At 35.7% G+C, this 102473-nt stretch overlaps 7 protein-coding genes and 2 non-coding genes across 15 annotated transcripts; 3 read left to right on the top strand and 6 right to left on the bottom strand.

The window, feature by feature from the left end:
• Positions 1-3273: 3273 nt before the first annotated feature.
• On the bottom strand, positions 3274-4518 carry LOC128245961 (gastrin/cholecystokinin type B receptor-like). The gene has a single exon (XM_052964179.1). It carries the CDS (start codon positions 4516-4518, stop codon positions 3274-3276), a length of 1245 nt encoding a protein of 414 aa, XP_052820139.1.
• Positions 4519-17446: 12928 nt separating this feature from the next.
• On the bottom strand, positions 17447-22126 carry LOC128245960 (galanin receptor 2b-like). The gene is made up of 2 exons (XM_052964178.1): positions 21746-22126; positions 17447-17515 (listed from the first exon to the last, which is right to left on the bottom strand). The coding sequence occupies exons 1-2, from the start codon at positions 22124-22126 to the stop codon at positions 17447-17449; spliced, it is 450 nt and encodes a 149-aa protein (XP_052820138.1).
• Positions 22127-26344: 4218 nt separating this feature from the next.
• Positions 26345-46868, bottom strand: LOC128203067 (cyclin-dependent kinase 11B-like). 4 transcript variants are annotated; one of them, XM_052904324.1, is made up of 16 exons: positions 46726-46868; positions 45036-45168; positions 44217-44434; positions 42798-42942; positions 40077-40237; positions 38879-39037; positions 37619-37876; positions 36458-36541; positions 34641-34798; positions 33893-33983; positions 33492-33722; positions 32035-32156; positions 30887-31111; positions 28649-28797; positions 28125-28314; positions 26345-27135 (listed from the first exon to the last, which is right to left on the bottom strand). In XM_052904324.1, the coding sequence occupies exons 1-16, from the start codon at positions 46736-46738 to the stop codon at positions 27043-27045; spliced, it is 2430 nt and encodes an 809-aa protein (XP_052760284.1). In that variant the 5' UTR covers positions 46739-46868; the 3' UTR covers positions 26345-27042. The 4 variants fall into 4 exon arrangements, with proteins under 4 accessions (XP_052760284.1, XP_052760283.1, XP_052760285.1 ...); XM_052904323.1 differs by lacking the exon at positions 28649-28797 and adding an exon at positions 28446-28594; XM_052904325.1 differs by lacking the exon at positions 28649-28797 and adding an exon at positions 28446-28594 and having other exon boundaries at positions 38879-39022.
• Positions 46869-47076: 208 nt separating this feature from the next.
• Positions 47077-51950, top strand: LOC128202771 (uncharacterized). 2 transcript variants are annotated; one of them, XM_052903909.1, is made up of 6 exons: positions 47077-47641; positions 48187-48285; positions 49463-49563; positions 50008-50124; positions 50706-50837; positions 51261-51950. In XM_052903909.1, exons 1-6 carry the CDS (start codon positions 47554-47556, stop codon positions 51573-51575), a joined length of 852 nt encoding a protein of 283 aa, XP_052759869.1. In that variant the 5' UTR covers positions 47077-47553; the 3' UTR covers positions 51576-51950. The 2 variants fall into 2 exon arrangements, with proteins under 2 accessions (XP_052759869.1, XP_052759867.1); XM_052903907.1 differs by having other exon boundaries at positions 47077-47722.
• Positions 51951-53482: 1532 nt separating this feature from the next.
• LOC128202948 (sigma non-opioid intracellular receptor 1-like) lies at positions 53483-58835 on the bottom strand. Its single transcript, XM_052904147.1, has 4 exons — positions 58659-58835; positions 55686-55886; positions 55219-55311; positions 53483-54519 (listed from the first exon to the last, which is right to left on the bottom strand). Exons 1-4 carry the CDS (start codon positions 58795-58797, stop codon positions 54287-54289), a joined length of 666 nt encoding a protein of 221 aa, XP_052760107.1. The 5' UTR covers positions 58798-58835; the 3' UTR covers positions 53483-54286.
• A 291-nt stretch (positions 58836-59126) lies between these two features.
• LOC128246953 (trichohyalin-like) lies at positions 59127-82789 on the top strand. 3 transcript variants are annotated; one of them, XM_052965536.1, is made up of 12 exons: positions 59127-59307; positions 60502-60522; positions 62775-62837; positions 64947-65085; positions 65436-65529; positions 66322-66478; positions 66931-66991; positions 69381-69528; positions 69771-69920; positions 70252-70799; positions 71133-71362; positions 74599-82789. In XM_052965536.1, exons 1-12 carry the CDS (start codon positions 59220-59222, stop codon positions 74754-74756), a joined length of 1857 nt encoding a protein of 618 aa, XP_052821496.1. In that variant the 5' UTR covers positions 59127-59219; the 3' UTR covers positions 74757-82789. The 3 variants fall into 3 exon arrangements, with proteins under 3 accessions (XP_052821496.1, XP_052821495.1, XP_052821497.1); XM_052965535.1 differs by having other exon boundaries at positions 66931-67003; XM_052965537.1 differs by lacking the exon at positions 60502-60522 and having other exon boundaries at positions 66931-67003.
• A 1317-nt stretch (positions 82790-84106) lies between these two features.
• On the top strand, positions 84107-92584 carry LOC128203739 (prohibitin-2-like). The gene is made up of 8 exons (XM_052905265.1): positions 84107-84299; positions 85624-85705; positions 87353-87432; positions 88002-88126; positions 89606-89791; positions 90096-90206; positions 91309-91383; positions 91778-92584. The coding sequence occupies exons 1-8, from the start codon at positions 84170-84172 to the stop codon at positions 91892-91894; spliced, it is 906 nt and encodes a 301-aa protein (XP_052761225.1). The 5' UTR covers positions 84107-84169; the 3' UTR covers positions 91895-92584.
• Positions 92585-94629: 2045 nt separating this feature from the next.
• On the bottom strand, positions 94630-94715 carry Trnay-gua (transfer RNA tyrosine (anticodon GUA)). Its single transcript is given in 2 exon segments — positions 94630-94665; positions 94679-94715. It is a non-coding gene; the product is annotated as a tRNA-Tyr (tRNA).
• Positions 94716-95191: 476 nt separating this feature from the next.
• On the bottom strand, positions 95192-95282 carry Trnay-gua (transfer RNA tyrosine (anticodon GUA)). The gene is given in 2 exon segments: positions 95192-95227; positions 95246-95282. It is a non-coding gene; the product is annotated as a tRNA-Tyr (tRNA).
• Positions 95283-102473: the final 7191 nt, after the last annotated feature.

The following is a 102473-nucleotide window of genomic DNA, read 5'->3' as shown; positions in this document are numbered from 1 at the left end:
TCATTTTTGTAAAGAGGGGTAAAATGTACCTAGCATATGTCGATTTTTTCAAGGCGTTTGACTTAGTTAGTAGACCTAAATTGTTCGTAATCCTTTCATCAAATTGTGTATACGGTAGATTATATAAATCCCTAACATCAATGTATATTAAAGTTAGAGCTAGAGTCCGACCTAATAATAACATTATATCAAATGAATTTGACTGTCGAATCGGTTTAAAACAAGGGTGCATTTGCTCTCCGATATTGTTCGTATTCTTTGTCAATGAGTTTGTTAAACAAAAAGAGAATAGGGAACTGAAAGGAATTCAGCTCTTCCCTGATTGGCGAGAAATAATATGCCTACTATTCGCAGACGAGTTGGCTTAAATGGTGGACACTGTAGGAGGACTTCAAAGAATACTTAACAATCCGGCTTTACACAGAATTTTAACCTTACCTTCAATACTAAGAAAACCAAAGTCATGGTTTACAAAAATGGGGGCAAACTCTCGAAGACTGAAAAGTGGTATTTTAATAAGTTGTAAACGGCTTCCAATATGTTGGTGTATTCCTTTCACAGCAACTATCATTTCCAAAAATAGCAAATGAACATGAAACTATGGGAAGCGAGTACTTACTTCGTTGCTATTAAAACTATACCAATTTGGTTAACTTAATTGAAATTCGTATTTTAAATATTTGATAAAAAAAATGCATTAACATAATTATTATGGTTCAGAATTATAGAGTACTAAAAAACATTACACAACTGAATATGTCAAAATATACGCGTGTAATTATATATGTGTGCCCCTCAGAAAACAACAAACATAGCAGGTTTTGGTGATTGTGGAAAATTTCCGATGTATATATAAACTATGAAAAAAGTAATAATATATTGGCTTAAGATACTACATGTGCCAAATGATGCATTTGTACGTCGTGTTTATAATAGGTTCAATAGGATTTGGGGCACACCAATTGGACAACACGGGTTAGACATATATTATGTATGGATCGACAAACTGGTCCATAGTGAACATATATTCTTGACCAACATTTTGCAAAGGCTTAAAGACCAATACTTGCAAGATTGGACAAGGTTAATATCAAAATATCTCACCCAGTATTACATTAATCCGAACAAGGATAACTTTTATCTCTTACTTACACAACAATATATAGCACTGTTAATAACTTAGCAATGTTCATCTTCTATGCTTTAAAGCTGCACTCTCACAGATTGAACGTTTTGACAACGTCTTTATGCAGACTGCTGACAAAAAAATAGATCTCAGATTTTTATATTTAAGTTCAAAAAATAATGTATAAAACATTAATTTTCGAACGGAATATGAAAATCTGCGATCTGATCTTTTGTCAGCAATCTTAAATCATTGGTTTGCAGATATTTACGCAAAAAATTTGCTCGTTCCAAGACAAAAAATAAAAATATTATCAAAATGGTAAATCTGTGAGAGTGCAGCTTTAAACTGCGGGAAGAATGAAACTTGTGTTTAACTTCCGCCTGTATTTGTCTTATTTGCATATGTTTTTACATAATGATTGTTTTGGACCAGTTGCCTTTATCAAATAAATTAATTGAAATGAATTCAACGTGTTGGTCCGTGCCGACAGTACGTTCATGTAGCTGCGTGTCGTTGATGCATTTCGGTATTAATCGTCAAGCCGATGGGTCATAGTTTTGTCATTTTAAAGTTCAAAGAAATAAAGTGTAATACGTATACATATAGATGTTTCGTTTATTGTTGATTAAAAAAAGGGCGATAACTTTCGAATGACTCCAGCGAAATGATTTGATATCGTTGATAACATGTTCCAGCCAATATGCCCCCCTTCATATTTAAAAATCACTTGATTTGGAGATGATCAGACAAAGGCTTCTGAAGTTATCAATACCGATGTTAGGCGTTTTCTATAATTAAAGGGCGATATCTCTCGAGTGACTCGAGCGACATGACTGGTTATCGGACTTATCCAATGATACAATGAAAACTACAGAGCCAAGCCCAGAAGTCGAAAATTAAAAAATAAACCCTATTGAAGGATACAAGGCAAGGGCTCATATACAATCTCAGCTAGGCTTTTGAAGTTATTAATCGAAAAAAATAGATCTCAGTTAATTCCGATAACTCTCTAGCCAAAGTTGGTAATAATTGGACAACTGTTTCTAAAGTTATTTATTGTACAATATGCTGGACGCCCGTGCAACCGCCCGTTTAAATATGAATATATGATTGTCAGTTATTCTACAACAAAGATTTCAATTAATACTGAGCTTTAAAGTAAATTAAGAAACATATAATCTTCAAAGTGCCATTTCTTCCAAACTCACCTTCGCGGTCAACAACCATCTTCACTTGTGTATACTGTTGTAACAAAAGGCGATTTCACTCTTTCTGTATTTGTAAAGGTAATAGTGATTATCTTTTTTACGACTTTGAACCATGACCATTTTGTCTATGTCAAAATATCTTATGTATTTTATAAATTCAGTTCATATACGCGTCTGTCCGTTAAAGCAAAATATCAAATGAATATGTCTAATGGGAGAAACAAATAACTGTCTAATATAAATCATTTGGTGCATGAAAATTAGATAGGAAAAACGGAAACAAACAAAATGTTCAACTACGCTTTTTTGAAATATTTATTTCAATATCAGAATTGAAAACAAACAACATAATATAAAAATGAATTACCAACACTTTTATTTACAAAAACATTTCGGCCAATTTTGTTTTGTTTTATCTAGATATGCATTATTTTTACTAGAAAATAGTCCTGGCATCTCTCCTCAGTGTTCCAAAATTGTCTAAACATAAATGTATGGCCTAACATTGACATGTTAGTGTCGCGTTCAGTCAGATGCGGATGGTGGAACTTAAACAGAAGATAAACAGTGGATTCGTGACACAATTCATGGTATACGATTACTTTGTTTCAAATACTGTCTAAACATATATTCCCGGTCTTACGTTGACTGAAGCTTGAAACCGTCTCCCTAACCCGGCTGCTATGGCTGGAACTTTATAGCCAGATGTGAAACTGTATATAAGCGGTACCATTCACTTTACATATATACAGTTTCTGTGTTTCGAAAATTGTCTGGCCTAACGTTGACGGTAGAATATTAGTATCTTTCACATCCGGTCGCGATACATGGAACTTAGACAGATGCAAAACACTCTACTAACTAGTGGCATAGTTCGCGATACATATATACGTTTTCTGTGTTTCAAAAATCGTCTAAATATAAGTACCCGGTCTATCATTGACGGTAGCACGTTAGGGTTTCCCTCACCCGGCTACGAAAGGTAGAACTTATCCAGATGTAGAACAGTGGATTGGTTGCACAGTTCACGATATACGTCTTCAGAAGCGTTTGCTGCAGGATCAAGCTGTGCTCCGACCAGGATTGGGCCTGCACCAACCCCATGGCCATCAACGTTATAATCCATGACGCTATATACACCACCGTTATTAGAAACATTGCGAAAGTGACGCGTGTCAAACGTCGATCTGATTTTGGCGGAGTTTGCGTTGTCAATGGTGTTTGTCTGTAAGCTTTAAAAGCATTGCTCTGAACTCCTTGGCTACAATGGCTGGGTCCGTACGCTGTTGTGTGCGGAATTGGCATTGGGTCAATGGTACCTGATTCCTTGTTGGTTTTGAAGTTTGGTTTATTATGTGTGTTGCCTTGAACACTATCTTCATTGTTTGTTCTACTTTGACTTATAGTCACGATACTATGTTTGGTTAGAGTAGCGTCAATCTGGTCTCCGCTAATAGCGACAATCGGTTCACGAATAGCAACAGTCTGATCGCTTGAGGTGCGTTTAGAAGTGTGGTAAGAAACTGCGTTTTCTGTTCGTATCCTCCGTCGTTTTCTTAACGCTTTTGCTACAAGGAAATAGGACACTGACGTAACTGCAAACAAACCAACAAATGTCAACAAAAGAATGGTGTCAAAGACCAGGCCTAAAGCACTGACTCGTCCACACAGCATAGTGTCCATGTTTAGTTTCTCGTTGAAAGTGATGGGTGCACAACCAATTAAGACGCCGGCGGATAAAACAAGGCATGTTCGGCGCGCTTTGATCGGGCTAAGCGCGTTGGAATGCGGCCTACATACCTTGAAGTAGCGGTCCAACGCGATCGCGGATAGTAGGACAGTGCTGGCGATGTTAACTGCGTACCGGAAGTACTGATACACTTTACATATGGCGTCACTGGCGACCATTAACCTTAAAGGCAGGTGCAGCGAAAACACCATCCATGGGATGAGCGTCAGTCCCGTGAGAAAGTCAAACGCCGCCATGGTTAATACAAAATAGTCCGTGCTTGAGCGGCGTGGCTGGCGCAACTGAACGGCGCCCACGAGAGAGTTACCAGAAATACACATAATGAAAACGAGCGTCAGGACAACCGTAGTTGCAATGGAGACCCATGCCGGAATTGTTGTTTCTGCCAAAGCTTCTCGTTGCAACAGTTCATGAGTTGAGTTGTCCGACATCGTTTCTGCTTAAATAATTGAATGATATTGTTAATAAGGTATATTGACAAATTGTTAAAACTACAAATGAAATGGATAGTAAAATACAACAACAAAATAATACATTAATACTGCATTGATACTACATTTATACTGCAGTACTACATTAATAGTATATGGATGACAACGAGTAGTAAAACTGTACTCGAGTACTCGGACAATCTTCCGATCGAGTACTCGGGTTCTCTATTACTCGGAAAACTTGGAATTGTTTTTCGGGTGAAAACAAGTTTATGTATTTATCGCTAATGTACCATGTGCGCTGGTCGTCGTAATATTGGCCATTTCCATCTTTAATTAAGTTTGCCATTATTATATACATTAGCTTGATGGGCTAGCATTCTCGTTGTTCCAACAGAATATGCTAACTCGACACCAAACAGCGTACATTAACACGACCTGCTGTCGCCTGCTCGTTTGAAGTAATTCCACGCTGTGGACTTTGCGTGTTGTTGCATGATTAATTGCGAAACATGTTTAGATGTTTACTCTACACAATATTATTAAAACCAATTCAAGTTTTCCAAGTAATTGAGTACCGATGTACTCAATTACTCGGATGATTGTCCGAGTACTCGAGTACCAATTTTACCTTTCGTTGCCATCGCTATACATCATACGTTCTAAAATCTGCAGTCTTAAGCTAATTTGTCTAATGTTAAAACACCTTTTTTTTATCCCTCAGTTTTCTTCATTCCATAACATTAAAAGTCTCTTTTAAGAAATATTCATTTTGTTCAAGCATGCATGCAAAAACATCACCCCTTTTGATATTGCTTCGTCCAATAATTGTATAATTACAGGCATCAATTACGATATAAAACACCGAACTTTGATTCTTGTTCGACTGAATAAATCTGTAAATACTTGTAATTTTACTCTTTGATACCGAAATTGCAGAAAAAAAGTTCAATTAAAGTATAAAAATATTTTGGTTTTAGTGGTGTGCAAACCCACGCCTGTAAAGTCAAGAGAGAAAGAAGGTCTAATACAACTGTTGTTAAATATTTTAACCTTTTAAGAATATATTGATAACATACTGTGATAATGCCAATGAACCAATCCCGCTAAAACGAATCACTGAACCCCGTTACTAACGGTATTTGTAATTGTGGTCTTCATAGACGATATTGTAGCAAATATCAACATTTGTTGAAGGCAGTCAGTATCTTAGTGACACACTCTCACACTCTTGATGACTTGCCACAATTTCTTAGGTCATAAAAAATAGTCCCTTTAAAGTGTGTTACTGATTTCTCTTTCTTTGCAACATTTCGGTCGTCAAAACACTGTTAAAACATTGACCTCTTCACCTGATTCATAGAAGATATAATGGTCGTTTCATAGTTCTAACAAGAAATTATCTTCTAGCGGTAAACCGCTTATTTTCTTAACTCAATAGTGGTAGCCTATGAAGTATGAAAGGCGAGCGTAATTGAATGAGTGGGTCGGCAAGTTTACTTCAATATATATTACCTTTTATAGTTAAAGTACATAGGTCCGTGTACCACGTACATCAGTGTATGAAGACAATCATGGTAATGGCAATAGTCGTATTTATCTCAGTTATGAAAAAGGCATTGTAGTTATGAACATGTTGTTTCTTGAATGTCAAAAATACAATTTTAGGATCAACAACAGCTCATTTATCAACTGAACATTTTACTTTGAGTAGATTTGGGTTCAGCAGAAGTCAAGTCTCATTTCCCTCTGGGTTTTTTTCAACCATAATATAAACACTTGTGTTTCATCATTGAATGGATTCCTGAGACGGGTTTTCTCCAAAATTATATTTTCAGTAAGATCAGTCGCAGGTTAAATGCAGAATATACTAGCACTTTTCAAAGCTGATACCTCATCCGGATCTTCCAACGTCCAATCATTCAACGTATTCTCTGCAACAACGGAGTGGAATTGAAATCTTTCGATTTTGTTTATGAAGAAAAACCACGGTCCGTCGCATGTTTTCAATAAATACTTAACCAAAATACGTCACACAGCTGGAGAGATGCTCGCAAGGGGATTATAAGAGTGTTTTTGTTTGTTTGTTTTTTGTTGTTGTTTTTTTTCCATGGAGATTTCATTTATTTAAGCAGTAAGTACAAAACATATACGGACCAAGCAAAGTAACATTTATAGGTTTTAATATAAGTCTCTATAGACGCTAAATGTTTAAGAACAAATTGTATTTCAAAAATATTTTGATATTTTGCACTTAAATATTACATTTGATGAATTTTCATGCTCATGTTTGGAAGGGTATTCACTGATGTTATTGACATATTCGTATTATCAGTTCTTAACTTTGGTTCTGAAGTCTGGGTTTCTTTAAATACAGATATTTTAGAAAGAGCCCACAAGAAGTTCTGTAAGTGGGTATTGAATGGGAAGCAGCCTACCAATTCTTTGACGTTGTATGGAGAGTAGGCAGGTGCGCTTTGTTTATTGAAAGACATATGAGAATGGTTCGTATTTCTGAAAATTGACTCAGTGAAACACGATAATTGTATTTTAAAATCTCTATAATAGGATCAAATGTATAGTGCTGAGATGTTCTTCTACAAACCGGGTATCAAAAGTTAAGAAGATTCTCCAATCATCTGGTCTTTTTGACGTATGATTATACCCTTGGTCTGTAAAATTGAAGGGTTTGTACTGGACTAAAGACTAGACTTAGAGATATTTATGTCCGTAATTGGATGTCTGGGTTAGACTTGGGTAGTGTTTCACATAAGTATTGTTTCATTTCGTCTTCAAATCCAAGCATATACAGACCTTAGACAACAATATATTCCGAGGCATTAAAATTCACAAGATGTTGATGAAATATATTAATTTATTTCAAAGTAATAACCAAACTATCCTAACAAAGTTAGCTCTGAACTGTTATAAGTAGTGATGAAACGATAATCGAGTACAGTCGATTAATCGTCGCTGACAATGCTATGTCGACGACTATCGATAGTGGTTGTCCAAAATCGATGTCGCTAATGCTACTTCCGGTAACTACGTATTTTGTTGTTGTGGTAAATGTCGACTAAATGTCAATATTTGTCTCCGGTAAATTCTCGTTGAAGTCATTTTTATACGGGAGATCACTTTCTTACACTAATGTGGTGCATGTAAACACTTTTGCGTAAGAACTCTTCCAAAATTACAAATTGTATTTAATTGTTTATATATTTCATAAAACCTTCTTCAATAACCTGTCTCTATGGTGTAGTGGGTCCGGTCTTACCGGTGATCCCGGCTCGATGCATTATGTTTGTAAAACCTTTTTAATATCGTTGAAATTTAATAATTTCCTTTTTTTGTGAAATGTTTATAAAATTAAGATTTTCTGATGAAATGTTTAATATAACAATTTATTGAATGTTAAGCTGGTTCACAACTATTTAATATGCTTTTACATGGATAATACGCTAATATAACTTAATTGATGGAGTGTGCATCATTTCGCAATAAATGTGCAATTATTAGTATTTGTTGTGTTGTTATGTTTTCGTTGAGTTATAAAAGACAGAAAAGGGTTATGGAAATTTACATACTGTTGCAAATGGCATGACTATAACATCACACGTACTGATCTCAGGTTTAACCATTTAAATTATCATGATGATACTATGTTTAAAGAATGCATTGCTTACTGATATCATGGACTTTTGATTATTGTCCGATAGTAAATCGAAATGATTGGTCCGATTCGATTCGATTATCGATAGCAAATGGGTTCCGATTTTCAAACACTAGTTATAAGTCCTTCAAATTACGCAATTCTTTAATATAATATTACTTTTAATTATGTCAGTGTTTACCTTTTTTTCATTTTCACTTAATTTGTGGTATAAAACTTTTACTACGATACGTGTTATTTTGTTGATTGAATCATTATCGGCAGTGATTAAACTTAAAAATGCAGTTCTGTGATACACACATATACTCTTTTTTCAATTTTATTCTTAGATAGTTAGCCCCTAATTTGTATTTAAAACTCAACATGAACCGTGTGGTTGTACTTACTAACTGTGAATCAGTATATATAGAAATAAATATCTATATATAACCAAAATCATTACTCATTTCTTTTACGCATTATATCTAGACATGAAAACATTCTTGATATTCTTATAGACATTCTTACAATATTTATATAAACAATATATATGTTATTTTAATATTTCTTATGGTATTATTGCCACATACCATATTTTGTTTCTATAAAAAATGTTGTGACGATAAACTTTTTATGCTTAAGTCGCATAAATGTTCTATTCTTTTTTGTTTTCGGTTCTGTTCTGTTCTATATATTATTTTAATAAATCGTGCAATTTTCTATTCTTACCAGCAATAGTACTCCTCTCTGTTTTCTATCTCAAAATTGTCTTGTTAATGATACACGAAAGTCTAGCTATATAGATTTGTTTTCAACATCTGAGGTCGAAAACGAGAATCGGTTTCTTTTAACCAGATGCTTATTTTAAATACGCTTAAGCTTCAATTACATTAACACCTTATTGCTCCTATTTATCAATATTCCAGCCAATAAAATGATGACTTTCTGAACGTCAAAGGAAGTAAAAAATCACATATCGGAAACACAGTATTTGTTATAAAACACCAAAGCGTACAGCTAACGGAAACATAGAAGCGGAAACGTCCACCTCTGACCAAAAAAGACAACAAAAACTACAGCAAATTCAGATCGGATATTGTTTTATAGGACTAACTTTAAAATGCATTTTTTCTCTTTGAAATTGCCAACAACTGACACTCAGTTTATTTATTTATTAACGACCATAACAAACAACAATATGTACTAATAATCACCTAACAATATAACATTGCAATGCACTGCTGATAATGAACTATTTTTGAACAAGTTTAACGTTGCGATTACACTTCACAGACTCATTAAAAGCGAGAAGATATTTTTTTGTTCTCAGTATACTTGTACGTTTTAATGACAATAAGATCGTAATATTAACGTATTTTGACCCCCTTCCGCTCTTCAAGTATATCCTTGCAGTTGTCTCTTTTCAAAATTGTTCAAATGGTTCTAGTGAATTGAACATAAGGATCCTTACAGCTAAATCAGAAAAAAACATCTTCTCACGATTCGCAATAGCTAGAGCTGAGATATTAGATATTTTGAAATAATGTAGTGTGGTCCTCTATAAGGTGTGTTCAGTTTTTGATCAAGGGGTCAAAACTGGCCCCGCCTTTTGGCTAAAATAATACGGTTTACGATCGAAATCTTCAGGATCCGATTTCAGGATGACGTCACAGTTTTATATTTTTGCACTATACAAAACTATTAGGTAATAAAGAGACGTGCCTTATGTTATTGTTTATTTCTTAAAGATAACCTTAGTAACAAATTTATATCAAACACCGAAAGTGGTCTTCTATGTTGAAGATATAATTATTACTTCCCTCATTTAGTTTAGTCAAGCAAGCCTTAGATATTTGTGCTTCATGTTCTACTTTTGTCTATCGATCTGCGAAAAAGGAAATCTTTCGGTAAAGTCAATAATTTTCAAACAGTTTCATTCAAATTATGTATTCCCTTTCCTTACTTATTTCACTCTTACCAGCAATATACCTTGTTAATTTGTCCCATACAAACGCGAACATCGCGAATATATACATACATTCGATACTGCTTCGAATTAGTTGATAAAATTGTTATCATATGTTTGAGGTAAAACTAGTTTGATCCTAGGCTTGATTCCCTATATTACATTTGCATCGTTACATAATTCGTTTCGTCGATTTCGTTTAGTTTCTAGTCGCTATGAGTTAATCCATTACGCCGCTTAGTTTTAAACCATAAGTCTACTAAGTTCCAATATGTGGTGAAATTGGTCGAAGTGATTGTTATATCCCCAGAAACAATGTCCTATTAATAGGAGCACTGACACAAACAGTGAGAACAGACGTGATCCGATTTAAGATACTGAAAGTACAGCCCCGGTTTTAGAAGAAACCCGTCTAAAAAAGAAAGTTCACATGATGACAAACCACCGTTCGAAATTGCAACTGAAAAGTACTCTTCTTTGACAAAGGTGTCGAGAAAATGTGAGTACTACACACAATAAAAGGCGTTTCTCAGCTTTGTTTACATCAAAAGGTGCAAACCAAATAATTTGACCAAACAACTACGTCTTTACATTAAATAAAGTGTGATTTTGAGATGCCACTGAAGACTTGGTCAAGCAGAGATTATTAAAGAGGAAACACACCTATTTTACTACCAAGCAGGTCCACATTTACGGAGGAATGAGTCCCAAATTTAAAGTGAGATAAGACATGGACATCTTTTGGATACCCGATGGATGGGAATTTGTAAAAAGGATATTGAAATTGTGTTTAGTGCGTCTTCGTATGGACAACGGTCTTTACGGATTACCACCGATGGTTCCGAACGAGTTCCGTTAAGTAATGTAGGAAATTAATTATATGCAACACAATGCAAAGAAGTATACATCTGAATTTTATTTTACAAAAAACACACACCTAGTGTCTAATTTCTAGTTGACTAAGTTGACCTCTCGTCCAACCACAACTTCATGTACCATGCTTATACTGAAACATGCACGTTAATGAAAATGCAGTATTTTTTAAATGCCATGTCTAATTCCAGCCAAATCAAATCTCAAATAAAAAATATACAGGGATGAAAATGAACCAACAACTCTTTATCAATCGTATGACTGGTCAGGTGATCGGCATCTTGAAAAAAACAGTAAACAATAATCATGACCACATAAATACCGTAAATTCTCTCATTGGTCACATATGTAGGAATGCTCATGAAAAGTCATGAACTATCATTATTCTTCTAAATGTAACCTTCAATTAATTTTATTGAAGATTAATGAAAACATGATTTTAAGTTGATTTTAAATATCATATAATACTATAATACACTACAAATGTCACCTTGGCGTGTTCCTTTCAAACAGATGAGACTTTGTCTGAGGCCAATGTTTAATAACGGCACGTCGATAGCAACAAAACCAAACACGTCGATATGAACAGTAGTATGATAAAGACACAAAACTGACCGTGAAAGTATTCTGATACAATAGCCCATTATAAATTGTGTAATAAAAACAGAAGTATAGGCAAAGGTGTGACAATTATGTGACTCAATTAAATATCATATAGAAATTTATTATTGAGACTGTTGTATTATTTTTACTTCTACGTATATTATATTTATTCATGAGGGCTTAGTTATTGAGCGGATGCTTATGAGGAGTCTGAAAGTGTTGGAGGTTTGACAAGATGCCGGGGTATGAGGAGTGTGAAAGTGTTGTAGGTTTGACAAGGTGCCGGGGTATGAGGAGTGTGAAAGTGTTGGAGGTTTGACAAGGTGCCGGGGTATGAAAGTGTTGGAGGTTTGACAAGGTGCCGGGGTATGAGGAGTCTGAAAGTGTTGGGGATTTGACAAGGTGCCGGGGTATGAAAGTGTTGGAGGTTTGGCAAGGTGCTCGGGTATGAAAGTGTTGGAGGTTTGACAAGGTGCCGGGGTATGAAAGTGTTGGAGGTTTGACAAGGTGCCGGGGTATGAAAGTGTTGGAGGTTTGACAAGGTGCCGGGGTATGAAAGTGTTGGAGGTTTGACAAGGTGCTGGGGTATGAAAGTGTTGGATGTTTGACAAGGTGCCGGGGACTATGAAAGTGTTTGAGGTTTGACAAGGTGCCGGGGTATGAAAGTGTTGGAGGTTTGACAAGGTGCCGGGGTCTGAAAGTGTTGGAGGTTTGACAAGGTGCCGGGGTATGAAAGTGTTGGAGGTTTGACAAGGTGCCGGGGTATGAATGTATTGGAGGTTTGACAAGGTGCCGGGGTATGAATGTGTTGGAGGTTTGACAAGGTGCCGGGGTATGAACGTGTTGGAGGTTCGACAAGGTACCGGGGTATGTCTGAAAGTGTTGGAGGTTTGACAAGGTGCCGGGGTATGAATGAGATGGACAAATCTGTGAAAGAATTCACATTTAGAAAGAAAGACGCCGTTGTGCCAATGAATGACAATGCTGGGGTCTAAAGTGATAATGAAGTACTATGTGCTAAGTACTGCAGTTTGCGGATATTTCTACGAATTCGTGACTGTAAAGGACATGCTGTTATGAATCCGCTAGAATGCTGTTGGGTACTAGTGAGTATCAAACAACTATATCAAGTTGCAACTTAAAGAGCATCAGCTCATGATGCTCATATTATGAAATGTTTACAGTGCACTTCTCAAACTGGCTGTCATACAATAACATGCAGCTGCAAGAAGGTTGAATTAAATTGTGTAAGACCTCTTCCGCATGCAAAGAAGTCAACGTTGAGAATGCCATTAGCATTGAAACGTTGTGAATATTTAATGCTACATTGAGCCACTGACGTTGCTTCTCAAATCAACTAAAACAGAGTTCCATAGATAAAAAGAATAACCAATTATGCATATGTTACAAAATATATATAAAGGAGTAGAAATTCACCTCAGAATAAAACATGAAATATAAAAAAGTTACATATTTGGGGCTTTTATTTATTGTTTTGTGGTAAATTTTTAGAAATCAGTATTTTCGTTTATGCTTTAAGAACTTTTTACCTCAAAACCACATTTCTTGTTTGGTATGATTGCATAATGCTTTTAAATGTTACTTTGCATAATATGTATCTCATGACATATCTGTGACCATGATTGTTCAGTTTTTGATCCAGGTAAAGTTGGAAATATTATTATATTACATTCAGCCACATAAGCTATTTCTATACATTAAAGTAAAATATTTTGCAATATAACATACAATGAAAATAACTTTTGTGAAACTTTTGTGAACTTTGATATGTCAATTGAAAAGGACTGATTCCAAAACTTTTTGTAATGTTTTATTATGTTTTACCCCTAAAATCACATTGCATACACCACAATGCTTTATTTTAGGTATGTTATACTATAATATAATGTATATTAAATACAGTGAATCTGGTAATTTTATTGCAAAATTTGACAAAGTAATTGGCAGATTCCTGAAATTCTTATTGTCATCTAATTGTTCAAACATTTTACAGCAAAAACTACATTTCACACAATACAATTATTCTATACTTAAGGTTTTTTAAACTGTCAAATAGTATATATTAATTACAGTAATTCTGGTAATTTTATTGCACAATTTTACTAAGTCATTGACAAATTCAAGAAATTCTCTTTTTTATTTAATTTTGAAACATTTTACCCCCAAAACACACTTCTCACTTTCCTTTACTTAAGGTTATTGTTATACTGTCATATAATACCTATTAAATACAATAATTCTGGTTATTGTATCAACGAATTGCAGAAATTCTTAATTTCATTAGTTGTTTCAAACATTTACCAAAAAAAAAAAATACATTTTACAAAATTACGTAGTTTTTATACTTAAGATATCTTATACTGTGTAATATCATTCAAATACAGTAATTCTGGTAATTGTATTACAAAATTAGACACAGATATTGGCAGATTCCAGAAATTCTCATTTTTATTTGATTACTTTCAAACATTTTACCAAAGAATAATCACATTTTGCACCATGTGATTGTGCGTTGTGTAATATGTGATGCCTGTTATGACACAAAACCACCAAGATTATTTATGTACATTTTCCCCATTTTTTTTAATCTCCCTGAACTATTAAAATAGTTTAAACTATATGTTTGTGGCCATTTTATAAAGATCAAATAATTAAATATCATGTGGCTAAAAGTAAATTACCGCCACTCACGCTGCGTTGCCATATAAAGGATAGTAAATATTGGCAGTCTAATAAAGAGAGCTATTTTTAATTTAGAAGGCTAGAGTTACTAGTGCAAATATTTCTTAAGCTGTTTTCCAAGGCACTGTTTTATAGATTGGCACCGACACACATTATCAATCACATCAATATTTAAATGCTCATAAAATTAAATCGAACAGTTCTCTTTGAAGATGTACCAATATTCCAGCCATTAAATTGGCTACCTTCTCAAAGCAAAACTTCACATCAGAAAGGTAACAACACTCTCATACCTCGGATATACAAACCTTTTATTACAACACGGGAGCATTGTAACGCCTCATAACAGCATCGCCACATAAACGAAATTGGCCACGTTTATGCGGTGATTTTCAACGCATAAACAGGACTTTTTTATGTGGCAAAAAGGCACACTTTCGCCGCATAGTTTTTTTTTAAAACACATACTAGTACAATAGTGGTTGATAACGTTTCATCAAGATCGGACTTTGAACTAGACTTTTAGAAACGTAAATTCTAACAAAGATTTAGTAAGATCGGTTTAAATGTGAACCAACCCAATTGATCTTTCTGCGAAAAGGTTTGAAATGACCTTTGGCACGACTGATAAAAATATTTTTCAAGCTTTACTTGTTCCAATGTCCATTGCAATAAGTCATTAGTTATGCACGTTTGATTTGTAACAACTGCACCCACCCCGGGGACTATTTGGGCATTTGAACCAATCCCTTTTGAATATTTTTCTGAAAAGAATATCTTAATTTTGACTTAATCAAGGACCATAATTATTTCGTTACTGGAACGATAGAAATCAAATGATTAAAGCAGGTACACAGTTTCATACACCAATGAATAAATGTTAGTGACTCTGGAGACTCCCATGTCACAAGATTTCGGGACGGACGGACGGACGGACATCACATCATCATCATCAACGTCATCACCATCGTTTTTGTTGAAATATTAGAACTCTATTTTTTAGCTTTATAATAAATGGTTAAGTTAATCCTCTTTATTTGGCACAAAGGCAAAGTTGCGCCCCATATAAGCAATTTCTGCTTAATGCGCTGAGCGTCGCCGCATAAACGTGGTCGCCCTGTTTCACGGGTGCGAAACAGTGGCTCCAGCTCTTTTAGGAGCTGTGTATAAAAAAGAGCCAATGACACTTCCGAGCTAGAGCAAAAGTACGGATATCATCGTAAAACGTAAGTATGACTCATTATTTTATCTAATATCACAATTATGAGGGCTTATTTGAGAAATCGGGGAATGCAGTGCCATATAAATATGTTTAATCTTCACACGTATTTCGGTTATTTTGTAAACTTATTGTTCATGGAGTTATAAAACCGATTCTCCCATCAACGAAATGCTTGTTTATAAACAAAAGTAGAACATTTTCACCAATTTTCAGCTGAACTTTACTGAAGAAGCTTACATTTAAGATAAAACCAGTTTTATCGAGTGCTTTTATTTTGTCGGGAATAAAAATAACCGCCTGTTTACCGGAATAAGCATGTTTATACTCTTTTTCTGGGTTGAGCTGGAGCCAAAAGCCAGGGAGCTGGAGCCAAAGCGTGGAGGCTGAGCCAATACGCTGTATAATGGGATCTATTTTGATCTGAAAGATATATGTTTATTCATTTTTTTATAGATATGAAAATGGGCGAGGATACTTATAAGGTATTTAATTCTTTAAGTTATTGTTATAATAAAGCAAACCCGTGTTGTGTTATATTATGATAAATTGATTAAGTTTGACAATATCTGCATCTTAAAAGGGTTAAGAGATTTTGAAAAGTGTTTTAATCAAAGTCGGATGGTAAAGAAATAAATGCGATGAACTTCCATGTACAACTTTTGAACCGTAATGTAAAGAAATACATTAGTTTTTAAATGACAAAAATGTACACTTAAACCAGTTAGTGATTCGTTTTAAGTCTGGCGTTGTGGCTGTACTATCGGGTACCATCACTTTACCCACAATGTCTAACAACTAACTTTGTCAATCCCAAATGAAAGACCACGTACACACACTGATGTTATTGGTTAAACATCGTGTGCTTACTTGTATTACGACCTTGCTGGTCGAAGAAACAATGAATTATTGTAAGAATGCACATAATTATAGCAAATAATAATCAAATGTACAGAAAAATAACACTAACACGTATTCAATCCGATTGGTGTACTAGCAGTCATTTAATTTCTGAGTTGATGCAATTTAGCACATAGTTTACCAGTTTTTCGTTTATCTAATCTTTGTTAAATGACACACTTTCTTTGATCCACTACAATTAATTTATTTTTGAATCTGATTGGAGTAAAACACTGATCAGGAAACAGTAGCCATACAATTATAAAGATAACGTGAAAGGATTGTTTAGCTCCATCGACATTTCTGAGATTGCAACGCCCATTATCAGATGAGTTGCATTAAATATTCATAAATAATTATATGTTTTAAAAAATACAGCAATATCTTAATACTAGTTATAAATACAGAACGTCAACTATTCCAAATATGCCGATTTGAGTGCATTATTATACAGCGTATTGGCTCAGCCTCCACGCTATGGCTCCAGCTCCCTAGCTTTTGGCTGCAGCTCAACCCAGAAAAAGAGTAAAAACATGCTTATTCCGGTAAACAGGCGGTTATTTTTATTTCGACAAAATAAAAGCACTCGATAAAACTGATTTTATCTTAAATGTAAGCTTCTTGATTGATATTCAGCTGAAAATTGGTGAAAATGATCTACTTTCGTTTGTAAACATGCATTTGTTTGATGGAAGAAACGGTTTTATAACTCCATAAACAATATGTTTACAAAATAACCGAAATATGGGTGAAGATTAAACATATTTATATGGCACTGCATTCCCCGATTTCTCAAATAAGCCCTCATAATTGTGATATTAGATCAAATAACGAGTCATGCTTACGTTTTACGATGATATCCGTTCTTTTGCTCTAGCTCGGAAGTGTCATTGGCTCTTTTTTTATACACAGCTCCTAAAAGAGCTGGAGCCACTGTTTCGCACCCGTGTGTTTATACGTTGAAAATCACCGCATAAAAGAAAAAAAAAAACACGTTTACGTGGCGATGCTGTTATGCGGCGTTACAGAGCCTACCGTCCCAGCTCCAGATAACATTGAAGTGGAAACGTCCACCTCTGACCTAGGGGCAAAATGATAGCATTTAGAAATCGGATATTGGAGGATAGAATGACTAACCTTAAAATGCTTGCTCTTTTCAGTTACCAACAAATGACAATCCGTTCATCTATTTTCAAACAACCATATGAAACAACACATACTCACAATAAACTGACAACATCTCAATTAAGTTGTGAATACAAACACATTCAAAATATGAGCGGATTAATGCTAGTTCTAAGTTTGAATGACAATTAGATCGTTATATAAATATTTAATAATATTAACGTATTTTGACCCCCCTTCCGCTATATGTCTTAAAGCTGTGCTCTCACAGATTGAACGTTTTGACAACTTTTCTATCACTTGTCTTCGAACGAGCCAATTTCCATTGAAATCAGTTATATTAGACTGCTGACAAAAAATCAGATCGCAGATTTTTATATATAAGTTCAAAATTGATATTTTATGCATTTTTCTTAAACCGTTTATAGTAAAAAAATATAAAGTTGAATACATGGGGTCCTTCCATTTCTAAGCTTTCAGTACTTTGATTTTATTAAAATTTTGCAGATTCGTGTTATCTTTAAAACCGTGTTTAACTTGCCGGGAATGTTCCAATGTATGACGGCTCCTTCTTTCAAAATGTTACTTAGGTAAAAGAAAGACTCTTCATTTGGAAGAAGAGTTTAAATATGTGTTGTGTTTTTATTTTTAATAATGTGTTGAAGTTCTTTGTTTGTTCCCAGTTTTAGTACAGTGATGCTGTTCATTAATATGAAACTCTATGATCACACAGTTTTAAACCTTTTATTTGCTAAGGCAGACTGTGTGTGATGTTTATAGTTTCAAACAATAAATGCATCATATCTTGAAAAGTGTTTGCATTAGGTACTCTGAATTGTATTCCTTCGTCTGCAGATAGAGTGGGGATCCCTAATCATTGAAGCACTTGGGGTTTACCTATTCGTTTATTAATATTTGTTTTGTTTTATTACTAAGTTTCCTCAAGTTAATGTAAACTTTGATAAGATTTACTATTTACGTGTTTACTTTATTCGGGGTTTGTTGTGATAAGAGTGAGGTATTTACGTTTTACTGACCGTTCCAAGGCAGTACCTAACAATTCTTGATAAACATACTTAGTTTTTTATATAGTACAAATGTTCTGTGTTGTTTGTGGAGTTTTGTGTTATTGTTCCATGTTTCTGATTGTTTGTTTTTGAGTTCTATGTCTTTAGCGTTGACCCTGTGCCATTAAACGGGGTTTATGTTTAAACTTTCGGCTACTGAGCTTGTTTCTGTAGTTTTTCATATAAATATTGCTAAACAACATTATTCAGATAATTGGTGTTCTATATTCGGCATGTTCGCGAGTTTTGTCGTTCGCTGTGACATGAGCGTCAAATACATCTCATAGTACTGCGGTACAGAAACTGTTGGTTGATGAGAAAAGACATGGTTAAGTAAAACAAGTTTCTCTTCAATATTAAAACATGAATGTCATTAATAAAAAAGATTATAATTGATGCTGTCAGCAAAGCCAGAAACAAACAATACTCATTCAACTATAGTATACCATATATATATATATATATTAAACAGCTTTCTAAGCCGGTGTATACCAGAATAATCTAAAGTTTGCATTCGCGTAAGAAGATTTTTATAAAGCAGCATGATCTATTACGACTGAGGCTCTTCCGGATACAATTGATTCGCCGGTATTCTATTTCCGGTACGGATAAATTTACAGATGAGTTTCTTAATGACATTTTATTTTACCAAACAAGATTACTTACGCTGTAATTATTGATGAAAACATAGTAGGAAATGTGACCTAGGCTGATTCTAGAGACGGATTAAAAGTAATGTTAGCCACTAATGATCACCCATGTTTAGAAAAAAACAGGCGTTTATAATCGCTTATAATAAAATAGACTTCGAAATGTGCATGTATGCAAATATGCGGTCCCATGATTTCCTCAGTAAACATACATGCATAGAAGCGTTTTCATTGGCTTAGTATGTATTGGCAACCTGAACTAATACAAATATTTGGTGACGGATTTTTTATTTTCTAGTTTTGAGGTGCATGATTGTTATAACACATTTGGATCACGTTATGCAGCTGAAGGGATTCCAAGAAATAACTTAAATATGTATAACCCAACCGTAATGGAACTTGGTTTTAAAGCTGCACTCTCACAGATTGAATGTTTTGACAACTTTAAAAAAAAAAAATTGTCTTGGAAAGAGACAATTTTTGCGAAAATCCATTTAAATAAGACTGCTGACAAAAATTAGATCGCAGATTTTTGTATTTAAGTTAAAAAATTGATGTTTTATGCATTTTTCTTAAATCGGGTTTAGGCCATAAAGCCTTCATTTTCGATGGGAAATATGAAAATCTACGATCTGATTTTTTGTCAGCAATCTTATATCATTGGTTTGCAGATATTTACGCAAAAAATTGCTCTTTCCAAGACAAAAAAAGTTGTAGAAATGGTAAATCTGTCAGAGTGCAGCTTTAAGTATTTGTTAGCATAATATCTCGGTCAAGTATGCTTGTGAGATTCATCTCGTTAGAAATCTTTCTATAAAGATTTGCTGTTGTTTTTAACATTACAATCATTTTAGGTAAATTGAGTTACTAACGCATTTTACATTATTACTTTTTTACATTAAAATTTGTATTAAACTTAATTATCAGATGGGCGAAGTCTAGTGTATTATACCACCTTCCTAAATACGTTGCTGGATGTTAGCATCATCATTTCTTCGAACGGTATTTATTTTTAATGGAAAGTGTGGGTGAATGTTTACTAGTATCTTTTTCACACTGATAACCTCACCATTTTGTCTTGGTAAACGTTAACTACAGCGCTCTACAAAACAGTTCATTTACGAGTCTTTCCCTTGCAAAAGAATACCGACTATATAGATAATACCTATATTACAGAGGACACAATAAAGGTAGGAAATGTTTACGACGGATACATTAAAATCAGGTTCGGTCAGGAAATCGGAAACAAACCAAATGTGTTGCAACGCCTAATTGAAACGGGGATGCCAACGCAAATTTGTAAAAAAAGAGAAAAACCAGTACGAAATAGGTGTATCCCCATCACACTATATACACAAAATCATTTTTGTTGTAAAGATCAGAATGATAAAAGGCAACAGTTCTAACTTTAAAGTTTTGTGGCCAAAAAGAGTAAATCAGCTGCAATAGGAAAATTTGCATCCCTGTAATGGAATTGTTATGCCAATGTTTGATATGAAACGAAGAACATAATAATATGAATGAATATGCATTACCAACGATACTATATCCAAACATTATCAGCCATATTTGTTTACATATTGATATTCTTGTCATTGTTCCTCAGTTACTCTAAACACACGTGGCCTAACGATGACGGCAGCATCTAACGGTCTCCCTCACCCGGCCTCGGAAGGTGGAACTCAGCCAGATGTAGAACAGTGGATTGGTGGCACAGTTCACGATGTAAGTCTTTAGAAGCGTGTTCCGCACGATCAAGCTGTGCTTTGACCAGGATTGGGCATGTACCAATGCCATGGCTATAAACGTTAATATCCATGATGTCATGTACACCACCGTAATAAGAAACATTGCGAAAGTGACTCGTGTCAAACGTCGATCTGATTTTGGCGAAATTACTTTTGTTAACGGTGTCTGCGGTTTATGTTTGATAACATTGCTCTGAACTCCTTGGCTACGAGTGCTAGGTCCGTGCGTTGGCGATTTAGGAATTGGTATCGGATCAAGGATAGCTGATTCCTGGTTGGTTTTGGAGTTTGAATTTTTTGGTGAGTTACCTTGAAAAATATCTTCATTTTTTATTCTACCTTTACTAATAGTCGCGATATTGTGTCCTGCTCGAGTTGCGCCATGCTGGTTGCGAGAAGCGGCAGCCTGGTCGCTTATCACGCGTTTAGATGTTTTGTAAGAAACCGCAATTTCTGAACGTATCTGTCGTCGTTTTCGTAACTGTTTCGCTACTAGTAAATAGGAAACTGACGTAATTCCAAATAATCCAGCAAATGTCAACAATAGTATGGTGTCAAAGACCAGGCCATAAGCACTGATTCGTTCACACAACATAGTGTCAATGTTAAGTTTCCCGTTGAAAGCGATGGGTATACATCCGAGTAAGACACCGGCGGATAAAACCAGGCATGTTCGGCGCGCTTTGGTCGGGCTAAGCGCGTTTGAATGCGGTCTACATACCTTAAAGTAGCGGTCAACCGCAGTTGTGGACAGAAGGGTGGTGCTGGCAATGTTAACCGAGTACCGGAAGTAATGATATAGTTTACACATGGTGTCACTGGCGACCATTAGCCATACACGGTGGTGAAGCGCGAACACCATCCATGGGATAAGCGTCAGACCAGCGACGAAATCGAAAACTGCCATGGTCAACACAAAATAGTCCGTGCTTGAGCGGCGCGTCTGACGCAACTGGACGGCGCCCACGAGGGAGTTACCGGAAATACACAAAAGGAACACTAGCGTGAGGGCGACCGTGGTTATCGCGGAGACCCAGGCTGGAACTGCTATTTCTTCTGAAACTTCTGTTTGCAACTGTTCATGCGTTGAATTGTCCGGCATCGTTTCGGCGTATATTAATTATTACATTTGATATAAGCTAAAATGACGGTGACATTTAAATGTTGAACTGGGCATAAATGGATCATGGGTAAAATACACTTAAAGAACAAAATAATTCTTGTTTAATTATAAAGTTTAAAATTATACATTTATAATAATGTTGTTTTAATAGGTCAAAAACCTTTAATTCCCACAGTTTTCGCCATTCCATAATGTTTAACAGTTTCACTTTCTTTGCATATATCTGTTTTCAAGTATACACGCTTCATCATTATTCCTTTGAAAATTACTGCTTCCTGTACATTTAAGGTATTAGTCACTGATTCCTGCTCGACTGATGGAAGCGGAGTCAGTATGACAGCCTAACAGCGCTGCATGTATTCTCAAAATAGTAATTTGTTATGAAACACTGCATAACACTGCATATTATTACTTCTGCAAGGAGTAATTAGCAATGGACTGATATTCGTGTGAATTAAAGTTCCACAATAATTTCAGGCGTTCCATTTATACTTCAGTATAAAACTATAATCAAAATGTTAAAATAAATGTGTGTTTTTTTCTTTCATGCTTTTCGATGAAATAAGGAATTTTGTCAGTGAAATAACAACAGTGAAATTATCAATTTGATATTTTCACTGCAAAATTAGGAGTGAAAATATCAGCTTTTACAACCTATTTCAGTCACCTTCCCTTGTTCAAAACTAAACACGTCACTTTTGAAACAGAAAATGCTGCCAAAAAATAAAATATGAAATTTAAAAAAAGGTTGCCTAAGTTTTGATAAAGATATATTTGGAAATAAACAACTAACTATTTATTAGAAAAATGATAATCCTGTTTTTCAAACGTTTTCTTGAACCTTGAAGCTGAATGTTCTAACAATTGATTTCATACCAAACAAATTACAGACGAAAACAACTGGTCGAACATAAATAGGATGTAATATCATCGCTCAAATATATTTTTAATATGTTTGCAGTTGTGAACCGGAAAAAATCACACAACAATTACCAAATAAACTGATTATTTTACCCTCCTTAAATTTGTCAATAACCTAGCGTGGTATTCACTCTTTACCTGGAAAACGACCTGTCTTCAAGCGAATCAAACTGGTCCTCAGATTTTGGTTCAATAAATGATGGCGTAGTAGTGTGGTCATATACATGTATCCTTGCCCTGTTCTTTATTTAAAGCTGCACTCTCACAGATTGAAAGCTTTGACAACTTTATTTTATTTTCTTGTCTTGGAACGAGCCAATTTATGCGAAAATGCATGTAAATCAAATTTAAGTTCAAAAATGATGAATTATGCATGTTTCTTAAACCGTTGGTAACGTTTTTAGCCATAAAACATTAATACTCGAACGGAAATATGAAAAAAGTCAAAACGGTAAATCTGTGAGCTTTAAAAGTGCTTTCGATATTATTGGGAACACAGATGCACTTACAAAACATCATTGATTAATGTTCATAAAGTGTTTGCACTAAAACAAGTAAAAATAAACTATTATAAAAAATATTGGAGAACTTAATCTCAACGAACCGGAAATAGAAGACTAGCAGCTACGACGTCATCAGCTATAATTTTTCGTGTGGGGCGACCCCCGCGTAGCTACTTAAAATCACTCTTTTCCAAAAAGAGGGTATTTAGGAAAATAAATAAAATACTAATTAAACTCCAAAAATAAGCATAGAAGAAACAGAAAAAAATGTTTATTTTAATGTAAGATAATATTTGTTTTCACTCGTGATCATAGAAAAACTATATTTTCACTCGTGGATTCGCCACTCTGGAAAGTATGTTTTTTTATGACACTCGTGAAATAAAATTCGATCACTGAAATCAACAGGTATCCTCTTTTCATTAAATGTTTATAAGAACACAGACACACAAACAATAACATATATTCATTGAGCTTGTAAAATAAAATCCTGCCATCTCTCATCAGTGTTTCAAAATTGTCGTATAACGTTGACGGTAGCATGTAAGGGTCTCCCTCCTCCGGCTGCGGAAAGTGGAACTCAGCCAAATGGAGATTTTCTATGAGATCGTATATTTCCAGGCGTAACCCTGTTTTTGGCTTAATATGCGTTTCATTTGAAATACCGTATAGATTCTGCTCCTTAAGCAGACAAATACGGTTTACGACTAAGATTATAAGTAACTTCCATGGCCGCTCGTGTAAGATAGGTTCATCCCAACCCAAGCGCAAGGTGTTTTGCTGAAACGAGGTTTCGCAGAACACTCTGCGCGAGGGTTTGGATGAACCTATCTTACACGAGCGGCTATGGTAGATGCTTTTCCACCACCTCAGTTAAACAAAATAAAGTGAAAATGTATTTTTCGCTGGAACTCTGGTACTATGCGTAGTGAAAATAATTTGCGTATAGATATGTATTAATTCGTGGTTGTCATGGAAATGCGCGCAGTGATTCAGATTATGTTAATAGTCAAATCGTTCTTTAAATAGTTCTGAGGAGAGCACAGCATTATTTCTTGAATGCAGCGTGAAAACCCTTTTTGGTGTCATTTGCTTTAATTACAAGAAATTCGCTCGATTCAGTTTTTATTGTTGTTTTTTTTTCGTTCTGTTGTTTTATGTTTAAACTCGTACCACCTTACTGAATATTCGTGAGAGAGTCAGACCATGCGACTTTCGGCGAGAATTGTGCTATTATACAAGAGAGAAGACACATGCCCATCATAGTCGTATATTGCACAGGATCAATCTATTCGAAACTCTTCGATTTTGATAAATATATCATCATAAAATACAATAAGTGATAAAAAACAACAACCTTACCATGAGTCAAAATAAAACGTTTATCGATTTATCACGTGACTTTTTTTGCTATATTCGGTGTCTGTTTCCCAACAAAGTGTGTTTGACCTTGCCAACGATGTAAAATTTGCTGAAATCATTATTTGGTATCCAAGGAGATTTATTTATTTTTATTTTATCACTGGCATAGATAATGTATTATGATATACTGGGAGTAGTTGGTGTTATAAAAAGAATCACATTTATTTCATACCACAGTGTATATTTCGTGACAACTTAATAGAAATGTTTAACGACTAAGTCAGGTGTAACATTAAAAGTGCTAGACTCTGTTCCTACCTTCTTTATTCAGAAAGGTGACAGAACCTGATAGCCTTTTCTGTTTTCATTAACAGCTTATATAAGTATCTTATGACAGTATTTTTAAAAAATGTATTCACCCTGAGTATGAATTATTTAATGCTGACAGATCAGACCACTCCATTGTTCTTGTTGTTTTCAGCTGATTTTTTCCCCAAAAAAACATGTTGGGTCGGAAGAGAAAATAATAATAGTTTACAGCTCCAGTCAATGCTTCAGTAATGAAAGGCAATATTTATACAAAATGCACTGCCTGAATAGGTGGATTATAACTTGCTGTCTAATTTTAGTGCCCAGTATTGGTCACAATAAGCAAACGCACTCATAGACGCACGCACATACACTGAACCACCATTGTGACACCTATAGATGTCTCTTACCGCAAGAGGACTTGACAAAAACAATCAAGCAAGCGCTCTGTTTCAATCAAGGATTGTATTCATAAATTAAAGTCTTAAATCTGCAGGGAAATCAGGTGGCAACAAATTTGTATATTTTCGTGTTCTCGACTGTTTTCAATTAATGCTGACATAAGTTCATTTTTTCCAAATGAATAAAAAAATAACCTTAAGAAAATTTTCAATTTAATGGAAAGATCTTCAATGAAGAAAGCCCCTGAGGCTGACCCTAACACCAACAATCTCAGTCTGATGATTCATGTATGTCTTGGTATTGAAAATGTGTATGTGGGCTTACACCGTTACAGTCAAAACTGTCTCTTTCTGCAAAAAATAGCATTAATCTACATCCTGGTACTATTATCAACAATCTCACAGCTTAATGATTTATCAGTGTGTTGATATTAAAATTGTCGATTAAGCTGGTATTCTATGTGCACGCTGTCTGATTCCTCGGTCTGAATCTGAGTAACAGATTCACATTTCAAAACCAAAACCATCATATTCCACGTGTATGCAAAAAGATGTAAGGAAATCATTTTTTAAGAAGAAATATTTTCTGATAATTAAATAGCAATTTTCTGTCAATAGTTGCAATTATATTTCACATTTCCAGATAATAAGATTGGACATGCAACCAGTTTCATGTAGAAAAACATTCAAATTAAAAAAGACAGGTTTAACACTTTTATTATTCATATGTTTTACTTTATGACACTTTATTTCTGCATTTTGTACATAAATTCATAAATTGTTTGTAGAATGTTTGCCAATGTTTCTTTTGTTTTTAAAACCTGTTCACATTTGATTCAAAACATGTATAAAACAGTCAGTATCTGCCCAGTATCCAGCACCATTCATCCTGGACTCTCACAAAATTCAATAAAGTGTCCCATAGTGTTTGTCCTGGAGCCTCACTTTGTATAATCAAGTGCCCCATATTATTCATCCTAGAGCAATACATAATAACGTGCGCCATATTGTTCATCCTGGAGCATTACATAATAAGGTGCCCCATATTGTTCATCCTCAAGCCTCACAATAATGAATAAGGTGCTCGATATTCTTTATCATGCCCCATAGTGTTTATCCTCAAGCCTCACAATGATGAATAAGGTGCCCCATATTGTTCATCCTCAAGCCTCACAATGATGAATAAGGTGCCCCATATTGTTCATCCTCAAGCCTCACAATGATGAATAAGGTGCCCCATATTGTTCATCCTCAAGCCTCACAATGATGAATAAGGTGCCCCATATTGTTCATCCTCAAGCCTCACAATGATGAATAAGGTGCCCCATATTGTTCATCCTCAAGCCTCACAATGATGATTAAAGTGCCCCATATTTTTCAACCAAACTCCCCACATTGTTCAGAACTTGAGACTAAATCCAGGCCCTATTGCTGATGCACCCTTGGCTGCTGCCGTGAACTGGAATCCCCCTGATACTGCATCTATGTCCTCCTAAAAGATGTAATAAAAAGGGTATTAGCGAGGTTTTGAAAAGGTCAGGGTATGGCAGAAGCTGTAAAGAACTTGAATATCATGAATTTGACAAAAACCTTAAGTCAATTCTTTGAAAGCAAAAGCTTTATAAAGGCAGAAGGGGTGCCACCAAAAAAAGGCAGGGTGTAGCAACCTCAAACCCAAAATATGACATATTATTACATAATCTATAAAAAATAGACCAATGCCAAAACTCCCCAATTTCTTAATCAAGGGGCATAACTTAACAAATGTTTAGGCCAGAGTGATAAGGGGGTCTATAAACAAGAGCATTGCAAGGGGATGCCAACGATTGCCTAGTTTTCTTTAGACAAGGGGTATAACTTAACAAATGTTTAGGCCTTAGTAACAAGGGGGTCTTGAAACAAGAGCATCACAAGGAGATGCCACAATATTGTGGTATAACTTTCTTAGACAAGGGACATAACTCAACAAATGTTTAGGCCTTAGTAACAAGGGGGTCTTGAAACAAGAGCATCACAAGGAGATGCCACAATGGTATAACTTTCTTAGACAAGGGACATAACTCAACAAATGTTTAGGCCTTAGTAACAAGGGGGTCTTGAAACAAGAGCATCACAAGGAGATGCCACAATGGTATAACTTTCTTAGACAAGGGACATAACTCAACAAATGTTTAGGCCTTAGTAACAAGGGGGTCTTGAAACAAGAGCATCACAAGGCGATGCCACAATGGTATAACTTTCTTAGACAAGGGACATAACTCAACAAATGTTTAAGCCAGAGTTACAAAGGGGACAAGCATCGCAAGGGAATGATCGTATAGATTTCTTAGACAAAGGGCATGCAACAATCCAAATGGACATACCATCCTCCTGACAGAATATGGACTAGTCTTAATGAAAAGAAAATGGAAAGCAAAATCATAAACTGAGTTTCTGTCCCTAGAACTACTGTGTTAATCTTTTTATCTAAAACAAACTTACCAATAATTTTGAATAGGCCTTTCCCCCAGAGGGTGGTTTAGGTGAGCTTGCCCGCTTGTGGACCTGTTCCGATTTAGCGGGCCATGTCGGAAACATGGAAGGATCGATTGGTAATGGAGATTCCCGGAAATATTCGTGTTTTATCCCTTCTGCAGCGGTGATTCGCTTTGCTGGATTATAGGTAAGGAACCTGGAAAAGAAACAAAAAACCAGTTTAATCCTGTTATAAGATACTTAAGATTGATCGGGAAATTCGGGGAAACTCCCAAAATAAGCATTTCTTACTTGATATTTATACAGACGTTAGATAGAAATCCTCACCTATTCAAAAGGTTAAACCCTTGGTCAGACAGATACTGCCCAAACTTGTTTCTCAATGTATTGTAGGGGTACTCAGCAAAGGAACATTTCTTCATTCCTGGCAATTCCATCAAACCAGGCCAAATCTTCTCTGTTGGCGTACCCAGATCCTGCAAGGAATTACAGAGTATTTTAATGTAAGTGTATTGTCTCGAACGTTATACCTGTTTAGGAAGAGAAATCCCTGATCGGTGAAGCTTTGACCAAATTTGTTTCTCAGTGTATTATTACGAGTCTTTGCAAACGAGCACTTTTTCATTCCCGGTAATTCCATACAGCCCGGCCAGTTTTTTTCAGTCGGTGTACCTAAGTCCTATGTGGAAATACAGATTAAAACAGTGATTTATATATTAATTGTTTCTTTAAGCGATGTATGCATGTATGTACACAGTGAAGAGATATGGTTTTAGCCAGGTTTTAAAAAGGGCAGGATGCTGAGGGAGAAAAGGGCACATTTGTATCTGCCTGTAAAGATTTTAAACATTATGAATATGACAGTAAATGTAAGGAATTATGTTTAATTAAAGTAATACTAGGTTTCAACTGCCAGCTATGTAAATTTTGTATGTTTTTATAGTCATAGTTAAGTTTTAATTGAAAATAAAACAAATATTTCATTATCTTAAGTATTTAATTCTATAAAGGCAAAAGGATGCACATGCTGGTCTATGTGGGGGTAAAAAAACAAGGTACATGTACAGCACCCTTCCTAAACTCTTTAGCTTAATCCCTAGTGCAGAAAAAACATACATGTATCATAATGCTACTTGACCTGTCTGAAAGATAGCGAGATGGATGTAAAATGGTTCTAACTGACACTTACCAAAGAAGTCTATTGAAAATTTTAACTTTCCCACTCAAGATGGACAATTAAAGGGACTAGACACCAGATGATACCATTGCGAGAAAGATGGACAATTAAAGGGACTAGACACCAGATGACACCATTGCGAGAAAGATGGACAGTTAAAGGGACTAGACACCAGATGATACCATTGCGAGAAAGATGGACAGTTAAAGGGACTAGACACCAGATGATACCATTGCGAGAAAGATGGACAGTTAAAGGGACTAGACACCAGATGATACCATTGCAAGAAAGATGGACAGTTAAAGGGACTAGACACCAGATGATACCATTGCGAGAAAGATGGACAGTTAAAGGGACTAGACACCAGATGATACCATTGCGAGAAAGATGGACAATTAAAGGGACTAGACACCAGATGATACCATTGCGAGAAAGATGGACAGTTAAAGGGACTAGACACCAGATGATACCATTGCGAGAAAGATGGACAATTAAAGGGACTAGACACCAGATGATACCATTGCAAGAAAGATGGACAATTAAAGGGACTAGACACCAGATGATACCATTGCAAGAAAGATGGACAATTAAAGGGACTAGACACCAGATGATACCATTGCAAGAAAGATGGACAATTAAAGGGACTAGACACCAGATGATACCATTGCAAGAAAGATGGACAATTAAAGGGACTAGACACCAGATGATACCATTGCAAGAAAGATGGACAATTAAAGGGACTAGACACCAGATGATACCATTGCAAGAAAGATGGACAATTAAAGGGACTAGACACCAGATGATACCATTGCAAGAAAGATGGACAATTAAAGGGACTAGACACCAGATGACACCATTGCAAGAAAGATGGACAATTAAAGGGACTAGACACCAGATGACACCATTGCAAGAAAGATGGACAATTAAAGGGACTAGACACCAGATGATACCATTGCAAGAAAGATGGAAAATTTTCAAAAACTTAGACCTTAATTACTCATATATCGCATCGCCCACTACACATGTATCTATTTTTCAAATTTGAAATTTACTGGGGTTGTCTTCCACGTAAATACCAAGAAATTTAAAAATAGCGTCAGTATGTGTCTGTACTATCACATGCTAAATATACACACTATAAACTCAGGAAACCATTATGGGCTGTTTTTAAATGAGTAAACGGCTGAGACACTGACACCATCTGGTATCCTTTTAGGTAAGACATCAACATCTGGATGCAAAAATGTGTTAGAGCATTTAAGATATTAACTTTCAGATTATTTCCCAGTTTAATTTAAAATTAAATTACCATTCTATTATTTTTGCATGGATTACATTTTTTATTAACACCATAATGAAGCAACTGTTATGATATGAATAGTCATAAAAAATTATATGAAAGGGTTTTAAATTATTTTTTTTTCCTATGATTGTAAAGCAATATTATTGACATTTTGTAACGTTTAATTCAAACTTTACCACTAGCGATTTTTGTATTAATGATAGATGGATTACCTTGATTTTCTTGCATCAAAATTCCTGCTTGGTAAGAAAAGTAGGGGAACTGTCAAAAAGAGTCAGTGGCTCATACCTTAAATATCTTCTGTAGCTGGTCAATCTCTGACTTTCCCTGCCAGATAGCCTGCATGACCAGGAACTCTGCAAAGATACAGCCCACCGACCACATGTCAATTGGCGTGGAATATTCCTTACACCCGAGAAGCAATTCCGGGGCACGATACCACAGGGTGACTACAATGGGTGTGTACTGCTTCAAGGGCTCGCCGTATTCCCGGGCAAGACCAAAGTCGCCAATCTGAAAATAATATTATAATAATAATAATAATAATTGTGACATCATCTGGGAAAATAAGTCCTGCAGAGGTAAATGTCGTATATGTGGCAAGACCAGTATAATCACAAGTTATTGTGCCCCATAAGCTGTCAATCAGCTCGTTTTTTGATATTTTGAAAATGATCTATATATATAATTTAACACATGTTTTAGTTTATCTTTATTCCCAATCGAACGTTTCAGTTTGTTTTTTGATAACCATATTAATGCCTTCACAGGACTCATTTTCGCAGACAATGTCACTTCTATATAATTTACAAGGCTATAAATGTCAATTAGTGTAGAATATTTCACCCTATAAGCAATTTCTGGGCCACAAAACCAGAGGGTAACTACAGTGGGCTTTGGGAGCATCACTGTACTCCTGTGCAGGACCTAATGCGAAACCTGTTGTGGAAGCACTTGTGCTGTGACTTGTCGGCAATTGTAACATCTTCATATGTTACAAAGAGGGTTTGATGAAGTTGAGTTCTTTGTGGGAGAAAATGTTGGGTCATTGTTTTGTTCGATTCCAACCATCCTTTAAACCTTATTGTCGAAAAAAAAAACGGAATTTTGTGCTGATCTGTTAGCATGCAGCTTTTATACGAATTTTCCTCGCATGTCAAAAATGATTTCAAAGAAATATTTCTATTTGAATATAGCACATAAATGAATTCAACAAAAAAGAAATAAAAATAAAAATCATTTAATGGCAGTAGACATGGAGAAGATTAAAGGATGTAAAGAAATTCTTCTGTTTAGCAATTGTAAAATAATTTATGATGTTAAAAGCAATGGAAGACATGGATTTCTAATTCTGGTAGTTACATTTTTTCATGATGCCAGTCCTAAAATACGAGAGAACAGAATATTGTTGACATTTATACAACGATATTTGATACCTTGAGGATGCCTTTATGACTAAGCAGAAGGTTAGAAGTCTTCAGGTCTCGATGTATGATCCAGTTGTCATGGAGATGTTGTACTCCCCTTAGCAACTGTAGCAACAGAGTCTTAGCCTCACCTACGGATTGACAGATGATCGAGATAAAACAAAATAACTGCAACATTGGAAATGCCCTAAAGCTGCACTCTTTCAGATTGAATGTTTTTGACAACTTTTTAAATTTTTATTTTTGTCTTTGAATGAGCCATTCTTTGCGTAAATGTCTAGAAACCAGTGATATAGGACTGCTGCCAAAAGAGCAGATCCCAAATTTTTATATTTACGTTCCAATATCGATGTTTTATGTGTAAAAACTTGACTAACGCTTTAAGAAAAATGAAATTTTGGAAATATACCAAACAATGGAGGTATGTTCTATTGTGAGTTACCTTATATTCCTGAATTGAAGGCAATGATGCCAAAATCAGCTTATTCTGAGACAAAACAAATTAAAGTTCAAAACTTTGAATCTGTCAGAGTGCAGCTTTAACAATTAAACAGTATGTTTGAAGCCTTGCTACACATGTGCATATTGTTACTGATTATGTGAATATTTAAAATGGTATTAAAGTGAGATATGACCTCTGAAACGTTTTGAATAATTATTTCAGACAAACAAGGGACATCACTCAACAATTATTAAATCCAGAGTTATGGGCCTTGCTCAACATTTATTAAATCCAGAGTTATGGGCCTTGCTCAAAAATGATTAAATCCAGAGTTATGGGCCTTGCTCAACCAACTATTAAATCCAGAGTTATGGACCTTGCTCATCAATTTTAAATCCAGAGTTATGGGCCTTGCTCAACCAACTATTAAATCCAGATTTATGGGCCTTGCTCAACCAACTATTAAATCCAGAGATATTGGCAGAGTTATGGGCCTTACTTCGTAAAAGTGTGTTGTCATTGATTGCATGAGAGCAAACTTGCAAGTGATGATCTTGTATGCTTTATTGTATTAGTCCAGGTAAACATTTTTGCACTTTGCTGTTGACATTGGTCACAGCTATGATTATAACTATGTCTATGTATGTTTCTATTTCTTAAGACCTTGTGGTCAAGTATAGTCCGTGAAAGTTCAAGCACTTATTTCCAATTGGGTCCTTTGTTTTTGCTGAAGGGACAGCAAGTGGAAGAGACAGCGGTGGTTTACAAAGAAGCCTGGGTGCGCTACCCTAGCTCTCTTCTAAGAGACCCTTGTTATTTTTACGTGCTCAGTGTAAAGCGGGGTACACCTTTCCTAGGTTAAACCAGTACTGAGTACACCACTTTTTCAAGCCTTACAAATTCAATACCCACTGCCAGACAGGGGAGCTACTCATATCAACTTTAACATCTTTCGATATGAAGCGGCCAGGGATCAAACCTGTGACTTCCCATTCTGTAGGCAGACAAACTATTATATACATACCAACAAGGAAAGGCTGTTTCATGCTCTCTGTCATAAGAGCTTTGAGATCATGTTCAACATAGTCCATAACGATGTAGATCTTGTCCATATTGCTTCCCACGACAATTTCCCGCACTGTTACGATGTTCGTGTGCTGTGCCTTCAGTAATGTGTTGATCTCCCGCAGAGATGTTATTGGGAATCCTTCTTTCTCTTTTTCCATTTTAAGACGTTTCAATGCCACTATTTCTTCTGTGAAATAAAATAAATATCAAAATTTAGACTTCATGTAATTCAAACATTTCCGAAAACCAGATCATTCAATATATCTTACTTAGTATTTTACCCACGCCCAATTTGGGCATTTTAACAAAAAATAAAAATAGTGGAGCTTAATCAAAAAAAGGAAACTCGTTCCTGACCTGTTTTCTTGTCCCTTGCTCTGTAGACCACGCCATACGTTCCTTCCTCGATCCTGTTAAGACAGCTGAACTCTTCAACACTCCGGCAGCCCTGGAATGTGGATATGAAAAACACATGTTATTAATTATTTCAATGGATCTCTTTAAGGACCTGCTTTCTTGTCTTTAGCTAGGTAATCCACTCCAAACTCTCCTTCCTCGATCCTAATCAGACAGCTGAACTCTTTCACACCCTGAATGCCCTGATATGTGGATATGACAAACACATGTTACAAATTCATATCAGGACCTGTGACCATTCCATATTTTCTTTACTCAATTCCTGTTCAGAAAACTCAACTCTACTACACTTCGACACCACTTAAATGTTGATATGAAAAACACAAAGTCAGTATTAAGGTAAACTGGTGGTATTGGCAGAGTTATAATACAGCATGTTTTTATCCGAAGATCCCCTTCAAAATGATTATCTTTTTTCAAAGGAAAAACTTAACTTGGATTGAACGGTTGTACAGTAGTAGTTCATGTTAATTTTCATAAACAAATAGGTACATCTTATACAACATTAGTTTGTCCTAAACCAATATATCAAAAATATAACCTCAAACTTTACCTTAATTGAGAACGAAAAACATCACCTATGGAGCGGGGTAGTTGGTCTTTATATCAACGGGTTATATAAGCTTGTCATAAACAATTATCAGTTGTTAAGCTGTTATCAAAATATCCATGAACTAGATATACAAACCTGTATAGCGGGATAGTATGGCGGGAGCTCAGGCTTCAATTCAACAGGCGACATAGGGGGAGTTTCTGTTAGGAAGTCTCCGTCATCATGGTGATCGTTCAGGTGTACAGATTCTGTCTCGCTTTCGTTTTCTGATTGGTCATCAAACTTGGACTTTGCTGTGAATATATGATATTTCATTTGTACAAAAAATTATGATTTCATTCAAAATACGAGTCGAATGGATTATTAAAGAAGTGAGACTTATCAGTGTATGAAAACATCATTGATATCTTAAATCTATTGTAGGACTGAGATTTAGAACAAAGTCTAATTCCCTCAAAGATTCTCCACTTTTCTTTTAAATGTTGGAGCACAACACTGGAACTTATTCTACAAGGTGTTTATTTTGAAATGTACATCTTGAGCAGTGTTTTAGCATAAGTGTGATTATAACTTAAAGCTGTACTCTCACAGAATTACCGTTTTGACAACTGTTTTTATTTTTTGTCTTTGAATGAGCAATTTTTTGCGTAACTATCTGCAAACCAGTGATATAAGACTGCTGACAAATGATCAGATCGCAGATTTTCATATCTCCATTTGAAAATTAATGTTTTATGGCTTAAAAACGCTCAATCTGTGAGAGTGCAGAGAAAAACTAAACCTTGAAATGATGCATATCAATTTCAATTAATTCGAGGCTTTTTCAGCTGTTTTTATAGCCATGATTTGCCTATTGCATGTTCCCATTACCAAAAAGAATAAAGTGTTCTCAAAGTAATTCCAAAAGTTCACCATGAATCTTTGAGCCATATTTTGGCAAAATTTGGCTTACAAGTGTCTAAATAAGCTTGTCTCTCTCACAACTTTATTGCAATATTTGAGCGTCAGTTTTCACTTAACCCTTTGCATGCTGGGTAAATTGTCGTCTGCTCAAAAATGTCATCTGGTTTATTCTAAATTTCTTTCAATTTACTTAAAACTTTGGGGATATATTGACTGAGTGGCAAACAGCTTGGAACCTGACCAGACGCCGAGTTACTCGGCGTCTGGTCTGGTTCCAAGCTGTTTGCAAAGCCTTTAAAATCGCCATCAGCAGCCTAAGGGTTAACTTACATAAACACAAAGATCCCCAGTTTGACAAAAATGGGAGATTCAGTGCTCCAGCTAGGCGTAAATAGCAGGGGGAGCCATTTTTCGGCTCCCTGCTGCTATTTTACTATGCTCTTTTGGTTCTTCTTACAGTTTTGAACTAAATTTGATATTAATTGGACATATTGGTAAGTCAATTTTCAGAAATAAGAATAAAAACAATAAATATACAAAATTTTGACTATGAGGTAAAGATAACAGCTTAGGTTTCCATAACAAACTATTAGTATTGAAAGTAGTCACATAACATACACAATATAAATTGAACATTGACCCTTGCAAGTGCCCCATTAAGGCTCATTCAATGCGTATCAAAAGTGCCCTTTATGACCTAGCATCCCACTATTTTCAAATCCTGGCTGAAGCACTGCAGTCATCTTTCCTTATCTAACTAAAGTCCTATAACCTACCTTTTACTAGTTTTAGGGAAGCCAACCTAGCCTTTTTGTGGGGAAAAATTCTCAGAGTACTTTTCTTTCAAACATTTTGGGAACTAATGGGAGTAAATTATCAATAAAGCGATAAATATAACACTCAGAAACATAATTTAATGAATCCTGAATTTTTCATTATATATAGAAACACTTTTTAATGGGAAGAAAATAGGGTCTTGCCCTTGTGGAAGTAGCTTGGTATCGGCCCAGCAAAGCAGGGTAAAAAGGCCCTGACTACATATGACCTACCCAGGTGTTTTTTCTCTTCATCTTCATGATCCTCATGTGATTTCTCCCCCTCACTGCTTCCTTCACTTGAACTCTCACTCGCCTCTATAAAAACGTAACAAAAGTATGTCCAACACCAGAATAGAATAAGACATTAAATACATATATAAATGTTTTACATGATACATCTTAATGCAAGGCTATACAGCTTTATTTATTGACCCTTATAGGGTCATGTGACTTTTCTCTGCTCTCATTTCTTGAACTCGTAATCGTCCCTGTGAAGAGAGTTATATCATGTGACAAAGAGAGCATAGTTAACATTTGTTACAATTGGTTGAGGGCTTCCACTGTTGACATTTACAAATAAGAGCAATGTGCGCTTGATTTTTCTGGTTTTCTTACACACTAAGGGACCCTCTTCTAAACGGGCACTTTTCAAATCTCCTAAAAATTTCACTTATTTCAACAACATAAAAAAAGTTTGACTTGTAATGTAACAATAAGATTATTTGACGTTTTACTATTTATTTTCATTAGATGTCTGACATTTTTTTTTCATTCGAATGCTTTGTTGTACGGTGAAAAGATGGCCTTTGATTTCTCACAGGAGCATAGTTACACCAAAACAGAAGTGTTGGCCAGTCCTGCTAATTGATACATCAGGGAAATTGTTCGCCTGAGAGTTTCATTGATTTCCCCTTGGAAATTAATCACTCTTAAATGCCTGTGGAAGTGTTTTCTGGCATACCTTAGACCAGTTCTCCATAATTGTGGCCAACATTCAGTTTTTAAGTTGCTGTCAAGGACAATGATATGTCTCTACAATGAATTCTTTTCTTTGAAAAAAAATGCAAACTCGAACTAGCAAAATATTCCAGAAGGGCATGGTTGGCCGAACTCCAATCTGTTTTGTTGATTTTTCATTAAAACAAGGGACTTAACTCAACAATCTGTTTTGTTGATTTTTCATTAAAACAAGGGACATAATTCAACAAACTGTTTTGTTGATTTTTCATTCAAACAAGGGATATAACTCTTTTATATGAATATCTAACAAATTTTTTTCATTATTGTCAAGATAAAGATTTTACACCATGATGAAAACCTAAAATCTGACAGTGACACCAAGGCTATGACAATGACGTTGAAAACAGACAAGCTTAAAACACAGAAACACACCTGAACCAGAGTCACTCTCAGAGTCATCGGTCTCCTCCACTTCTTCTTCCTCCTCTGATGGAGAGTGTTCAACCATCTCTTCCTCCATCGTCTCCTTGGCAGCAGCCTTGACCTTGCGTGACTCAAGGTCACTGCCCTCCCGTCGCCCTCGGCGATCGCTGGACCCGTGGTCTGGACTACTGTGCGAGTGGGAGTGTTCTCTATCCCTCTCTCGCTCACGTCTGTCAGGGGTCGGCTTTCGTTCACGCTGGGCTAGGTCTACGGGAAAAAATGTGATGTTGATAACTGACACGCTCCATCTGTTTATATTGATAGAATTCATAGTTTTAACTTATTTTTTTACAACAATTGTAGGCAAGATGTTAAAACATTATCTTGATTAATCTTGTTGGCATGATGTTTTGCAGGAGTGTTGTCTTACGTTGTGGATGAAACCAGAGTACTTAGAGTACCCAGAGAAAACCCACATGACCGGTTTGGTGACCACAAACAAAACTCACATGTGTCATTTCTGGGGAAACCCGAGATGCCTTGGTTAGAAAGGAGTGCACTTACCTTTGTGCTTAATATTTTTAATTTCAAGTATATTCTATGGAGAATAACCATTTGGTACATAACTTAAGCACTACATGTACAAATCCAACACCTTTGTTATTATGGCATTGACCAAAAAGTAAAAAAACATTAGAAAATGTGCGAATGCTTCTTTTCTGTATCGATTCAGAATGAAACAGCTTTAACACATTCAATATGCACCATTTAGGGTTGTACAGTTTTACACTGGTTGTTAGATTGTACACTGGTTGTACAGTTTTATACCAGTTTAAAGCGAAATCCCTATTAGTTCTCAAATAAACTTCCAACCAGTCTTACTCTTTTTAGAACGACTGATACTTAATCAGGTCCAGTATACAATATAATTCTTATCCTTATCCTCAGTGATTCCATTCAGACTGTTGACATATAAATTTAACAGTATATGAACCAATGCCTAAATATCCCTGCTGTTGGAGAAAGACTACCACTCCTGACAGTGATTCAAAATATACAAGTTCCAGCTAAGACATTCAGAACAAATGAGTCTGGGGCCTTATTCAGCATCATTCTTATCCTAAGACATGCCTCAGAGATTCCATTCAGTCCATTGGCCAGTTATTTTTACAGTCCAATCAAATCACTTGGATTCTAATCTTAAAATCAAGTGAAATTAAGGTGGTGATTAAACACAGTCCCAGTTCATGGGGGCCTTAGATCACTTACCCTGTTCAGACTGCCTGCTTCCCAGTCGCGCCTTAACATCCCTGCCGTCTGAGAAAGACTCCTGTTCCCGGCCATGGCTCCGATCCCGTCTCTGACCGTCCCTATTCTGTTCTTTCTCCATTGCACGAACCTTTCGATTGCGAACTGGAATAAGAAATTCTGGTTTGTCACCAGGAGATATTATACGCTAATATCGTCCAATACAAACCAATTAGTCATGCACATTATTTGAGTGATAGATCAATTATAATAGAATTTGCTGTTAAATGTTAGACAATTGAAGCTTCTTTGCCTTGTTTTTATTTCACCACTATCTTAAGAAATCACATCTATATTAGTCTTACTCTTTTATTAATAGAAGATTTTTTTAAATGCCATTGAAAGAGCACTGACAACCTTTATTTCCATAATGTTCATTATTATTTATACAAGGCAGTATTAAAATGTCAAGAAAAGCCATAAATTGTGTGTCCCATGTGTTATCAGAACCTGCTGTGCCAGGTTTAGCTTCTGGTTTGTGGCGAGTGGTTTGTTTATTTGAGGTTATCAAGGTCTTCCGGTGTTTTAAACTCATCATGCTTCAAAAAAAACAAATAAAGAGGGGAATGAATTATTTAAAAGTAAATGCATCAATTTTGACATACAAATTAAACAAACAAGTAAACAACAAAGTTCGTAATTTGAAGGTATTAATGTGTAAACATCAAACAGTCAAACATAAAGAAGGCAAAGCATACCGGGAAAATATCCTGAAAGCGAAATATCATATTTTGTAAAAAACTTAATACCAGTGGGCAGCAAAGAATGTCAATGCTGTTGTGTCTTTTTCAGTTGATAAGGGGGCATAACATTAAAATGATTAAAGCCAGAGTTATGTACCTTTCTGTACATATGCATATTGCCCCTTGCAACATATAAACTAAGTTTCATTTGCATATCGGTTTTTAAGTAATTGCCAAGTTAAAAGTTTGTGTAGACCATAGACACCAAAACATTGATAATACATAAACCTTTTTTCCTTGAAAAGTTAACAAGCAAATAAATAAAACTATTCATTAACATTTCTGAGCCCAAGTCTAAGGTCCAAACTCAAACAAACTTATATAATACCACCTTACTATCTGTAAATGTATACTTGAGTTAAAACCTCTTGTTCTTTATACACAATAACATATTTCACAACTAAATGACTACCCACCTTCCTCTCTCTCTTTGCGCTGCATCTGAAGTCGTCGTTCCTCATCTTTCCTTTTTCTACGCTCGTAATCACGTTTGTCGCGCTCTTCTCGTATCTTTCGTTCACGTAATTTCTCACGCTCTTGTCGAAACTTGTCCCTCTCAAGTCTTTCCAGACGTTCTCTGCAAAATATTTTCTATTTAATTTTTGTGTAACTGATTTTCTTCAAATAATTTCATTTTCTGCAGATGATTCAAATAACATTTATACTTCAATCCTCCTTTCTGTAATGTTATTTTAAACTATTGAGGTGGGTACTTTACAAATTCAATCTCAATCTTATGTTTAAACCGGCAACATTCGGCAGCGAGTGAATGGGGAGTGGCTTATTGAAAATCCCCTCAGCTATGTACCTGTCTGTTAAACTCAGCGTTCTATCTTTAGCACACACTGGAGAAATGTAAACAAACAGGGCTGATCAGAGCAGACAATGTATTTCCCCACACAACTATCTATTATATGAAATAAAGATGACCAAGCCAACTTTTCAAGATGTTTTCTTTGAAATGATTGTTTTCATTTTTCTGACTGGCATTTTGTAATTTCGACTAGATCTTTTTTCTGTATGGGACTTCCCTCTTAAATGTTTAGAATCTACATTCCAGGCCAAAATAGCAAGGTTTTTTCTCAACTTTGTATCCATAACTAATTATTTTGTCCACATACTATAATAATGCTTTATTGAATGCATCCACAACCCTAGTACAAATTAACCTTATTGTAAATGAGTTCAGCCCGGATACGGTTTATTCTGCCATACCATAATTCAGATAGTGTTGACACCATTAATTGATAATTAAATGTCACTGGCTGGAATCTGGTTTGTGTATTGATAACTGGAATTCAAATGCACATTTGAGTGAAAAAGGAGGGAACTCAAACACAGTTATACATGAACCTTTGCAAGTCATGGAACTAGGTACTGCCTTCTGTTTAAATAATTATTTTGGGCAGAATAAGAAGACTAAAAAAATGGAACAAAATAATCAGGACAAAGAGAGATATATAGTTTACATGACTGAAGAACAATAGGAGATATTCACTTTACATGGCTGGATATGGTCATTTGTAATGATGACAAAAGTTTTGATAGAGAACTTCGGAAGTGAAGGAGCAAATAACATTGAAGCAATGAGGTTCATTAAAAAAAAATAATATGAAAAACTGTAACATATTTAAACCTGAGAAAAGATTCACCAGAATGATAAATTAACGCCTCTAATGGAAAAGTGTAACTATCATAGAAAACAATGAGATTGAAAATGCAGCATATGAAGATGATGATATCTATCAATAATTTCTGGATATGCTTAAAACAGGTGGAATAATATAAGTATCTATCATGTGTTTTCGGTACGGATAGGAAAATCCGACCCGAGGGCACGCGCGTAAGCCGGTAACGAGGTTTGCTGAGTTACCGGCCAAGCAGCCTGCCAGAGGGTCGAATTTTTCGATTCAGACCGGAAAAACATGATTGATATTTTTTCTTGCATATCTAAATTTATCAATTTGTGGAAAAAATGACGTAGAAAACGAAATTTTGTACAATTACACCAAAAAGCGCGTGCCACGTTGTTCACTGACGTCTTAGAGCACAGTAATTTTGAATAACTAAAAATAGCGTTTTTTACGATTTTATTTTTTCAATTTTAATTAAAAACTTGCTAACATATATATTTGATTGCGTTTAATTGAAATGGCATAATATACTTTTCATAAATCATACAATAAAAGAAATAAGAAGTGGCGCGTTGTTGCGTGTGACTCATCTTACATGGGGTATGTAAGATGCGTTTTTCCAGCACTGGTCACATGACCGGAAACACACGTCCGGTATGCAAGAAAAACTTATCAAGGTTTGTTCACTTTTGTTACTTCAGTATTTCAAATGAGGTAGGTCGTCTGCTACAAGCAAGCTGCTAGGAATGTAAACACCAGCACGTAGTATTGTTTACAACAGGGAGTTCATAACCCCCAGAACACCAATTAGCCACTCCCCCAGCAATTTCAAATTTTCAATCTGACAGTTTTCTCAAAGTCATGTTTCTAGTAATGTTGCAAAAACAAATTAAGGATTTTTATTTACGAAGCATTCATTCTACATGCCTGCAAAGTTTCATGTCTAAACTTTTTGTAGGTATTGCTTAATTTTAAAAAAAAGTGTCCGTGATGTGAAACATGCATAAAATTATACAAAAGCTTGCCCCAGCGCCACCTGGAGGTTTATATAGTCCTGTTGCCCCTTTAAAGCATAAGCATAGATTTCTATGTTCTTCAGTAAAACAGTGAAGAAACACACAAGCTTTAAAACTCTGTTTAGAATACAACCTACATTTTCAGCGAATGAAATTGCAAATAGGCAGTCATTAAGTACTAGGCTTAATCATTAAGAATTTTAACTTTTGTGGATGTTTAAAGGTACTCCAACTGCCACTTATCTGATACATACTCCCTGCATCAGATTTTGCGCTGACAATGTGTCAGCCAATGAGGTTGTATTCTAAGTCATTTAAATCATCTGAATTAAAATCTTAATCATTAAGATTTAAATTCATGTCAACTAACTATTACATAAATCATGGTGGTTCAATTTTTATAACTGCCCATAAAACACTTGCAGCTTTTGCAAATTTTGATCAATCATAAATTTTCACTTCACATTTTTAATTAATTAAGCCATACCTTTCCTGTCGAGACCTTTCCCGTTTTTCTTGTTCTCGTAATAATTTCTCCTTCAATTCTCTCTCCCTCTCCCGTCCACTCATGATCTTCGCTCGCTCAGGTTGGGCGTGTCTTTCTGGCTCAACTGTGACAAAGTCATACATGACTTTGTTATATAAATACTTTATTAAATGTGACAGATTCATAAAGATATAACTTATACCCACTTTTATGTTAAATACAATCATTCAGTTTTGACTCAGTGTCAGTTATACAATTAAAGGCACAGAGCAAATTTAAATGCCAGTAAATTATAATATTTTATAGCTGAAAGCATTGCCTGAAAACACATACTTTTGTATTTGCCACAGTCAATATATACTCCAGACCATAAACCTCTGCTCCCAACCTGTCTATCCCGTTGGCAGACTTCTGTCTATCTCCTTCCCTTCCGATCATAACTCACCTCTTCTGCTGAGAGTCCTTCTCTTTTCTGCCTCTTCCACCGCCCCCTGTCTACAACACCCTCACTCCCCAACCAATAATTTACTAGTGCCTCCCTCCTACCTCAGGGCATACCTCCCCCAACCCCTCTTGCTGTCTATCACCTTCCCATCAGACCATCATAAACTCATCTCTACTCCTCCTTGCTGAGTGTACCTCTTTCTCCACTATCCCCATCCTGTCCGTCTGCCCCCACCCCCATTATTAGCTCACCTCTTCCCTTCTCCTCCCTTTCCTCTGTCATCCCATGATTAACTCACCTCTGCCCGTCTCCTCCCTCTCTGCTGGGTGTACCTCCCTCTCCTCTGTTCCCCAATGATAAACTCACCTCTGCCCGTCTCCTCCCTCTCTGCTGGGCGTACCTCCCTCTCCTGTTCCCCAATGATAAACTCAACTCTGCCCGTCTCCTCCCTCTCTGCTGGGCGTACCTCCCTCTCCTCTGTTCCCCAATGATAAACTCACCTCTGCCCGTCTCCTCCCTCTCTGCTGGGCGTACCTCCCTCTCCTCTGTTCCCCAATGATAAACTCACCTCTGCATTTCTCCTCTCTCTCTGCTGGGCATACCTCCCTCTCCTCTGTTCCCCAATGATAAACTCACCTCTGCCTGTCTCCTCCCTCTCTGCTGGGCATACCTCCCTCTCCTCTGTTCCCCAATGATAAACTCACCTCTGCCCGTCTCCTCCCTCTCTGCTGGGCGTACCTCCCTCTCCTCTGTTCCCCAATGATAAACTCACCTCTGCCCGTCTCCTCCCTCTCTGCTGGGCGTACCTCCCTCTCCTCTGTTCCCCAATGATAAACTCACCTCTGCCCGTCTCCTCCCTCTCTGCTGGGCGTACCTCCCTCTCCTCTGTTCCCCAATATTAAACTCACCTCTGCCCGTCCTCCCTTTCTGCTGGGCGTACCTCCCTCTCCTCTGTTCCCCAATGATAAACTCACCTCTGCCCCTCTCCTCTCTTTCTGCTGGGCGTACCTCCCTCTCCTGCCTCTCCACACGCCCCCTTGTTCTGTCTTTCTCCTTTCCCTCCCGGACCCGTTCCTTGTGTTTATCTTTCTTTTTCTCATCCTTGTGTTTATGCTTGTGTTTCTTCTTCACAGGGACTGGAGGTGGCTTGATGAGTAAACCATCATCATCATCATGGTCTTCCTCTGATTCCCTACACAAGATAAATTGAGATACAAAGATGTATATCAATAAAATTTAGATACACTCAATCAATATTATACCTTTAGATACCCTTATCAAACCAGAAACCTTTGACAAAAAAAAACATGTGACATTCATGTACATGATTTATGGTAAAGTTGTCCGGTAAAAACATATTTAATATTAAAAAAACAAACCTGCTGAGAGCAACAAAGAAATGGAAAAGAAGTTTATGGTTCAGTAAAAGCTTGCAGTCATTAGCAAAGTTGGAAACATGAAATTACCTGTTTATTTTATCACTAAAAACATCTACAATGTTTTAAAAACATCAGTTAAACTTAACAAATACAGGCATGAAAACAGTCCCAGTCTTGTTTGAGAATGCATGATTCAGACTCCAAACCATGGTAATTGGGCTTGATTTCAAAGCCATTATAAGGTCTTTTTAGCTTTTTTTAATGCAAGTATTCAGAAAAAATTAAACATTACTACATATAAACAGCAATCTGAAATTAAAGCCCTCAATCCTGCTTTCAAGATCAATCCTGAGCTTTAAACCATCCCTGATTTGTTAGTTTTAATGTTTCACTGGTCTACAAATATCAACATACATGTGTTGATCAGAATGCTGCTCATCTTCTCCCACACTGTCCTCAGTCTCCTCTGGACTTCGGCCACTCTGCTCAGGGCTGCTGGAGGCAAGCTCACCCTGCTCATAGGGGCTGTGGTCTGATACCAGGGTCACTAGAAGAAATAATAGGAAAAGTAAGAAAGCCTGCACATGAAGTCATGTCTGTTTAGGACTGGTGTTCTTTATTGATAAGAGCAGGGTTCTCATTAAGTTTCAGTTGAACTGTCTCAAAGAGTAAATTAACCGACCAGCTACTACTTATTCTACTTAAAATTCATTTAGTTTTCCAGACTTGAACCGGCCCAATTGCCATTTGAACCATCCATTTTGGCCGGCAGCCGGTTCTTATTGAGAACACTGTAAGAGTATGTGACATAAGATCTACTGGTCCCTTTCAAATTTGATCAGCCTTGGCTGGTGGGACAAATAGGTTTTGCAGACTCTGTAAATGGATCAACAATGGAAATGGTATCAATTTAAATAAATAATTACGTGAAATAAAATAAAATATAACTAACAGCATTTTAACTGTCACAGATAGCTGTTAAATGTGATGGGTCCTTTTGTAACGGTCCGCTGTAGGCGGCGGATGTGCGTTTATAATAATGTAAAGGTCGCCTGTAGGCGGCAGATGTGCGTTAATAGTATAACATTCCGTTATAGACGGAGGTACGTTCATAGTATGTATGTTTACTTGGTTGGTAATATGCAAATTAACAAAACTCGGGCTCTGTGTGGATTGAGAAGTTACTGTATATAAAGACCAGTGGACCCCTTCAGGGTCAAGCACGCTTTTCTCTGAAGGGATCTGTTGGCATTGTTAGCAACAATAATTCACGTATAGGGAACTTTTTTAACATTTGGATATTCATTTTGTTCCCGAAATGCAAAAAGTCGACTGATTCATAGTCATGCCAATGTTATTTGTTAAATATATTCTTCAACTGTAACTCCACCACATTTTATTTTAACACTGCATTGTTAAATAAAAACACAAAAGTTAAACAAATTATTTTTAGCCAATACCTTTCTCTTATTACACTTAAAGTGTTTTATAATTACACTTAAAGTGTTTTATAAAACACAAATTCAGATAGATCTGTCAACAAAGCATCAACATTTTTTCGCTGAATATACTTAGCGCTGGGATCTGTCATTCTTGGCTAGGAAAACAACAAGTGGGATATGGACGCGTAGAGTCACCAAAACAAAAATCGTCAAAGACTCTGAAGCGGCTGTTAATATGGACTATTGGCCTTGTTTGACGTCGCAAGTTACACTTTCGAATATTGGTCAATTCAAGTGGTCAAGTTTTGTCCAAAAAAATGGAAAATAAAAACATCACATGGCAAAAGAATGATCGCCAATCACACATCTCATAAAACATCCATCTGGTAGGAAGTTTGAATAACTAGATTATGAACATTAACAAAAGAATACAATTTAAAAGCAACACATAATGTTCCACATTGCACACCTGTAATTGAACTATAATAAAATACAAATAAAGTGGCCAACAGAATGGCAATTTCACTTTAAATCAACGCGCACGACTGTCTGTTTATCCGGAATGATTTTGTCCGAAATGTATCTCTATAGTGCACCTTTTGAAAAGAGGCGGTAACACAGTTCAGTGTGTACTTTACTTACTTACTTAAGTAAATGCTTACCTTTTCGACTCATTATGATACATAAAATGTAAGCGTGTTCAACGAAACAATCCTGTATGAAGTCTAAAAATGAGTTTTCTCCCAAATAAACGTTTCTTTTTCAAGGGAGGCAAACTGTTTTATTTTCTTCCCGAAGGTTTTGTATCGTCATCAAACGTTAATAAACGTTTAGTTATTATTTATTTTTACATATACACCATATCTAAGTATTTGAGTTCAATTGCTAATAAATAAAAAAATATTTGATTCAATGTGTCTGCAAAGCATCATGAATTTCCTTCTTTATCGTCTTAATATACATATTCATTCGAAGTTCTTGCTGTTTGACCCAAACCAACCAATCATGTACAATCGTGTACATGTATTGTAATCATTGTCAACAGATGTAAACACGGAATTTACCCTGATATGACAATTATTGAATTAATAAGTATAACATCATATTGTAAACAGAGATTTATCTGCATTTTTGAAAGGCTACATTAAATACGTGCTTAGAATGGTGGATCTGATGCAATTTAGGTTTGCACTATTTATAAAGATTAAAGGTTGACGTGTACATTTTGTTTTATTGCGAAAGCTTTCACAATATTGCTTCCAACTCAAAACCGAACATATACGTGTTTTACGCACAGGATAAATTGTTGTTTGTATTGCGAATGGATAAAAAACATTTATCAGTGTAAATTCAACTTGATCAACACAATCACTCTGAGGATTGTAAATTGAAATAGTCTTACAGACTGCTTGGATAATTGTTATATATAATAATTATCACGTTTATCAACGGTTAACAACACTTGGGACCTACCAACTGCTGTCTTAACAATGGAGGCAATAAGTTTGATAATATTCGGAGTGATTCTGATAATGGTTTACTTCTTGTGGGGGCGTGGCTCAAGCACGGGAAACTCAGGTACTAAACAGGCGGGGCAGCGTTTATATCCAGATCTCTCTAAACAAAAGGGATGCTCCATTTTCCGGATGTATGGGGAAGGTGAGAGGCAATGAGGATCTTTATCATTTTATTTTGCCTTTCTTTTAATCTCCCTGCCCCTGCGAATTTCTAGACTGGATATAAATCTGACGTCTTAGATTGCACATGTGTATATATATGTATGTACATGTGACCACGTGTGCATCGTGTCCACACGTGTTATAATTTGTGTGAACACTAGTAAATATCCATGAAAATTGAATGAATAATACTCATACTTTTGTCACCATAGCGGCGCCATATATGATATACATGCAGAGGTCAAGGTGTTTTTTTAAATCATACAATGAAGTATATATCATGTAAAATATACTGTGGCAATCAGATTACATTCTAAGAGTTTTATTGTTAGCCTGTGTTAAACTCAGGCTAAGAATATTTGCAAACCAAATGCATGCAGTTTAAGTTCAAAGTAATGAGAGGAAGAACAATAATTTGAGTGCATACTATTTATAACTTTCCAGCGTCCCACCCTGACAGAATATATGACAGGTTTTCCACCCTCGATGAAGTCACAGACGCCATCAGAAAGGCGGGGCTCGAATCTAGCAGTATTATCTTTGGTAAGTAAATTTACCTGTCCGCGGTCACTTCAACTTGTCGAGATCATTCGGTCAGGTTTATCAGTTTATCCTTTGGGCAATGCAATCATTTGTTGTTATTTACTGATAAATATAATCATGTTATAGACACCTGGCCGTACATCACGTACGTACATATATATGGTCACCATTTGTTAAGAATATCTGTGGCAGATCCGTGGTCTATTGGTAGCACACTTGACTATCAATCCAGGGGTCGCAGGTTCAATTCCCCGTCGCATCACTAAAAAAATATAGTTAATCGTCTTCCAGGAGGAACGTTAAATGGGGGTCCCGTGTGACAGTGCTTTACACTGGTGCACGTTAAAGAACCAGGGTAACTCTAACCAGGGTTACATTTTGTCTGTGCACTATGCTCCAACAACCTAAAATGACTAACAATCTTAACGGAGCACTCGCCAAATGGGCAAGGCCCAAGTGCGAATATAAATAAGGTAAGAATGTCATGTCACCATGGCAGATCTTGAGTCTAGTGGTACAAGTGCTATAGTGCTAGATCCTCCTAAAAGGGGCACTGCATACGTTGATGCAAAAAAATATTAACGACATCTTGTCGCATCTTTAATTGGTGGCCATGTATGTATTTAATAAAAAAAACATGAACAAATGCTATTATTATTTTCTTAATTGTACACAAATATATGTCGTGTTTTTATTGTTTTATAATTGAAATCATAAACATAACTTGAAATGCATTAAAATTTAAGATAAAATTTATCAAGCTATAGTGCTTCCCTTTAAGGACTCCATAATGAAGATTACCCTTCTTATCATCTTACCAACGGGCGTACACACACAGCCAAATATCGCGAGATCAATTATATTTATTAAAATAATGCCTGAAGTGCAAGAGAAAGATAAAATCAATTTGAGATAACTCTGAAAGCACGAATCATAAATGTTCGCCGGTTGGCAGAGTTGCACCCCCTGCCCATCGGGAACTGTTACAGAAAGTGGAAATTCAAACCAGCTGACTCTTACGTAGCCAACTAAAACGATTCGTTTTGTAATAACTTATATTACCCCTTGAATTTAGCAGTTCGTAAAAAGTGATACGATTGTTGATAAACGGATCCTAAAAATAATATGGATGTATGGATTGCAAAATAAGATGCCATCTGTTAATATTGACTTGCAGGTATAGATTTCACGGCCAGCAACATTCACCAGGGCTTGAAGACGTTTGGGGGACGCAGCCTGCATCACCTTGATATGCTCAATCCGAATCCTTATGAAAAGGTAGGTACCATAGTTATACGTTAGAAAAGCTTAACCGTTTTTCTTGTTTGATCGATTCCAAACAAAATATGTCGTGTTTGAAGATTTCCAAATGGGATCGAGTCCTGGGCCCTGTTTCAATCACAGGCGGCAGTTGCGTTGAAATGATTGACCCTATAGCCACACCCCTCCTTTAAAATATCAGTCAAGTTTTGTTTTCAAGACCAAAATTAAATGGAACATGATCATTTATCACAATAACCTAAATATGAACCAAAAATTCCAAGACCCTCCCCCCACCCCCCACCCCCAAACATAAATAATATTATAATAATAATAATAATAATAATAATAATAATAATAATAATAATAATAATCTAGACTTTTGAAGGGATAGCTCAGTTCCATCATCGAAGCGTGGCCTTAGACATAATGTTTTACAGAAAAGCGTTGCCTTCATTTCAGGTGATCTCAATTCTTGGAGAAACTCTGGAACCCTTTGATGACGACGGCCTTATCCCTGCGTTCGGATTTGGTGACGTCTCCACTAAAGATCGCTCCGTCTTCCCTTTCCTTAGTGAGGTAAAGAGCTAAATCAGTCAAAAGTGTATTGTTTTGAATACCCACTTCAAGAGCAGCGATTCCTACCGCACGTATAATGCATGTTCTTTTTAATCGGTTATTTTAATCATTGTTACTCGCTCTGCGCGTTTTTGTTTACAATCATGTACATGTATGCATTCAATTACGTATTTCTTATTTGAAGGCTACTACTGTCAGGTTTTATCGGGGCTAAACTGACCTACCAAAGTAACCCTTCCCTGACTAGACTACGTTATTTTTAGTCAAATGCCCACGTCTGGTTGTCCGGCTAGCGCAGTAGTTAGCCAGTCGCTTCTCACCAAAGCGACCCGGGTTCTATTCCCAGCCTGGGTGCATGTGAGTTTGTTTAATGGTCACCAAGCCGGACAAGCGGGTTTTCTCCGGGTACTTCGGTTTCCCCTACAACGCAAGAACACACTCTCGCGGAACATCGTGCCAACGAAAGAGACTCAGTATAAGTTATCATAACTTTCTTCACAATCGTTGTAAAATATATAATGTTTAAACTAAATGTCCACGTTATTTTATAAGCCTCACCGAACAAATAACTCTTATTCCAGGGTTTCTGCCAAGGTTTCCAATCTGTCTTAGAGGCGTATCGGGGCGTGGCTAGCCGTGTACGACTGAGCGGGCCTACAAACTTCGCACCTCTCATATATCGTGCTATTGACATCGTCCGAGAGACCAGATCGGTATGATTTCGATCTTTATAATTCCTTAAGCATATTGTATAACAGTCAACTTGCTTTAATCAACATCCTGCAAAGTATGGGTTTTCCGAATTAAACGATGTTGTATCACGCGAGAACGCCTGTACAGTCGAACCCCTTTGGCTCGAACTCCCGGGGACCTGCAAAAATACCTCGAGTCTCGGGAAATTCGAGCCAAGCGGAAATGCTTAACATCAGTACGAAGAAATCAGTCCTTTACATCCAGTTCGAGCAAACGAGGAAATTGAGCCAAGCGAGTTCGAGCCAACGGGGTTCGACTGTCTATGTAGGCGTTTAAGATGAATCGAAATATTTTTAATATATAAATACTACCATTGGATTTTTATACAATTAAACAGATCACATTCAATTTTCTTACCAACGAATAAACACCATGTTTTATAGTACCACATCCTGGTGATCGTCGCAGACGGCCAAGTGACGTCAGAACAAGCCACGCGCGCCGCCATCGTTGAAGCTTCAAAATGGCCACTCTCTATAATTCTCGTCGGCGTTGGTGACGGCCCGTGGGAGCAGATGGAAGAATTTGACGATTCAATTCCGGCGAGGAAGTTTGATAACTTTCAGTTTGTGGATTTTCATCGAATTATGTCAGTGGCAAAAAACCCGACGGCGGCATTCGCTTTAAGCGCTCTTATGGAAGTTCCGGACCAGTATAAGACAATTAAGTCCCTAGGATTGCTAGATTTTGAACGATAACATCATAAATCGACAGAAAATGTCCGACGACGACATAATTAGCTTGTTCATTCTCCCAAAAAGGTTGTGCTTGATTCGCTTTTACCTTGCCCAACTGTTACTGACGTATTTTAAACTTTTGTTTTCATCATCATCATCGTCGTCATCGTTATCAACGAAGTTTTCGTCGTCGTCATCGTCATCGCCTGTTACTGACGTGTTTTAAACTTTCGTTTTCATCATCATCACCACCACCATCATCACCTTCATCACCAGCATTATCATATCAGTGATGCTTTACTGAAATGCATTTCTTTAATTTAGACTAGTGTATTTTTATATGTATATGGAATGATTATATGAAATATAATATTTTAATAAACACAATATATTGAACAAAAATGACTGTGGGTCTTTAAATGGAAGTGTTCCCAGGGGTAAATCAACCAGCGAACAACAGCTGTCCCTTTATTTTTAGATGGCAATGAAATGTTTCGTGGTTTTGCTTGGTTTAAGGCCAAAAGAAACATACATTTGGTTCGGGTTACCCGTCCATACCTACGGTTTTTTTAGTCAGTTGGTAAAAAAATAGAAAAAAACGTGTGTGTTTTAATATGCCGCTCAAAACCTTTAAAGCTTTATACAGAAGATTACTTTAACACCATTATAATTATAATGGTGACAATACTGTTCTTACATACAGCCTTATATCTTTTTAAAAACCTATCTACCCTACCTGTTGTTTTGAAAGGATGTTACCCTAACCATTTTTTACCTTACTGGTTATATTGAAATTCATAATTTACATTTCAAGTTGTTTTAAGCAGTCTGATTGATTTAATTGATTTGAAGTTTCAGTTGTCAACTAACTGGGTAATCGTTGATTGTTGAAGAAAGTAGTACATATAAAAGCTGTATCATTACCTTACTTAGAGGGATAAGTGTCAACTTGAATTATTGATAAAAACAACATACAAGATCTGTCACAGAAAGTGATGGTACCCCGAAATGCCATCCAGTTAAATTGATTATGCAATTACTAATATAACTTCATTCAGGATGAGCTATCATAAACTATAATCATATCCTGGCCCATATGATGGTTGACGTCAAGTGTGGATGAGTGATGCAATAAGAGGTAGGGACTTAGGTCATGCAGCCCACACATCTTCTTTATGTACCGAACACATGTACGAAATGATTTTAACATCCTTCCATGCATGACAAAGTTAAATCCCTGATACGATCTACTATACCCTTTGTGCATATATTCAGCATTCCATAATGATTAAACTCCAAGCGTGACCTTGACCGTTGAGGTGGGGTGTGTGTCTTGCACGCAAGACATCGTCTTATGTACTGAACACATGTGCGAAATGATTTTAAAATCCTTCCGTGCATGACAAAGTTAAATCCCAGATACGATCTACTATCGATCTACTATAAAGTTAAACCTGTGTGGCAGTCACCTTTGTGGTAGGGACGTGTGTCTTGCACCGACACATCAGTCTTTATGTACTAAACATGTATGTACTGCCAAGATTTTTTTAAATCCCTCCCTGCATGACAAAATAACAGCCCGTACACGAAATACCGGACAGACGGACGTACCAACATGTATGGTTTATAAGGATTTTTCTTCTTTAAAACATAGCTCCTAAACCGTTGTTTTTATGAACTTTTCATTTAGAAAACTGAACGAAACCCTTAGTCATTAAAGCTTATCAACGCTAGATGTTGCTGCGGGATGGGCCGACGGACGGACAGACGTAACGACGCGCGTAATTCTTATATACTAGTAGCCACCATAGCGGGGGTATAAAAACATAGTAGTGAGTAAATGTACAAAAGTATGGAACAGGTCCTTTTGAAAGAACACGTATTCAAGTTTTTATCGACATTAATATTATATATGAGTATATACCATGACAAATTAAAAATGTTTATTGGGTCTTTTAAAGTACTTTTACAGCCATATACGTATTATGCATTTACACATGAATGGGTATTCAAGAAATCAATTATAATAATTATTTCAAACCAAACGATTTGTCCTTTATATTGGTACGTAGTTGGTGAATTAAATGTCCAGAATATTTACGCAAAAGTAAAATCCCAAATCGTACCCGAAGTACAGTGTTTGCAATTTACTTGAAAAACATATGACTTTGACAGTAAACAATCATTAATGAATTATATAATTTCCGTCATTTGTTTGCCATGGAATCCTGACTGAATGAGCCGAATGACATGGAATATGTCCAAGGTCTTTATTACTGGTCAAGTCAAAACTCGCTATGTTGAATTCTGTAATGTCGATGTTTTGGTAATGTCAAACTTTTTTCGAATTTTTCGGGTTTAGTTAGACATCTCTTATATTTCGATTCTATCGATTTTTCGGTATCTCGAAGTATTTCCCGAGGTCCACACGACTTCGACATAACGAGTATGGAGACTGCGAGCAGTAATGATTCATGAATCATTTGTACAAAAATATTTTGGCTTGACCACAAAAAAGTGCAAGTTTATATAGTAATTGAGCATTTAAGATACACGGTTGTCTTACAAAAGTTTCTATTTCCTAACATGCAACATCACATTTTAATAACTTCAAGTTGTTTTAATATCGTTGACGACAAAAAAAAATAACAACGTAATTACTGTGAAAAAGTAACTAAACAAAATACAAACTTAAAAACCCTTAACGGTTTCAACCTCCACCAGTTAACGGTTTAACCCATGGAAACCATGTCTCCAATAACAGCAATTGCCTCCATAATCAACGCATTAGCGTACACCCTGAGTATATAAAACAAAGTCACAAAGTCAAGCGTTGACGTAAACGTGTCGGCCAGCGCGAAGAACAGCGTGGACGGGATGCAGCCGCGTCCATATTCCACCATCCACGTGCCGGCGGTCCACTCCACCGCCGCCGCCTCCCATTCGTAGTGGTACACCGTCTGACCTGTTCGGAGTGTGTAAAATTTGGCGTATTTACAGATGATTTATGGCGTGATTACATCTACATGTAATATATGGCGTAATTACAGATACAATATGGCATGCTTTCAATTACAGATAATGTATGACATAATTACAGATACAATAAAGCGTAACTTTACATATAATATTTAGCGTAATTACATATAATATATGGCATACTTATAATAACAGATAATATTAGGCGTAATTACAGATACAATATGACGCAATTACAGATAAACTTTGGCGTAATTACAGATACTTTATGGAGTAATTGAAGATTAGTTACGACGTGATTACAGATATATTACCTGAATACGGAGACGTTTCGGCCCTTATTTTTCAAAATAACATCTTAAAAAGTATAAATACGTATTATGTTAAAACTGTAAGTAGAAAAGTCTTCAGTCAATACTTTAAGGGACGGAAATGACAGGGCCGATTTGGTAAGGGGCCACTTCGTATCGCTCCTGGACTGTGCGGTGACTGGATATTGCATTACAGGTTAACCCGACATTCCCTAATCATTTCGCATTATCATTGAAAGTAAAAATATTTATGTAACAAAAAAGCGTGTGCGGGATGCAGCCGCGTCCATTCTCCACATGTATGTTGAGACTGCAGAACCGTAGACTTTGTTTCAGACTGACAGGCCGTCAGATAAGCTGTTACATAGAATTACCCGGAAGAAAGATAGTTGACCCCAACGCTCCCTCCTGCCACTGACGGAAACTTCCGGTCAGAATCGTGTCAGAGATGTTCGCCCAGTACCGACCTGAAATTAAGCGTATGGTTTTTAGCTATCACAAATACATATGTATATGGCTAGTTACACAAGTTTTCTTAATTATTATCAATTACAATTTTCATGAGGCCGAGGTTCGTCTATTGGTAAAGATGACGGTCTTTCATCCGAGGGGTCGGGATTCGAGCCCTACTATAGGTAGGTTATCTCGGTCGCTTGACTCGACACCTTTACTGGTTTATAATAAGATGACCTGTCACAGATGATTTATAGATGGGTGTAACGGTATTTAACTATTTATATTTATGAGGGTAGGTTAGTCAAACATGTGGTTGGCTCATTGTTCGTGTCACGTTTTCGACACACATAATGAGCCGAATGTCTGTGGGGGATCATGCACGCACCTGAGTTACCGGAAGTGTTAACAGCAGTGCCGAAGAAGAGGAGGTATTCTGTAAGGGACGCGTGAAGAATGTGGATGGCGCCCATCCAGCCACCGGCGTTCATAAATATCCACTTCCGGTGCTCGACCGGAAGCACGTGACCCGGAAATCGCTCCAGAAACTCATCGTAGATGTCGTCATAAGCGACCGTGATGTTTTTGCCTGTGAATAAGAAACCAAATTAAAAAGTAGTGATCGGTGATACCTGCATTGGGCCCATTCTGGAGCATTTACTCGTACTGGGCCCACTCTGGAGCATATAATCGTACTGGATCTACTGGAGCATGTACTCGAGCTGGGTCGACTCTAGAGAAAGTACTCGTACTTGGCCCACTCTGAAGAACATACTCGTGAAAAGGCTCACTCAATAGCAATTATTAGTACTTTAATAGGCAATTCTGGGGCACATACTCGTACTTGGTCCACTCTAAAGTAGATACTTGTACTGGGCACACTCTGGTGCATATACTTGTACCGGGTCCACTCAGGTGTATATACTCCTTATAAGCCCACACCGGTGCACATGCTCATACTCGGGCCACTCTGGAGAATGTACACGTACTGAGCCCACTCTGGAGCATATATTTGTACCGGGCCCAATCAGGCGTATATACTCCTTATAAGCCCACACTGGTGCACATGCTCATACTCGGGCCACTCTGGAGAATGTACACGTACTGAGCCCACTCTGGAGCATATATTTGTACCGGGCCCACTCAGGCGTATATACTCCTTATAAGCCCACACTGGTGCACATACTCATACTCGGGCCACTCTGGAGAATGTACACGTACTGAGCCAACTCTGGAGCATATATTTGTACCGGGCCCACTCAGGCGTATATACTCCTTATAAGCCCACACTGGTGCACATGCTCATACTCGGGCCACTCTGGAGAATGTACACGTACTGAGCCCACTCTGGAGCATATATTTGTACCGGGCCCACTCAGGCGTATATACTCCTTATAAGCCCACACTGGTGCACATGCTCATACTCGGGCCACTCTGGAGAATGTACACGTACTGAGCCCACTCTGGAGCATATATTTGTACCGGGCCCACTCAGGCGTATATACTCCTTATAAGCCCACACTGGTGCACATACTCATACTCGGGCCACTCTGGAGAATGTACACGTACTGAGCCCACTCTGGAGCATATATTTGTACCGGGCCCACTCAGGCGTATATACTCCTTATAAGCCCACACTGGTGCACATGCTCATACTCGGGCCACTCTGGAGAATGTACACGTACTAAGCCCACTCTGGATCATACTCGTACTGAGCCCACTCTGGAGCATATATTTGTACCGGGCCCTCTCAGGCGTATATACTCGTTATAAGTCCACACTGGAGCACATACTCATACTCGGGCCACTCTGGAGAATGTACTCGTACTGAGTACTAGTACTGGGCCCACTCTGGAGCATAATCGTACTGGGCCCTCTCTGGAGCATACTCGTACTGGGCCCACTTTGGAGCAGATACTCGTACTAGGCCCATATTGGAGCATATTCATACTGGACCCTCTCTGGAGCATACTCGTACTGGGTCCACTCAGGGACATTACTGAACCAACTCTTGAGCATACACTCGTACTGAGTCCACTTTGGAGCATATACACTCGTACAAGGCCAACATTATAGCAAAAACTCGTATTTGGCCCACTCTGAGGCATGTACTCGTACTTAGTCAACCCAGAGTATGATACACTTACTTGGCCCAGTCTGAAGCAGATACTCGTGCTGAGCCCACTCTGGAGCATACTCGTGCTGGAACCACTCTGGGGCATATACCTCTGGAGTATATTCTCGTACGAGTCAGGATCACATACTGGTACTGGGCCCAATCTTGAGCATATACTCGTACTGAACCCGCTGTTGATCGCATACTCGCTTGGTCCGCTCAAGAGCATACCATATGCTCCCGAGTGTGAATCAAGTATAAAAATACTCCAGAGTGGGCCCAGTACGAGTTTATGCTATACAGTTGACCCAGTACTAAAATGCCAGAGAGCAAGCCATGCAAGTTCGAATATATGCTCTATAGCGCTTCGTACTTGGCCAACTCGGTAGCATATATTCTTACAGGGCCCACTCTGGACTGGGCCCATTCTGGGGCATTTTCAAACTGTGAATACTCCGGAATATCTCAGTACTTGGCCAACTCTTGAGCCCTTTCTCGAGCATTTTAGTACTTGGCCCAAACTGGAACATATATATGTACATGTATTTGACACACTTAAGAGCATATACTCGTTCTTATCCTGCTCTAACTATGGTGGAGCATATACCCGCACTGGGCAAAGTTTTCTAGTAATTGGCTCTCTCTGGAGCACTTTCGAACTGAACCTATTCTGTAGGTGTATAGTACTTGGAATACTGGAGCATTTTCGAACAGGACACATGCTGGAGCATTTCCATACTTCAGTGGCACTCTCTAAGGCACCTTCTTAATGGGCATACTATGTGTGTTTTCTTACCGGGCCAACAATTGTTATTTTTGTAATATATGTAGGTCCACTTTATGATTATCGACCTAGGCTTTTTTAAATTGTTTTCGTACTTGGCCCACTTCACAGATCTATACACAAGGTTTATGGGTCCGTGGCAACTCAGAAGCCGTTTTTGAATGATGATAATTGGATGGTGTGACAAATATTCAGTCAATGAGTCAAGTTTCAAAAAGACAACCACGTTATGAAAGGAAAATAAGAAACATAAATTTTGACGAAGAATAGTATCATCTTGGCATCAAAATAGTTAATTAATACTATTTATATATAAAAATATAAATTATTTTTGTAACGACTGTATGGAATATTAACATTCGGACATTCCCGATACCAAGATTCCCCATCTGTGTGTCTGTAACTGCAATCTAAATATCTAAATCTGGTCTAAAATCCACTTTCAGTTTCGTTTTACATACCAAAGTGATTTAAAGTAATTTCCTCAACGATATCCGCTGAAAAGACGTATGATTTCTTTTGCATCCAATATCGAATTCCAACAAAACACAACGATATGAAGAACAATAGTTTAAAAACATTTAAACACATGAAAAACATTTTGTATCTTTGTTCGTGTTTAAACAGAAAATAAATGCTAAGGGAGCTAACCGCTGTACACATAGTACAATTATATTATTGAAGTCGTTTTCTCATTATTGGTGATGATGACGATGACAACGACGACGACGACTACGATAATGATGATGATGATGATGATGATGATGATGATGATGATGATGATGATGATGATGATGATAATGATGGTGATGATAATAATAATGCCTGCACGAAATAGTATGTGCTGTTTGACCATTTTGGGAAATACGAACATCCGAGTTACGAAACATCTGAGTACGAAGTGATAAAGGGGAGTAAGCCTTACTTCCGGGTGAGTCACAAAGTTGTTTGGGTTATCACAGACAGGTAACATTTAACAGTTATTTTACCAAAATGACACTTAAATTGCCTCAGAATGTTAGATGAGATACATTTTCATAATAATGGCTGAGGGATCCAGTTCAGAAGTTCGGAAAAATACGTTGCCGGTTCGTGGAAAAGTGCAACAAGGTAATTAAAAAAAATAAACAAATGAAATTTTACTTAAAACCTCTGTTTATCTTAAAGGAAATTAATTAAATGAATAGTTAACATTTCATTTGATTTTTCATTTAATTGTTATTTAATTGTTTTGTCATTTGACTTGCATCTTGTTGAATCACTGTGTCCATCATGTCATATTTATCAGTTTATTATTCCTAATAATTCATGCAATTTATTTCTTATTTACTCTGAACAAATTTTAATTATCATTGGCAGACTAGCATATATATAGTTGTTTTTTATTGCATTTATAATATTTAAAAATGCCATGTCTGTCAGGCTGAGTATACATTCACAACGTTGAGTCTAAACATTTCTTAAAGGCCTTACTTAAAGCTGCACTCTCACACGTATACTGTTTTTACAACTTTTTTTATTTTTTGTCTTGGAAAGTGAAAATTTTGTCACAAATATCTGCAAACCAATGATAAAAGATTGCTGACAAAAGATCAGATGGCAGATTTTCATATTTCTGTTTGAAAAATAATGTTTTATGATTTTAACCGTTACTAACAGTTTAAGAAAAATGCATAAAACCTCAATTTTTAAACTTAAATATAAAAATCTGCGATCTGATTTTTTGTCAGCAGTCTTATATAACTGGTGCCCATGCATTTTCGCAAAAATTGCCTCATTCTAAGACAAAACATAAAAAACTTGTCAAAACGTTCAATCTCTGAGAGTGCAGCTTTAAAATGACATTAGGGAAATTCAGCAAGCAAATCATTTTTTCAAGAAAGCAGCTCATATCTTTTTTCACAATTCCCTATTTTTTTTCTTAAATGAGGTCCACATACTTGGCAAGGTCAGCCATCCCAACTAAAGCAAAACATTTTCTTTTTTCTGCACTGTTGAGCAGTGTTAAAAATTATTTCATAATTTTGTTTACCAAAACCATTTTGGAATGCGATAAAAACCAATTTTTACCACATTCTTTATCTTTCTGTCAATTGAATTTTAAAACATTCTTGTTCATTTTTAATCAAAACTGGAATCCCCAATTTAAGTGAAAAAGACATTTTTCCACATCAAAAAGGCACCAACCCCCTTCCCCAAATGGTAAGAGGAAAACAGTGTGTGAGAGTCCCTTAAACATGTTGTCATGTGACTGCCTAGTTTTTAATTTCCTAATTCAATAAGTTATTTTATATTCTTTGTTAGAGAATGGTTTACACACAAAGCGTAAGTTAAGCAGAAAATTCTGTAATTGCTTGGTTTGCTAGAAATAATTTCCTTCTTTTATACCAGTATATATTATAATACCAGTATACACATGTTTAACATCTGATACTGCTTTAATACTTCTACTAAAGGCATGTCTTAAAATTGTGAATGAAATTCTATGTAAAATAGTGATTTATCACAAATCAGATATGTTTTAAAGATATATGTGATTTTGTTATCATAATTATTGTACCTTTTATGATCATCTGTTAGTATGATTGTTAATCAATATTAAAAAAATAATCAGTTACAGTTAAATGGTCAGTTATAGTCTCAAACAGTCAAAACTCGTAACTGTCACAGATATTTATGAAATCACCACTGAAAATGAGTCATATGGTGGCAGTCAAGTTATAAAAAATATTTAAACTCAACTTAAATATTTTATTCTATTGATTGTTATTTTTTTTTATCACATATATTTTTAAAGGGACTATACACCAGATTGGTACCAAAAAAAATTGAGACGGAGACCGGGTTCGAACCTGTGTTGCCAAAATTGCAGGCAAGTGTTGTATCCACTGTGCTACGCAAGGCTAACCCTAAACCGGTGGAATATTTAAGCTATATATACCTAACTGGGTAATATCACGTGATAACATCTAGCCAATTACGCATAAGAATGAATTCTACTAAGTATATATACCTAGTAATCTTTTTTAGTGGAAAAATACAAAAAAACTGTTAGAAATAAATAAATTGTAAACTATGTGGTACTTCAGTTATTTAGCTTCAATGAATTGTACACATTAATACCAAGTTTATGTCAGTTTTCGATAATTTTCTTCTTGATTTTTCGCTATTGCATCATACAGTGTATAGCCCCTTTAAGAGATTCTTTCCAAATATTTCTTATAAAAGCTATGATTTCTTTTGAAGCTCAATTCTTAACGAATATGTAAAAGTCTGGTTTTTTCACTACATGACTTGTATTAAGATATTTCTATTTTGCTGCTAATGTTTAAGTTAAGACCATGGAGAGAAAACAGACCAGGAGAGATGGTATTGTGTTGCTGTGGAGATTTTGCAATAGTGATTATATGATAGATGCTCAAGCAGTGTTGTTTTATTTTCATGAATTAGAATAGAATTGAATAATTGTTGCCATAGAAACAGTCCTTTGAGTTGCTGTAACAAAAGAGAAAATCTTATTCTTGAAAAGAGCAAAGGTAGGTTTTTATTATGCATGATATTATATGCAAGAAATTATTTAACTAATCAGTATAATCTACAAAACACAGAAAAACTTGATGTGTGAATGCACCTATAAATAATTTGCCTCACTAGGGAATAGACTTTGCTGGAAATTATTTCCAAACATTGTATTAGCTTCTCAAATGCCGTTGGGCAAGATGTTTATAGGTGCATACAAAGTGTGATGTTTGCTTGAGTCTTCATTTGCATTTCATTGGTTGAGGTATAAGTAATACATTTAGTCTTTTTAACTTTTAAAATACTCTTCTATTTTAATGCCATACTGTTCAATACACTTGATGATTTACAATGTAAAAATAATGTCCATGACAATTGATATGACACTGAATCAGATAATGACCGCCCTTGGTAAAAACAATGTATCTACCTGACTGTACTTTGTTGATGAAAGATCATATAACATCTTATTCCATGTGTATTTGTATGTCCAGGGTTAGTATGCTACTTGTAAATTTTGTTGTTGATTTATATCAGCCTTGTAAATTCAAGACATCAGAGCAATTTGGGAATTTAAGCTAGTTTTTATTTTACCACCGGGTAACATAAAAGTTAAGACATCATCGTTCGAAGGGGCCAAATCAACATGCAAATGTTTATCCTTTGACAATATTTTAAATACAAATACGTTTACACCATACTTAATTTTTTTTTTTTAAATAAAATAAACAAAAATAACACAAAACTAAGTACACTATAATTATCATGTGAAGTAAGGCCCGCAACTCTTATTAAAATATTCTTGAATTTTGCGCCTTGACCAACAGAGGTCCACTGGACCCGATCAATATTGGCATTGTGTTCCTATGCTTTTGTTCATATGTTAAAGGCTTTTAATTTAATAAAAGGGCATTGGAGAAGGATATGGTTGATCATTCTCATGTAAATGTATCCAGGTGAATGTTTGGGAAGGGAATCTGGATGTGGGTTAAAATGTACCGTTTAAGGAATTATTTGAGATGGATATATGTGTACATTCCTTTCTTGTGTATTTGCAGTGCGACAGGAATGGGCGGTACATGAAGATGGGGCTTTTGCCTATCAGCTGCAAAATGAAGAAAGTAAGTAACCCAAGTGTCTTTAACATAATAAAAATATTGTTAAAAGTAATTCAATTTTTTTTCTGGGTTCATATAACTAAATAATCTTGTTTCTTATACTCTTTGATAAGATTCTTCATGTTTTTTCTAGTGATGTCTTACTCTTATAGTTTATATCATGTAATGTGTTTTTGTGTGTCTTCTTATGAATTTCAGATAATATTTAGCGTATTATATTGTTGTAAATTACAATTGAAAGCTTGTGATAGACAATAAAACTCTTTATAAAATTTGGATGATTTAATTTGGATCTATACAAAGTGACTTTAAAAATGTATATCTTTTGATTTTTGCATCATTAGTAATTTATGTGAACAGGAAACATTTAATTATCCCTGAGGGCATGAAAATGCATTACCGACACCTTTTATTCAACTGCCTTTTCATTATGTTGTACTGCACTGCAGTAATAAAATTAGCATTCTATAAAGCCTTGAAATTATAAATTTCTTACTTCATTAATTTCTCCTGTCATATCTTCATGTTTACATGGACATCAATGAACAATTACATTAAAGGGACTAGACACCAGATGAAAATCGGCAAATAGTGTATTTCCTCATAAAAATACTAAAATTATCAATGTGATCTAGTATGAGGCTGAAAATTCATCATTTTACATTATAAAAATAGTATTTGGTGACTGTCTCAGCTGAGTTTACCCGTTTCAAAATACCGGTAGCGTAATATGGTTCATCAGTTTATAGTATGTATATTTAGCATATGAAAGTCACGCTATTAGGACAAATACTTATACAACACTTTTATTAAATTAACTGGGATTTATGTGGTATTAAAACAAACCCAGTCAATTTTCGCAATGGAAAAATACCCCAAACCTTCAAAAGATACATATGTTGTAGGCGACGTTATAATCAGTAATTTAAATTCAATGCGTTTGCGTGTACTCAGTGATATCAATTTCATGTAAGTTTTTGACCACTTTTTTTTTCTTGTAGTTGTATCATCTGGTGTCTGGTCCCTTTAAAAACTTAAATAGGTGTAGTCTCTAATTGTTGAGTACACACAAAGTGCCATAGGCTACATACAATTTTTACAACTGTTGCAATTTGTTTACTATTTGATTAATTAGTATTTTTGATGTGGTCACTCAATTAGTCAGAAAGTTTGTTCATCGTGTGTGATTCAGTTTTGACTGACCGCAATGTTGAATGTTTACTTAGAAATTAAATATACCATAGCCCTACTAAGATAAAAATTTGTGTAAAGCATAGATATTTCTATAAAACATAACAATCAAACTATATAGTAAATTAATATTCCACTGAAATTCAATTTACTAAATTCACTGAAATTCTATAACTGGTATTGTCCAAAAATGTTCTATTTACATGTTGATTTCCAATAGAAAGAATATGAAAGCCAGTAATTTCTGTTAACTTAATTAAAAACAAGCATATAACTTGTACGAGCTAACATACCAGGGTGAGGAATCACATGCTTTCAAAGGGGTTCAAAAAGAGGCCAATATTTCAGCTTGATGGAATTTTGTAGAACAATGTGATGCTGAAATTTTGGCCAAGGATTGCATCATTTAAATACAAGCAAATCTAAAATGTTTCACATCTAAGATATTTCACACATGTTGAAGCAAAAAAAGCAGTCTTTATAGGCTAAGAAACATTTTCATATCTTTTCTGTCAAAGAAGTTATGTAAAACTTAAATTCACTAACTTGTTTGTTTACATCGGTTCTGGCCCGTGGTGACCCATGTGAGAACCCCTTTAAGTCACGTGATTCCTCACTCATTCAAATATCAATCTTCATGCACCAAAATTTACTGTAGATAATCTGCTAAGATAGGTAATACACAGAGGAAAAATAGTGATAAGAATTTGGGGGAAAACCTGTGAAATCAAAACTGAAACAATTAACTTCAATTTCATTAATACGATATATGGAATGCAGGCAGTAATCAATTTCTGGAGATATTAACTGCATACTATCTATGGTAACTTTTTGGTTAGAATTTGAGGTATTGATACCAGTTATTTATTTAAAAGCATTTCTATTTCTTCAAAAATTTAAAAGAACTTTCATTGTTTGCAGTTGACCGTCACTATGGTATGAATCGGTTTAATCGGCGAACAGTGCGTGAAGACATACCGATTGCCAAGATCGTACAGACAGATGAGGAAATTCGCGAACAGAATGAACGTTTCGAGCAGCTGCAGGTGCTCAGAGCACAGTGAGTGGCTGTTCTTCTATTCCATTTGAAACTTATATAGTAGAATTTCTATAAATCAAAGAAGCTCAGTCATTGGTCATGTCTCATGGGGACCTTTAATAGTCAGATTACAATTACTTTTATTTATGATCTATAGATTTTGAACAACTTGGTATAGAGTTTTCACACTTGGTGTGCACATTGGTCATGTCCTGATCAGTAGATGACTGCAATTGATTTTGGGGTCAATAGTTCAAAGGTCAAGGTCATGTTGACCTTTACTAGAAAGATTATTGAATTTTCCTGACAGGCGACACATCAGATTTGTGGAATTTCAGTTCTGTAATGCATGATTAAATATACCTGAACAGGGCAGAGGAGGATGCGAGAGTGGCCAAGCAGATGTTGGAACAAGATCAGTTACAGACGGAGGCCCACCGTATGGCCATAGAGCTAACTGACGAGGTATGGGGTACTGATATCAACCAATAGTTATTGCAAGTTCATGTGTTTTCTGTATAAGATTCATTGCAATGTGTTTTCTGTATAAGATTCATTGCAATGTGTTTTCTGTATAAGATTCATTGCAATGTGTTTTCTGTCTAAGATTCATTGCAATGTGTTTTCTGTCTAAGATTAATTGCAATGTGTTTTCTGTCTAAGATTCATTGCAATTTGTTTTCTGTCTAAGATTAATTGCAATGTGTTTTCTGTCTAAGATTCATTGCAATTTGTTTTCTGTCTAAGATTAATTGCAATTTGTTTTCTGTCTAAGATTAATTGCAATGTGTTTTCTGTCTAAGATTAATTGCAATGTGTTTTCTGTCTAAGATTCATTGCAAGGTGTTTTCTGTCTGAAATTCTTTGCAATGTGTTTTCTGTCTGAAATTCTTTGCAATGTGTTTTCTGTCTGAAATTCTTTGCAATGTGTTTTCTGTCTGAAATTCTTTGCAATGTGTTTTCTGTCTGAAATTCTTTGCAATGTGTTTTCTGTCTAATATTATATTATATTACATTATAACACAATGTAATGAATCTTGGCCATGATGGCACAAATGCAAATCATAAATGTACGTAAAATTAATGTTTGCAAATTAACATTAAAACTGTGCTGAAAAATGAAGTATCTTTGCTCCAATGGCCACATAAAATAGATTGATTTGCTTAGGAGACATAAAAAGACATATAAAGTTTTCAGAATTTGTATAGGAGAAGAAAAATAGTTTTAATTGAATTGCTTTTATAACTTTTTTGCAGGAATTTGCGAAGAGTATTCAAGAGAAAGAAAAGCTGAAGTATGAGCGACATCTGGAGAAAAAACGGCTAAAGAACTTGAAGAAAGAGCGGGAACAGATTGAACGCACCCAGCAACAGAGAACTGAGGAAGCTGGGCTTCATTTAAGACAGACTTCAGGTTTGTATTTTTGCTTTAAATAGATTGAGGATTTTTTTAATATGATGAAATATAAACAAGGTGGACATGTTAAATATACCCAACAAAGAGGCTTTCAGAGGATTTTCGGCTTGATGTGCCTCAGATTTGACAATATTTTAATAAAGATCAAAAGCCATATAAAATGGATGCAACAAGACTTTTATGTGATCTTATCCTGGGTGTTGTTTCATTAAGAATGATAGAAGCGGTTTCAGACTTAACTAAATGTTAACTAAAACTGGAAGAGAAATGCTTTGTGTTCTTTTTTTTAAAAATTGCCAAGTATATAACCTAGCAAATGCCTGTAGCACTTGAAATTTGAAGTTCATTTGAAACACATACCTGTTCTGTATAATACATTGTTAAAATTTGCCTGAAGCATTTTAAAGTTTTACATGTATATTGTATAATCATATGCTTGCTATATGCAGGCAGTACAGAAGGCCTTGAGGACAGCTTCCAAGACCTTGACCTTGAGGGTCAAACTACGAGGTATACGTACAGGTAGTGCATAGTTACTAACACCTAACCCATCCCTGTTCACCTTGCTGTCACTCTGACCTTCACCTTCAAAGTGTGGCCTTGCTAGTGAACTTTGTGACCTTAATGTAGCATGCAGTTAATTTCAAAATCTTTGTCCATGTTTTTGACTTTATATTTGAAGTAAGTGCCACCTTGCTTTCAAAAATGGGTGACCTTAAGGTCAGTGCACAGTTACAAGATCCATACACCCTGTATATTCATACCTTCTCTTCCGTAGTGGGATGTTTTGTGCTTATACATGCAAACACCCATCACATTGATATTGACTTGAAATGAATGAAGTTATGCACTGCATTGACAATGATGACATTTCTTTACGTAAGTTATTTTAAATCCAAGTTGAAGGTTGTTGAGTTATAATTTAACTATGATTCCTCATTCTTAATAATTATCTGAAACAGTAAACACTTAGGTTAGGGCCCTGGATGAGTTTGAGAGATTTCTGTTATGCAGAAAGAGAGATTTCTGTTATGCAGAAAACCAGAGTCCCTGACAAAAAATCTGGTTAGGGAGTGCCATTTTTAACTAACCGGTACTGCGCATCCCTGGGGCCCCCAAAAGTAAAAATCAAGTGTAACCCATTACACTGGCAGCCGTATAAAAATGTGTGACCAGCAATGTCCAATTTGTCACAGGATACCATCTGGAATAAGTCTACTTTTCTAGGCTATGACCGATCTCTTTCAAACTTTCATGACAATTGAGCTCATATTTTAAGTTGCATTTTGTGGTTCTTATATTTTTAGCAGCTCGTCTGTTTTTAGCCTTAGTGTCATTGTTGGCAAAATGTTCAAAATTGGCTTTAAAAATTGTCTTGATATCTAAATGAGCTTTGGTATTCATATTGCAAGACACAATAGGCATATGTTAAGCTAGGTACATTACTCTGGCTTTAATTTTTGTCAAGTTATGCCCCTTGTTGGACTGAAAAAGTTAGCGTTTTTTCTGAGGCACTCTCCTGTCTTTGTTCTGCATTTTAGTAGTATACTTTTACCACTCATTTTTATACATCATGAGAAAACTATTAGCATTTCAGTTTGAATATATCAGATAAACATTGTGTATAATTACATATGAACTTGAATGCCACTTAAAAACCAGAGTGCAATTTTTAAGTGGACTCTTGTTGTTAATTTTTCAGTTAAGTATGGGCTGTCTAAACTATAAAACAGCGCAATTTTGCGTCGGAACTGTTTCTGTTGGCATTCTTGCTGCTTCCTCATACTTTACATAATTGTTTTATTCAGGGTTTGTTATAATTTCACATATGTGACTAATGGTACAATATAAGTATCATACATGTGTTTCCTGTGCAGATAAAAAATTTCAACCTTAGAACACATGTGGAAGCATGTCATGAACCTTGCTGAGTAAGAGGCTTTGCAGCTGCTATGCAGCCTGTCTGAAGGACAATTATGTTATATAGAATATAATGTTTAAAGCACAGTTGCAGAACATTTTCAAAAAAAAAAATAGTGCGTTGTTATTTACTGATGCACTCAATATTTTGAAATCTTGTATATATCAACACGGAACTATATAGGTCCATGATGTCAAAATCATTTTAATTTGCATGAAATTATAGATTATGATATGTTCAAGTGGTACCTGTGATTTATCTTCCATGAAAGATGGAAGATCAATTTTTTTCAGCACTGGTAACATGACCATTACTAACACATTACAAAATACACATTGCATAACTAAAGATATAATAATTACCCATCACACTACATAACACATTACATTTCACGCTACATAACACATTACATTTCACACTACATAACACATTACATAACTCACATTACATAACACTACATATTACATGGCGCAACACTTAAAATAACATAATAAAAACACATTAAATTACACATAACATAACACATTTTATAACTTGTTATACAACTAATTACAGAACACATTTACTTACATATGACTTATTCATTATATTAAATATCACATTGCATAAAACATAACATTACTCATTACATTACACATTTCATAACCCCAAACACAACACATTAAAATACACATTACATACTACAGTAACTCATTCATAACTTCTTGGTGATGGGTTTGCTTTTGTTGTATGAGGCAAGACTATATAAAATGTTGTGAGGATAAAATTTGGAGCCATTAATCAACTGTTAAGGCTAATAAAAGCAATATGACCTGATATTCTTAGAATTAAATGCTGCACATAATCATTATCGGTATTACGGTAGTATAATGCCTATAATAGCTGTCCCCTTACAGATTTTTCACATGAACTCTTGAACCTTAATTTACTGAGTCATAGAGGCGTTTACCAATGATTCCTTTTTTGTTTCTATTGAAGAGTAACTCCAGGCGGCGCCATAGAAGATGACGGTGATTTTTCCGACTTCTACTGCCTACCTGAGAATGTTGACCCCCTCCACAGACAGGCAGTCCAGGAGGCACAAGACGAGGAATTAGCTCGTCTGCTCCAGGAACAAGAGCACAAGGTAAATTAAAATAAACTTCTGTGTTAAAAGAAATAAACTTCTTAGTTGTAGTGGTGTGTAACCTTATAGTAGTTTGTAACCTGTCAATATTGTGTGTAACCTTATAGTAGTTTGTAACCTGTGTTTAATCTGGCCAAGCCTCAGTAAGTAGTAGAAGAAAAAAAGCAACTGGCTGGAATTGCAATTATATAGAAACATAACGAAATGTTAAATGATTTTATTTTTTTTCTGATATTTTTCAGAGAACAAAGGCAGAGGTTGACAAATCTAAGCTTCGAGAAATAGAAGAACAAGACAAGAGACTGGCGGAGATCATGCAGGAACAGGAGAAGATAAGGCTCAAGAAGGCGAAACAGAAGTGGAAACAGGAGCAAGAGGCTAAACGTGCTCGGGTATAGTTGAAGCATGGAGTTGTGATCTGAAGTGATACGAGTCTGAATCGTATTATGACTGCCATCGATAAATGGCTACTTTGTTTTACAAATGAATATGTTGAATCCAAGCTCATGTGGACTTTTTCTCGAGCATGTCGAGGGGTGAAAGCGAAAAGGTTCTAAGTGACATTAAATAAAGAAGCAGATAGAACCTTTTCGCTTTCACCCCTCGATGTGAATCACCATCTATCATGTTTGTATAATATATGTAGGCCCTTGTGTTTGTGTATGGGCTGTATGCCTTTCCTACAATAAACTTTGAACTTGAAATTCTATATTTGTTATTCAGGAGGCAGCGCAAAGACCGCCACCACTCCCTAAACGTCCTTCAGAACACAATCACCACAGATATCGACGTAACAGTTTCATACAGTCCATGGAAAATGGCCCCACGCCTGGTGACGATGATTTTCCCAGCCCCGATTCTTCCGAGGACTATATCCCACACATGACCACAGGTGCTGAACAAAGGCTGCAAGCGTCACATAGATCTGATCAAGCTTTGCAAGGATCGGAGCGCGCATCTCAAAGACCCAGTGATATTAGTATGAACAATTCATCACATGCTGCAGTTTCAAATTCAAATACTCGAGAGATTCGCCAGAATCAGCAAAATGTAAACAAAGTGAGAAACAATATAACCTCGTCGAAAAAAAATAGTGATTTTAACCCTCGTGTTCTTCCATCGCAAGACCGACCGGATGTAGAGCGATGGTTGGCATCACAACCTCCAGACGCTGCGCGACAAAGATTAAGGTCTGATGAGAGTGAACATCTGCCTGATTCCCCGTCACCTCCTGGCAGTTATCATAGTGAAGATGCGTTCCCCTATCATGGGTGAGTGTTTCCAAAGGGCTTTGTTCAGAATCTGAACTTGTACCCAGCAAGCTGCTATGTTTTTCGAGATTTTAAAGTCCAGATGCTTTCGCAGACCTGTTTTAGAAAATATGAAAAGTATATTTAAGTGTACATTCCTAAATCAATAAAATGAGATGAACATAGAATTTCTTTATCTAGTTATCTAAGTAAAAAATTGAGACAAAATTAAAAGTCAAAACCTTGTAGGGGAATTAAATTTCATCTGCTTATTTGGTATATCTGTATGTAATGTTTATTTAAATATTGAACATTTATCTACATGTTTGGAAAAGAAAAAATATTATTTTTCAGCCAAGGTCGTTCACATCACCACAACGCCAGTGTTGACAATGGTTCACACTATGCAGTTAGCGACCCTTTCAACTTCAATATCGCAGCGGCCATTGATCCAACATACACAAGGCGAACGGATGGGTCAACTGAGAGAAAACAGCCTATGCAGCAGCAGCAGCAGCAACAACAACATCAACAACAACAAAAGCAACCACCACAGCAGCATCGTGCACCGGTGCAACTGCAGGGTAAGCACTAATGCTTCCTTTAAAAAAGTGATTGGACCAATCAGCTATTTACATTAATTTACTATTACTTGAGATTTATCAAGAACAATTAATCAATATTAGGATGCATTTTTTTGAAAACAGTATTTTACAAAACAAATTACAGCCTACAGGGAGTTTCTGGAGGAGTCGAGAATAGCAAACATGCATTAGTGAAGAATTTGTAAAGTCAGAGGAGAGTCTTTGTTTTATTTGAATATTATTTCAATTACACGTTTTTAAAAGCAAACTTTTAATGCATACTATCATAAATGTTTCAATAAACCGTTTTCAGACTAAAACACTCTTTAATTTCAATCCATCTCATTTTTTCTCCATTTCATATATTGTTCATTCATTCATATTCCATGCCATTCCATACATTTCCATGTAGATTCATTTGAGCTAGAATGGGAGCCCTGTTATATGGGCAGCCTGCGTAGAAAACTCCTCATCAGTTTCCATGACAACCTGTGTCCTAGTTGTGGCTCCCTTGGTAACGATTATCACAATGTGTGTTAAATATAGTTTAGTGTTATTTAGCGCTACCTTTTCATAAGGCTAATAAACAATTTCCATGACAACCATTGAACTTGTTGTGGTTCCCTTTGTAACGATTATCACTATGTGTGTTAAAATCATTTTAGTTTCTTTGTGTGTTGCTTTTTGATAATGCTGTCAGCATGTCGGCATGATTAATGCGTGTCGGTAATTAGCCTTGCTAGCGGAAGGCACATCAGTATCGACCAGCCATAAAGGCCTGGCGGAAACCCAGTCTGGCTAATTAATCCACCAACAATTTCCTTGACAACCACTGTCCTTGTGGTTCCCTTAGTAACGATTATCACTATGTGTGTTAAATATAGTTTAGTTACTTAAGTGCTGCCTATTGATAAGGCTAATAAACTTACCGTCAATTTCCATGACAACAACTCTGCTTGTTGTGGTTCCCTTGGTAGCACTTCTCAACAATGCGTGTTGAATTTAGCTATTTTTTGATAGAGAGTTGCCCTTTGATATGGCTTGTTCAATTTCAATTTGCATAGAAGACTGAAAACAGTTTCCATGACAACCAACATGTATGTTGCAGTTATGTTGTCCCTTAGTTATGTCATTTTAAATTTAACATTTCATGGTTCGCGTTAGGATCGTAAAAAACTAATAAAGTCTTTAGAGAAAGTTGACTAATCAGTTTCCATGGCAACCATTGTCCTTGTTGTTAGTCCCTTGATATCTCACTGAGTGTCTGTTGAAGTTACCGGTACTTCATTTTGGTATAAACAAGTACTGACACCTACTTTTAAAAGTCATGAGAGTGTTGCCCAAGCTGAGCTCAAACTCACAGCCTCTGAGGTGACAGTCAGATAGGTTTTTATTAGCTCTACTGGCCAAAGGCCAGAAGAGCTTATGCGATGGTAATGTGTACGTAGTATGTGCATCCGTGCGGTCGTGCGTTCGTGCGTCTGTAAACAATTGCTTGTGAACACGATACAGTCTTCAGTTTTGATTGTATCTCGATGAAACTTGTACAGTATCTAGATATCCATTAGAGCTCGGTTCCTTTCGAAAACCAGCCAGATCCGCCCATAAATGCCTAGTTTATGGGCCATGAAAGTTTTAAAGAAATGCTTTCTATTTTTAGCCAGGTCTGCATGAGCGAATTCTATTTTTAGCCAAGTTTACATGTACATGTAAATTCATGTCTAGAGTTAAGGGAGACAATTTGCAAGTCTAGGATTTTGAGAGACAATTTGCTTTTTGCTTCTGCAGTTGATTTTGTGAATTACTCTGCCTTGTTCTTGTTGAAAGCCCAAAGGCCATTTTTTTAGCTTTAAGTTCTGTAGTTTGGGCATTCATCTTAACAAAATTGGTTGTGAATGTTTAAGTTATGCACCTGGTGTCATTACTGGCCACACCCAGGGTTCACAGGTTTGGTAAACATAAATCTGGAAAGGTTTGAAAATCTTTTTGTGTGTTCGTGCATCCATCTCAGCACAATTGATTGTGAATGTTTGTTCAAATTGATCAATGTTGTCCTAGGATGCCCTTGACTTTGACCTTTTGACCAACTTTTTTTAACTTTTAAAACTACAGAAATTTTTACTATGAGTTTTGAAAGCATTTTTTTTTGTCAGATGACTTTTACTTGGCACATATTAAAATTGTTCATGCAACTAATCTGCTTACAATACTTTCTGGGCTCAGATGTTGAACGTGCTACGTTTTCAGGTAACCCAAACACAAAACATAAAGTATATGTCTGTTGCCTTTTATCCATACATACATGATCTGGATTGATATGACCACAAAAGCCATGCCAGTAGAGCATAGGCCCTTTTGGGCCTCTTGTTTTGATTAACATTTTGAAAAGATACAGTCCTTTATAGAAAAAATTGATCATTTTCATGGCAACATCTATACCATTTCCTTGCTGTCACATAAATCTCACCTCGGCTGTATGAAAAGATGCTCGTTCTTGTAAGAGTTTTTTCTTTGAGGTTAATACAAGGAAAAGGAATTTGACACAAACAGTTATCAGTATACATGCTTTTAATGTTTATTTGTATACAGCAGTATCTGTTTGCTATGATTAGTAATGCACCAATTTGGTAGATCAGTCAGTTAGTGAAATAGGTCATAGGATCTTGATTTGAATATGTCAATGTAGAATGCACATGAAGGGAAGCACTTAGAAATTCACCATTTATAATCAAAAATTACAATTGTGTTCTATATAAAGTGACTTGTGACTGTAATGCCTTATCCCCAGTGGAGTAATACTATAGCAGTGGAATGGAACTACTTTTAGGAAACAAACCATTAAGATGATGGATTTTACTATGGAAAGTTGTTTTTACCATCAATCCTAGCTTACAGAATTAAACTTTGAATTTCTTGACATTCAAGGTACCAAGTTAAGTATCCATAAGCCATTGCAAACTGAAGCAAAGTAGTTCCTCGACTGAAATATTCCTTTATGTTAGTATCATTGACAAAACTTTTATCACAAATGACTAAAATGTCTGAGGAACCACAACTGAAATACATTTCCTTATACATAAAACAATCATTTGTAACATGTCAGTACCAAATTGTTTTTTACCTTGTTAGAATAAATAGGACCTCTTAAGAAAAGAATTGCTGTAAAAAAAACACACACAAACACACTTTTTTATATTTTACTTATTATCTTAATCAATCACACTCTTTCTTTTTAGATCGGACTATGGGTACAGTATCGTCACGAGATGACAGTTTCCATGACAATGGAGTGGTGAGCCCGTTCATGCCCGTGCAAGGCCAGAAAAGGGTCGGGGGTGAGAGGACACGCAAGTCCCAGGGGTCAAAGGACAAAGAAAAGTGTAAACAACAGTAGTGAAAATGACAGTAGTGTAGACAATGAGAATGTGTATTAAAAGCCACTTTGTACACAACAAAATAGTGAAAAAATTGGTGCAATGAAAATATCACTGTTGTAAAGTTGGAAATACTCAGCCACGCGAATCACAGAGAAATGATTGACAAGACTTATTGTTAAAAACTGGACATCATTCGAAGTAGTGAATTTGTCTTAGCCTTGGTGTTATTGTCAACATCAGGATCGCTGGCACGCAAAAACTAACCTTGGCCAGTATTCAGAAAGTATTAATATTCAAAATATTCTATTTAGTTAGGCTTTTTCATAGTTTGAAAAAATTACTAACTTGACCAATACTTAGAAATTGTTAATCTCATAAAAAATTGTTCACACATTACCCGTTATAATTTACACCTGTATAGCAGGGCCCATAACTCAGCTAGGATTTAATTATTGTCAAGTTCTGTCCCTTGTCTGGTTTGAAACAAAAACAGATGAGACTTTGTGTTTGGCACTCTTGTTATGATATTATAATTATTTGGAAACATAGTTGATCCTATTTGAGTGTTTAATTCTAACACATATTTGTAACAATAGGTATGTTTACTGATAAAATGCTCATTGGCATAAGGATATATCTATTATACTTTTGATTAGTTCATACTTATTCATTTTAGCTTGCTTGTGAAGACAGCTGGAAGCTTATGTTAGAGTTTTATTCTGGTTTACAAAAGGACAGGTTGCTGCAAAAGAGAAACTGATTGTTAAGGGCACATTGTAGCGGGCTGTTTTTGAACATTATGAATTTGACAGAAAATGGTAGGAATTGTGTTTAATCAAACTAATATTAGGTTTCATTGCCAAGTATGTAAAATTTGTATATATTTATAATTATATTCTAAGTTTTAATCAAAACAAAATCATTTATTGACAGTCTTAAGCAGTTAATTTAATGAAGACTGCTGGGTGCACATGCTGGTCTTCATGACGACTGCTAAAGGGTTCTACCAAAATTATACAGTGTGCAGCAACCTTCCATAACTCTTTAGCTATAACCCTGTTGTAAGACTCTCCCTAGAATCTGTTTTCTAGTTAGAAACCAGTAATGGTGTCCTTGTGAGAGGCCTAAGAAGGTTCCCATGGTGGGGTTTCATTTCTTTTTGTTCAGATTTTTCAGGTGAAATATCCATGTCATTGCTCATGTCATTTGCTTCAAGAAACTGTTACGGTAGTCATGGTGTTTAGGGTGAACAGGATTTAATGTTAATCTTTCATGTTAAATTATGCAACTGTGTTGTAAGTTAAGATGTAATATGGGCGAATATTGCAAAGGTTTAATGTTAAAATTTCATGTTAAATTATGCAACTGTGTTGCAAGTGAAGATATAACATTGCCAAACAGTGAAAAGATTTAATGTTAATATTTCATATTAAATTATGCAACAGTGTTGCAAGTGAGGATGTAACATTGGCAAACATTGAAAAATGTTTAATGTTAATATTTTATGTTATATTGTGGATCTGACTTCCATGTTGGTCATTGAAGCTGTAACATTGGCAAAAAAATAACTATGTTATATTGCATGTTAAATTATGCAACTGTTTAGGTCAGTGAATATGTTACTTTTGCAATTATTGCTAACAAAAACTTTATACTTAAATCTTTTATGTTCTATTTTCAATGTACTAACTTTCTTTCACAAATGCATCTATGTCTACATGAGTTCAATTTTAGTGTGTTTTTTCAATGTGATATATAAAGGGTTGTTAATGTTTAAAATAGAGTTACAGTATATTTTTTTAGGTTATTTCTACATTTAAGTGTGAATAATTTGTGCACAATTTGCCGGTCTAATCAACCATTGTAGAAATTGTTATAACTTATACTATCTGGATAATAACCTGGGTTTCCATGCAATGAAATTGCCTATCCCCCTCCAATAAGTACCACACTTAGAAAATGAAGTCATAAGAAAACAGTCTTATGTCATGATAAGTTATCAAAACATTGTTAATTAAGAAGGGTCTTTTATTTTAAAAGAAGCAAGTTTGCTGTAACAGTTTTTAGCTCGACTATTCGAATATAAGGTGGGCTATACTACTCGCCCCAGCGTCGGCGTCCGGTTAAAGTTTTAGGGCAAGTTGGGATTTTCACTTATAAGTCCAATACCCTACTTTCAATTGACTTAATACTTCACGCAGTTGTTCAGGGCCATCACATGATGAGGTTAGATAACTCCATGTTATTCTTTACACGGATTATGGCCCCTGATTGACTATGGAACTTGGGTTAAAGTTTTGGGGCAGGTTGGAATATTTCTTAATAACTTATATATCCTTTGTTCAATTGACTTAATACTTCACACAGTTGTTCAGGACCATCACACAATGAGGTTACATAACTCCATATTATCCTAAATACAAGTTATGGCCCCTGATTGACTTAGTTTAAAGTTTTAGAGCAGGTTAAAGTTTTAGGACAAGTTGGGATTTTCACTTAAAACTCCATTACCATTCATTCAATTGACTTTATACTTCACACAGATGTTCAGAGCCATCATAAAATGAGGTTAGATAACTCCATATTATCTTTTATACAAATTATGGCCCCTGATTGACTATGGAACTTAGGTTAAAGTTTTAGGGCAGGGTGGGATATTGTTTAATAACTTCTATACCCTTCATTCAATTGACTTACTTCACACAATTGTTCAGGACCATCACCCAATGAGGTTACATAACTCCATATCCTTAATACAAGTTATGGCCCCTGATTGACTAAGGTTAAAGTTTTAGGCAGGTAAAAGTTTAGGGCAAGTTGGGATTTTAATAAAAAAACTTCTATACCGTTCATTTAATGCACTTAATAAAATTCAAAATTATTTACGACTATCTTACAACAAGAAACGTAACTTCGTTTTAAGCCAAAATACAAATTATGGCCTCTTTTTTATTTATTTTTTAATTTCCTTTGAAAGGCATATTTGTATATTCTTAACCACATTTTTATAATGGGAAATTAAGTTATTTGAATGACTTGCGTCATTGTTTGGGCAGGCTGGTGGGAGAGCAGCATCAAAGTCACCTTATGTATCAAATAATTTTAGTTAGGTTTGACATAAAGAGACCAAACTTGGTATTATTACATCGTTTTTGTATTCTAAGTCAAAGCGGCGTAGTCGAGCGCGCTGTCTTACGACGGCTCTTGTTGTCAATGAGCTTGAAAAAGGCCTGTCTGGATTTGTAAACCAAAGTACTTTTTACTTTCTACATACATGTATAATATGCACTTAGCAATTTGCAACATCATGGCCTCATTGTATTTGCAACATGTCATGGCCATGTTATATAAATGTTTGTATACACATAATTATATTTATGAAGTTTTAAGTGTCATTTTTGGTAAACCTGTCTTATATTTCCACTGGGTTTTGCGTATGTGTTTTCTAATATACATTTAACTGAGTGTTTTGGGTGAGGGAAATTCAATCTTTTTTAATTTACATACATAGAGGATAACATTTCAGGTGCTATAAATCATCAAATCATCATATTAATAGAATATCATGTTTGTTGTCATAAAATATGAAATTAATTACGAGTTTTCTAAAATTGACAAAAATGAATCTCAGCGGGTCTCTATCAATTTCAGACAAGTTTAATACATTTGGCATTGAAGGACCATCAGTGTTTTTGTTCTATTTATATCATAAATACGTATTTGATGATTAATGGCGCTAAAAACAAAAAGCGTCGCACATTACAATGCTATTCATTTATGAAGTTACATCAACAGTTATAATGCTAGTTATATATATATATCAAAAATCTATATGGTGGTGAGGTCTTATTTGACAATGTTTGGAATCTAAAGCCGAGATTTTTTAGTCGCTTTGTGGGTTCACTTTATAGGCAAAAATTAAAATTGGAAAAGATAAAATCTTGATTTTTTTTTAGGAATACAGATTGTATTGAAATTATAAAATGTTCTGATTATAAGATTTTGACTTATATTTTCAGACTGGTGGCAAATATACTTGAGTAAGAATACTAGCTATTAATGATAATTTTTTTTTTTTTAAGAATTTCAACGACTAAAATGCCTTGCAAGTACATGTAGTTTGTTTATATTTTGCTGACAGCTTTCATTCCAAAAAAACGTACCATTCTGTGCTTGACATTCCAAACTGGTAGACATGTGAAACATCATTAATTTTATTCCCTTAGTTGGACTTCTGGCCCCAATAACACGATAACACTTAAGTCAATTCTCAATCTTAGTATCAACTCATTTTACCAAATAGCATCAAAATTTATTAAAACTCGTGTATATTTTTTTACACCAGTCACCTTTTCAAAAGCGCATTCTCTCATAGAATATGTTGATGAAAAAATTTGGTCAAGATTCCTAAGAACAAAATTTCTACAGCATAAAACGTTATTGAGTACCGGTACAACTCAATGTTTTTTAACAATTACTCAAGTATATATTTCGCTCTAGAATAAGTTTCTTTGAAATATTGACAAAAACATTTTATCATCACATTCTATGAGAAAATATGGTGTTTAAAAAGAGTAAACCCATACATGATTTTGAATCATACTATTCTTATACGTGGTAAAATGAGTTGAGACTGAGATAAAGATTTGACTTAAGTATTTTTGTGATATTGGGACCTGTTCATAGTTATTCATATGAATAAATTAAAGCAAAACATTTCTGCTTCAGCATGAAGATTAAATATGCAACCATTACTAAAAATAATTATAAGCAATACGCTTTCTAAACTCTATTTCCAAAAAAAATTGTATATTTTCTCAAGGTTTCGTTTTATTACACTGCTTTTGTATACAATATCAATATCATTATCAACATATGTTATCTACTTTCATATTTGAAATAATGAAATTGAGAACAATACACATTTTCTGGACACCATTCCATAACATTATCTTAGATAAGTAATATGTATAGTTCACTCTGCAAATGTTAGAGGGTTCCAATTTCAGATTCCAATTGAATTCTTAATGATACTAATGGTCTCATTACATGTCAACACATTGTCGTTTTGTAAAATGTGATACAGAAATAGGTCCAATATTGCCACCTTATACAATATACTCTACATGTAATGAAATGTTATATGTGGTACATGTTTCATATAATTGTCTATGTCATCTAAGATAATCTGGTGATAGTTATGTCATATTATGTCATCTCATATACATTAAGAAATAACTGCTGTTTTGGCAGTACAAAATGTGCTTATTCTACTTAATATTAAAATTCCAATGTCACTGTACGGTTGTGTCACTGTATGGAAATGACTCTGTAACATTAATTTACTGTAATGTCACTGTATGGTTATGTCACTGTATGGTAATGTCACTATATGGTAATGACTCTGTAACATTAATTTACTGTAATGTCACTGTATGGTAATGTCACTGTATGGTAATGTCACTTTACTGTAACATCACTTTTCCATAAAGTCACTCTTCCATAAATGACACTGTACCGTAATATCACTTTTCATACGTTGCCATAATGTTTGCTTTAAAAAAGGTTATACAGATTAGATTCATTTTATCAACACATGTTTTGTAGGATCAAATGTTCAGATTGATATTTCTGAGAAGATTTAATATTTGTTTCGAAATTACAACTTTATTGTTTATTTGATTTTTCAAGTAAACTTTCAATTAAATTGACACTCGCATCTCATTTAACTGAAGTCCTTAATCTTGCAGTATTTTGTAGCACGCTCGTTTACTAGATGGACCCATTAAGTATGATCCATATTGCTGTCGAGGGTATATGTTTTTGGACGTCGTTTAAGGAGCTGATGAGGCTTTGTACTTATTTGTAATAACTATAAACTTAAAGAGAGTAGATATTCATTTATATGAATTTATATTTAGAAAGTGATTTATATATTGATTTTATTTTGAATTAATTAACATATGTACTTTATACGTAATTTGGGTTGTCTTTTAATTACAGCTTTCAAATGGAATTATTTTTTGAAAATCTTTCAATATTATATATAATTAATTTTATCTAATATAATTTTACTTTGCGATATCCATAGATGGTTTTTGACTTGTGTCCTTATATGGATATGATATTTTTCTAGCAAAAAAGGTTGTTTTGTGCAATTTTGCATATGTACGAATTATTACTTGTATTTGATTTGTTATAATATTTTGACCAACACGTTAACTGTTTTGTATAGTGACAGTGCCATGTATATTGTGTAGGAACTCTGGGCCAGTATTCATAAAAAAACATCTTAAGTTATTTCCTAAATTAAGTAATTTTCCTTATTTAAAGCTGCACTCTTACGTATTGTCAGTTTTAAGACTTTTAAATTGTCTCAGAATTAGCTGGTTTTGGTATAAATACCTTCAATTCAGTCATATTACAACATAATAAATCTCAATTGTTCAGTAAACTGCTGAAAATCTCTTTTTTTAATGCTTTCGTAACGCTTTTAACCATAAAAGATCAGTTTTTCAAACATTGATATGAAAAACATGGATCAAATCTTTTGTCAGCTGCATAAGTCTTATATCACTGGTTTATGCAAAAATTGGCTCATTCAAAGACAAAAAATAAAGAAGTTGTCAAAAAAGTCAATCTAATCTGTGAGGGTGCAGCTTTTCTACTTCTTTAAATTGACAATTATTAAAAAAATACTGAAGAAATGAAATAACTTAAGACAGGCCCTGTGTTACAAATAGAGTTGAATCTCAAGTCACCATAATATATGTCATAGGACAAGATATATGTGCAGTAGGGATGGGAATACATTCAAGTGTTACACATTTTACCTCAACACATTTTTTCATACTCTGACATCATTTATAACAGCATTGGAAATAAAGAATTGAAATTAGGACAATATAAATAAATTGCTAGATTTTCACCAATTTTTTTAATTGGGCTGAGGGTGACATTTTATTTTTTGTTTTTCATTTTTCTTACATGACTGTTTCACCATTGAATAAGTATGTGTTCATGCTCTTTCTTATCGCACAAGGGACCATAAAGATGTGTTCCTCGATGAACCACCATAGTTCAACATTTTTATTTGAGTCAATAAAATTTAAGGGGCAAGGGGAAAAAAGGGGGGCGGACAGGGATGAAAATTTAGCAAATAATTTATAGTTGCCTCATGAAAGATTGTCTTAAATTGTCGTTTGAAATGTGTGTATGAGTTATTGTTACTAGATAATCAGGAGTATTATAACCTTACTTGTGCACACTAGCTTTTGCCAGCACATTGTACTTTCAGCATTTTTTGTTACTACAAGTTTTACCTGTAGTACACGAGTCTGTTTATTTTATAAACATCACGACATTTACAGGGATGTTCAGAGGGCTGTTTTCAATACTTAGAAGGTATTAGTCGATGAAATTACCTCTGTGTAATAGTTTCATTACTAAGTTGAGGAAATAACAAAAAATCGATGTTTTGCCATTTATAATATTATACGGATTAAAAATAATTGAAGTTACAACAAAAGTCGGTTATAAAAGGATCCTAAATTAATCCTGAAGTCAGACTTTACAGCTTGGAACTTCAAACAATTATGTAAATGTAAAGTTTGTTTTTTTCCTGGACATTTGCATAAAAATAGTAGAAAGTACATTGAAAGGGATATAAATGACTTTGAGACAATTTTAATAGGGGCCAAAGTCCCTTAACCTTGCTCTGGGCCTGAAACTCTCATACAATATGAAGGATTCAGGCTCATAGCTGGGTCAAGGATTTTTGGATTTGTATGGTCCGTTATTGTTCCAGCATGATTTACTTATTGTTTGATACAAATAAGTAAAATGTAATGGCATTATGTACTTTATTATTGATTATTTATATGCTCTATTTCCATAACACAATGTATTTTTGATAATTGTCTCGATAATATTTTACATGTATGCACGTTTTGAAGTATCTTCGGTACATCTCTGATGTATTTCTGTTTGATTTGAGAATTTATGTCATTGTTACCATATACTTGTTAATAAACACATGCTTTATGCTTAAGAGTTTTTATTGCTTCTATTAAAGTGTTGCCGCATGAAAGCATGTATTGAAACATATTTCATGACAATAAGTCTTTTAAAATTTCAACAAAACCCAAACTCTACTTCTAAGTGACCCCCATGTCTTATGGGGGTCAGGCATTAAAAATAATATTTTCATGTGAAATGCTAACAAAGTGCTTGATTCAATGATAAAACATTATCATAAGTTCAATATGCAGTCGTTTGTAAATATCATCAAAAGGATAGTAAAACACTTAAATAAATTGAATGACCCTATGCTTGAATTTACAAAATTCTATTCAAATGAGTGCCGTAAAAATACTTTTAGAAGCACTGAGCGTGCTTCTGAGAACCCTGTATGCTGAATAGGGACAAATTACTGTCATGTAACTGGTCATTGAGAATAAAGTACCAAATATGCTTGTCACAATAACCCAGCATCTAGACAGTATGCATAGTAATTGAGGGGTGAATGCAAAAAGGTTCTAAGTGACATTTAATAAAGAAGAAGATAGAACCTTTTCATTTTCACCCCTCATTATTGAAAGTTTGCAAATGACCAATCAGAAAGTGTGTAAATCAATAATATGGTCCACTGAACAAGTGCCATATTATATTAATAAAAACTTTCAGCAAGAATGTGAAACAGAAGTGTAAAAAATGAATCCAATAAGGCAGACTGGAAGTTAGATCATCCGGCACAACACCTTCGATGTAATAACTTGTGATATTAACTTTTACTCCCAAACACTCACCACACCAAAATTGTACCAAGAATGGTATTTAAAACTGTTCTTCAAACACTTAGAAATTCAATGCAGCTCACCTTTATCATGCATTGATCAATTATATAACCATAACCTTTTTTCTTTTCTTTTTAATATAACATTCAAATGTAATTATACGTTCTATTAAACTGTTGTTTCTTTTTTTTACTTATGCTGGCATCTCTACTGGGGAGTAATAACAAATCCAAGTATATTCTAACTACATTTTTTAGTCCGCCTCCAAACATGCATTTGGAATCAACCTCAACCTCCCTCATCTTGTTATCAAATTTCATAGGCAGAGTATATTTTTTGTTGCTCTACCAGCTTAGCTAACTATCAGCTAACATTACTTAAAAGAGATTAAAAATATAAATATCATCACGGACCTATAAACCATATAATGGCATATAATGGCATAGACAAAATGGGCCTGTTTAATAAGTCCTTATGAAAAAATTGGATGATGGAAATAAAATAATAGTGATATTTAGCCTATTACAGTACAGTGGGGTAGGTGTTTACTCCATTCGTCTATCTGACCCAGATCAACACGTGGTCGCCATCTTGGATTTAGTCGCCGGTCAAATTCAGTTACAAATTACGTAAACATGGACCCCAAAAACGTTAAAGACTTCGCAGAACGAATGAAAAAGACAGGTCGAGGTGCCGGTCTTGGTGGAACCGCTCTTGCAGTGATTGCCGGCGTTGGTTATGCGATGTCAAAGTCATTTTATACAGGTTTGTGGAACTGTCAAATTGCTGCAGAGGTCAAAGATGCTCTTTTGATGTATTCATCGATGAATGATAAGGTGTCGAGGGGAATTTATTTTGTTAGTTGCTCTTTAAGTTTTTATTATTGATTTGACAAAAACCTTGTTGCGTGCGAATTCAATAAATAATACATGCTGTCAATAGTCAGAGAAATTGCATCAGAATTTGACAGAAATGGCAAATTTAGAAATTATGATTATGTAAAACACAATATGAGTTATTATTGTCATGAAGTTTGTGTTTGCCTTTATTTTTCCTTTTTTGGCATGCTTTTTTTATTTCTCCAAATTCCAAATGATGTGTGGCACCTGGCAGACACAGCAGTTTTTATTATTTCAAAAATTATTACAGAATATAAATTATTATTCCGCATAGTTTTGTTCTAATGCACCAGTCAATTATAACCACTGCCCCCCAGGTGTGGGGAATGGCGGGGACTTTGACTTTCGGTCCAGCCAATCCCAGGTAAAATCCCCGCCCTGCTAGTATGAACAAACTGCTGGTAAAATCCTCGCCAAATGCCCCTGCACCCTGGGGGCTGTGGTTACAATTGACTATATCTATCTTCTTTGCTGCATGCAGATATCAAGTTTAAAAAAGTCTTGTCATTCGGACCGACGGCCTCTGATATTTTACCAGTCAGAAAAAATAATTGCCCATCACACTTCCTTTTTTTATAGCCTTTGTTGGTAATTTTACATTTACAAGAAATAAAAACATATTAAGATATTAACCAGATTATTGATAAAGATTAAATCTTTGTTATCTTTTACATCTAGCCTTGAAAACTGTCAGTCAGACGGACCGTCCCCATCACAAATTTAGTCGGACAAAGTGAGAATTTACCGGTCAGGACCAGTTTTTGCGATGTCTGTCCATGACATTGCAAATTTTGATATGATATATTTCAGCTTTTGAATATTCGTCAGCTTGGTACAATATGGTACAATATAAAATAATCTTTATTTAAAGTCCGGTATATGATTTTTATAACAAGAATCATTAGCTCAATGAGCTATTTTCTGACATATTCTATTTTGTTTCACATATCATTTCCCAATAACCTGTCTTGCAAAGTAGATGGTTCACATTGATAATAGTTATTTAAAAAGTCAAAGAAGTGAAAATAACTTTTCCAATATATTTAACATATTTAAGAGTGTTTGTGTATAAAGGATATTTGGATATGTCACATAGTTATTCAGAACTGCTTTACCTAAGACTGATTTTTGCTGCCTTACGTGTTTATTTCGATCACTGTAGTAAGAACTGAACATATATTGTTTTTCAGTGGATGGTGGTCACAGAGCAATTATATTCAGCAGAATTGGTGGAGTACAGAAGGATATCTACAGAGAAGGATTACACTTCAGGTACTTCTGACTTTCTTTTTTTCTTTCTACCTTTGCTTTGAAATTCCTTTTTAGCTCGACTATTCAAAGAATAGGTGGGCTATACTACTCGCCCCAGCGTCGGTGTCGGCGTCCGGTTAAAGTTTTAGGGCAAGTTGGGATTTTCACTTATAAGTCCAGTACCCTACATTCAATTGACTTAATACTTCACACAGTTGTTCAGGGCCATCACATGATGAGGTTAGATAACTCCATATTATTCTTTACACAGTTTATGGCCCCTGATTGACTATGGAACTTAGGTTAAAGTTTTAGGGCAAGTTGGAATATTTATTAATAACTTCTATATCCTTTGTTCAATTGTCTTAATACTTCACACAGTTGTTCAGGACCATCACACAATGAGGTTACATAACTCCATATTATCCTAAATACAAGTTATGGCCCCTGATTGACTTAGGTTAAAGTTTTAGGGCAAGTTGGGATTTTCACTTAAAACTCCAATATCATTCATTCAATTGACTTAATACTTCACACAGATGTTCAGAGCCATCACATAATGAGGTTAGATAACTCCATATTATCTTTTATACAAATTATGGCCCCTGATTGACTATGGAACTTAGGTTAAAGTTTTAGGGCAGGTTGGGATATGGTTTAATAACTTCTATACCCTTCATTCAATTGACTTAATACTTCACACATTTGTTCAGGACCATCACCCAATGAGGTTACATAACTCCATATCCTTAATACAAGTTATGGCCCCTGATTGACTTGGGTTAAAGGTTTAGGCAAGTAAAAGTTAAGGGCAAGTTGGGATTTTAATAAAAAAAACTATACCGTTCATTAAATGCACTAAATTAAATTCAAAATTATTTGCAACCAACTTACAACAAGAAACATAACTCCGTTTTAAGCCTAAATACAAATTATGGCCCTTGAGTTTTTTTTTTTTTTTTTTTTTTTTTAATTTCCTTTGAAAGGCATATTTGTATATTCTAAACCACATTTTCATAATGGAATATCAAGTTATTTGAATGACTTGCGTCATTGTTTGGGCGGGCTGGTGGGAGAGCAGCATCAAAGTCACCTTATGTATCGAATAATTTTAGTTAGGTTTGACATAAAGATGGTCTAAACTTGGTATTATTACATCCTTATTGTATTCTAAGGCAAAGCGGCATAGTCGAGCGCGCTGTCTTACGACGGCTCTTGTTATTTTCACATTCCTTATAAAGGCAAATGAAAAAAATGAGCATGAATTACACCTGAATGCAACATTTAGAGGTAGCCAAAATCCCTTGCACAACATTTGGTGCTAATTATTTGGGTTCCTAAGGGAGAGTGAGAATATCTTACTGAGGTGGTTTGCTTGAAGTGTTCAATTCATAAAACATGAGTAACATATTAAACAGTGGTTGAAATTGACACAAGCCTTCAAACTCAACGTGTTCGTTCACAATTTGAATATTATATGGTCGGTCTAGCTATAATTTGTAAAACTGTAGAATTATAATAATTTGGGCGTGTTGGTCCGCAAGTCTTACCTTGATGACTGTTATAAGCATGCCCTGACAGCATCTTAATTGTAAACTATTACAGCTTGAAAAGATCTCTAAGTTTTTACTTAGGTGTGGTGTATATGAGGTAAAAAAAATATTTCAGGGTTCCCTGGTTCCAGTGGCCCATCATATATGACATTCGTTCAAAACCAAGAAAGTTGAGCTCCGTTTCTGGAAGTAAAGGTAAAGCTGAAATCTCAAATAATTTGTTTATAATCTATTGTATCAGGCATGCATAGAATGTGTAAACTCCTGCAGCAAACTGTATAAACTGGATTTAATATCCACAGGTTACGTTTTGGCTAGTTTACACATTAAAGCAATTGGATTGGTCATCAGTAATCATTGGTTTAAATATTGACCAATCAATAAAGATTATAGCTGACTGTTATAGGCTTTCAATCGGGCCCCTCTTCTTCTAATTTTAACTAAATGCAATGTTTGAAATAATTCAAATCTTGATTTTAATAAGAGGTCTCCAGTGCTGAAAGAGGGGTTCAATGATGAGAATGAGTGGTGCATGTTGACAAGTCAGAGACACCAATTCCAGGTTCAATGTGGCTGAATCCCTCTTGAAGCACTGGTTTCTATTTAAATCAAAGATACATGATCATCACAATTTATGGATAGGTTTAGTAGTCATTTATTTGCATCCAAAAAGGTAAGTAAAGAGCCCTACTATCCCTACTTTTTGATCTTAATAGCCCTTTCTATTTTTTTATTAAACATTTTACTTTATTTCTGAATTCCAGATTTGCAGATGGTTAACCTGTCTCTGAGAGTTTTGGCAAGGCCTGATGAACGCCTTCTGCCCGAGATGTACCAGGAACTTGGGCTTGACTATGATGAGCGTGTGCTGCCTTCTATTTGTAATGAGGTTGGTGTTTTTAAGGCCCTTATCTGGGGAGTGAGCAGTAATGCCTTTTGAAATCCGCTAGAATGTGACTTTTGTTCACATATTTCTTAAGGAAAAAAAATGTTAGGGAAAGTTTTTTTCTTAACACTTACCTTGTACTTTAAATACTTATATACCTGATATGCCTCATAGATTTCATGAAGTCTATTATCCAGTTATTTTTACATTTCCAATCATAACACTTGGATTCTACAATCGAAACCCATTGGCTCGAACTCCTAGGGACCAGCGAAAATACTTCGAGAAAAATTCAAACCAAGTGGGATTTTTTACCTTCAGTATATAGAAGGGATGGCAACAAGTAGTAAAATTGATACTCGAGTACTCAGACTATCTTCCGATCGAGTACTCGGGTACTCGATTACTCGGATAACTAGAATTTGTTTTGGGAAAGACAAGTTCGTGTATACATGTAGCGTTGACCGTAATATTGGTCATTTCATCTTTAAATAAGACTGTCATTATGTACCTTAACAAAGAAATCAATAAAAAGAAAACAAAGCTTGCTTCATGCTTTTAATTTGTTGTTTTCATTTCATTTTATACGTATGTATGTACTACATTATTTATAATAGAAAGTAAATCTCTGATCATATTCGAGCGTCGAGATGATTGAGACTACACTCAATGATGAACACCATTCAGAATTTCAATAAACGAAAATTGTTTAGTTGTTTACTCTACGATACTTTTTAAAATGAATTAATGTTCATTTTTCCATGATTAAGATATCCACCAATCAATTGTGATAATCCTTGCAAAAAATATGCCCATTCAGGAATCATTGCAAGTAATGGTCGTTACTAATTCGCTCGTCAACGTCCATTGTTGAAAACACACTAATTGGTAAACAATACAATTGCGATAGGAGATTTACCACTATCTAAACTTCGCTAATTGACATCAGTGCTATTTGCAAATTAGGGCCCTTTGTTGACACTTTGCAACTCTCACAACAACTGTCAAATAATTTATTAGGGTCAATTGTGTACACAGCGGGGATTAGAGAGGCCGTAAATTGTTGACTTGGAAACACGAAAGATCTGATACTTACGTCTGTTAATTGTGAATTTGGTGAATTTATTTTATTTATTTTTTTCGAGTACTCGAGTAGTGATTTGATACTCGGGTACTCGGATGATGATCAAATACTCGAGTACTCATTGCCATCCCTAGTATATAGAAATCAGTCCTTTACATCAAGTTTTAGCCTACCAGGAACTCTAGCCAAGCGAGTTCTAGCCAAAGGGACTCGACTGTACTCTCAAAAATTAAGTTAGATCAAAGGTGGTTATTGAAAACAGCCTCTGGTTTTGAATTTGTGAGTTCGGTAAATTTTTGACTTTGAATAAGATCTGCATGGTGGTTTTTCAACATGGGAAAATTGTGACAATATCTCTTCTCTTACTGAAAATCTCCACATTTTAAACCTTTCTTCAGGTATTGAAAAGCGTAGTAGCAAAGTTCAACGCATCACAGCTGATCACAATGAGACAACAGGTGTCCCTGATGATCCGTAATGATCTCGTCGAGCGGGCCAGAGATTTCCACATCATCCTAGACGACGTGTCAATTACTGACCTCACCTTCAGCAAGCAATATGCTATGGCTGTGGAGTCGAAACAGGTACGTCACTCAGTATAAGCTTGTCTGAAAAATGATGTCAAAATTTTATCATAACCTTGGTGTTGTTGTCAGTTGGCAAAGACTTGTATGTAAGGCGTAATTTCGAAGAAAACAGTTTGAGGTATGTCAAAGGTATTGTGTTGTAGTCCTCTAAGTGCAAAATCTTTGACCTTTGCCGTAATTCAAGAACTGTTACAAGATATTCAAATGAAACTGGGTACCTAAAGTACATTGCCATTAAATTACTCAAACAAGGCCTATTACTCTGACTAATAATAACAAATGTATCTCCTTTGTCCATTAGGTAGCCCAGCAGGACGCCCAGCGAGCGACGTTCTACGTTGATCAAGCCATTCAGGAGAAACAACAGAAAATTGTACAGGCATCTGGAGAGGCTACTTCTGCCAAACTTATATCCTTGATTGTGCAGTACGGCCTTTGGCCTTATAAAATACCTGTGTTTAGGGCAACCAAACCCTACCTGGCAAACCCCTTGTTTTTTTATCAGATTTTTCGATTTTTAATTGTTTTTGACTCTTTATGTTTATTACAATTCCATTTCATTAAGTATTTAGCATTAAAAAAACTATACCAATTTGTCATGGTAGGCATTCATAAATTTTCTGTCCATTGACTGGACTTTAAAACAAACAAAAAAGAAACAAGTACCTAGCATTTTTGAGACCAACCCGCTCAACTCGGATAAGGAAATTCTAGGCCTTCTTAAACTGATTTCTACAAAATACGGAAAGACATAAAATTTAAATCTTGATTTTAACACAAGAACTGTTCAAGGTGTTTAAATGAAACTTGGTACACATGTTGCCCTATAGTCAAATGCATTTGTTTATCAAAGCACATAACTTGGAAGTTCGATACCTACTAAAAAACATAATCGTATTAGCTTAGAGCAAGCATGTGGATAATTTCCATACACCAGAGAATGGCAGTCAATCCAAATTTCTAGCCAATTACAAATTAATATGTTTACCATATAAACAGATAAGTAAACATGATAATCAGACATGTTCTGAAAACTGAAAATAGCTAGCATTTAAGCTTTGTCACGATGTTCTAGATTTATTCAATTTTAAGAAAGATGACATTGACATTGTCAATATACTTTTCTAGAACCAAACTGAATATTTTTGTGTATGAAACAATGCAAACATGCTATTCATGAAAAAAATCAAATAAAAAAATGGCATCAGAAGGGATATTTTTTAGGGAACATTTATCCATTACTAATTATAGTTAATGGTAAAAACTTGGCGAGTGTAGAATAATCTCGGAAAGACAAAGGGTAACTGGTGTCAGAGATATATCATTGTTTCTGGCAGTGTAACTAACAACTCGATGTTCATGATATATGTTAAGTATGATTGGATTGTGATTTATACATCAGTTATTTTATAATTCTATAATTCAGTTTCATACAAAAATGATATCTCAGAGCTGCTGGTTGTGTTATTGTATTTCCGCAGTATGTGTGTTTCTTCCTTGACTTAAATTACATAGGCAATGCCATGAGCACAAACCCTGGATACCTGAAGTTGAGGAAAATCAGAGCCGCACAGAACATCGCTAGAACAGTAAGATTTCTGTTTATTCATAGATTAGGAAGGGCTTTAATACACAGCCCAGTGTCAGTTCCTGGTTGAAGATTTAGGCTAATTGGCATTTCCACTTATAACACAAATATCCTTTATTCAATTCACTTCATACTTTGGACAATTGTTCAGGATGATCGGACAGGTATGATACATAACTTAAATGTTATTCCTAAATATACTTGACTTTCAAACTTACAGGTAGAGAAAAGTTTTAAGTGAAGATGAGATTAACACTTATATCTCTACCATTCAATCAGTTGTCTTCATATTTCACACTATTGTTGACGGCCATCATACACCTAGAATACATAACTCCGTATTATCTAAAATACAAATTATGGCCCTTGATTAATGGTTACTTTTGTAATTGCAGCTTGCCCAATCCAACAACAGGATCTACCTGAATGCTGGAACCCTGATGTTGAATATACAAGATGAAGAATTTGACAGATCTAGTGAACGGTTAGCAGCAGTCAACAAGAGAAGATAAACATTTTGTAGAAGGGGAGATGATTTTTCCACTGTGTGCTTCATGCATATAAAGCATTGTATTGAGAAAATGTTTATGTGGCCCATTCACTGAAATTAGGATCTAATCGTTAAGCTACATGTGGCTGTAATGATACTTGTACTAGATTTAGAATTGTCATATTCGGTGCATTCTGAATAATTTGGTTGTTTTTTATCACAGTGGTTCTAATCATGTGATAAGATCTTTGCTAAAGTTCTGGGGGCTGTTTCAATAAAGGATTTTAGTCGTAACTTCAATTCTCTTAAACCTGTATAAAGATTAACAATACATGTACATCAATTATTTTTACTTACTCAATTTGGTGTTCATTTTCAATGCTGACTCGAGTTCAATTCACTCAAATATGTAATAAAATAATGAAACTATGACACTAAGATAATTTCAATTTACGATAAAAATCTTTATTGAAACGCACCCCTGTTTCCAAGTTACATGTATATTAAGATTAATCATGTGAATTTTTGCTATCTTGACACAGTTGCCACTGGATGTGCTTTGAATCAGTTCTAGCAAGTTAGTTAGCTGGTGATACTTTAATACCTTATTTTGTATAAAAAAGAAGAACAACAACAGGTCTCCACTGTATAAATGTGTTTTTTGATGCGTTTTGTATATTACTGAAATAGTAAATGATATTTGGTAAATCAAGTTACTTTGTTGTTAAGCTGTTCTCTTAAGACATGTTAACAAATGATAAAACACATGTATGACATTAAAAAGGGCTCATATATACATGATATTAAGAATTCTATATAGATGTTGTATAAAAAAAATATCTGAATACTTGTAACTGTAATAACAGTCAAAACTCTCTTCGGGGAAATACTTTTAAGGTATTGCATCATTTGATATATTAAACTGAAATACAAGCATGTTTAACCCAACACATAAGTTCAACATAACCAGAACATTGAGATAATGGAGTTTGACAGGGATTTTCTACTTTCATTTTTACTGTAATATAAGTTCAATTCCTTGGAAAAGAAGTACTATTATTGCCTTTATTTTAAGTGTAGTATTAAGCATGAAGGGTGGCATATAGTATTTGTGCTGTATCTGCTAAAAAATGGCACAATAACTCTAAACGGTTTCACCTCCATATAGGATCATTCAACTTCAGTGGTATGTTGCTCTAACCCAGTAGATGACTCCTAATGATATTGGGGTAAATAAGCTCACGGTCTCATGATAACCTTGTCTTCACAATGACTGGAGAATGGTTTGACCTAGGACCATCAAACTTAAGTGGTATGTTGCCCTTGACCAGAAGACGATCCCTATTGTTTCTGGAGTCAACGGTCACGGCCAACAGTTTTATGTAAACTTTGTCTGCTAAAACAATAACTAAACAATGTTTGTTCTAAGACCAAGACGCCAGGGGAAAGTTGCAATTGACCTGCAAAGTTTTTTTCACAATTAGATGTCACCATATTCTCCACGAGGTTGAACTGTTATTCTGACAATCGCCCTGTTCTGAATAAATGCATGCATTTTTCGTGTGTGCTTATCAATTTAAAGCTGCCTCTCACAGAAATACCATTTTTACAACTTTTTAATTTTTTGTCTTGGAAAGAGAAAATTTTTGCGTAAATATCTGCAAACCAATGATATAAGACTGCTGACAAAAAATCAGATCGTAGATTGTCCTATTTCTGTTTGAAAATTAATGTTTTAAGCCTTAAGCTGTTACTAACGGTGTCAGAAAAATGCATAAAATATCAATTTTGGAACTTATATATAAAAATCTACAATCTTATTTTTTGTCAGCAGTCTTATATTACTGGTTTCCATGGATTTTCGCAAAAATTGGCTCGTTCAAAGACAAAAAAAAAGTCTAAACGTTCAATCTGTGAGAGTGCAGCTTTAAGAAGAAATTTAAGCCTTAGGGCCAAGGTCGTTGAATTATAACTTCTCTAGCTCCAAGGACTGGATGTGACATTGAAGCTACACTCTCACAGATTGGCCGTTTTGGAATTTTTGTTTTGCGTAAACCAGCGAGTCAAAAGACCGAAGTTTTTCATATCAAGGTTCGAAAATTGATATTTTATGGCTAATAGCGTTACTAACGCTTTTAAACAAAATGAAAGTTGCGGTAGTTTCCAAAACTATTTAGAGGTGTTCTGTTGCGAGTTATCTTATTTGACTGAATTGATAATGATCAGCTGATTCTGAGAGAGAAAAACGCACTAAAATAATGGCAACACTCTATCTGTGAGATTGCAGCTTTAAAAGGCTAACCATAAAAACATTGAAGTTAGCGACAACAAAAGTGCCGTAGAAGACCTAATCTTATGATACGTCTTTTATTCAATTGACCGGATTTTTGTAATGTTTTCTTTAGTTTGTGGTTTAGCCTTTTAATGTCACTGCTTCGAACAAATTGAAGAAAAAAAACAGATGTCCCGTGAACCAGAGACCTAAGGATGCCAGTTTGTTTAAACCACTACAGTCCTCCGCTCTTCCAACTTGAGCTATCGCGGGAGTAATACATCGTTTAATTTAACACACTCAACCGGTCAACTAACTAAATACTAGTTATAGCACATGCATGTATGTATACTCAAATGTGTTACTGTGGTCATCCTCCGACAAGTGACATTAACATTTTAAACGGCGGTTTAATTATTTCAGTAAAAAACCCCCATAAATTTAGGTAGTAAAGGAATTTAAGAAAATAAATATTAAAACGAATGTCCCGCGAACCGGATTTGAACCAGTGACCTAAGGATGTCAGTTGAACCACTACAGTCCTCCGCTCTACCAACTGAGCTATCGCGGGAGCTGAAATACATATCGTCAATAAAAAATAACATAAGGTTTTATAATAAAATGTATACTGTGACAATCTCTAACAAAGTCAGGTCCGGCACAGTGAGGTTCTTTTTTTCATAGAGCGTACTTAGGTCTGCCCGCACCCAATAACTGAATCATGACTTAAGTTTCTAAAAGCCGTAAGTAAGATGAGGGAGGAGTGACTGATTTTCAAAGTCGCGTCTAGATATAAGCAGAGTTGAAGAAACTTGGTGAGATACTTTAAGGAAAACCGGGTGCGACACCTTAACTTTTTTTATGAAAAGATCTTGGTTCTTTAAAGAGCCCGATGTAAAATGGAGAAGTGACTGTTTTTCAAAGTCGCAATACTTTTGCGTTTTTTAAAAAGACTTGTTCTTGGATGTATCCAATGTTAAATGGAACAAAAATGAAATTATGAATTGTTAAAACACACATAAGAAAACAGACCACGGAAAGGATATGTCCTGCGAACCGGATTTGAACCAGTGACCTAAGGATGACAGTTGTATTGTACCACTACAGTCCTCCGATCTACCAACTGAGCTATCGCGGGAGCTGCTGGTTTTATAGATAGTATAAAATGTGCCAATGTCGTTGATTGTTAAGTCGTTGAATTAATATTCATCCATTCAATTTATTAAGGAAGGGATTATAAAAACTATATTTCGTCAATAAATATTAAATTAATATTAATTGACAAAATACAGTTTTTATAATCCTCTCATTAGTAAATTAAAATATCAATTTTGCCATTCGTTTGCATCCCTAATATTAATACATTGTCATTGTCGTATCACCCAGTCTATTACTTCATCAGACATTCAGCCTCCGACAACTGGCCATTAGCTGCACAGTGAGGTACGAGGTTAACCCGGTGCGACAGCCTACATGTAGCTGGTTTTGAAAAGACCTCTTGGTTCTTTAATGTACCAGATGTATAGCAAAGATACCCGGGATACCACTTTCCCGAGATCAACCAATTTTGAGAACCTCGAATTACCCAGTTCTACCAGCTAATGTCGAGCGCCATTAAAGGGCGCTACTGTTACGTCTTCGGCCATCTACTCCATGGCTCTATAGAGATGCAGGTAGCTTAAAAGATTAAGGTTGTCCGGTTAGCAGTGGTTGGCGCACTCGCTTTTCACCTAGGCGACCCGGGTTCGATTCCCGGCCTGGGCGCATGTGAGTTTGGTTTGTGGTCACCAAGCCGGACAAGTGGGTTTCCTCCGGGTACTCCGGTTTCCCCCACAACACAAGACCACACAATAACTTGTTTCACAGTCGTTGTAAAATAAATAAGTTTAAACTAAAGATTTAGCTTTTTATTTCACCGCCACGTATTGAATGGAAAGCGTGTCCGGCCGTATCATTGAGTTAACAAGGTACATTCGTCAAGTTCTGAGACATTTCCAACATAATGGAACTAAAACGAATTTATAAAATGTTAAAATCGCAAAAGATCAAATGTCCCGCGAACCGGATTTGAACCAGTTACCTAAGAATGCCAGTTGTATTGAACCAAAACAGTCCTCCGCTCTACCAACTGAGCTGGAAGTATACAGGTATGTGTAAATGAATTCAATGACCCAATCTAATGTTATTTTCAATAAAAAAGAACATTTTGAATTAATGGGGGCCTCTGCTGACTTCAAAATCAAAGTCCCCATATGACCTGTGTCGGTGTGTAGTTAAACTGAACAAAATGAAAAAAAAAAAAAAAAACTGAAACAGATAAAAATGTGAAATTGATGTTAATAGCCTTGTGCACTTTTAGCTCATCAAAGGTTCAGGGTGAGCTTGGTATTGGTTGGTAGTCAGCCTCAGCATTTTTGGTGAAACATCTGTTTTAGGATTACTCCCAACTTGGCCTGTAGTTTTCATGCACGGATCTATCCCAGGTTTGTACGACTGGTTCCACTTTTCACAAACCATTGGATGGACATTTATCCAGCTTGATCCGTACTATCTATGTATGAAACCTTGTTACTTTAAATTCCCTTGACACTGTTACAGTATTAGTGTTTAGCTTTACCATGCTTCTGTGTACTACATGCTGTAAAAGCTGATCATGGGAGAAAAAAGAGAGAGAACAATCACTTTCAATTTTAGGTTTGGCGGTGCATATATAATACATGCAGTATTTTGTGATATATCGTAAACATATAATTATTGTAAGCTTCATACTTATTAAGTTTGTATTTCTATAGGTGAGCTGGTCGGAGTCCAGTACCTGTATGATCAAACAGGCCAGGAACTTCTGAGTATAGCCAAGACAAGAGAGCAGCTGGAGGAGGATGAGGATCAGCAGGAGGAAGACAGTCATGAGGATGAAGGGTTTGTGGAAATGCCACTCGTAACACCTCCGGCAGAAACTGCCCTGCTACCCCCTCCAGAGGAAACTGCCCCAAGGCCTCCTCCAGAAACGGCCCCAATGCCCATCCTTCACATACCCAGTGAGGCCGAACACCGCCAAATGACAATGGACACTGTTGAAGGTAATTTGTTCAATCATATATATGTAAACATGACTTTTTTATTTATTTATTTTTTTTTTTTTTGGGGGGGGGGGGGGTGACACCATTTTTCAACTGTATTTTAACTACAAACAACCGTTAATTCGCCGAACCAGCGCTCCTGGGGTACTGATCAGTATTTCAGTAATTTCTGTTCTTCATTTTATCCCCCCCCCCCAAAAAAAAGGTCTCTTAACCACTTCTCCATGAACAATTACACTGTTTGTTGGGCATATATATGCATTGGTCTTTGTGGTGCTTGTGATTAAAAGATGATTCAATACAACATATTTCTTCTGTCGAGGTTTTGAACCACCAGAGGACACCAACACACCATCCTCCAATGTCCATGTGACTCCCTCCTTGGAAGATTCAAACACTACAGATCAGAGCAGTGATGTATTTGTTCTAAATATTTTGTTACCATAATTTTTAGCTCATCTGTAGCAAATCAGTAAATATTCAAAACCAATTAAAACTCGAAACACTTATTATGGTTTGCCAGCTTTAAATTCACTTGCACTCACGAAGTCGCTAAGATACTTAGTAAATTATCAAATTCACATGCATCCGTCAAGTCGATTCTGGTCTCAACTCTACGATTATTTGCAATCTAATTGATAATGAATATTTGTATTTCACCTATATCTGTATTTCAGGTCCTTGGACCAGACAATAAACCAGGGTATGATAAAGTGCTGAACTTTGCCAAATTCCTAGTTGAGCTGCGGGATGAGAGGGATCTGTGTGACAACAAAGTTCAGCAGCTCATCTACCTGTGGGAACAGTTGTCAAGATTTGAAAAGAAAAGGACCAACTTTCCAAGGAGGTACACAAAGAAGCAATGGTCAGGGAAGTTTGGTGGAAGACGGAAACATGTTGCTCCAGGGGTGGAGAGTATCACTTAGTTAGTAGGAACACAGATCTTTTTATGGGGTGCCTAAATACCACCAATCCGATTGTTATTTGACCGGCATTACATGAGATATCTAAGAAGGTTGTTATAAGCAAATGAATGTGCTGATGTAAAATCCTTCTTATCTATAATAAAAAAGTGATGGCAGATATTCTGCATTAGTTATATGTTGATTCTTCTTGTATGACTGAAACTTATATATGAATATAAAAGCTTATTCCTTGTCAATTTTAATTACACAGTTTTTATCATTTCCACTCCCTCAGAGTTCTCCTAGGACCCAATCGAAGCCCAGCGCAGTGGCCAAACTGCAACAGATACACAGAGGCCACTTGTGAGCATCTGTTGAGGATCTTTCCTGGCGACCAGAAGCATAAGGGACGTGTATGGACTAGATGACGTCTTGTCCTCAGGGCTTTCCACAACATCCGACAGGTTGTTGTCAAGTCACAAAAGGCCATGCAGAGGACAGAGATACAACTGCCTTTGCTAAATAAAAAAACAACAACACTACAGCAGTGGTACGTAATGAAAATGAAAATCAAGCTCCATGAATCATTATTGTACCCATGCACATCAAAGTTGAAAAGGTGGTTTAATGGTTTCAGGTTCTCTGTCTGTCCATCTGTACACGAAATCTTGAGCGCACTATATCTCCTCATCCACTTAACACAATGTAATGAAACTTCACACAAGTTATCAGTAGTAACCCTTGTTGTGCATGGGTCTTGTAAGGTTCTTGCAAAAATATAATTGCAGAGTTGTTTTTGTAACTATATAGACACAATCTTGGGCATACTATACCTCCTCATCCCCTTGACACAATTCAATGAATCTTTACTCAAGGGATCAGTTGTAACCCTAGTTGTGCATGGGGCATGTTAAGTTTTTGCAAAAAATATTCTGTAGTGTTATTGGACTTTTTATTTTGTTACTTTACTAAATACAAAGAGTCTGCATATATGCAATCTTGTGTGCGCCTTATCTCCTGAACCCATAGATACAATTTACTGAAACATCACACAGGTGATAAGTATCGTTATTAGTTGCAAGGTGCATGTTATGTTCTTTCAGAAAACAAAAATTCTACGTTATTGATTTTAATTTTTGTGTGCGTCAAATTGCAGTGTACTTTGTTAGTGCCTGTGAGGGGTACATTCATCACCATCAGTGATAGTCTTAGTTTGTCTCAATTGTACAAAACTTCTTAGATATCTTCATTGAATAAAAAAAACAACAATAAAAGCAATTTCAGAGTTTCTGTGTATGATGTGAATTGGTCATTAATTATTGGTTTATTTTTTTTATAATATTCTATAATTTTTTGTAACGTTTGTATTTCAGGTACAACAACGAGGTCAAGGAGCAGGAACAGATGAACCTCTTGCAGGGAATAAATATGTACATGCCTCCAATGACAGCTATTTAACAAAAATAATAATAAAAGCAATTTCAGAGTTTCTGAGCAGAATGTGAATTGGTCTTTGATTATTGGTTGACTTCTTTATAACAGTCTCTAATTTTGTGTAACGTTTGTATTTCAGGTACAACAAGGAGGAAAAGGAGCAAGAGCATAAGATCCTATTGCAGGGAAAAGATATGCCAAAGCCTCCAATGACAGCCAGTGGCTTGCCTGAGGCCCGTCAGAAACCTGTAGTGCTGCCTTCCAGTGAGGCACCAAGGTTTGCATTTCAAAACCCTGCTGTACTGCTGGCCTGGCGCATAAGAGGGCGAATCGGAAGAGGAAAGTGCCTACCCATGTCCCAAAGCCATCCGTCTCCGTTCAACCAGTACTGCCACCAATTATGCCAGCACCAGAAACCACAATGCTCAGATATCCAGTCATAATGGAGCAGCAGCAATTGTTCATCCTTCCTGGACCACCCTCAACCCTTCCAAAATTACCAGCATCAACAACTCAAACAACAAAAACACCTTCAAAGAAAAGGACAAGATCCTACAAGACTCCTGAATATATAAAATGCAGCAAATGTGGACAAAACCGAAAAATAAATCTAAAAACCATAAATCTTTCATGTTTAACATATTTTGTACAAATTCGGAAACCATCACCTTTGAAGAATAAAAGAATGTCACACAACAACAAATGAACGAAGGAAATTAAAGAAGAAAAATGTTTAATTTTATTTCAATTCTCATACATGCACGTTACTCCATTGTGGCAGGATAGCTTGCAGACAGAAAGAACATTATAATGTTCTTTTTAGAAATTTTAAAAACAGTGCAAAATTGAACATATTTTTGGACATTTTAGAAACAGTGTAAAATTTAACTTTCTTTTTGGACATTTGATCACCTTGCCAAATTCCTAGTTGAGCTGCGGGATGAGAGGGCTCTTTGTGACAACAAGTTTCAGCAGCTCATCTACCTGTGGGAACAGTTGCCAAGTTTTGAAAAGAAAAAGGCCAACTTTCCAAGGAGGTACACAAAGAAGCAATGGTCAGGGAAGTTTCGTCGAAGACGGAAACATGCTGCTCCAGGGGTGGAGAGTATCACTAAGTTAGTAGGAACATATTGTGATGTAAGCCTATAAGAAAATTGGAAAGTTAGTGGTCAATAAAGGCTAAAATAATAATTGTGTGTTTCGGACAACAGTCTAAAAACGTTAGGTAGGGTAGGGATTGAGTTTTTTTTTAACATTTTTAATTTTAGTCTAAGGCGTTGATACGTAAGCAGAAACACAGATCTTATTTTGGCCTAAGTACCACCAATCCTATTGTTATTTGACCGGCATTACATGAGATATCTAAGTAGGTTGTTATAAGCAAATGAATGTGCTGATGTAAAATCCTTCTTATCTATGATAAAAAGTGATGGCAGATATTCTGCATTAGTCATATGTTCATTCTTCTTGTATGACTGAAACTTATATATGAATATAATAACTTATTCCTTGTCAATTTTAATTGCACAGTTTTTATCATTTCCACTCCCTCAGAGTTCTCCTAGGACCCAATCGAAGTCCAGCGCAGTGGCCAAACTGCAACAGATACACAGAGGCCACTTGTGAGCATCTGTTGAGGATCTTTCCTGGCGACCAGAAGCGTTAGGGACGTGTATGGACTAGATGACGTCTTGTCCTCAGGGCTTTCCACAACATCCGACAAGTTGTTGTCAAGTGACTACATGCTGTAAAAGCTGATCATGGGAGAACAATCACTTTCAATTTTAGGTTTGGCGGTGCATATATAATACATGCAGTATTTTGTGATATATCGTAAACATATAATTATTGTAAGCTTCATACTTATTAAGTTTGTATTTCTATAGGTGAGCTGGTCGGAGTCCAGTACCTGTATGATCAAACAGGCCAGGAACTTCTGAGTATAGCCAAGACAAGAGAGCAGCTGGAGGAGGATGAGGATCAGCAGGAGGAAGACAGTCATGAGGATGAAGGGTTTGTGGAAATGCCACTCGTAACACCTCCGGAAGAAACTGCCCTGCTACCCCCTCCAGAGGAAACTGCCCCAAGGCCTCCTCCAGAAACGGCCCCAATGCCCATCCTTTACCTACCCAGTGAGGCCGAATACCGCCAAATGACAATGGACACTGTTGAAGGTAATTTGTTCAATCAAATATATGTAAACATGATTTTTTTTTTTTTTTTTTTTTTTTTGGGGGGGGGGGGTGACACCATTTTTCAACAGTATTTTAACTACAAACAACAGTTAATTCGCCGAACCAGCGCTCCTGGGGTACTGATCGTATTTCAGTAATTTCTGTTCTTCATTTTATCCCCCCCCCCCCAAAAAAAAGGTCTCTTAACCACTTCTCCATGAACAATTACACTGTTTGTTGGGCATATATATGCATTGGTCTTTGTGGTGCTTGTGATTAAAAGATGATTCAATACAACATATTTCTTCTGTCGAGGTTTTGAACCACCAGAGGACACCAACACACCATCCTCCAATGTCCATGTGACTCCCTCCTTGGAAGATTCAAACACTACAGATCAGAGCAGTGATGTATTTGTTCTAAATATTTTGTTACCATAATTTTTAGCTCATCTGTAGCAAATCAGTAAATATTCAAAACCAATTAAAACTCGAAACACTTATTATGGTTTGCCAGCTTTAAATTCACTTGCACTCACGAAGTCGCTAAGATACTTAGTAAATTATCAAATTCACATGCATCCGTCAAGTCGATTCTGGTCTCAACTCTACGATTATTTGCAATCTAATTGATAATGAATATTTGTATTTCACCTATATCTGTATTTCAGGTCCTTGGACCAGACAATATACCAGGGTATGATAAAGTGCTGAACAATGCCAAATTCCTAGTTGAG

This window comes from Mya arenaria, chromosome 9, assembly GCF_026914265.1.
Source record: "Mya arenaria isolate MELC-2E11 chromosome 9, ASM2691426v1".
In the NCBI taxonomy this organism is placed as follows: domain Eukaryota; kingdom Metazoa; phylum Mollusca; class Bivalvia; order Myida; family Myidae; genus Mya; species Mya arenaria.
Note: the sequence above shows the minus strand (reverse complement) of the source record. Positions and strands in the feature narration are given on the sequence as shown.

Coding starts and splice junctions, on each gene's coding strand:
- LOC128245961 (XM_052964179.1), bottom strand. CDS start 4,518: ATGTCGGACAACTCAACTCATGAACTGTTGCAACGAGAAGCTTTGGCA.
- LOC128245960 (XM_052964178.1), bottom strand. CDS start 22,126: ATGCCGGACAATTCAACGCATGAACAGTTGCAAACAGAAGTTTCAGAA. Junction 17,516..21,745: donor CGGTTGACCGCTACTTTAAG/GTATGTAGACCG, acceptor TTTTGCCCCTAG/GTCAGAGGTGGACGTTTCCA.
- LOC128203067 (XM_052904324.1), bottom strand. Junction 42,943..44,216: donor AAGAGAGGAGAGGGGCAGAG/GTGAGTTTATCA, acceptor TATATAACAAAG/TCATGTATGACTTTGTCACA. Junction 33,984..34,640: donor CATACTATCCCGCTATACAG/GTTTGTATATCT, acceptor TCCACATTCCAG/GGCTGCCGGAGTGTTGAAGA.
- LOC128202771 (XM_052903907.1), top strand. CDS start 47,554: ATGGAGGCAATAAGTTTGATAATATTCGGAGTGATTCTGATAATGGTT. Junction 47,723..48,186: donor TTTCCGGATGTATGGGGAAG/GTGAGAGGCAAT, acceptor ATAACTTTCCAG/CGTCCCACCCTGACAGAATA. Junction 48,286..49,462: donor ATCTAGCAGTATTATCTTTG/GTAAGTAAATTT, acceptor ATTGACTTGCAG/GTATAGATTTCACGGCCAGC.
- LOC128202948 (XM_052904147.1), bottom strand. CDS start 58,797: ATGTTTTTCATGTGTTTAAATGTTTTTAAACTATTGTTCTTCATATCG. Junction 55,887..58,658: donor AATTACTTTAAATCACTTTG/GTATGTAAAACG, acceptor TCTTATTCACAG/GCAAAAACATCACGGTCGCT. Junction 54,520..55,218: donor GTCAACTATCTTTCTTCCGG/GTAATTCTATGT, acceptor CACTCCGAACAG/GTCAGACGGTGTACCACTAC.
- LOC128246953 (XM_052965535.1), top strand. CDS start 59,220: ATGAGATACATTTTCATAATAATGGCTGAGGGATCCAGTTCAGAAGTT. Junction 65,530..66,321: donor CCATAGAGCTAACTGACGAG/GTATGGGGTACT, acceptor ACTTTTTTGCAG/GAATTTGCGAAGAGTATTCA. Junction 67,004..69,380: donor ACTACGAGGTATACGTACAG/GTAGTGCATAGT, acceptor TTTCTATTGAAG/AGTAACTCCAGGCGGCGCCA.
- LOC128203739 (XM_052905265.1), top strand. CDS start 84,170: ATGGACCCCAAAAACGTTAAAGACTTCGCAGAACGAATGAAAAAGACA. Junction 85,706..87,352: donor AGAGAAGGATTACACTTCAG/GTACTTCTGACT, acceptor AAAATATTTCAG/GGTTCCCTGGTTCCAGTGGC. Junction 87,433..88,001: donor CTCCGTTTCTGGAAGTAAAG/GTAAAGCTGAAA, acceptor TCTGAATTCCAG/ATTTGCAGATGGTTAACCTG.